The sequence below is a fragment of the Cervus elaphus genome, chromosome 17 (assembly GCF_910594005.1).
Source record: "Cervus elaphus chromosome 17, mCerEla1.1, whole genome shotgun sequence".
NCBI classification, from domain to species: domain Eukaryota; kingdom Metazoa; phylum Chordata; class Mammalia; order Artiodactyla; family Cervidae; genus Cervus; species Cervus elaphus.
This window is the reverse complement of record NC_057831.1, coordinates 7,528,964-7,671,054: the sequence shown is the minus strand read 5'-3', so window position 1 is coordinate 7,671,054 and position 142,091 is coordinate 7,528,964. Positions and strand designations below refer to the sequence as shown.

The window sequence follows — 142,091 nt, the reverse complement described above, 5'->3', positions numbered from 1 at the left end:
TGTTGCAGCCTTGGGGGCACACTGTCACCACCCCAGATATTTTGGAAATTTAGCTCTCATTAAGCTTGTGGCAAGGTCCTTGATCTACCGTGGAAGCTTAAGGCTGTCCCATGAGCCAGCAAGAGAGAACTGTGTTAAGGTTTATTCTTCACTGGGATTGAATTTTTGATGGCTTAGCTGTTTTAGGGCCAGGATGGACCACTTGGGTTCTCAGAGATACCCTGGGACACCCCATTGAAAGACATTATTTGGTAACTCACTATGTTAGCATAACACTTCCCAGGGTGAGCTGTTTTATTTCACTATTATCCCTAACCAAAACCTAGTTGATTTTTGGCTGACTGAAGTTCACTGCCTCTTCAAGCTGGTCAGTTTTGCTGCTTTATTCTCTCTTTCATCACTGACCTCCTTTTGTCCTACCTATTCTACCTTCCTGTTGCTTGCTGGTAAGATTACTCTAGGTTTCCTGGCTTGAGCATTTTGTTTTGATCGTTACTGTCAAAGCTTTTGCCCAAATTTGTAACATTTCTGACATAAAGTTCAGGTACCACAAAAGATAGCTTTTTTCCCTACTCACCTGCCCTCATGATCCAGTATTATACTTCATCTCTTTCTCATAGCCTTGACCATCTTACTTCTCTATCCCTAAGTCTTAGTTGCCTGGCACAAATTTAACCTTTGTTAAACCTACCATTTTACATTTTGCATACCTACAACAGACTTGCTCATTGAGGCTGGAAAAAATACACAATCACAGCTGCATTCACGGTGCACAGTTTATAGCCACAAGACCGCAATATTAAATTTATGACAACAGATCTCAAAGGAGCACCCAGTTAAGCCCAGAAGTCCAGTAATCCTTCCTTTGTCAGTCTTCCCTCACATTCCCTAAAAGATCTTCTCTTTCTTCAAACACCCAGAATTCTATCCCCTTTTCTCACGCATATCTGTTGACCTTATTTCACCAATAAAATAGAAAGAAAGCATAAGAAAAGCCCTTATGTTTTCACTGCCAACACCCCAAAAACATCTGGCTTCAAAAACCTACAGGGCTTACATCCTGAGGAGACATAGGGCCATAGGGAATGGAGAATCTGCTCTTGAAGAACTGATGTGCAGATTCACTTAACCCTGGCACTCAGTCCACAAACAGCAATTTGAAAAGTGCCCAGGCCGTATGTGAAGGAGATTCATTTGCTGATCTTAAAGCATCTGCCAGAGGGACACGAGCTTGCTGAGACTCTTTCCAGGGCTGGACGTGCTAGTGGGCGCCATTTGTGTATTCTAACTTGCTAGCGCCCACCTCCTCGCGATGCCGTCGCAGCCCTGCCAGAGGCAGCAGGTGAGTGCTCTATCCCCTTGTGTCTCTGCCACAGTCCTCCTGGAGGTGATGGGCAAGTGCCTCACCCCTCATGTATGTTCCAGTCACTTCATTGGAGGTGGTGGGTGAGTATCCTGCCTCCCCCACAGACCCCCAGAGCCAGTGGGCACATGCAGCACACACAGAATATGTCCCTTGAACACTGGGCTCTCATGGCTGGGCGGACTGTGTTTCAGAGCCTGTAGTTCTCAAACAGAGGGAGACTTCAAGAGACATCCAAGTACCAGTGCAGGATTAAACAATAAAGCTCATGGCCTACAGGGGCCACCTCTTTAAGACTGGGAGAGAGAGCTGTTTTACCTAATGTATAGAACAAACATGAAGAGTCAAGCAAAATGAGGAAATAGAAAAGTAGGAAAAAGAAGAGCAAGCTAAGTCTTCAGAAAAAAAAGTTAATGAGATGAGTAACTTGCATAATAAGGAATTCAAAGTAGTAGTCATAAAGATGCTCACTGAACTCAGGAAGAGAATGGATGAACAGAGAGAGCTTTGATAAAGGGATAGAAAATAAACACCAAACAGAAGTCACAAAACTGAAGAATACAATAACTGAACTGAAAATGTACTTAGAAGGGTTCAATAGTGGACTTGAATGAAGCAGAAGAAAAAAAAAAATTAGGGATCTGGGAGACAAGGAAGTGGAACTCACCCAGACAGAGAAGCAAAAAACAAAAAAAGTAAAGACTGCTTAAGGGACCTGTGGGACAACATCAAGAAAAATAATATCTATATTATAGGAGTCCTAGAAGGACAAAAGGCAGGGATAGGAACAGAAAACTTAACTTGAAAAAATTATGGCTGAAAACTTCCCTAACAATGCTAAGGAAACAAATATCTAGATTCAGGAAGCCCAGAGAATTCCAAACAAGAAGAACCCAAAGAGACTCACACCAAGACACAGAGTAATTAAAATGCCAAAAGTTAAAGAGGGAATCTTAAAAGCAGCAAGAGAGAAACAAGGTATTTTGCATAAGGGAACACCCATAACATGAACAGCAGATTTCTCAGGTGAAACCTTGCAGGTCAGAAGGGAGTGGCATGATATATAGAAACTACTTAAAGGAAAATACTTCTGATCATGCAGGATTATCATTCACATTTGAAGAAGATATCAAAAGTTTTCTAAATGAGCAAAAGCTAAGGAAGTTCATCAATGCTAAACTGGCTATACAAGAAGTGTTAAAGGGATCTTCTTTAAGGTGAAAAGAAAAGGCATTAATTAGTAACTAGAAAACATAAGAAAGTAAAAATCTCAGCAGTTGAGATAATATATAGTACAGGAAGTAGACTAATTACTTATAAAACTAGTATGAATGTTAAAAGAGAAAAGTAGTAAAAATAACCCTAATTACATAATTAGTTAATTAGGGATTCACAAACTTGTAAGACTGTAAAATATGATATCAAAAATATAAAATATGAAGGTGAGTGCAAGAATGCAGGCTTGTAGAATGTATTCAAATTTGCTATCAATTTAAACTATTGTACATTTATTAAAAAGCAGAGACATTACTTTGCCAACAAAGGTCTGTCTAGTCAAAGCTATGGTTTTTCCAGTAGTCATGTATGGATGTGAAAGTTGGACCATAAAGAAGGCTGAACACTGAAGAATTGATGCTTTTGAACTGTGGTGTTGGAGAAGACTCTTGAGAGTCCCTTGGGCTGCAAGATCAAACCAGTCAATCCTAAGGAATTCAATCCTGAATATTCATTGGAAGGACTGATGCTGAAGCTGAATCTCCAATTATTTGACCACCTGATGTGAAGAGTCGACTCACTAGAAAAGACCCTGATGCTGGAAAAGACTGAAGGCAGAGGAGAGGGGACGACAGAGGATGAGATGATTGGATGGCATCACCAACTCGGTGGATGTGAGTTTGAGCAAGCTCTGGGAGCTGGTGAAGGATAGGGAAGCCTGGCGTGCTGCAGTCCATGGAGTCACAAAGAGTCAGACACGACTGAGTGACTGAACAACAACAATGGTATGCAGAGACTGTTATCTGTGAGCCTCATGGTAACCATAACGCACAAAGCTCTAATAGATGCACAGAAGATAATGAGAAAGGAATCGAAGCGTAACACTACAGAAAGTCATCAAACAACGAGGGAAGAAAGCAAGAAACCTGAAAAAAAACAAACAAAACAGAGATGAACTACAAAACAGTGAGAAAAAAATTTAATAAAATGGCAATTAGTACACCCCTATTAATAATTATTTTAAATGTGAAAGGGCTAATTTGTCCAATCAAAAGACATATACTGACTGAATGGATAAAAGAAAACAAGACCCACTTATATGCTGCCTAATCTTGTAAGAAAAAGACTCATCTGTCCAGGCAGGTTGCATAGAAGGTAACAAACAACTACCTCTTCTACAAGCAGACTGAATACGCCTATACAAATATGCATTTGGATAGAAAGCAACATTCTAGAACTATGTTAATCTAATATTTTAGCAGTGAAGAATTCTTGAAGTTTTTCTTTTTATCTTATAAATAAACTCATAAAAGTTGAGGCTACTTTACCAACATTTTAATGGCTTTCACTGCTTCTCTTCAGACATGACCCAGATAATCACAATGGTGTGGTCACTCACCTAGAGCCAAGCAGAACTGCAAACAAAGCTAATGGAGGTGATGGAATTCCAGTTAAGCTGTTTCAAATCCTAAAAGATGATGCTTTGAAAGTGCTGCACTGAATATGCCAGCAAGGTTGGAAAACTCAGCAGGGGCCACAGAACTGGAAAAGGTCAGTTTTCATTCCAACCCCAAAGAAAGGCAATGCCAAGGAATGTTCAAACTACTGCAGAATTGCACTCATCCCACACACTAGCAAAGTAATGCTCAAAATTCTCCAAGCCAGGTTTCAACAGTTCGTGAACCATAAATTTCCAGATGTTCAACCTGGATTTAGAAAAGGCAGAGGAACCAGAGATCAAGTTGCCAACATCCACTGGATCATCAAAAAAGCAAGAGAGTTCCAGAAAAACATCTACTTCTGCTTCATTGACTACACCAAAGCCTTTGACTGTGTGGGTCACAGCAAACTGTGGAAAATTCTGAAAGAGATGGGAATACCAGATCACCTGACCTGCCGCCTGAGAAATCTGTATGCAGGTCAGGAAGCAACAGAACCGGACATGGAACAACAAACTGGTTCCAAATCAGGAAAGGAGTATGTCAATGCTGTATACTGTCACCCTGCTTATTTAACTTATATGCAGAGTACATCATGAGAAATTCTGGACTGAATGAAGCACAAGCTGGAATCAAGATTGCAGGGAGAAATATCAATAACCTCAGATATGCAGATGACACCACCCTTATGGCAGAAAGTGAAGAAGAACTAAAGAGCCTCTTGAGGAAAGTGAAAGAGGAGAGTGAAAAAGTTGGCTTAAAACTCAACATTTAGAAAACTAAGATCATGGCATCCAGTCCCATCACTTCATGGCAAATGGATGGGGAAACAATGAAACAGTGACAGACTTTATTTTTCTGGGCAACAAAATCACTGCAGATGGTGACTGCAGCCATGAAATTGAAAGACTCTTGCTCCTTGGAAGAAAAGTTATGACCAACCTAGATAGTTTATTAAAAAGCAGAGACATTACTTTGCCAACAAAGGTTCGTCTAGTCAAAGCTATGGTTTTTCCAGTGGTCATGTATGGATGTGAGAGTTTGACGATATAGAAACTCAGTCCTGAATATTCATTGGAAGGCCTGATGTTGAAACTGAAACTCCAGTACTTCGGCCACCTGATGTAAAGTACTGACTCATTTGAAAAGACCCTGATGCTGGGAAAGATTGACGGCAGGAGGAGATGGTTGGATGGCATCACCGACTCAATGGACATGAGTTTGAGCCAACTCCGGAAGTTGGTGATGGACAGGAAGCCTCGTGTGCTGCAGTCCATGCGACTGCAAAGAGTTGGAGATGACTGAGCGACTGAACTGAACTGAGACTGATCATTTGCAGTTATTATAAACTAAAAGTAAAAGTAAAGTGTTAGTTGTTCAGTTTTGTCTGACTCTTTGCAACCCAGTGGACTATAGCCCACCAGGATCCTCTGTCCATGGGACCCTCAAGCATGAATACTGGAATGAGATGCCATGCCCTTCTGCAGGGGACCTTCCTGACCCAGGGATCAAACCTGAGCCTTTTGTGTCTTCTGCATTGGCAGGCAGGTTTTTTACCACTAGCATCATCTGGGAAGGTATCCTAAGACAAAGTTAATTTTCTTGAAACTGTCTAAACTTTCTCTGTCCATACAAGTTTTTTTTTTTTTTTTTTTTTTAACTATCTTCTTGCTGTACGGAGTATTTGCTTTAAGAAGAAATTACTCTGTTTTCCCACTGATAAGCAAAAGTGCATCCCATTACTTTGTCTACACATTTAATCTTTTAATCATTGCTCCCAAGATTGCTCCAGCATGAATTTTCAACCTAAATATCCAATTTATTTTCCACACAGAAAATTGAAAGATAAGGAATAACTGTTGCATACACAATCTTGGTAGCATACCAGCAAATTTCATGAGCACACATAAAGCAATTACCTACCGCTATCATTTTTACAACTCCATAAAGTGGCAAAAATAGACATGTTCAGTAAATAAAAAGTATTTTATATGTAAATAAGGGGGCGATAGGGAGGCCTGGCATGCTGCAGTCCATGGGGTCGCAAAGAGTCAGACATGACTGAGTGACTGAATTAACTGAACTGAACTGAAGGGGGCTTCCCAGGTGGCTCAGTGATAAAGAATCCGCCTGCCAAGCAGGAGACTTGGATTCAATCCCTGGGAAGATTCCCCTGGAGTAAAAAATGACAACCCAATCTAGTATTCTTGCCTAGAAAATTCCATGGATAGAGGAGCCTGGCAGGCTACAGTCCAAGGGGTTGCAAAGAGTCGTACATGACTGAGCAAATGAGCATGCATATGTACATAATAAGAAATGTGAATAATAAGAAAAATGTAAATACATGAATAATAAGCAAATATTGGGACTAATATTTCAGTATTCTATTTCATATAGAAATTAAGTATTCAAAGATTATTTATTAAATAATCCAATATTAGTACTGGTCTTAAAGTTAACTAAAAAACCTGGAAATTATATCTAAGCAGATATGCCACTGAGTATAATTACTACCGATAAAAAAAAGTGTGTCAGAGTTATATTTCAGTTTAGTTAAATACAGTTTTTTCTTTGCATTACTTTCACCACCACCGATCACCATGCTTCTCACATGTAATCTCAGAACTTACAACCCCACAGCAAAGTAGGCGTTATTAGCCTGTTTAGAGATGAATTAACGGAAACACTTCTTTGGTAAGTGGTGGAACCTGTATTCTGCCCTCCGTCTATCTTGCTTTCCAACTTGCTGAGGTACTTCTGAATGTCTCGGTAATTTGTGAGCTCAGGAAGCATGTTGCCTCCAATTTGATTTGTTCTCTCTCATGATTGTTTTGGCTATTCTCGTCTTTAGTGTTTCGTGCAAATTTTGTAATTATTTCTTCTTCTTCTGTGAAGAATGCCATCTGTACAGTAGATCTCCTACACACGAAGCCTCGGCTGCGAACTTTCGCAGGTGTGAACGTGCGTTTGCACGCCCAGTCACGTAAGTCAGCACACTGTGCGCCAGTTTTGTCAGCTGGGCACCCAGGCTCACTTTGTTGGACTTGTGAGCAACTTTGATTTACGAACGTGCTCTTGGCATGGAACTCATTCGTATGCAGGGGACTTACTGTGTTTTGATAGGGATTGCACTGAATCTGTAGAATGCTGTGGTTAGTATGGATATAGTAACACTATTAATTCTTCTACTTCATAAGCATGGAGTAACTTTTCACTTGTTTCTGTTTACTTCAGTTTTGTCCTTAATGTTATGTAGTTTTCAATGTACAGATCTCCCATTTCTAGGTATTAGGTAAATACACTTTTATATTTTCCATCATCTTGAACACTGTGCAAATGATGCTACCTTGTCTGATCAGTAAACTGATGTGAAAGCTTTAGGAAGTTCAGGTCAACTGGTCTCTTCATAAGAAAGCACATATAAGACCTATTTAAAAATTACATTATGCCCAGAAGTGGGATTGCTGGGTCATATGGCAGTTCTATTTCCAGTTTTTAAGAAACCTCCACATTGTTCTCCATAGTGGCTGTACTAGTTTGCATTCCCACCAACAGTGTAAGAGGGTTCCCTTTTCTCCACACCCTCTCCAGCATTTATTGCTTGTAGACTTTTGGATAGCAGCCATCCTGACTGGCGTGTAATGGTACCTCATTGTGGTTTTGATTTGCATTTCTCTAATAATGAGTGATGTTGAGCATCTTTTCATGTGTTTGTTAGCTATCTGTATGTCTTCTTTGGAGAAATGTCTGTTTAGTTCTTTGGCCCATTTTTTGATTGGGTCATTTATTTTTCTGGAATTGAGCTTCAGGAGTTGCTTGTATATTTTTGAGATTAATCCTTTGTCTGTTTCTTCATTTGCTATTATTTTCTCCCAATCTGAGGGCTGTCTTTTCACCTTACTTATAGTTTCCTTTGTAGTGCAAAAGCTTTTAAGTTTCATTAGGTCCCATTTGTTTAGTTTTGCTTTTATTTCCAATATTCTGGGAGGTGGGTCATAGAGGATCTTGCTGTGATTTATGTCGGAGAGTGTTTTGCCTATGTTCTCCTCTAGGAGTTTTATAGCTTCTGGTCTTACATTTAGATCTTTAGTCCATTTTGAGTTTATTCTGGGCATACACACTGAGGAAACCAGATCTGAAAGAGACACGTGCACCCCAATGTTCATTGCAGCACTATTTATAATAGCCAGGACATGGAAGCAACCTAGATGCCCATCAGCAGATGAATGGATAAGGAAGCTGTGGTACATATACACCATGGAATATTACTCAGCCGTTAAAAAGAATTCATTTGAATCAGTTCTAATGAGATGGATGAAACTGGAGCCCATTATACAGAGTGAAGTAAGCCAGAAAGATAAAGAACATTACAGCATACTAACACATATATATGGAATTTAGAAAGATGGTAACGATAACCCTATATGCAAAACAGAAAAAGAGACACAGAAGTACAGAACAGACTTTTGAACTCTGTGGGAGAAGGTGAGGGTGGGATGTTTCAAAAGAACAGCATGTATATTATCTACGGTGAAACAGATCACCAGCCCAGGTGGGATGCATGAGACAAGTGCTCGGGCCTGGTGCACTGGGAAGACCCAGAGGAATCGGGTGGAGAGGGAGGTGGGAGGGGGGATCGGGATGGGGAATACGTGTAACTCTATGGCTGATTCATATCAATGTATGACAAAACCCACTGAAATGTTGTGAAGTAATTAGCCTCCAACTAATAAAAATAAAATTAAAAAAAAAATTACATTATGCATTATATTCCACACTTATAAAATAGAGAACTCATAGAAACATTCTTAAACCAAAATTACCAAAGCAGTCTGATTTATCATAAAAGAATTACCTTGATTACATGAACATTTTTAATAGAAAATGTTGCTATGGAAGGATCATTTTTCTCTTAATAGCACAGCTGAAGTATTCGAAGTCTGCTCCTTTATATGTGGGATTCTAGGAATAATATATTTATGTAAACACCTAAATTTTCTATAAAGCAATCAGAATTGATTTTTATTTTAAAAGATCTTTCATTTATTAATTTATAGAAATTAATTTATTAATGACTGTGATGGTAGGAAAATATTTCATGCTTACATTGAGAGATAAAGACTGTTCTCAACTGTAGATAGAAAAGATCTAGTATCTAGTTTTATACCTTTAGTAATAGGTCAAAAGTAAGTACAGAAACACTATATCACAGTTGTTAACATTGCAATGTGTTCTTCTTTCCCATAAAGCTGAAGCACAAAAAGACAAAACAAGGGGAGGAAAAAAAAAAAAAAAACAACTCTTTGATATCTCTCAGTGACCGAGCTCATCACATGCTGAGACCATAAAACCAGATCTTAAGTGTTTGTTGCCACCGAAGGGCTTCCCTGGTGGCTCAGAGGGTAAAGCGTCCGCCGGCAATGTGGGAGACCTGAGTTCGATCCCTGAGTGGGGAAGATCCCCTGGAGAAGGAAATGGCAACGCACTCCGGTACTCTTGCTTGGAAAATCCCATGGACAGAGGAGCCTGGTAGGCTACAGTCCATGGGGTCGTAAAGAGTCGGACATGACTGAGCGACTTAACTTTCACTTTCTTTCAAGGGAAATACGGTGACGCTAGTGGTAAAGAACCTGCCTGTCAAAGCAGGAGATTCCAGTTTGATGTCTGGGGAGGGGAGATCCCCTGAGGGCATGGCAACCCACTCCAGTATTCTTGCCTGGAGAATCCTATGGACAGAGGAGCCTGAAGGGTTACAGTCCATAGGGTTGCAGAGTTGGATACGACAGACATAGCACGCAGGCAAGGGAAATATTATTGGTCCTGCACAAATTAGAATCAAAATAAACTTTGCAAAACATCAGAAACAAAAGTAAACTCTTGAGCCCAGGAATACCAGTACTCTACTCTAAGTAAGCTCTGCTGGCGGTCCCTGCTAACCTGTCATGCCTAGTAGATAGGGTGCCCGGAATATGACTGTCTTTTGGGAGGGTGCCTGAACTAATTTACATAACTTTGGATATTACAGTTTATAGTAATGAGCATCCTCCTTGAAACCCAGCAATATAGACAAAAAGAATGTATAAATTTTAAAATAGTAAAAGGGAAAAGGAAAAATTAGTAAACCTGCTCAGTCCAGTAGAATGTAGTAGTGAGGTGGAAAGTGAAGTGAAAGTCACTCAGTCGTGTCGGGCTTTTTGCGACCCATGGACTATATAGTCCCTGGAATTCTCCAGGCTAGAATACTGGAGTGGGTAGCTTTCCCCTTCTCCAGGGCATCTTCCCAACCGAGGGGTTGAACCCAGGTCTCCCACATTGCCTGCAGATTCTTTACCAGCTGAGCCATAAGGGAAGCCCAAGAATACTGGAGTGTGTAGCCTATCCCTTCTCCAGGGGATCTTCCCGACCCAGAGATCACCGGGGTCTCCTGCATTGCAGGTGGATTCTTTACCAACTGAGCTATCAGGGAAGTGGGATGGAAAGAGAAGGGAGAAAAGTATCATACCTCGAAATTACAAAATCAGATATAGGAAGATTCCCAAACTGTCATTGTTTTCAAAAACTTTAAATAGAATAAACTCTCCAGTTAAAAGACAAAGATAATTAGTCTGTCAATTGGATTTTAGAAATTTTATTGTATTCTGTTTTAAAAGAGATACCTAAGACATAATGACACAGAAAAGTCTAAAGAGAAAATAACGGTATCAGGCTATTACCAAGAAAAAGGGAACTTATTTGGCTGTGTTAATATTGGAAAAAAATGTATCTTCAGTTAGAATTTTTTTTTAGTAAAGAACTATAAGATCTCGTGATGTATATTTATATCACGTGAAATATATTTATGTTGTGTGCTTAGTCGCTTAGTTGCATCTGACTCCTTGTGACCCCATGGACTGTAGTCCACCGGGATCCTCTGTCCATGGGGATACTCCAGGCATGAATACTGAAATGGGTTGCCGTGCTGTCCTCCATGCAATCTTCCCAAACCAGGGATTGAACCCAGGTCTCTTGCATTGCCGGCAGATGCTTACCATCTGAGCCACCAGGGAATCCTAGATCTATCTATATATATATGATATAGATATACCTAATGTATATTATGCTTTTTATATATAATCTATGTTTTTATAATAGATATCATCAGATCTTAAGCTTCTTTATTCAGAAAAAAATTTTGCCCAGTATTAACACTGCTAATATTAATATAGTAATTACATTATTTATCAATGTATTAGTAAAATGCACTACAGTAAAAAGTAGATATTTTAATATATAATATATGATACAATATTGATAATACCATTAATAATATAACAATAATAGTACTATTAATATATTACTACATTATTACTTATATATATAATTCAAGCTAATATATAAACATTTGTATACATACAGACATACATGCATATATATACATATACATAAAGTATTATACCTGTATGAACCTAAGTATCCAATATAAAACACTAGAAAAAAGAGTGTACACAAAGAAAATAGAATGACGGAAATGATCAAATTAAGAGCAGAAATTAATTAATATGGGCCAGTTTCACTTACAACATTGGAAACAAAAATGCTTAATGCCCAACCAAATCAAGCAGAGTGTGTGTGTGTAGATATGTATAAATATATAAATATAATGTGAAAGTACTAAGTGTTGGTAAGGTATGGAACAACTGGAAGTTTCATATGCTGTTGCTAGGAATAGAACTTGGTTAAAAGTGTTTTAAAAGTCTCTTAGCAAACTTTAATAAATGCCTAAATTGAAAAAAATATATCCAAACCATAAAAAATCCCAATACTATATTTAAGAACATTCTAGTAATTCTCAAAATCATTACTCAGACCATCTCAAATTTTCCTCACATTTTTCTGAATTGAAATGTTCAGATGAGTACTTGCTAAAAAGACACAAATATGAACAAGGCATAGTCCTTGCCAAAAGGGATTCATGGATAATTTCAGGCGACAAACTAATTACTAATAGAGAAGATCATGGAAGTACTAGAGGATTTACAAAATGATTTGGTAAAAAATAGATTAGTAGTAAAACTTGAATCTGGTTAAAGAGGTGTAGAAAGTGCATGAAGAATACTTGCCAGAGGTAGTGATATTAAGTAGGGCCTTGCAGGAAAATAGAAATTTTCTTTGCAAATTAGCTTGGGAGAGATGTAGAGACAGAATTTTAGATCACATCCACAATATTAAATGTACAGAGATAAGAAACCGTATGTTGGAACCATATGTAGTAAGAGAAGAAACTGAGAAAGTATATTGGGGCCAAATTTCATAATGTATATGTTATAAAAAGAAGTAAGACAGTTACTGTGACTTCCTAGTATATCAAATTGCTTAAAATCTGTTATTATTAGAAATAATACCTATTTGCAGAAGTATATCATATCACTACTTTAAATTTTATACTTACTATTAGCTGCTTGAATATCACAAGAAACTCCTATTATTTTAATTAAACAGATTTATGTCATTTTAATAAGAAGATAATTTTGATGAGAGTAAAATGAAGAAATCTGAAATGTTATGGGCATTTTTTAAAAAATGCCCTGTTACTTTGGGACTGTGTGTGTAAACTCAGTCGTGTCCGACTCTTTGCAACCCCATGGACTGTAGCCTGCCCAGGCTTCTCTGTCCATGGAGTTTTCCAGGCAAGAATACTGGAGCGGGTTGCCACTTCCTACTCCAGGGGATCTTCCTGACCCAGAGATCGAACCTGTGTCTCCCAATTCTTCTACATTGGCGGGTGGATTCTTTACCACTGCACCACCTGGGAAGTAGCTGTGACTTTGAGAAATTCACTGGATAAGAGTGTTTCTCTTTACTGGTATTTTTGTAGGCAGTGAACTGCTTGTTGAAACAAGTAGCATGGGTTTTATAGTGAAAAAAAATGTTCTTTCTCATCCCATATTTAATATGTTTAGAAACACACAAAGGTCTGATATATTACTGACATACTTTATATCTTTAACTTTTAAAATTTAAATAATAAACTCAGATTCTTTAGCTTATAGGCAACAGATATCCACTTCTACTTGGTTGAGCTGAAAGAGGAAATTTACAATGAGGATATTCAGATATGTTGAGTAAGCAAGGGGACTTGAAAACGCCTTAGGAAAGAGTGAACACGCCAGAGGATGAGATGGTTGGATGGCATCACCGACTTGACAGACATGAGTTTGAGTAAACTCCGGGAGTTAGTGATGGACAGGGAAGCCTGGCATACTTCAGTCCATGGGGTGGCAGAGAGTCGGACATGACTGAGCAACTGAACTGAACTGAACTGAACTAGGAGAGTGAAAACTAGGGTGATCATATGGATCTCAGAAGTAAGAGTTCTGTCATTTCGTGGCTCCAGCTGGCTCTCAAGAATCCAGCTGACTGTTCAATCAATCAGCTGTGGTCATCCTGCCAGGATATAGAACAGAGCAATAGGGGCCTAATTCACAATCATTATACATGGGTGAAAATATAAAATTTGGGAATGATTCTTCCTCCAAATAGATATTCCAAAGAATTAAAGCATTTTGTTTTATATATAAATGAATGAGTCTAAGGGAATACTCTTTTCTTCAAGTCTCACTGAACTTATGCATCCTCTTTATCCTAGCCATTGGCTGTAAGAAAAACATATGCAAAAATAGAACAGGCTGCATTCAACATTTTCTTTAAATATTGTTTGGGAAAATGTCTGACATACTGTTTGTCAGAGGCAAAAGTTTCCAGAGAGCTATAGTTAGTGGCTATAAAAACATTAAGAGAAGCATTGTATTAAATGTTACTCTTAGCTGATCTAGCTGAAGAAAAAAATGACAGAAGAGAAGGGTGTTTGAGATGACAAGGGGTATGATAAAAAGTCACTGCTCACAGTTTGGAGAAATCAAAAAGTCCCTGTTAAAGTCTGAATGCAGCCTCTCTATTTGGCTGTCCTACAACATGCTAAGTCGCTTCAGTCGTGTCCGACTCTTTGCGAGCCCAGGCTGTAGCCTGCCGGGCTCCTCTGTCCATGGGATTCTCCAGGCAAGAATACTGGAGTGGGTTGTCAACCCCTCCTTTAGGGTTCTTCCCAACCCAGGGATCGAGCTCGAGTCTCTCATGTCTACATGTGTCGGCAAGCAGGTTCTTTACCACCAGCACCACCTGGAAAGCCCTTGGTTGCACTAGCAGAGGGAAACGGACCTGAGTCCCAGAGTGAGGTGTACACCCAGGGTGACCTGGCTGAAGCACTACCAGCCCAAGAAAGGTTAAAAAGATCATATTCCCTGAGGTGTCTGGGAAAGCCCAGAGGAGAGAACACTGTGCTTCCTAACACACGCTAATATTTAGTTGCTAATGATACCTGAGGGCTTATTATGTGCCAGGTACCTGAGATTGGCTTGCTTTATTTCACTTAACATTCAGAATAGCTTAATGAGATAAGCACTGTTCTGTACTCCAGTTTACTGAAGTGGCCACACGGAAAGTGCAAGCTTTTGGGCCATGTGATTTTATTTTGATACTCCGTATAAACAGATGTCAGCATAAAAAATTTTTAAGAGGAAAACCAGTCCCTTCATTGTTAAAAGTTTATCCTAAAATAAACTAAGTGATGGCAGTTTCTCAGGCAGCACCCAACATTAGTGAAGCTCTAACTTTGTGCCATATTAAAGATGTGTAAGCTTGACCGGGGTTATGAATTTGATTATTTTTTAAATGGTCGGCAGTTTAGCAGGTGTCTTTGCCAGACCCCTCAAAGCTTTTCTCAATTATAGAAAAAAAATGCCTTGCACTTTGGCAAGTGAATATTTTTCATTTGTATGCTCATCCAAAACAGGGGATACAGCATTTCTATTTCTGTATATGAGAGTCAGGCTTCCCAGGTGGCACTACTGGTAAAGAACCCACCTGCCAATGCAGAAGACATAACAAAGCTGGGTTTGATCCCTGGGTTGGGAAGATCCCCTGGAGGAGGGCATGGCAATCCACTCCAGTATTCTTGCCTAGAGAATCCCATGGACAGAGGAGCCTGGTGGGCTATAGACCATGGGGTCATAAAGAGTCAGACACAAATGACTTAGCATGCATGCAGGCAGAGTCAGCAAGGATAGTCATTATTCTGAGCATGCATGGTAAAATTTTTAATTATAAGTTTATAACCAAGTTAATGAATTTATGATATTTTTGTAATTTATATATTATAACAAACAAAATGTGTAGTTAATGTAATTAATTATTAGTTGCAAATTTAATGATAACAAGGATAGTTAATATTTTGTAGAACTATGAATTTTCATATCACATGTATTTTTTTTTCCTTTGGGCATTTTTTTGTCTCCTAACTTGTATTCTGATTATTTGAATATCTCCCCCTCTATATTTTAGGCACAACTAGCCAGGGACTATATTATAATCTCAGCATTTTCTCCAGTTATATCAAGAATTAGGATTCTTTAACTTTTGTACCGCAAGCACACCACTTTTACAGTAGTTTGGGGAGAATTATTTTCCATGTCTGAGTTTCCTTATCATGGCAATACCTTCCATTGCTTATTTCTATTCCAGGACCTATAAATTGCTTCAGAGTAAGGTTTTCGAAACTAGACACTGTATACCACCTCCACAGTTTTTGCCAAATATATCATCTGTGTTATTACTTAATATTTTCTTTAAATAAATTCAAGACTTTTATGTAGAATTTACTTGTGAAGGAACTATCTAGCTATTGCAAATGGGAAAACAGAATAAGGCAAGTGATTTGCAATAGTTGTATAGATCCTTTATAAATATACTTTATTTATATAATTTATGGGTTTCCCAATGACTCAGTGGTAAAGAATCTGCCTACAGTGCAGGAGATGCAGGTTCCATCTCTGGTTCAGGAAGACCCCCCGGAGGAGGAAATGATAACCCTCTCCAATATTCTTGCCTGGGAAATCCCATGGACTAAGGAGCCTAGCGGGCTACAGTCCATGGGCTCACAAAAGAATCAGGTACGACTGAGCGACTAAGCATGCACAAGCATATAATTTATAGGTATAATCACCTATATAATAATTATATACATTAAAATAATACACTGGAAACAAAGCTTTGGCTTTATTTTCTTACCGGTTCTCAACTGGAAGAGGGAGAGAGAGAGTAGCAGTTATTAGAGAAGCATTAAATACACACTGGCTCTAATCTCAGTCTTTACCGTTGATGCAATCAAGTTAACCAAAGGAAGTTTATAAAGGAGTGGGTTTCTTATGATCTAATGCTATATTACTTCATGCCACTTTTAAAATTTTTTATTTCTGTTTCATTGGAGGATAGTTGCTTTACAATATTGTGTTGCTTTCTGCCACATATCAACATGAATCAGCCATAGGTATACATATGTCTCCTCCCTCTTGAACTTCCTTCCCATCTCCCATCCCAGCCCACCCTTCAGGTTGTCACAGAACACTGGATTTGAGCTCCCTGCATCATGCAGTAAATTTCCACTGGCTATCTAATTTTACATATGGTAATGTATATGTTTTGATGCTACTCTCTCAATTCACCCTCACCCACCACCATGTCCAAAAATGCCCATGAACATCTTATTTCCAGCTATGGTTTTATTTTGGGAAACATGCCTTATGACATGGGCCGCAAACAATGTGCATCATACCTTAGCTCAAATCCCTTCTCCTTAATTGCCTGATTTTTAACAAGTTACTTAATTCCTTTAAACCTTGATTTCTTACTGAGGAGAGGAATGATAGTATTTGCATTTCAAGATGACTTTGAGAGTATATGATGTAATATTCACGATGTGTCTAGTCTTGTGCCTAGAGTTTATTGAAAAAAGTGACCTCCTACTATGTGTCAACTATGGTCTTCTGGTGCTTCAGCATCTGGAAGACATGACAGAGAAGAACTCTGCTTTCAGGGAACTTGATTCTAGTAAGGGCAGATCAACCACAAACAACTCAGGTCATTTCAGGCAGTAAGTAAAGCTCTGAGGTAAATAAAACAAGGCAACATGAAAGAAACTGACTGGTATTCAGTGAATACTAATTTCCTTCTGGACTGTCACCTCTATATCAGTTCAATTCAGTCGCTCAGTCGTGTCCGACTCTTTGCGACCCTGTGAATCGCAGCATGCCAGGCCTCCCTGTCCATCACCAACTCCCAGAGTTTACTCAAATTCATATCCATTGAGTCAGTGATGCCATCCAACCATGTCATCCTCTGTCATCCCCTTCTCCTCTTGCCTTCAATCTTTCCCAGTGTCACGGTCTTTTCAAATGAGTCAGCTCTTCGCATCAGGTGGCCAAAGTATTGGAGTTTCAGCTTCATCACCTCTGTATGGTTAGTATTTAATATATGTGAAAAGGATGAACTATTGAGAATATGCTTGTCAACTGACGTAAATAAAGGGCAAACACCAGAATAAATAATATATTAATTTCAGTTTACAACATAATTAATTAAATGTGAAAAGTGAAAGTGTTAGTCAGTCATGTCCGACTCTTTGTGACCCTATAGACTGTGGAAATACATGGGCCACATCTTAGGTTTCTGTACTGCTCTAAGATCTGCTCTAAGTCTTTGTAAAGCACATGCTCTTGTTTTTGAAACAGAGGACATTTAAATGATCATGTTTTGCAAATTAAATGCGGTTGAGGCTTTATCACCTACTTTTGTCATGAAAAAAAAGTGAAAGTGTTAGTTACTTCTCTTCAGACTCATCGTTTGCAGTTTTTATAAACTACAGTGTGTCGCTCAGTCACATCCAACTCTTTGTGACCCTGTGGACTGTAGCCCTCAAGGCTCTTCTGTCCATGAAATTCTCCAGGCAAGAATACTGGAGTGGGTAGCCTTTTCCTTCTTCAGAAGTCTTCCTGACCAAGGAATCGAATCTGGGTTCCTGGATTGCAGACAGAATCTTAAGCATCTGAGCTACTTTTGTCACAGTTGCGTTTAAAAAAAAAAAAAATCTCCGGAACTCCTTTTTTATGCTTAATGGGTTTGGTTTCAAAAAAGTTAACATTTTCCCACATAATTCAAACCCACTAATATACTTTGGGGAAAATTTTAGGAATTTTTGTTCAAATATATGTATTATATTTCTACATAGACAAATTTCACTGGGTAATTTCTCAAGATAAATTTTTTTTAAAAAACTTTCTCACTTTTTTCTTTTTTTGCAAAACGTGTAAATCTATGGCTGATTCATATCACTGTATGACAAAACCCACTGAAAAAATAAATAAATAAATAAAGGAAAAAAAAAATACTGAACCACGATTTTAAACTGAACTAAACGAACCTTTTGCAGACTCTCTATAAATGGGAACTTACTGTTGAATTCAGTCATCAGCAGAGTCCCTGAGTGGGACAGTACTCCAGGTCAGGGTGCTAATGGCAATGGAATGGGAAACCAAGTTGAAACAATTAAATTTTGTGTGAAAAACACAGGATGGATTTACACAGACAAATAAATTTCAAAGACCTATTATTTGTCCTGTGAAAGATAAATTTGAGGCATTGCAGATTAACTTTGGATTGCTAGGAAAAAAGGTTTCTTTTCCGATTCTTTTATCCCTTTTTCAGTTTTGTCATTTGTAATGGCTTTGAGTTCTATTTCTCTTACTGGACTCTGTTAACCAATCTTTCCAGTGTCTAACTGGTTTAATTATTGGACTATAATATTTTGAAGGATCAATTAAAAGAGTATCAAGTTAGAGACAGGATGCCCAATTAGAAAATACTGAAAAGGCAGCAAATCTGCTCCCTGTGTCTTTCATCTCAGGCATTGTTGAATCTTGCTTTTCCTTCTCAAGTTACAATAACCTTTTTGATTTCTGTGATGGAAGGAAAGATCAGGCTGATTCTCAGAACCCACAAATGAGTCTCTTACCCTGCTCTACTTCTTCAAAGATTCAGCTAAATTTGACTTGCAGTTATGTTTTCAATGTAATTACCAGGCACAAAAGAAAATTGCTTCCTTTATTATCATAACTGAAAAGCACCATTTCTTTATTCTTCCATTTTTTAATGTTACATTTTATATCAGTGGGATTCATGTAAATTTTATTTTTTCAGTGGCAATTCACAATAAGAGATTTTCAAAGTAATGCCACAGTTTGTTTTTGTTTGTTTTCTGTCTGAATCCCTACCTCTAAAACAAGTAAGTTCAGTGCTGCTCATCCATAATTTACTTTAGAAGCCTAATGATTCTATTTCCTAGAATAGTAATTATGAATGTTTAACAGACTAGATGACATAGTGGAAAAAGCTGTGATCTAGTTCTGACCGCAGTGTTTACTGTTTGTCCTTTAGCAAGTGAAATCTGAATTCTGAATCACCAGTTACCTATCGGTAGAACATCAAATGTAGAAATGCATATATCTGCTTTTTACACAGACTAAAGCAGCATACAAGAGCTCATGAAGCATGGCTACAGTTAACCTCGTTTTTTAGTGCTCATTTTATGCAGCCACTTGTGTTCATTTGGACAGTTGTCATTTTGGGAGCTTGAATTATGGTGTTGAATGCCTCAGTTCTTCTCTAAACAAATCCATGGAGATTACCACTGAGATTCCAAACATATGAAAGATATTTGGAGGATGAAAAAGCAGTTCAGAGCCACCCTTAGCCACAGTGTTGAAGTCTGTACCTCGTAGGTGGACTGCCCCAGACTTCTTGAAAATTTACTTTTAGAAATAACGATACAAATGATATACTGTCTGTAATAGTACTGATTCGCTGATAAGTCTGTATTGAAATTTTGGGGTCAGCCTACCTCACATAATCCATTTCTCTCTCCGTCCTCTCTCCTACCAAACCTGCCAGCCAGGAATGCCTCTGACACGCAAGGCTGCCTGGGGATTTGGTCTGTGTGGCTGCGTCATCCAGAAGCCCTCTGAAATCCAGACTAGTGCAGGGATTTCCGGTCTGTAGCAAATGGAAGACCCTTAAAAGACTAAAATTAAGTTTTATTTTACTTTGTGAAGTGAGGTGGAACTGAGTCGAGCTGACTGAGGAAAAGATTTCAGAAAACAGGCTGACCAGTAACAAGACACTGTGATGGTCGATTTCATATGTCAACTTGACGAGTCTGTGGCATGCAGTAGTTTGGGCAGCACCAGTCTAGATTCCATCAAAGAAGGAATTCAGCCTCAAGACTCCAGTGTAGAAACCCTGCCTGAGTTTCTCACTTGCCTGACCAGCCTTGAGAATTTCGACTCAAGACTGTGACATTAAATCTTACATGAATTTCTAGCCTGTCAGCTTGCCCTCCAGATTTCGAGCTTGTCAGCCCTCATGAACATGTAAGCTAGTTTCTTACGATTAAATGCTTGTGCATTCTCTCTCTCTGCCTGAAACAACAAAACAAACACATTTCAGTACAACAGAGTAAATAGGGGGAAGAAGACAACAGTTTAAGACGTACATTCACTCACTACTTAGTCTTATCAAATGTAATCTACTTCTTGTTTTCCAACCTTTACTTCTTGCATCCCAACCAAATGTCTACCTTGAAATTCTGCTGCAGTAAGCTTCTATGTTCAAGTTGCCAAGTTTCTAAATAAAAGTTGTGGTTTTTTTTTCCCCTGCCAAATTCTAATCTTATCTCAAGGATAATACCCTCTGATCTTAAATTATAACTATTTACAGATCTCCTTAAAATCCATTTGTGTGCTTTGGAAAGAAAGCTGAAACTTGCTATCTATAAAGACATAATGGGGCTATAATTCATGTTCATTCTGGGAGGCCCAAGACACCATTTTTTAAGAAAATGAGAGAACACAGAAAGGAACTAGCATTTAGGAGACTGGAATAGAGTTGTTTGAAAAGATTAAGAGACATGATCACTGTGGTTGTCATCTGTACATGTGCAGAGGAACCAGTCAGGAACAAGCTGACCCAGTTATCTAGCAATTACTGTGCCAGGCCCCTGGGGTGTAGAAGCCTGGGATCTAATGAGAGAGGCAAAGTTAAAACATGCTAAGCATTTACATAAATATTTTCAGGTTCACAAAACCTTTTGTTCATATGCATGAATAAAATAATAAAGCAAAAATTATTACCAAAAAAAAAGAATAAGTTAAGCTGCTTGTTCAAGTTATAGGAGTGACCAGGGCAGGGCTTCACTGGTGTGTCTTGGCTTCTCACTGCTCAGCCCTGTTCCTTGTGGCTCCTGGAGGTGCTGTGGAACACCACCTGAGAGCCATTGAGAGGTCAAGATTTCCCATTTTCTCAGTTTCTAGAACCCATGGATTATATGTGTACACATTCACTTGAACACATTTGGTTGGGGGCAGAGAATCATTGGGGGAAAGAAAACAACTCATGTATACATAAAGAAATACTTCATTTTCAGAAATTAAAAAAAAATTTAAAAAAAGCACATGCCTTAAGACTACATTTCACACAAATTATGTGAAAATGATTACAGGGCTGTAGAAATTCAGAAGAGGAAATGCCAGTCTGACTGAACAAATGAAGACAGACTTCACTGGGAAGCTGACTCTCGATACGCTGAGTCTGGACAAGAGAAGAGGACAAGAAGGGGACCCTACAGGAGTGGTGGCAGTGAGAACACAAGGCTGGGGCAGGAGCGACTGAACGTGATGCTGGGAGACTGACCGCGCGGAACAAAGAGCCTGCACAGTGAGTCCTAGTGCAAACACATCTGGGGAGATTGAGACGCGTTACCAAGGGCAGGCCCTGAGGTTCCGGGTCGCCTCTAAGCATCCAGCATTTATGACTTTCCCCAATACATATTGGATGTTTAAAATTGCATGTAAAATGAGGAAATTTTATTTGATTCAGGAGGTAATGGGAGAGCAACATCTTTCTAAATTAGACAAGTACATTGTGCTCTTTCCTTCTACAGGTCTTATAGTAAAACTATGTGTTATTAATGTTCTTCTGTGTATTCTTGCCACCTCTTCTTAATATCTTCTGCTTCTTTTAGGTCCATACCATTTCTGTCCTTTATTGTGCCCATCTTTGCAGGAAATGTTCCCTTGGTATCTCTAACTTTCTTGACGAGAACTCTAGTCTTTCCCATTCTATGGTTTTCCTCTATTTCTTTGCATTGATACACAAAATACACAGAAGAATGATAGAAAAAGACCTTTATGACCCAGATAAACACGATGGTGTGATTACCCACATAGAGCCAGACATCCTGGTATGCAAAGTCAAGTGGGCCCTAGGAAGCATCACTTTGAACAAAGTTTCTGGAGGTGATGAAATCCCAGTTGAGCTATTTCAAATCCTAAACGATGATGCTGTGAAAGTGCTGCACTCAATATGCCAGCAAATTTGGAAAACTCAGCAGTGGCCACAGGACTGGAAAAGGTCAGTTTTCATTCCAATCCCAAAGAAAGGCAACACCAAAGAATGTTCAAACTACCGCACAATTGTACTCATGTCACATGCCAGTAAAGTAATGCTCAAAATTCTCCAAGCCAAGTTTCAACAATACGTGAACCATAAATTTCCGGATGTTCAAGCTGGATTTCGAAAAGGCAGAAGAACCAGAGATCAAATTGCCAACATCCACTGGATCATCAAAAAAAAAAAAAGAGAGTTACAGAAAAACATCTACTTCTGTTTTATTGACTACACCAAAGCCTTTGACTGTGTGGATCACAAAAAACTGTGGAAAATCCTGAAAGAGATGGGAATACCAGACCACCTGACTTGCCTCTTGAGAAATCTATACACAGGTCAAGAAGCAGGAGTTAGAACTGGACATGGAACAACAGACTGGTTCCAAATCGAAAAAGGAGTATGTCAAGGCTGTATATTGTCACCCTGCTTATTTAACTTATATGCAGAATACATCATGAGAAATGCTGGGCTGGATGAACCACAAGCTGGAATCAAGATTGCAGGGAAAAACATCAATAACCTCAGATATGCTGATGACACCACCCTTATGGCAGAAAGTGAAGAAGAACTAAAGAGCCTCTTGATGAAAGTGAAAGAGGAGAGTGAAAAAGCTGGCTTAAAACTCAACATTCAGAAAACTAAGATCTTGGCATCTGGTCCCATCACTTCATGGCAAATGGATGGGGAAACAATGGAAACAGTGACAGACTTAAATTTTTGGGCTCCAGAATCACTGCAGGTGGTGACTGCAGTCATGAAATTAAAAGACACTTGCTCCTTGGAAGAAAATCTATGACCAACCTGGATGGCATATTAAAAATCAGAGATGTTACTTTGCCAACAAAATCCGTCTAGTCAAAGGTATGGTTTTTCTAATAGTCATGTATGGATGTGAGAGTTGGACTATAAAGAAAGCTAAGTGCTGAAGAAGTGATGCTTTTGAACTGTGGTGTTAGAGAAGACTCTTGAGAGTCCCTTGGACTGCCAGGAGATCCAACAAGTCCATCCTAAAGGAAATCAGTCCTGAATAGTCACTGGAAGGACCGATGTTGAAGCTGAAACTGCAATACTTTGGTCACCTGATGTGAAGAGCTGACTCCTTGGGAAAGATACTGATGCTGGGAAAGTTTGATGGCAGAGGAGAAGGGGACGAAGAGGATGAGATGGTTGGACATGGACCGATTCAGTGGACATGAGTTTGGGTGAACTCCAGGAGTTGGTGATGGACAGGGAGGCCTGGCGTGCTGTGTTTCATAGGGTCCCAAAGAGTTGGACATGACTGAGCGACTGAACTGACTGACTGATTTTTAATGTGTTATTAATGTAGAACTTCCCTAGTGGCTTGATGGTAAAGAATTCGCCTATAATGAGAGAGACCTGTTTTCCATCCCTGGCTTGGGAAGATCCCCTTGAGGAGAGGATGGCAACCCACTTCAGTATTCTTGCCTAGAGAATCCTAATGGACAGAAGAGCCTGGCAGGCTGCAGTCCATGGTTCGCAGAGTTGGACACTACTCACCAACTAAGCAACTATTACCACAATTATATTTCAATGTAATAACCCAATATTGATTTGAACTCTTGATAATATTCAAAATATGATAAAAGCAACACATTGCCAATTCCCCAAAACTTTACAATTGTTTTGTTAAATGTACTAAAGTTAACCAAGTTCTGAGATGCATGTTTTCTACTACCACAAGTTACTTTTTCTGTCTTTTAAGTAGTACATCATCATTTTGATAGTCGGTTTCCCTGGTGGCTCACATGTAAAGACTCTGTAATGCAGGAGACTGGGGTGGGGAAGATCCCCTGGAGAAGGGAACGGCAACCCACTCCAGTGTTCTTGCCTGGAGAATTCCATGGACCACGGAGCCTGGTGGGTTATAGTCCATGAGGTCGCAAAGAGTTGGACACAACTGAGTGACTAAGCCTTGCACTTTCATAGTTTTGACAGTACTTGGAATTTATTTGAATCATGTACCGTAAGACTCACAGACTTGGAAATGAGTGTTTATGAGGATCCTTAGAAACAGGAGGCATAGCACACCCTGCAGGGTTGGGCGGGGGCCCATGGAGAAGCTCCAAAGCTGGTCAGGAGGTAGAAGGTATGGGAGAAATTGTGGGCAGGAGCCTTCACTGTGGTTTCCATGGACAGGTGCAACTGAGGCAGTGTAAGCAGGCTTAGGATTGGCTAGTGTGAGTAATTTCAGCAGTCTCTGGGGGCATAGGCCTTTATTGTCTGGTACTTAGCCTTTGGAGTGATTGAGACAAGAGGATATTGCCCTGGAGTGTAAGAGCCCAAGAAAGGAGGTGGTTGGGGATATGGACTCTGGATTGTTTGGTTTACATTTGAAAAGCACATGCAAGGGATAGTTGTTTATTGTCCCTAAAAAACTGGCTGACATTGGGAGGGGCAGTTCTTTCAGGCTAGCAAGTATGTAATCCAGGAACTACCTAGTATCTAGCTCTGATCTACTAATGAGATACCAGAAAATCCTAAACAGTTAAAAATAAACTAGGCCCATAAAAACCGAAAAACTGCCTAGGGAACCGTGTATAAGGCAGGAACTGAATTAGCCTTAAAGTACTGGGGCTGACTCTGACATTCCCAATATCCATGCTGATGAAGCTCTGTACTACTGATATAAAAATCTTTCTTTAGTAGCTTCAGGGAGTTAGATCGGGGCAGCTGAAGAAGATTAAATGAGAATGGCAAGGGTGGAGGAGGAGCTTTAAAAATTTGTATTCGAGGTGAGCCATCAAACTGAAATAAAATATGAGATATGAAGACAGTAAAAAAAAATAACCAGTCAGGAGATGAATTCATTCCAGATAAAAATGAAAAATGTTGAGCACTCTTAAAATGACTTTTAAGTCTGTTTAAAATCCTATCTTAGTCTACTTAGGTTGCCATAATGTAATGCCATAGACTGGATGATTTAAAAAACAAATTTATTTTCCTACAGTTTTGGAGGCTGTTAAGTCTAAGATAAAGGTGCTGGCCGGGTCTGCTAATGGCAAGCGCTCTCTTCCTGGCTTGTGGGGGGCTGCCTTCTCACTCTGTTGTCACAGGTCAGAGAGAGCTGATGACTCTTCCACTTTTATAGGGACATCAGTTCCAATATATCAGATTAGTACCCTTTTGACTTCTTTTAACCCTAATATCTTGGAAACCCTATCTCCAATACAGTCACACGGGCGATGAGGGTTTCAGTATACGAATTTGGGGAGGTGACACAGTTCGGTTCAAAGCAGTGTGCCTCTAGCTGCCCAAAATTCATGTCTTTATCATGTGCAAAATACATCGTTCTGTCCACACAGCCCCCAAAGCCTCAGTTCATTCTAGCATCAACGCTGAAGTCCAGAGTCTGATCTACATACCATATAAACCAGATATGGATGAGATTCAAGGTACATTTCATTCTGAGACAAAAACTCTTCTCTAGCTGTGAACCTGCGACATCAGACAATGATGTGCTTCTGAGATGCAGTGGTGGTTCAGGCACAGACAGCCCCACTCCAGAAGGAACAGGAAAGAAGGCCAGGGTGACGGGTCCCAGGCAAACCCAAACCTAGCGAGGCAGCTTCCTTCAGTGTAGCTGCTGAAGAGTGTTGCGTTAGTTTCTGCCGTACAGCAAAGTGAATCAGTTATATGTGTACATGTACCCACTCTCTGATTTCCCTCCCAGTTAGGTGACCGCAGAGCACTGAGCAGAGTTCCCTAGCTATGCAGTAGGTTCTCATCAGTCTTCTGTTTTACACATAGTAATGTATTTCAGTCCCAATCTCCCAATTCACCCAGCCCTCCTCTTCACCCCTTCACATTCATATGTATGTTCTGTATACTTGTGTTTGTTTCTTTCTTCGCAAATAGGTGAAAGTGAAAGTCACTCAGTCATGTCTGAATCTTTGTGACCCCATGGACTATACAGTCCGTGGAATTCTCCAGGTCAGAATACTGGAGTGGGTAGCCATTCCCTTTTCCAGGGGATCTTCGCAACCCAGGGATTGACCCCAGGTCTCGCATTGCAGGAGGATTCTTTACCAGCTCAGCCACCAGAGAAACCCTGGTGCAAATAGGTTAAGCTGTACCATTTTTTCTAGATTCCACATAGGTGTGTTAATATACAGTATTTGTTTTTCTGACTCACTTCACTCTGTATGACAGTCTCTAGATTTATCCACATCTCTACAGATGACTTGATTTTGTTCCTTGTTGTTTCATATTCCTTTGTCTATATATATATATATATATAGATAGATAGATAGATAGATAGATAGATAGATAGATAGATACACACATACACACACACACATACACACACTTATATACATTATACATTATACAGTGGAAGTGAGAAATAGATGAAAGGGATTAGATCTCATAGACAGAGTGCTTGAAAAACTATAGATGGAGGTTCATGACATTGTCCAGGAGGCAGGGATCAAAACCAACCCCAAGAAAAAGAAATGCAAAAAGGAAAAATGGTTGTCTGAGAAGGCCTAACAAATAGCTGTGAAAAGAAGAGAAGCGAAAGGCAAAGGAGAGAAGGAAAGATATACTCATGTGAATACAGAGTTCCAAAGAATGGCAAGGAGAGATAAGAAAGCCTTCCTCAGAGATCAGTGCAAAGAAATAGAGGAAAACAATAGAATGGGAAAGACTAGAGATCTCTTCAAGAAAATTAGAGGTACCAAAGAAACATTTCATGCAAAGATGGGCTCAATAAAGGACAGAAACAGTATGGACCTAACAGAAGCAGAAGATATTAAGAAGAGGTGGCAAGAATACACAGAAGAACTGTACTAAAAAGATCTTCATCCCCCAGATAATCCTGATGATGTGATCACTCACCTAGAGCCAGACATCTGGAATGCAAAGTCAGGTGGGCCTTAGGAAGCATCACTACGAACGAAGCTAGTGGAGGTGATGGAATTCCAGTTGAGCTATTTCAAATCCTAGAAGATGATGCTATGAAAGTGCTGCACTCAATATGCCAGCAAATTTGGAAAACTCAGCGGTGGCCACAGGACTGGAAAAGGTCACTTTTCATTCCAATCCCAAAGAAAGGCAATGCCAAAGACTGCTCAAACTACCACACAATTGCACTCATCTCACACGCTAGCAAAGTAATGCTCAAAATTCTCCAAGCCAGGCTTCAACAGTATGTAAACTGAACTTCCTGATGTTCAAACTGCCCTTAGAAAAGGCAGAGGAACCAGAGATCAAATTGCCCACATTTGTTGGATCATCAAAAAAGCAAGAGAGTTCCAGAAAAACATCTACTTCTGCTTTATTGACTATGCCAAAGCCTTTGACTGTGTGGACCACAACAAACTGTGGAATATTCTTAAAGAGATGGGAATACCAGATCACCTGACCTGCCTCTTGAGAAATCTGTATGCAAGTCAGGAAGCAACAGTCAGAACTGGACATGGAACAACAGACTGGTTCCAAATAGGAAAAGGAGTACGTCAAGGCTGTATATTGTCACCCTGCTTATTTAACTTATATGCAGAGAACATCATGTGAAATACCAGGCTGGATGAAGCACAAGCTAGAATCAAGATTGCCAGGAGAAATATCAACAACCTCAGATACACAGATGACATCACCCTTATGGCAGAAAGTTAGGTTCTTCTGAACTAAAGAGCCTCTTGATGAAAGTGAAAGAGGAGCATGAAAAAGCTGGCTTAAAACTCACTATTCAGCAAACTAAGATCATGGCATCTGGTCCCATCACCTCATGGGAAATAGATGGGGAGACAGTGGAAACAGTGTCAGACTTTATTTTTTTGGGCTCCAAAATCACTGCGGATGGTGACTAAAGCCATGAAATTAAAAGATGCTTGCTCCTTGGAAGAAAAGTTATGACAGCATATTAAAAAGCAGAGACATTAGTTTGCCAGCAAAGGTCTGTTTGGTCAAAGCTATTGTTTTTCCAGTAGTCATGTATGGATGTGAAAGTTGGACTATAAAGAAAGCTGAGTGCCGAAGAATTGATACTTTTGAACTGTGGTGTTGGAGAATACTCTTGAAAGTCCCTTGGAGTGCAAGGAGATCTGACAAATCAATCCTAAAGGAAATCAGTCCTGAATATTCTTTGGAAGGACTGATGTTGAAGCTAAAACTCCAATACTCTGGCCACCTGATGCGAAGAAGTGACTTACTTGAAAAGACCCCGATGCTGGGAAAGATTGAGGGCAGGAGGAGAAGGGGACGACAGAGGATGAGATGGTTGAACGGCATCACCGACTTGATGGACATGAGTTTGAGCAAGGTCTGGGAATTGGTGATGGACAGGGAAGCCTGCTGTGCTGCAGTCCCTGGGGTCGCAAAGAGTTGGACACGACTGAGCAACTCTACTGAACTGAACTGATACACACACACACACACACACAGACACAATTAGGTTTCCCAGGTGGCACTAGTGGTGAGGAACCTGCCTGCCAGGAGGTGTTAGAAATGTGGGTTCATCCCTGGGTCTGGAAGTGACACTGGAGGACGGCATGGCAACCCCCTCCAGTATTCTTGCCTGGAGAATTGCATGGACGGAGGAGCCTGGTGGGCTACAGTCCATAGGGTTGCAGAGAGTCAAAGACAACTAAGGCAGCCTAACGCGCATGCTTGCATACATACATACATACATACACGTCCATGCTTTGTCCATTGCTCTGCTGGTGCATGTTTAGGTTGCTTCCGTGGCCTGGCTACTGTAAAGAGTGCTGCCTTGAGCATTGAGGGCCATGTGTTTTTGCAGTTATGGTTTTCTCCAGGTGTATGCCCAGGAGTGGGATTGCTGGGTCATGATAGTTCTATTTTTACTTTTTTAAGGAACCTCTCTACTGTTCTCCATAGTGGCTGTATCAATTACATTCCCCCCAGCAATGTAAGAGAGTTCCCTTTTCTGCATACCCTTTCTGCATTTATTGTTTATAAATTTTCTTGGGAATAATCCTCTTTGGCTCCATTCTCCACCTTCTGGACCCACTGGGGTGGCAGTCCTGTGGCTTTGCCAGATGGAGGTCTCATCCCCAAGGCTTCAGTTGGAGGCCATATGGCCTGTTGAAACAAAGGTGATGGCCCATGCTTCGAAGCTTAAGAAGCAATCTGATGATCTGTGAATGGCCTTTGGAGTCTTTCTGTTTCTTAAAGAATAGTGTACATTTGCAGCCAAATAGCTCTATGTGTCCCTCTTATAAAATCTAAGCAGTTTAACAGCCTTCTTTCATTTCATCCTGTCTCAGTACCCCTGATTGGCAATGTTTCTGCTAATAAAATCCTATATCTATTCCTGGTTTTTGCTGAGGTGGTGGATAATTTTTTGATTCCAACCCCTATTAGTCTTATTTTCTTTTTTTTTTTTTTTTTTTTTTTTTTTAAATTTTTTTATTAGTTGGAGGCTAATTACTTCACAACATTTCAGTGGGTTTTTTTCAATGGTTGAAATACCCTGTGTTTTCTTTAGAAAAAGCTTACTTTTTTTTTTTTTTTTTGTAAAATGTGTAGACTGAAAAATTTCTAAGTATTCAAGTGCTGCTTCCTTTTTGCTCAACAACTCCTTCTTCAGTTCAGCTCCCTCTTCTTGCATTTTATTATAAGCAGTCAGGAGGAACCACACTGCTCCTTTAAAACTTTAATGAGCAACCTCTACAGCTAAAAACCCATTTTTTATATTCCATTTTATTTTATTATAAAAACCAATTTTTAAAATATAGTTGCTATATGTTGTGTCTGATATAGTAATCCACAATTTGTAAAGGTTATATTCCATTTATAGTTATTATAAAATATCTACTGTTATTTCCATGTGGTACAATATATCCTTGTAGCTTATTTTACACTTAAAGCTTGTACCTCTTAATCCCCTATTCTATCATGCCCTTCCCCTTTCCCAGTTTGTAACCACTGGCTTGTTCTCTATATCTCTAAGTCTGCTTCTTTTGTCTTTTATTCACTAGATTCCTCATATAAGTGATATCATACAGTGTTTTTGTCTTACTTATTTCACTTAGCATAGAGCTCTGCCCAGGTCCATCCATACTGCTGGAAATGGCAACAATTTATTCTTTTTTATGGCTGAGTGGTATTCCATTGTATATATGTGCATTCCATTCATCTGTCAATGGACCCTTAGGTTGCTTCTGTGTCTTCAAAGTTGAATAATACTGCCATGAACATTGGGGTGCATGTATATTTTCGAGTAGAATTTTGTATTTTCCAGATATGTACCCAGGAGTGAGATTGCTGAGTCATATGGTAATTCTATTTTTAGTTTTTTTTTTAGAAACCTCCATACTGTTTTCCACAGTATGAATGGATGCACTAAGTGAGAAGTTAAAAGTTTTTAACAAAGAGCCAAACAACCAAATAGAGGTGAAGAGCACAATAACTGAAATAAAAAATACATTCAAAGGAATCAACAGTAGATTGAATGATACAGGGCAACAGATAAGTGAGCCAGAAGACAAGAGTAGTGCAAATCCCTGCTGCTGAACTAAATACTCATTTCTATTGCTTGCAAGTTCTGTTTTTCACAGAACTAGAACACCGGTTCAACCAAGTTCTTTGCCCTTTATCACGTGGTTATCTTTTCTTAGTTTCCAGCAAAATGTTCTTCATTTCCATCTGAGACTTCACCAGAATGACCTTGAATGTCCATATTTCTACCAACATTCTGTTCATAATTATTTGTTTATTCTCTAAGAAGATAGACTGCCTCTCAAGCTCTCCTCTTTTCTTTCTGAATCCGTATTAGAATCACCTCTAACATCTATAGTTCCACCAATATTGTCCTCACAGTAACTCAGGCTTTTATTAGCATGTCTCTCAAAAGCTCCCAAAGCCTCTACTCACTACCCAGTTTGCAAAGCCCCTTCCACATTTTTAGGTATTGTTACAGCAGCAGCCTACTTCTTGGTACCAGAATCAAAAAGGAAAAGGAATGATCTCTATTAAAATATATATATAAAATCATAAGGATAGGAAAAAGATCCAGTTAGTAACCCTGGAAAATATATCAGCACTTAAAAACTCATAAAATTTAAAACATGAACTCTGGAATGGGACAAAGTTAAAGACATAACAAACTGGAAGAGAGAACTAAGAATTGTACCCAGGATGCAGCATAAACAAAAAAATTGAAAAATAGTTGAGATATGATGTTCAAGAATCCTTGTTTAATAGAATTTTAATGGGATGCTAGCAAAAGATAACAAATGATAATAGAATATTACAGCAGCATATTCAGAGAGATAATGTCTGAGAAGTTTTAATATGCATAAATAAAAATCAATAGGAAAAACACTCATCTACAGTGTACCAATCCAAGAAAAGTTAGGAGGAGGAGGACGAATGAAGCCATTGGAAACTGCTGATGAGACTAAACTATGGAATAAAATGATGTAACTCAAAACACATTGTAGTGACAACAAATGTAAATAGATTACATGACTCTGGTTAAATGAAAAATAAAATTACTAGCTTAGATATAAAAGAAGTCAGTTATATGCTGTTTATAGGAGACACTGACACAAACACACACACACCAAATCCATGCACACCCACCCTAAAACAGAAAATTTAAAAAGAGAAAAAACAAAAGAGATATTCCAGGCATATATGGACCGAAAGAAGAGCTGGAATAAAAATATTATTCAAAATAGAATATAAAGCAGATGCATTAATATTAATAAAGAATATTTATGGAAAGAGTATAAAAATTATAACTTACTATGCTTAATATGGACGTAGACTGTAATCCTCCTCCAAAAAAAAACAGCTATAAAAACTCAGAATTACAAAATAAAATTGACAAACTTACTATCATAATGGGAGAATTTAACACCTCTCTTAGAAACTAATTTAGAGAATATACAGAGAGGATTTGAGTAACACATACAGCATGATTTTAAATATATGTATATCTTTGTACCCAAAAGAGAACCCAACAGAGAATACACACACTTCTAAAGCATGCATGCAACATTTGAAAATTTAAAATTTACTATATACTTGCAGTCATAAAGAATCACAATCATTCACGTATTATCTAGTCACTACTCTATTAAAATTAGAAATTAACTATTACAAATGGTAATGAAAATCCTTCAGGGTTGGGAACCTGAAAAAACAAAAAGCCTAAACAATGTATGGATTAAAGAGTAATTCACAAAGAAAATTATAACATGTATTAACTGAATAATTAAAAAACTAAAATATTAAAAAATAAAAATAATTTATGAGATATAGCTAATGCAGTGAAATAAAAAATTGAACATACTAGTCAATATATTGCAATTATTAATCACCGTAAAGATAATTCATTTCCTCTTAAAGCCTTTGAATAGCTTTCTTTCTGGAATAAATCAAGATTTTCATCCTTAGTATCTTTGCTTTCCTTTGAAAATATTTAACCTTAATTACATCACTAAGTGAAGGTTGTCTGATGATTACACAGATCTTACTAACTATGGTAAAAACTAATATCAGAAAATCTAATTGCCTTTTATTCATTCTAAATTAGACAAATGGGTCCTTTTATAGTTTTGTCAGTTCCTAGGATCTTTTCTAAAATTAATAACTTGACTTTCTCAGTGAGTATCCTAGGGGAAAGCTAACATTTATTGGCCATTTCCACATGGCAAGAATCTCCTCTGTGAGTTACAGTTGACAGACTATTTTCAGCTTTTCTTTACCTCCTATTATTTCTCTTTTTCAGATTTGAGGGACTTTTGTATCTTTCTTGGCTCAAAAACTCACAGATAAACTGCCCAGCCATGTTTTTACCCCTTTTTGCTATGGAATTGTTTCTATTTAAAAGAAAATTTACACAAGCATGCAATTATTCCCAAATGTATCACACCAATATCCCATTTTTGCAAGATGAGTAAAAACAGTGACTACCAGAACTTGTGAACAGTAAAGACTGTAAAGTCATATCTAAAACTTATGTCTTACTGCTACTCACTGAAATTCCACTTGTGCTGTTTTCTGCCTCTTCAGTTTTAAAATTTGCAGTCATTACCAATTAATGTACAATTTCTGTACTCTTAAGAAAACTTCACAGATTCATTTATACCTTTTTTAGTTGATTTTTACTCAGGCATTAAAAGTAATATAAACTTAACACAAGGAATAATCATTTACCTCAGGAATTTGGATTGTTGAGCTATGTATAAAAATACCAGTGTAATTCCTGATGGTGCAAAGCAACATATGAGCCAATATCTCATGGGGTCAAATGTTCATGCATTATAAAAGAGCAATCAATTTGAGCTGTAATGGTCACAGATGTCTTTTGTGAAATTTCTGAGAGTAGAACCAAAGTAGCTATCTAGTTTGTGTATATTTAGAGACAAACAGGAGTTGATAATTATACTTAGAGACATGTGTGTATCTTGTTCAGGAAATAGTGAAGTGTCTGACCTAGCTAAAGAAAAGGATCTACACTGAGAAATAGTGAAGAAAAAATGGATTACTGGAGCAGGTTGCATTGTAGAGGATCTTCTGTGACCTAAGAAGATAAGTTAAGAGCAGTGTTTATTTATGTATGTTTCTAGGATCATTCATTAATAAGTTTCCTCTAAAAGGATCTCTCAGGTCAGATGTGGAAAATACTGAGTTTCTTTACTGTGAGTCTTCTCTAAGACATTAATATGTTAATGGGCATTTTGATTTCCAGTAGGAAAATACAGCATTTCCCAAACCTATTTGACCATGGAACCCTTGCTAGGGAAACAGTGCATGGATCAAGTATTCTATATATATTGGTATCAATCTCAGTCTGCAAACTGTAATATATTAAGATATGTACTGTTCTATAGTTTTAAATAGTACATTTTATTTCTAGTTTAATCCTTTGTTCCCAGATTGGCAGAAATTCAAGATCTTTCCATTTTCTCCATGAATGTATCCATGTTATGGAGTTTACTAATGCTAAGGAGCTAGGTCATTGTGGAATGAGGTGTGACATGTATCCACTGTATCATCTGTGTATGCTGGATGTCTGCTGAAATGTCCTACTTGCTTTCTTGTCCCAGGTGATGGGCCTGAGACATGTGTTACTCAGATCCACTGGTTCTCTTCGTTCCTTCCATACTGTAATTCTCATGTTGATGGGAATAACTTCACTGATCTGCTCCATGTTGAGGTATGAGAAATTCTGTATGAATGAACAGTGCACCGTCTTTCTTAGACCTGTTATGTAACTGCTCTGTGGGGGCGCCCTAATCCCTCTTGGTCTCCACTTATGGAATGTGGCGTGTATCCCATGCCCCTAGTGAATCCAGGCTTTTCCCATGAGGTCTCTACTGAGATCTTCACCCTCTGCCAGGCGTGGTTTTTGTTTCCTAGGAAACTAAGTTCTCAAAACTTGTAAGCAACGAAATGCTCTCTTTTTCTCTTATACTTCTGTAATTTCTTCTCTTCTGAGGAAATGATCTAGCTATCCCTTAAGACAGCTTAAGACAAGGAGAAAGGAAGAGCTAAGGAATATCTGAGGGAAAAAAATCAATTATTATTTCAAAGATATTCCCTGCCATGCTTCCTAATACCCTTTGGGAAATGCTAGTCTGAAGAATGGAGGGTTAAAAGCTGATGAATAAAAGGATGTTTGTGACTGTTGTGCTGTCTTGAGTTTTGTTTTCATGTGTGGTAAGTTACAGTATTATTGTTGTTCACTCATTGTGTCCAACTCTTTGAAACCCCATGGATTACAGCACCCAGGTTCCTCTGTCCTCCACTATCTCACTACTGAGAATTGGTGATGCTGTCTAACCATTTCATCCTCTGCCATCCTTTGTTGCCTTCAGTCTTTCCCAGCATCAGAGTCTTTTCCAGTGAATTGGCTCTTTGTGTATTGAGCTTCAGCAACCAAGGAGCTTCAGTCCTTCCAATGAATATTTAGGGTTGATTTCCTTTAGGATTGATTGGCTTGATCTCCTTGCAGTCCAAGAGACTCTTAAGAGTCTTCTCCAGCACCACAATTTAAAACATCAATTCTTCAGCACTCAGCCTTCTTTATGATCCAACTTTCACATCCATACATGACTACTGGAAAAACCAGGGCTTTGAATATATGGAATTTTGTCGGTAAAGTGATGTCTCTGCTTTTAAATATGTTATCTAGATTTGTCATTGCTTTCCTTCCAAGGAGCAAGCATCTTTTAATTTCATGGCTGCAGTCACCGTCTGCAGTGATTTTGGAGCCCAAGAAAATAAAATCTGTCACTGTTTTCACTTTTTCCCCTCTGCTTGCCATGAAGTGATGAGACTGGATGTCATGATCTTAGTTTTTCTAATGGTTAGTTTCAAACCAGCTTTTTCACTCTCCTCTTTCACCCTTTTCAAAAGCCTCTTTAGTTCATCTTCACTTGCTGCCATTAGAGTGGTATCATCTGCATATCTGAGGTTGTTGATAATTCTCCCAGAAATCTTGATTCCAACTTGTGATTTGTCTGGCACAGCACTTCACATGATATACTCTGCGTGTCAATTAATTGAGCAGGGTGATGATATACAGCCTTTCTAAATTATGAACCAGTCTTTTGTTCCACGTCCAATTCTAACTGTTGCTTCTTGACTGGCATACAGATTTCTCAGGAGGCAAGTAAGGTGGTCTGGTACTCACATCTCTTTAAGCATTTTTCATAGTTTGTTGTGATCCACATGGTCAAAGGGCTTCCGATAGCTCAGCAGGTAAAGATACCACCTCCAACACAGGAGTCTCAGGAGACATGGATTTGATCCCTGGATCAGGAAGATTCCCCTGGAGGAGGAAATGGCAACCCACTCCAGTATTCTTGCCTGGAAAATCCCATGAACAGAGGAGCCTGGTGAGCTACAGTCCATAGGGTTGCAAAAAGTTGGACACAACTGAAACAGCTGAGCACCATAGATAGATACAGTCAAAGGCTTTAGCATAGTCAGTGAAGCAGACACAGACGTTTTTCTGGAACTCCCTTACGTTCCTCAGTAAATAGTGAATAACTCATTGTCTTTGTAGTCTTCTGTGGAGCCCTCTTCTACATTGACTCTTGAAAATCCCCTGTTGCTGTTGGCAACTCTTCTTCTACCATATGAAGTAGGCCGGTTTGCTTGTTGAAGACGTGGGGATCAGCCCAGAGCCAGCTTCAAACAGCAGACACATAGATTACTCTAGCTGAGCTGCCAACTGATTACAGGTTCGTAAGTGATCTTAGTTGAGACCCAAACTGCCAGTTGAGCGTCTCCCGAAGTGTTAAAATGAATCATAAGCAAATGAAATGGTGGTTTAACCTATTTTTATTGCATCGATATAAAAATGTACAGTACAGTACAAAAATGCAATATAATATGGTAGGAATGAAAGAAGAGATATTTTGGGGGGAATATTTTCTCAAATATGGATATATGGGATCAAGAAAAACTGAAATGGTATAAGCTGGGACCTTGAAAGGTCTTATTTTTCACTGAATGATCCAAAGTGGTTCTCTTGGTTTAAGTGCCTCATGTTCATTCTTGTGCCAGGAAATTCATTTATTTCTGGATGAGATGTGATTGTTTAATTCAATCTCAACAAAATCATGCAAATGTTTTGTAAAAAAGTGTTCTCAAGTGAGATATTATAAGATAAAGAAAAAGGAAGGGTAAACTGTGCTTATGGGCACTGTAATCTTCAGGAACTTAGAAAACTGTAGACAGGTCAGTGGATGGACCCATCCTTGATGAGGTCATGGCATTATACTGCAGTTGTGCCTTTCTGTAAATCACTGTCACTCTCACTGGCTTGGATTCAAGAGGTTGTTCTGTTGTCACTGATGAAATGAAAGCAAACAGTTGTCTTAGTTTGAACGTATTCTTAGGTAATCAGTTCAGTTCAGTCCCAGTTTCTCAGGTATTCAGTTGCTCAGTCATGTCTGACTCTTTGCAACCCCCTGAATCGGAGCATGCCAGGCCTCCCTGTCCATCACCAACTCCCAGAGTTTACTCAAACTCATGTCCATCTAGTCGGTGATGCCATCCAGCCATTTCATCCTCTGTCATCCCCTTTTCCTCCTGCCCCCAATCCCTCCCAGCATCAGGGTCTTTTCCAATGAGTCAACTCTTCGCATGAGGTGGCCAAAGTATTGGAGTTTCAGCTTCAGCATCAGTCCTTTCAGTGAACACCCAGGACTGATCTTCTTTAGGATGGACTGGTTGGATCTCCTTGCAGTCCAAGGGACTCTCAAGAGGCTTCTCCAACACCATAGTTCAAAAGCATCAATTTTTCGGTGCTCAGCTTTCCTCACAGTCCAACTCTCACATCCATACATGACCACTGGAAAAACCATGGCCTTGACTAGATGGACCTTTGTTGGCAAAGTAATGTCTCTGCTTTTTAATATGCTATCTAGGTTGGTTATAACTTTCCTTCCAAGGAGTAAGCATCTTTTAATTTCATCGCTGCAATCACCATCTGCAGTGATTTTGGAGCCCCCCAAAATAAAAGTCTGACACTGTTTCCACTGTCTCCCCATCTATTTCCCATGAAGTGATGGGACCAGATGCCATGATCTCAGTTTTCTGAATGTTGAGCATAGACTCATCTAAATGGATTGTCGTAAAGATTTCCTCAAAGCAATGAGATAAGTATCATAAAACCAAGAGGTATTAAAAATATAAAGGGACTCATGATTCATGCCCTCAGGTTCTGAAGCTAAATGCTGCCTTATAAGAATGAACTGCTACCAGGAAGCTGCGATTATCTAGGCTCAAGTAGTACTAACTCTAATCTCATGAGAACTTCTACTAGACCTATTAATTGCTTCTTTACAGATTTATTTTACATCAATTATCTTAATCTTTAGAGAAATCCTAAGATTTAGGTATTTTTCATTAACAACTTAGAGATGAGGGAACTGAAACTGATCTAGAATAATTGGCCAAAGTTAATGCAACTGGTAAATACTGGTACAAGAGTTTCTAGTCTGGAAAATATTTTTAACATTAGTCCTTTTTTTGTCAGTGATGCTGGTTTTTTTCAACCTATTGCAAAGGCACTAGAAACCTGCAGTGCCTCAGGGACCACTGACCAGAAAAAGGAAGGAGAGGGGAATAAACCAGGCAGTGCCCTGGGCCGCTCACTCCAGGTTCAGGTAGAGCACGTCTTTTATATATGAGTTTTATTTAAAGTTTTATTTTAAAAATTTCAAAATGTGATATATTAACGGGATGTCCATTTTGAACTGTGGTGTTGGAGAAGACTCTTGAGAGTCCCTTGGACTGCAAGGAGATTCAACCAGTTCATCCTAAAGGAAATCAGTTCTTTCTAATCAGTCCATCAGTCCATCCTAAAGAAATCAGTCCATCCTAAAGGAATCAGCTCATTCTAAAGAAATCAGTACATCCTAAAGAAATCAGTCCATTCTAAAGAAATCAGTACATCCTAAAGAACTCAGTCCATCCTAAAGGAATCAGTCCATTCTAAAGAAATCAGTCCATCTTAAAGGAGATCAGTCCTGGGTGTTCATTGGAAGGACTGATGCTGAAGCCGAAACTCCAATACTTTGGCCACCTGATGCAAAGAACTAGCTCATTGGAAAAATCCCTGATGCTGGGAAAGATTGAAGGCAGGAGCAGAAGGGGACCAGACAGGGTGAGATGGTTGGATGGCATCACTGATTCGATGGACATGAGTTTAAGTAAGCTCCGGGAGTTGGTGATGGACAGGGAGGCCTGGCACGCTGCAGCCCTTGACCCCAAGGAGTTGGGGTCACTGCAGTCCTTGGGATCATAAAGAGTCGGACACGACTGAGCAACTGAACTGAACCGAACCATGATGTCTTCTAAAGCTGTATTAGTAGCTTCTTGAAATCAGAACAGTCTTATCCTTCCTTTGATCTCACAAGCGGGAAATTTCCCATGTCTTGGAGCGGATGGAAATTACTGCCCTTAGAATGTGCTTTGGACTCCAAGATCTCCCATTGACCCTGGCAGCCTTGCTGTCTTTTGCATCAAAGCCAGTTACATTATTCACGTACCTGCAACCTTCTCACTGTTATCAGTGACGTCAGTGATATCACTGTTATCACAACTCACTGACTTCGGTCCAAAGAGAGACGTGATATCTTCTCCAAATATCTTGAGACAGTTTTCAATGAGAAATTGTATGAAAGAAATCTGTAACACAGAGGGGCAAAAAATGGGGTATTACTGTACATATGGCCTAATAGTAAATCACATTTCAGACATGAATCTTGGCTCTCACAAAAAATGCAAAAGAAGTCAGAAAAATTCACTTGATTTAAAAAATATATATATATTATATATGCATCAGCTTTTTCTAAGAAATAACTAATCCTTTCAAGAGTACTTTGGGCACAAATTTTAAAATTCTTTTCGTCGGTGGACTAAAGTTATAATATGTGGCCTAGTCTGATAGCTAAAATTTTGTAATGATTGCTACATGCTTAACACTAGGATGATTTTTAAGTAGCCTACATAGGATGTTTGGGACAAAAATGTATATTTTCTTATTAAGTTTTGTTTATTTTTATTGAACTTTTTTCTAGTTTTCTTGAGATAGAATTTATATATAGCATCTCATTAAACTTGATAAAGCATCAAATGCAACACAAATTTTGAAATTCACTTCAGTGAAGAACTATCTGAAACGTGGGTAGCAGAGGTTTCTGTGTGGGGTGGCAGGGTTTGTGACGGAAGAAAGCATCTGGAGAGAAAACATGTCTGTCTGTCTAACTGCATTGCCTTGCCTCACACTTGCTGTCCAGGGGAGCTTGGAAAAGAGCTGTGATCTTCTTAGGCATGTTGTGGCTCTGTCAGGATGTTCTGAAATATTTTACTAGCCTCCTCATCCTCTAGCAGAGACACAATAGAAGCCAAGTATTTTCCTGAATGAGCCAGAACTGGCAGAGTGAGGCCAGTATGTGTGGAACCTTGGGTGCTCATATTGCCCAGGCCGCCTAAGATGTGCCGAGACTGACCAGATGTATTGGGTGTTGTCATCATTGTGTAATGGTGAAATCATAGTTTGGAGGTTTGTACACCCCTCAGTGATTAGGCTGAGAGTTGAATCTTGGTTCTCAGACTCCAAAGCCAGGTTCTTCTCTATCACACCATCCTAGTCTTATCTCTCTATTGTTTAATCTCCTGGATGGCAAAGGAGAAGTGACTCGACTGTTCTCAGTTGCAACACACCTTCCCATGCCCAACCAGAGCAGGCCTCTGCCAGTCCAAGGCAGTGTAATTAAAATGTGCACTTTAAACTGGTTCACCAGAGTTAATACCACAGACTTCAGGTTCAAAATGGGGACTCTGCCCTGCAAGGCATAAAAATGAGAGCTCTCATTACCTTCTTGGTGAAGTTTTCTAATGCTGTGCTGCCAGAATTAAGCAGACCAAGAATGCTTGGGGTCATACACACTGATAAATTATAAGCTGTCATCTGATTGGATGAGGAATGTTGCTCAATGTTGTGTAACACTCCAAAAAGGTATCGCAGAAAAACTACATTGGCTCTTGGCAGCTGGTCTAGAAGCCTAATGATGGAAAAAGGCACTTATCAATAAGGCGAGTCATTTTGCTCAGTAAGTGGAAATACAGAGAACACAGTACTTCTTTTTATACCATGTCCACAGTCCATTCTCACAGTTCCAGGCATGAATGCACACAAAAAGGTTTCACCGAGTTTAATTCCTGAGCCACTAAGAACTGCTCTGGTTAGTTATGTGTTTGTATTTAAGATCATACCGCTGGCAGATTGGTTCTTTATCATCTCTTTTTAGACCAATGGATTTCATCTCCAACGATTTCGTGTATTCAGAAGGTGTAAAATGGTCAAGCATTCCGTATTAATAAGATTAGCAGAAAAACACCAATTACAATGTCACCAATAAGGCGTGCATCTCTTTTCAAACTGGCTTCCAGGGGTATGATCAAGTTAAACCGTTTGATACTGGTCATTATTTTAGTGGACACAGCTGTAAACTATAAGCTGATATTTTCCTAAGAGTATGTTGGTTGTATTTTCTCAGAGTTGAGAAAATTGCATCATTACCTCTGGGTCGCAGTTATTTTCTCCTCCTCATTCCCTTGATCAATAACATCAAGCCATTTATCATAGAGAGTGGCTGAAAATATGCCTCCTGGAATATTTCGAAGAAAATCCTTAGATAGATCAAAAAATGTATATTAGTCTTATGGTAAATTCAATGGAGAAGTTGCAAAGAAAATATTTAGTTGACAAATTCAGTTCAGTCCGTGGTTCCTTCATAGCCACGCAGACTGATTCACACAGAGCTTGGCTGTGATTCTCCACAGCCTTGCACATCCAGAAGTACTGGTTGAATTTTCCCCAACTAAAATTAGACGCATAAAAGTAGAGTTGGGGCTGTAGTGAGAATGAAGCTAAAGCTCCTTCTATCACCTGGAACTTACTCTTTGTGTTCATGTTAGCACATTCGTACAAACTGGCAATGTCTGGTGATAACTCATCCTAAATCCTGTTAGTTTCTTGAAAAGAAATGCACATACCCATTTTGTTTGTTTACTTAAGACACAGTGCTTGCTCTGAATTCAAGAAAGAGAAGTTCTGAAATAAAACAAACAAAAGTACACCCCTACATGCTCTTATACACATATTAAGAGAAGACTTGAGGTATATGTGCTCTTTGGGAAAAAGCTAGTCTGATAATAGCTTCAGTCTTTTTCCTTCTTTTTTTTTTTTTAAACCATATAAAAGTTCAGTCCTACAGACTTTTAAGCAGCAGGTGTTAGAAATAAATCAAAAGCCCCAAAGGGTAAACAACATGTTACCCTTACAACTCTCTGAATGGAATATATCCTCCCCAAAGAGGAAACTGAGAATTTAGATACATTGCAAGTTCACACCTGTGGGATAGAAAATGCAAATGTAAGCTTCCTAAGTGGAGGCCTGGAAAGTTCATCACTGATGAACAAGTCTTAGTATCATAGAATGGGGCCTATTAAAATAGATGAAGTTGTAAACTGTTGTGCAAGACTGAGGGGAAATGATTGTATTGCCTTGCCAGTTTCAAAGGCACAACTTGCTTCCACTGGTCTTAATATAGAGCCTGACTTCTCTTAATAGTATCTTGTTCAGGCAATGTTTCTGGGCAACTGTCGTGATTATAATGCAGTCAGTGTTCACTTGTTTCAGTACTTATTGAGCTGCTGTTTGTGCCAGGCACTCTTTTGAGTACTGAGGACAGAGTACAAAGATAATGTACAAAGTCGCAGTCCTCTCATACTTTTTCTTGTAATTGGTATACAGTACCCAATCATGGTCATTAGGTTTTCACTATGCTTTTTATGGAGTGCCCACAGTACATTTGGAAGGAGGAAGCACTCCACTTCCGTTCAGTCGTTCAGTCGTGTCCTACTCTTTGGGACCCCATGGACTGCAGCACACCAGGCTTTCCTGTCCATCACCAACACCTGGGTCTTGCTCAAATTCATGTCCGTCGAGTTGGTGACGCCATTCGACCACCTCAGCTGGCTTTGGCTTCTGGGAGTCTGGGAGTGTGCAGCAGGCCTTTGCCTTGTGTACCAAACTACATGCACTTGGAGAGTGTGTCTCTTCTCTCTCCTGGACCCTGTGCTGTAGAATCGATTGGTGAGACTGAGTATGGTTAAGCCAGGACATGACTCATGCAGAATATGCTGTGGGTATTTGCTATTGGATCTCTGTTTATAGACAGTTTAGTGGAAAACTCAATGTGGTTCTGTCTATATATTCATTTCTGATTTAGACCAACTCTGTGGTGGCTCTGACATATGGTATTATCAAGGCTGAGGTTGCAAAGTCTGATTCCCCACCAAGATCAATCAACTTTAGGAAAAGAACACTTTGGGATTGTGTAAGACCTGTACCCATAAGTAGCCACCCTCTTACTAGTCTGTGCTTAGAGCATGGAAATAGGCAAGAGCCTAGTAAATCTTGCTCAGAACTCAAATCAGTCCCCAGGGTGCACCTTACAGAGGGTAGCTCTCTACTTGCTGTTTGCACACCTAGTGTGTGTTATTATGGTGCACGTGCAGTAGGGGTCGGCTCTAAGTGGTATCTGCAGTGTTGCTGTTATCATACAATCGAACATTAATAGGGGACAAGGAAAGACCATATGTTTAGTTTCTAAGGTAATTTTAATAACCTGTCTGTAGTTATTACTACATCAATATATCTTTGTTCATAGCTGCTAACAAGTATCAAGATGAATTGATTAAATTTTTTTACTGTTCTATTATTACCCTGGTATAAATTTAACTATACACTTGTGATTTAGCTGTATCATTTCAAACTCAGTCTATTTTTTGTATGAATCTATTGAATTTTCAAAATTCCAAACTGATTTTGACTGTTGCACTCACTTTAAAAATGAGATTTATAAGATGAGGCATGTAATAAAAACTGGTTACCATGTAACTGTAACCTTGGGTGGTGGGTTAAACATACAAATATTAACAAAGGGTGTTGAAGATGGTAAGAGAGATCAAAGGAGGAACAAATGGTGGAGTCATCCCTACTCTAATTTTAAAGTAAAAGGCATTGAGAGACAGGGGAAGGAAGGATGGTGAAATGATCAGAGAATTTGGTGGCCTCACTAAGCGTTTTTCGATTCACTGGAAGACAAATGGGCTTCCCAGGTGGTGCTAGTGATAAAGAACCTGCCTGCCAATGCAGGAGATGCAAGGGATGCAGGTTCGATCCCTGAATCAGGAAGATCTCCTGGAGAAGGGCATGGCAGCCCACTCTAGTATTCTTGCCTGGAGAATCCCATGGACCAAGGGGCCTGGTGGGCTACAGTCCATGGGATCACAGAGAGTCGGACGCGACTAGGCGACTAACAAACACACACACACACACACACACACACGAGTTTACCACAGTAAGTAACCATCTGTCTTGCATCCATGCTGAGTTGCTTCAGCCGTGTCTGACTCTGTGCCACCCCATGGACTATATAGCCTGCCGGACTCCTCTCTACATGGGATTCTCCAAGCAAGACTACTGGAGTCGGTATGCCAGTCCCTTTTCCAGGGATCCTTCCAACCCAGGAATCGAACCCAGGTCTCCCACATTGCAGGTGGATTCTTTACTGTCTGAGCCCCTTGGGAAGTTACTTCTGTTAACTATTTCCAAAAGCTTAATGTAAATTTTATTTTGGAAATGCTGCCTTCGTTAAAAGATGATGAGGAAGTCATGAAAAGCAGGAAGCTTGTTTTGGTAAACACTCTATGTGTAAGTGTGTATTTCGAAATTTATTATTATTCTTTTGCATGGAGTGTTCAGGAGTCAAGATGTGCAATGAAACAGGAAAATATCTAATATATGGGGCTTATTGTATTTGGGGTACCTTCCTTCAATTTTGGCTTTGTGAAGTGTTTTTCACTTTTTCAAATCCTTAATCTCTTACGCCTCTTATGTTTCTTGGGCGGTCATAATGAAGGACCAGTCATACAGCTTCAGGTTTCCTCTGTGTGTGGATAAGGCTCAAACTTTCCTTACCTTTAAGGTGGATGCTACCACAAAAATGGATTCATCATCCAAGTTCACTTTGTCCCGAGAGTTTAGTTTCTTCTTTAGGGCTTTGCATGATTGTATTTTGCCTGATTTTCCGAAGATGCCTTCTGTAAACGGCCCGTTTTGATTGATGAAGGAAAGCATATCCTATAGGGAAGGAAAGAAAAGAAAAGTATGGGACGTTTCATACCTACAAGCCCAGAGCACAAGCTTGCTCCTCTTTCGACAGAGCTGTGGTGTATGAGGGTACAGTGCTAGAACTGGACCGAAGTCAATTTGAAATTTTTTCTTCAGTGTCTCTAAATATATTTTCTACCCAACAATCGATTTGGCATTCATACCCTGAAACATTTTAAACACTTGTGTAATCAGATTTTCCGTTTAATGAATTCACCGTGTTAAACGTCTCTGCTTTGAGGCCTTTGTAGATTCACCCTCTCCTCCTTCACCGCTCCTTTCTCATTATTCCCTGTTATAGATGCTCTTCCCTAAGTGTGGAAATCTTTTTACCATATTCATGCTCCATTTGTGTATTCCCCTTTCAGGGACTGTCCACCCCATTCATTCCTATTTCCTGTATTCCCTCCCCTCAAAATCAGGCTCAATATGCCTCTCCTCCTTCTCCGACCACATTTCTTTCTCATCAGCCTTTCTAGTTCCTTTTTCTGTATTTTAATATCCTCTGCTGTCTGCAGAGTAGAGAGATAACAGATATTGGAGCCAGGTTTTTCAAGGAATGTGGAATCTGTTCTGCTACTTATCCACTGTGAGACTTTAGGCATAGCACATACTTGGGTGAGGCTCTTTTGTTTTTCATTTATGAAGTGGGGGTGATGATAATCATAGCTGCCCCCTAAATTTTCTGTGAAAGACACAGGTCTGGGGTAGTGCTAGCACATAACTTGGATGACAAATTTCTTCATATCTACCATAAAATTCCCTGCATCTAGTGTAGTGCGTGGAGAGATAGTGGACAGTGAACAAGTGTTAATGCTTACAGTTCAATACACTAATTTGATAAAGCACAGTCCAAACTCTGTGACTTTCTTTTGACACATTCTGTCAGGCTCAAATGATTCATTTTTTGCCAGAGGATGAGTACTTTATGCTTAAACACTTGAGTTACAAATCAAATCCGTGTGAGACATTTTGAGTCATAAGGCGGAGTAGACTCAGCTGAAGGAGACTTGAGACGAGTGTCGACTTCAAGGGAGGAGACCAGGAGACCATTTGAGGATGAAGTGGACCCTCAGAGATTCTTACACACAGAGTCTGAAGGAAAGTTACACAGCTCAAAATAGCCTGGAGTTAAAACTCCCCTCCAGGTCCTCCCCACCATTCTATGCAAAATAAAGAACACTGTCACCCGAAGAAAAACATGGACATTAGGTTGATTACGCCCAGCTCCCAGCTGGTCCCAGCCTCTGGCCGGTCTCCGAAATTCCTTGCCCCAGCTGTGTGAGAGAGAACTGCTCTGAACAACCTTGGCGAACAGGCCCCCTTAGGACAGAGGCTTTCCACATACAGGCCTGTAGATGCTCACTCTTCTCTTGGGGTGGTGCAGCAGCTCACTCCTCTGACTGCTGCCCCTTCTCGCCTCGTTAAAGGTGATCTGTTCCTGTCAAGTGCTGGTCTCATGCTTTCTCCCAACCTCGCCTTCTCTGACTCCCTTACCTTACAGAGTCCATTTTAACTGGCCTGAGCCAGTATAGGTGGGTCTTTGTTGAAATCAGTGGAATGGATGAGAGTACCTTTTCATCTGGTATTTGCCTTGTAACTCTGCAGTACCTAAATCAGACCTTATTCTTTGAAGTAATATTATGAAACTTATCAGACAAAGCCAGACTTCTTCATTTGGGGGTAGATTTGGAAGAGAACACTTGATCTCTCAGAACTCCCCTCCTCAGGAGGGTTACAGAAAACCAAAATAAGACCTACCAGAATTGGGGTGGGCAGGCTGTCGTTATCACATACATCCTCAAGAGGAGCTCCAAAGAGCTGTTTTGGCTTTGTGGGTGGTAGAGGTGGGTGTTGGTTGTCCTCGCGAGTCCTGGAGCTACACCAAAAGGCCCAGGTTTTGACAGAACTCTTGCTAACTGTCTTCTTGTCTGAATCGAATATAGGAGAGAGATTTTCACTAGTAGTAGTTTAGCTTATTTAGCCTGATTTCCACCCCTTAGAGTCAGCAGCATGTTCATTGCAGTGGCTCAAAGAGAGAAACTGAACCATTTGTTATATAGAATTCCCCACATTCTGAAACAGACTAATTGCCTCCTTGTAGTGTTAACATGTTCTTCTTCCCCATATTCTGCAAACCAGTAGTTAAACCTAGAGGCGGGATCAGACTCAGGGTTGATTCTCCCTGTGACAGTGTTCCCCAGACAGTGCTGTCTATTCCCTTTGCCCTGTGTCATGAGGCACTTAACCTGTAGCTATACAGGTTTCCTAAAGTTAAGTATTATCAGTGGATTCTGGTATCAGATCTCATTTTAAAAGCCAAACATATTTAACATTCAAATCAAGCAGCATTTGGTTATCATTTACTTTTGTAGTAAGTTTCCTCCCTCTGTTCAATTTCCTGTTTGGGTTTCTGAGTACCCAGTCATGCCCAATTTTCTCTCATCAAGAGAATCGCCTTTCATGAGACATCCTGCCTGACCCCGGGGTTTCAGTCAGCCTCTGGACCTCTTCTCTGGGAGGCCACACCCCTCAGTCAGCTCCAAGGATGACTTCCTGCCCTCACGGTCCTTGGGAAGTAGTCATTAAACGCAGACTATGTGGTAAGATTACAGGTGGCCATTTTTCTGTAACACCTTCCTCAGCTAACCCAAAGATGAATTTTAACTACCAACAGCCCCTGTCAAAGGAATGCAATGAAGGGCTTTTCCAAGAAAGAGTGATCAGCAATGAAAAATTGAGTTCAAAGTTTCTCGTGCCCAGCTATAAATGTTTTCCTGATATTTGCTCAATAAACCTGCTTAATATTTCCTTAAATAACCTGTTTAAATAGCCAGCTACAGAAGTCAATAGAGGAGCCAAGTTGTAGAAAAATAAACAGAAGAATGTAACCACATGTTTTAAAATGCCCATCCACTTGGCTTTTCTGAGACATAGTGAGTGCATCACCATGTCCATTCAAGTGGGTGAGCCACTTGTGGTGCCGGGTAAGAGAACCAGAAGGCTCCCATTCTGCCTCCTAATGGGATAAGTTACCTGAAGCTCTTTGAGCTTCAGTTTGCTCCAACTTAACATAAATGATGCTACTTACACCTCGCTGGACTACATAACATAATGTACTACTCCGTGCAAGACATGTCACATAGCAGCCTTAATAAAGGTAATTTCCCTCCTTCAAAGGGCCTAAGGCAGCCTAGACATCAGTCAGCTCCCCCACAAGCAGACCCCACCTCCATTCTCCATTTGATTTTGCAGCCTCCAGAAGGTGTGCATTCCTGAAGGAATGTCATCACTTTGCCTTAGGCTCTTCCTGCCTTGACATCATACCGCCATCATTTTAAAAGGAGATGATGAAGAAAGCAAATGCATTCCTAAATTCAGGAAGAGATTCTCCTAATTAATATGTACAAATGTTAAAAGGATACATGTTTATATGGGTTGAGTTGCTTTATGCACCCTGGTGTCCCTGCTCTTAACCTGATTATTTTATTTCTAAAACTACCCAAAGGTATTCATGGATTCCAAATGTATTCATTCATTGTTCAGCTTTAATAAGAATGCTCAGGAAGAACGCTCCATCAGTTGCTACAAAGCTATACGTCCAGGTACTCTATGAGCATAGATGGAGTGCAAAATAGACATTAAGCCCTATACTTTTATTTTCAGGCCTAGATGGCCCTTTCGTAATCCTCATTGGTTGGTGTTAGAGTTCTTGTTGGCTCTGTGACCAATAAACGTACATACTGTAGCCACGAAAAGTATGGGGCTCAGTTGTTCAGTCGTGTCCAACTCTTGCAACGCTGTGGACTGTAGTCTATCCTGGAGTGGGTTGCCAGGGACTGTTAAACAGGTTAACTTTATAACCTCATCTTTCTTAAACAATCCTGACAAGATTTAGGTTAGTGTTTCCTCATGTTCAAATTAGGGTTTGAATGTTAAAAAGTGAAATGTTGAAACTTTGTGGGTATAGAATAACAATTATGAGAATAAAAATACTTTAAGTAGAAATTCTCTTCTGGCCCCAATACTTCTTAAGTTAGTGAGACATTCTATTCAGAGAAAGAAATATCAATGGGACAATATTGGAATGGTAGCAGGGTAGCAGGGAAAATAAGAGGAAAGATTTAAACAAAAAAAACAAACACATAAATATTTAGTCCAGTTCCATTCGCAGCCTGGCTCTGAAGCAGAATGGAAAGTGAGCTTGCTGTGGAGATAGACTCGAGAGTTCAAGTCTCAGGGGTGGTCCTACGATTGCAGAGGAATAGGACGGGGAGACCACTTTGTCCCTCACAAATTCATCCGAAGAACATTTGAACGCTGAGCAAATTCCACGAAACAACTTCTGAATGCTGGCAGAGGACATCAGGCACCCAGAAAGGCAGCCCATTGTTTTTGAGAGGAGGTAGGACAAAATATAAAAGATAAAAAGGGAGACAAAAGAGGCAGGGACAGAGATCCGTCCTGGGAAGGCAGTCTTAAAAGAGCAGAAGTTTCCAAACACCAGGAAACACTCTCATAGCGGGTCTGTGGGGAGTTTTGGAATCTCAGAGGACAATGTAACCGGGAGGAAAAATAAATATATAAATAAATAAAACCCACAGATTATGTGCCCAATGGCAGCTTCCAGCAGAAAAGTTGCCCAGACGCTGGCATCCACCACCAGCAAGTGGGGGCTGAACCGGGAGGCATGGGCTGCATTGCTTAGAGTAAGGACCGGGCCTGAATGCCCCGAGGGCAATCTGAGGGAGCTAATGTGAGATAGCAACCCGGACTGTGGGATAGCCAGAGAGAGAGAGAAAGAGAACTGTCCCGAGAAAAGCCCTAACCAAAGACTTTGCCAGACATCACCACATACACATGGACATCACCAGATGGTCAACACCGAAATCAGATTGATTATATTCTTGGCAGGCAAAGATGGAGAAGCTCTATACAGTCAGCAAAAACAAGACCAGGAGCTGACTGTGGCTCAGATCATGAACTCCTTATTGCCAAATGCAGACTTAAACTGAAGAAAGCAGGGAAGACCACTAGACCATTCAGGTATGACCTAAATCAAATCCCTGATGACTATAGAGTGGAAGTGAGAAATAGATTTAAGGGACTAAATCTGATAGACAGAGAGCCTGATGAACTATGAACGGAGGTTCGTGACATTGTACAGGAGACAGGGATCAAGAGCATCCCCATGGAAAAGAAATGCAAAAAGGCAAAATGGTTGTCTGAGGAGGCCTGACAAATAGCTGTGAAAAGAAGAGAAGCGAAAAGCAAAGGAGAAAAGGAAAGATATTCCCATTTGAATGCAGAGTTCCAAAGAATAGCCAGGAGAGAGAAGAAAGCCTTCCTCAGCGATCACTGCAAAGAAATAGAGGAAAACCACAGAATGGGAAAGACTAGACATCTCTTCAAGAAAATTAGAGAGACCAGGGGAACATTACATGCAAAGATGGGTTCAAGAAAGGACAGAAATTGTATGGACCTAACAGAAGCAGAAGATATCAAGAAGACGTGGCAAGAATACACAGAAGAACTGCACAAAGAAGACCTTCATGACCCAGATAATCACAATGGTGTGATCACTCACGTAGAGCCAGACATCCTGGAATGTGAAGTCAAGTGGGCCTTAGAAAGCATCACTTCGAACCGAGCTAGTGGATGTGATGGAATTCCAGTTGAGCTATTTCAAATCCTGAAAGATGATGCTGTGAAAGTGCTGCACTCAATATGTCAACAAATTTGGAAAACTCAGCAGGGGCCACAGGACTGGAAAAGGTCAGTTTTCATTCCAATCCCTAAGAAAGGCAATCCCAAAGAAGGCTCAAACTACCGCACAATTGCACTCATCTCACATGCTAGTAAAGTAATGCTCAAAATTCTCCAAGCCAGGCTTCAGCAATATGTGAGCTGAGAACTTCCAGATATCCAAGCTGGTTTTGAAAAGGCAGAGGAACCAGAGATCAAATTGCCAGTATCCACTGGATCATCGAAAAAGCAAGAGAGTTCCAGAAAAACATCTACTTCTGCTTTATGGACTACGCCAAAGCCTTCGAGCGAGTGGATCACAACAAACTGTGGAAAATTCTGAAGGAGATGGGAATACCAGACCACCTGACCTGCCTCTTGAGAAACCTGTATGCAGATCAGGAAGCAACAGTTAGAACTAGACACGGAACAACAGACTGGTTCCAAATAGGAAAAGGAGTACGTCAAGGCTGTACATTGTCACCCTGCTTATTTAACTTATATGCAGAGTACATCATGAGAAACGCTGGGCTGGAAGAAGCACAAGCTGGATTCAAGATTGCCAGGAGAAATATCAATAACCTCAGATATGCAGATGACACCACCCTTATGGCAGAGGGTGAGGAGGAACTAAAAAGCCTCTTGATGAAAGTGAAAGAGGAGAGTGAAAAAGTTGGCTTAAAGCTCAATATTCAGAAAACTAAGATCATGGCATCTGGTCCCATCACCTCATGGGAAATAGGTGGGGAGACAGTGGAAACAGTGTCAGACTTTATTTTTTGGGGCTCCAAAATCACTGCGGATGGTGATTGCAGCCATGAAATTAAAAGACGCTTACTCCTTGGAAGGAAAGTTGTGACCAACCTAGATAGCACATTAAAAAGCAGAGACATTACCTTGCCAACAAAGGTCCGTCTGGTCAAGGCTATGGTTTTCCAGTGGTCATGTATGGATGTGAGAGTTGTACTGTGAAGAAAGCTGAGTGCTGAAAAATTGATGCTTTTCGACTGTGGTGTTGGAGAAGACTCTTGAGAGTCCCTTGGACTGCAAGGAGATCCAACCAGTCCATACTAAAGGAGATCAGTCCTGGGTGTTCATTGGAAGGACTGATGCTGAAGCCGAAACTCCAATACTTTGGCCACCTGATGCAAAGAACTAGCTCATTGGAAAAATCCCTGATGCTGGGAAAGATTGAAGGCAGGAGCAGAAGGGGACCAGACAGGGTGAGATGGTTGGATGGCATCACTGATTCGATGGACATGAGTTTAAGTAAGCTCCGGGAGTTGGTGATGGACAGGGAGGCCTGGCACGCTGCAGCCCTTGACCCCAAGGAGTTGGGGTCACTACAGTCCTTGGGATCATCAAGAGTCAGACACGACTGAGCAACTGAACTGAACCGAACCATGATGTCTTCTAAAGCTGTATTAGCAGCTTCTTGAAATCAGAACAGTCTTATCCTTCCTTTGATCTCACAAGCGGGAAACTTCCCATGTCTTGGAGCGGATGGAAATTACTGCCCTTAGAATGTGCTTTGGACTCCAAGATCTCCCATTGACCCTGGCAGCCTTGCTGTCTTTTGCATCAAAGCCAGTTACATTATTCACGTACCTGCAACCTTCTCACTGTTATCAGTGATGTCAGTGCTATCACTGTTATCACAACTCACTGACTTTGGTCCAAAGAGAGACGTGATATCTTCTCCAAATATCTTGAGACAGTTTTCAATGAGAAATTGTATGAAAGAAATCTGTAACACAGAGGGGCAAAAAATGGGGTATTACTGTACATATGGCCTAATAGTAAATCACATTTCAGACATGAATCTTGGCTCTCACAAAAAATGCAAAAGAAGTCAGAAAAATTCACTTGATTTAAAAAATATATATATATTATATATGCATCAGCTTTTTCTAAGAAATAACTAATCCTTTCAAGAGTACTTTGGGCACAAATTTTAAAATTCTTTTCGTCGGTGGACTAAAGTTATAATATGTGGCCTAGTCTGATAGCTAAAATTTTGTAATGATTGCTACATGCTTAACACTAGGATGATTTTTAAGTAGCCTACATAGGATGTTTGGGACAAAAATGTATATTTTCTTATTAAGTTTTGTTTATTTTTATTGAACTTTTTTCTAGTTTTCTTGAGATAGAATTTATATATAGCATCTCATTAAACTTGATAAAGCATCAAATGCAACACAAATTTTGAAATTCACTTCAGTGAAGAACTATCTGAAACGTGGGTAGCAGAGGTTTCTGTGTGGGGTGGCAGGGTTTGTGACGGAAGAAAGCATCTGGAGAGAAAACATGTCTGTCTGTCTAACTGCATTGCCTTGCCTCACACTTGCTGTCCAGGGGAGCTTGGAAAAGAGCTGTGATCTTCTTAGGCATGTTGTGGCTCTGTCAGGATGTTCTGAAATATTTTACTAGCCTCCTCATCCTCTAGCAGAGACACAATAGGAGCCAAGTATTTTCCTGAATGAGCCAGAACTGGCAGAGTGAGGCCGGTATGTGTGGAACCTTGGGTGCTCATATTGCCCAGGCCGCCTAAGATGTGCCGAGACTGACCAGATGTATTGGGTGTTGTCATCATTGTGTAATGGTGAAATCATAGTTTGGAGGTTTGTACACCCCTCAGTGATTAGGCTGAGAGTTGAATCTTGGTTCTCAGACTCCAAAGCCACGTTCTTCTCTATCACACCATCCTACTCTTATCTCTCTATTGTTTAATCTCTTGGATGGCAAAGGAGAAGTGACTCGACTGTTCTCAGTTGCAACACACCTTCCCATGCCCAACCAGAGCAGGCCTCTGCCAGTCCAAGGCAGTGTAATTAAAATGTGCACTTTAAATGACTGGTTCACCAGAGTTAATACCACAGACTTCAGGTTCAAAATGGGGACTCTGCCCTGCAAGGCATAAAAATGAGAGCTCTCATTACCTTCTTGGTGAAGTTTTCTAATGCTGTGCTGCCAGAATTAAGCAGACCAAGAATGCTTGGGGTGATACACACTGATAAATTATAAGCTGTCATCTGATTGGATGAGGAATGTTGCTCAATGTTGTGTAACACTCCAAAAAGGTATCGCAGAAAAACTACATTGGCTCTTGGCAGCTGGTCTAGAAGCCTAATGACAGAAAAAGGCACTTATCAATAAAGCGAGTCATTTTGCTCAGTAAGTGGAAATACAGAGAACAAAGTACTTCTTTTTATACCATGTCCACAGTCCATTCTCACAGTTCCAGGCATGAATGCACACAAAAAGGTTTCACCGAGTTGAATTCCTGAGCCAGTAAGAACTGCTCTGGTTAGTTAAGTGTTTGTATTTAAGATCATACCGCTGGCAGATTGGTTCTTTATCATCTCTTTTTAGACCAATGGATTTCATCTCCAACGATTTCGTGTATTCAGGAGGTGTAAAATGGTCAAGCATTCCATATTAATAAGATTAGCAGAAAAACACCAATTACAATGTCATCAATAAGGCGTGCATCTCCTTTCAAACTGGCTTCCATGGGTATGATCAAGTGAAACCTTTTGATACTGGTCATTATTTTAGTGGACACAGCTGTAAACCATAAGCTGATATTTTCCTAAGAGTATGTTGGTTGTATTTTCTCAGAGTTGAGAAAATTTCATCATTACCTCTGGGTCGCAGTTATTTTCTCCTCCTCATTCCCTTGATCAATAACATCAAGCCATTTATCATAGAGAGTGGCTGAAAATATGCCTCCTGGAATATTTCGAAGAAAATCCTTATATAGATCAAAAAATATATATTAGTCTTATGATAAATTCAATGGAGAAGTTGCAAAGAAAATATTTAGTTGACAAATTCAGTTCAGTCCGTGGTTCCTTCATAGCCACGCAGACTGATTCACACAGAGCTTGGCTGTGATTCTCCACAGCCTTGCACATCCAGAAGTACTGGTTGGATTTTCCCCAACTAAAATTAGACGCATAAAAGGAGAGTTTGGGCTGTAGTGAGAATGAAGCTAAAGCTCCTTCTATCACCTGGAACTTACTCTTTGTGTTCATGTTAGCACATTCGTACAAACTGGCAAGGTCTGGTGATAACTCATCCTAAATCCTGTTAGTTTCTTGAAAAGAAATGCACATACCCATTTTGTTTGTTTACTTAAGACACAGTGCTTGCTCTGAATTCAAGAAAGAGAAGTTCTGAAATAAAACAAACAAAAGTACACCCCTACATGCTCTTATACACATATTAAGAGAAGACTTGAGGTATATGTGCTCTTTGGGAAAAAGCTAGTCTGATAATAGCTTCAGTCTTTTTCCTTCTTTTTTTTTTTAAACCATATAAAAGTTCAGTCCTACAGACTTTTAAGCAGCAGGTGTTAGAAATAAATCAAAAGCCCCAAAGGGTAAACAACATGTTACCCTTACAACTCTTTGAATGGAATATATCCTCCCCAAAGAGGAAACTGAGAATTTAGATACATTGCAACTTCACACCTGTGGGATAGAAAATGCAAATGTAAGCTTCCTAAGTGGAGGCCTAGAAAGTTCATCACTGATGAACAAGTCTTAGTATCATAGAATGGGGCCTATTAAAGTAGATGAAGTTGTAAACTGTTGTGCAAGACTGAGGGGAAATGATTGTATTGCCTTGCCAGTTTCAAAGGCACAACTTGCTTCCTCTGGTCTTAATGTAGAGCCTGACTTCTCTTAATAGTATCTTGTTCAGGCAATGTTTCTGGGCAACTGTCGTGATTATAATGCAGTCAGTGTTCACTTGTTTCAGTACTTATTGAGCTGCTGTTTGTGCCAGGCACTCTTTTGAGTACTGAGGACAGAGTACAAAGATAATGTACAAAGTCGCAGTCCTCTCATACTTTTTCTTGTAATTGGTATACAGTACCCAATCATGGTCATTAGGTTTTCACTATGCTTTTTATGGAGTGCCCACAGTACATTTGGAAGGAGGAAGCACTCCACTTCCGTTCAGTCGTTCAGTCGTGTCCTACTCTTTGGGACCCCATGGACTGCAGCACGCCAGGCTTTCCTGTCCATCACCAACACCTGGGTCTTGCTCAAATTCATGTCCGTCGAGTTGGTGATGCCATTCGACCACCTCAGCTGGCTTTGGCTTCTGGGTGTCTGGGAGTGTGCAGCAGGCCTTTGCCTTGTGTACCAAACTACATGCACTTGGAGAGTGTGTCTCTTCTCTCTCCTGAACCCTGTGCTGTAGAATCGATTGGTGAGACTGAGTATGGTTAAGCCAGGACATGACTCATGCAGAATATGCTGTGGGTATTTGCTATTGGATCTCTGTTTATAGACAGTTTAGTGGAAAACTCAATGTGGTTCTGTCTATATATTCATTTGTGATTTAGACCAACTTTATGGTGGCTTTACATATGGTATTATCAAGGCTGAGGTTGCAAAGTCTGATTCCCCACCAAGATCAATCAACTTTAGGAAAAGAACACTTTGGGATTGTGTCAGACCTGTACCTATAAGTAGCCACCCTCTTACTAGTCTGTGCTTAGAGCATGGAAATAGGCAAGAGCCTAGTAAATCTTGCTCAGAACTCAAATCAGTCCCCAGGGTGCACCTTACAGAGGGTAGCACTCTACTTGCTGTTTGCACACCTAGTGTGTGTTATTATGGTGCACGTGCAGTAGGGGTCAGCTCTAAGTAGTATCTGCAGTGTTGCTGTTATCATACAATCGAACATTAATAGGGGACAAGGAAAGACCATATGTTTAGTTTCTAAGGTAATTTTAATAACCTGTCTGTAGTTATTACTACATCAATATATCTTTGTTCATAGCTGCTAACAAGTATCAAGATGAATTGATTAAATTTTTTTGCTGTTCTATTATTGCCCTGGTAGAAATTTAACTATACACTTGTGATTTAGCTGTATCATTTCAAACTCAGTCTATTTTTTGTATGAATCTATTGAATTTTCAAAATTCCAAACTGATTTTGACTGTTGCACTCACTTTAAAAATAAGATTTATAAGATGAGGCATGTAATAAAAACTGGTTACCATGTAACTGTAACCTTGGGTGGTGGGTTAAACATACAAATATTAACAAACGGTGTGGAAGATGGTAAGAGAGATCAAAGGAGGAACAAATGGTGGAGTCATCCCTACACTAATTTTAAAGTAAAAGGCATTGAGAGACAGGGGAAGGAAGGATGGTGAAATGATCAGAGAATTTGGTGGCCTCACTAAGCGTTTTTCGATTCCCTGTAAGACAAATGGGCTTCCCAGGTGGTGCTAGTGATAAAGAACCTGCCTGCCAATGCAGGAGATGCAAGGGATGCAGGTTTGATCCCTGAATCAGGAAGATCTCCTGGAGAAGGGCATGGCAGCCCACTCTAGTATTCTTGCCTGGAGAATCCCATGGACCAAGGGGCCTGGTGGGCTACAGTCCATGGGATCACAGAGAGTCGGAAGCAACTAGGTGACTAACACACGCACACACACACACGCACACACACACACACACACACGAGTTTACCACAGTAAGTAACCATCTGTCTTGCATCCATGCTGAGTTGCTTCAGCCGTGTCTGACTCTGTGCCACCCCATGGACTATATAGCCTGCTGGACTCCTCCGTCCATGGGATTCTCCAGGCAAGACTACTGGAGTCGGTATGCCAGTCCCTTTTCCAGGGATCCTTCCAACCCAGGAATGGAACCCAGGTCTCCCACATTGCAGGCGGATTCTTTACTGTCTGAGCCCCTTGGGAAGTTACTTCTGTTAACTATTTCCAAAAGCTTAATGTAAATTTTATTTTGGAAATGCTGCCTTCGTTAAAAGATGATGAGGAAGTCATGAAAAGCAGGAAGCTTGTTTTGGTAAACACTCTATGTGTAAGTGTGTATTTTGAAATTTATTATTATTCTTTTGCATGGAGTGTTCAGGAGTCAAGATGTGCAATGAAAAAGGAAAATATCTAATATGTGGGGCTTATCGTATTTGGGGTACCTTCCTTCAATTTTGGCTTTGTGAAGTGTTTTTCACTTTTTCAAATCCTTCCTCTCTTATGCCTCTTATGTTTCCTGGGCAGTCGTAATGAAGGACCAGTCATACAGCTTCAGATTTCCTCTGTGTGTGGATAATGCTCAAATGTTCCTTACCTTTAAGGTGGATGCTACCACAAGAATGGACTCATCATCCAAGTTCACTTTGTCCCCAGAGTTTAGTTTCTTCTTTAGGGCTTTGCATGATTGTATTTTGCCTGATTTTCCGAAGATGCCTTTTGTAAACGGCCCGTTTTGGTTGATAAAGGAAAGCATATCCTATAGGGAAGGAAAGAAAAGAAAAGTATGGGACATTTCATATCTACAAGCCCAGAGCACAAGCTTGCTCCTCTTTTGACAGAGCTGTGGTGTATGAGGGTACAGTGCTAGAACTGGACCGAAGTCAATTTGAAATTTTTTCTTCAGTGTCTCTAAATATATTTTCTACCCAACAATCGATTTGGCATTCATACCCTGAGACATTTTAAACATTTGTGTAATCAGATTTTCCGTTTAATGAATTTACCGTGTTAAACGTCTCTGCTTTGAGGCCTTTGTAGATTCACCCTCTCCTCCTTCACCGCTCCTTTCTCATTATTCCCTGTTATAGATGCTCTTCCCTAAGTGTGGAAATCGTTTTGCCATATTCATGCTCCATTTGTGTATTCCCCTTTCAGGGACTGTCCACCCCATTCATTCCTATTTCCTGTATTCCCTCCCCTCAAAATCAGGCTCAATATGCCTCTCCTCCTTCTCCGACGACATTTCTTTCTCATCAGCCTTTCTAGTTCCTTTTTCTGTATTTTAATATCCTCTGCTGTCTGCAGAGTAGAGAGATAACAGATATTGGAGCCAGGTTTTTCAAGGAATTTGGAAATCTGTTCTGCTACTTATCCACTGTGTGACTTTAAGCATAGCACATACTTGGGTGAGGCTCTTTTGTTTTTCATTTATGAAGTGGGGGTGATGATAATCATAGCTGCCCCCTAAATTTTCTGTGAAAGACACAGGTCTGGGGTAGTGCTAGCACATAACTTGGATGACAAATTTCTTCATATCTACCATAAAATTCCCTGCATCTAGTGTAGTGCGTGGAGAGATAGTGGACAGTGAACAAGTGTTAATGCTTACAGTTCAATACACTAATTTGATAAAGCACAGTCCAAACTCTGTGACTTTCTTTTGACACATTCTGTCAGGCTCAAATGATTCATTTTTTGCCAGAGGATGAGTACTTTATGCTTAAACACTTGAGTTACAAATCAAATCCGTGTGAGACATTTTGAGTCATAAGGCGGAGTAGACTCAGCTGAAGGAGACTTGAGACGAGTGTCGACTTCAAGGGAGGAGACCAGGAGACCATATGAGGATGAAGTGGACCCTCAGACATTCTTACACACAGAGTCTGAAGGAGAGTTACACAGCTCAAAATACCCTGGAGTTAAAATTCCCCTCCAGGTCCTCCCCACCGTTCTATGCAATATAAAGAACTCTGTCACCCGAAGAAAAACATGGACATTAGGTTGATTACGCCCAGCTCCCAGCTGGTCCCAGCCTCTGGCCGGTCTCTGAAATTCCTTGCCCCAGCTGTGTGAGAGAGAACTGCTCTGAACAACCTTGGCGAACAGGCCCCCTTAGGACAGTAGCTTTCCACATACAGGCCTGTAGATGCTCACTCTTTTCTTGGGGTGGTGCAGCAGCTCACTCCTCTGACTGCTGCCTCTTCTCGCCTTGTTAAAGGTGATCTGTTCCTGTCAAGTGCTGGTCTCATGCTTTCTCCCAACCTCGCCTTCTCTGACTCCCTTACCTTACAGAGTCCATTTTAACTGGCCTGAGCCAGTATAGGTGGGTCTTTGTTGAAATCAGTGGAATGGATGAGAGTACCTTTTCATCTGGTATTTGCCTTGTAACTCTGCAGTACCTAAATCAGACCTTATTCTTTGAAGTAATATTATGAAACTTATCAGACAAAGCCAGACTTCTTCATTTGGGGGTAGATTTGGAAGAGAACACTTGATCTCTCAGAACTCCCCTCCTCAGGAGGGTTACAGAAAACCAAAATAAGACCTACCAGAATTGGGGTGGGCAGGCTGTCGTTATCACATACATCCTCAAGAGGAGCTCCAAAGAGCTGTTTTGGCTTTGTGGGTGGTAGAGGTGGGTGTTGGTTGTCCTCGCGAGTCCTGGAGCTACACCAAAAGGCCCAGGTTTTGACAGAACTCTTGCTAACTGTCTTCTTGTCTGAATCGAATATAGGAGAGAGATTTTCACTAGTAGTAGTTTAGCTTATTTAGCCTGATTTCCACCCCTTAGAGTCAGCAGCATGTTCATTGCAGTGGCTCAAAGAGAGAAACTGAACCATTTGTTATATAGAATTCCCCACATTCTGAAACAGACTAATTGCCTCCTTGTAGTGTTAACATGTTCTTCTTCCCCATATTCTGCAAACCAGTAGTTAAACCTAGAGGCGGGATCAGACTCAGGGTTGATTCTCCCTGTGACAGTGTTCCCCAGACAGTGCTGTCTATTCCCTTTGCCCTGTGTCATGAGGCACTTAACCTGTAGCTATACAGGTTTCCTAAAGTTAAGTATTATCAGTGGATTCTGGTATCAGATCTCATTTTAAAAGCCAAACATATTTAACATTCAAATCAAGCAGCATTTGGTTATCATTTACTTTTGTAGTAAGTTTCCTCCCTCTGTTCAATTTCCTGTTTGGCTTTCTGAGTACCCAGTCATGCCCAATTTTCTCTCATCAAGAGAATCGCCTTTCATGAGACATCCTGCCTGACCCCGGGGTTTCAGTCAGCCTCTGGACCTCTTCTCTGGGAGGCCACACCCCTCAGTCAGCTCCAAGGATGACTTCCTGCCCTCACGGTCCTTGGGAAGTAGTCATTAAACGCAGACTATGTGGTAAGATTACAGGTGGCCATTTTTCTGTAACACCTTCCTCAGCTAACCCAAAGATGAATTTTAACTACCAACAGCCCCTGTCAAAGGAATGCAATGAAGGGCTTTTCCAAGAAAGAGTGATCAGCAATGAAAAATTGAGTTCAAAGTTTCTCGTGCCCAGCTATAAATGTTTTCCTGATATTTGCTCAATAAACCTGCTTAATATTTCCTTAAATAACCTGCTTAAATAGCCAGCTACAGAAGTCAATAGAGGAGCCAAGTTGTAGAAAAATAAACAGAAGAATGTAACCACATGTTTTAAAATGCCCATCCACTTGGCTTTTCTGAGACATAGTGAGTGCATCACCATGTCCATTCAAGTGGGTGAGCCACTTGTGGTGCCGGGTGAGAGAACCAGAAGGCTCCCATTCTGCCTCCTAATGGGATAAGTTACCTGAAGCTCTTTGAGCTTCAGTTTGCTCCAACTTAACATAAATGATGCTACTTACACCTCGCTGGACTACATAACATAATGTACTACTCCGTGCAAGACATGTCACATAGCAGCCTTAATAAAGGTAATTTCCCTCCTTCAAAGGGCCTAAGGCAGCCTAGACATCAGTCAGCTCCCCCACAAGCAGACCCCACCTCCATTCTCCATTTGATTTTGCAGCCTCCAGAAGGTGTGCATTCCTGAAGGAATGTCATCACTTTGCCTTAGGCTCTTCCTGCCTTGACATCATACCGCCATCATTTTAAAAGGAGATGATGAAGAAAGCAAATGCATTCCTAAATTCAGGAAGAGATTCTCCTAATTAATATGTACAAATGTTAAAAGGATACATGTTTATATGGGTTGAGTTGCTTTATGCACCCTGGTGTCCCTGCTCTTAACCTGATTATATTATTTCTAAAACCACCCAAAGGTATTCATGGATTCCAAATGTATTCATTCATTGTTCAGCTTTAATAAGAATGCTCAGGAAGAACGCTCCATCAGTTGCTACAAAGCTATACGTCCAGCTACCCTATGAGCATAGATGGAAAGCAAAATAGACATTAAGCCCTATACTTTTATTTTCAGGCCTAGATGGCCCTTTCGTAATCCTCATTGGTTGGTGTTAGAGTTCTTGTTGGCTCTGTGACCAATAAACGTACATACTGTAGCCACGAAAAGTATGGGGCTCAGTTGTTCAGTCGTATCCAACTCTTGCAACGCTGTGGACTGTAGTCTATCCTGGAGTGGGTTGCCAGGGACTGTTAAACAGGTTAACTTTATAACCTCATCTTTCTTAAACAATCCTGACAAGATTTAGGTTAGTGTTTCCTCATGTTCAAATTAGGGTTTGAATGTTAAAAAGTGAAATGTTGAAACTTTGTGGGTATAGAATAACAATTATGAGAATAAAAATACTTTAAGTAGAAATTCTCTTCTGGCCCCAATACTTCTTAAGTTAGTGAGACATTCTATTCAGAGAAAGAAATATCAATGGGACAATATTGGAATGGTAGCAGGGTAGCAGGGATAATAAGAGGAAAGATTTAAACAAAAAAAACAAACACATAAATATTTAGTCCAGTTCCATTCGCAGCCTGGCTCTGAAGCAGAATGGAAAGTGAGCTTGCTGTGGAGATAGACTCGAGAGTTCAAGTCTCAGGGGTGGTCCTACGATTGCAGAGGAATAGGACGGGGAGACCACTTTGTCCCTCACAAATTCATCCGAAGAACATTTGAACGCTGAGCAAATTCCACGAAACAACTTCTGAATGCTGGCAGAGGACATCAGGCACCCAGAAAGGCAGCCCATTGTTTTTGAGAGGAGGTAGGACAAAATATAAAAGATAAAAAGGGAGACAAAAGAGGCAGGGACAGAGATCCGTCCTGGGAAGGGAGTCTTAAAAGAGGAGAAGTTTCCAAACACCAGGAAACACTCTCATAGCGGGTCTGTGGGGAGTTTTGGAATCTCAGAGGACAACGTAACCGGGAGGAAAAATAAATATATAAATAAATAAAACCCACAGATTATGTGCCCAATGGCAGCTTCCAGCAGAAAAGTTGCCCAGACGCTGGCATCCACCACCAGCAAGTGGGGGCTGAACCGGGAGGCATGGGCTGCATTGCTTAGAGTAAGGACCGGGCCTGAATGCCCCGAGGGCAATCTGAGGGAGCTAATGTGAGATAGCAACCCGGACTGTGGGATAGCCAGAGAGAGAGAAAGAGAACTGTCCCGAGAAAAGCCCTAACCAAAGACTTTGCCAGACATCACCACATACACATGGACATCACCAGATGGTCAACACTGAAATCAGATTGATTATATTCTTTGCAGGCAAAGATGGAGAAGCTCTATACAGTCAGCAAAAACAAGACCAGGAGCTGACTGTGGCTCAGATCATGAACTCCTTATTGCCAAATGCAGACTTAAACTGAAGAAAGCAGGGAAGACCACTAGACCATTCAGGTATGACCTAAATCAAATCCCTGATGACTATAGAGTGGAAGTGAGAAATAGATTTAAGGGACTAAATCTGATAGACAGAGAGCCTGATGAACTATGAACGGAGGTTCGTGACATTGTACAGGAGACAGGGATCAAGAGCATCCCCATGGAAAAGAAATGCAAAAAGGCAAAATGGTTGTCTGAGGAGGCCTGACAAATAGCTGTGAAAAGAAGAGAAGCGAAAAGCAAAGGAGAAAAGGAAAGATATTCCCATTTGAATGCAGAGTTCCAAAGAATAGCCAGGAGAGAGAAGAAAGCCTTCCTCAGCGATCACTGCAAAGAAATAGAGGAAAACCACAGAATGGGAAAGACTAGACATCTCTTCAAGAAAATTAGAGAGACCAGGGGAACATTACATGCAAAGATGGGTTCAAGAAAGGACAGAAATTGTATGGACCTAACAGAAGCAGAAGATATCAAGAAGACGTGGCAAGAATACACAGAAGAACTGCACAAAGAAGACCTTCATGACCCAGATAATCACAATGGTGTGATCACTCACGTAGAGCCAGACATCCTGGAATGTGAAGTCAAGTGGGCCTTAGAAAGCATCACTTCGAACCGAGCTAGTGGATGTGATGGAATTCCAGTTGAGCTATTTCAAATCCTGAAAGATGATGCTGTGAAAGTGCTGCACTCAATATGTCAACAAATTTGGAAAACTCAGCAGGGGCCACAGGACTGGAAAAGGTCAGTTTTCATTCCAATCCCTAAGAAAGGCAATCCCAAAGAAGGCTCAAACTACCGCACAATTGCACTCATCTCACATGCTAGTAAAGTAATGCTCAAAATTCTCCAAGCCAGGCTTCAGCAATATGTGAGCTGAGAACTTCCAGATATCCAAGCTGGTTTTGAAAAGGCAGAGGAACCAGAGATCAAATTGCCAGTATCCACTGGATCATCGAAAAAGCAAGAGAGTTCCAGAAAAACATCTACTTCTGCTTTATGGACTACGCCAAAGCCTTCGAGCGTGTGGATCACAACAAACTGTGGAAAATTCTGAAGGAGATGGGAATACCAGACCACCTGACCTGCCTCTTCAGAAACCTGTATGCAGGTCAGGAAGCAACAGTTAGAACTAGACACGGAACAACAGACTGGTTCCAAATAGGAAAAGGAGTACGTCAAGGCTGTACATTGTCACCCTGCTTATTTAACTTATATGCAGAGTACATCATGAGAAACGCTGGGCTGGAAGAAGCACAAGCTGGAATCAAGATTGCCAGGAGAAATATCAATAACCTCAGATATGCAGATGACACCACCCTTATGGCAGAGGGTGAGGAGGAACTAAAAAGCCTCTTGATGAAAGTGAAAGAGGAGAGTGAAAAAGTTGGCTTAAAGCTCAATATTCAGAAAACTAAGATCGTGGCATCTGGTCCCATCACCTCATGGGAAATAGGTGGGGAGACAGTGGAAACAGTGTCAGACTTTATTTTTTGGGGCTCCAAAATCACTGCGGATGGTGATTGCAGCCATGAAATTAAAAGACGCTTACTCCTTGGAAGGAAAGTTATGACCAACCTAGATAGCACATTAAAAAGCAGAGACATTACCTTGCCAACAAAGGTCCGTCTGGTCAAGGCTATGGTTTTCCAGTGGTCATGTATGGATGTGAGAGTTGTACTGTGAAGAAAGCTGAGTGCTGAAAAATTGATGCTTTTCGACTGTGGTGTTGGAGAAGACTCTTGAGAGTCCCTTGGACTGCAAGGAGATCCAACCAGTCCATACTAAAGGAGATCAGTCCTGGGTGTTCATTGGAAGGACTGATGCTGAAGCCGAAACTCCAATACTTTGGCCACCTGATGCAAAGAACTAGCTCATTGGAAAAATCCCTGATGCTGGGAAAGATTGAAGGCAGGAGCAGAAGGGGACCAGACAGGGTGAGATGGTTGGATGGCATCACTGATTCGATGGACATGAGTTTAAGTAAGCTCCGGGAGTTGGTGATGGACAGGGAGGCCTGACACGCTGCAGCCCTTGACCCCAAGGAGTTGGGGTCACTACAGTCCTTGGGATCATCAAGAGTCAGACACGACTGAGCAACTGAACTGAACCGAACCATGATGTCTTCTAAAGCTGTATTAGCAGCTTCTTGAAATCAGAACAGTCTTATCCTTCCTTTGATCTCACAAGCGGGAAACTTCCCATGTCTTGGAGCGGATGGAAATTACTGCCCTTAGAATGTGCTTTGGACTCCAAGATCTCCCATTGACCCTGGCAGCCTTGCTGTCTTTTGCATCAAAGCCAGTTACATTATTCACGTACCTGCAACCTTCTCACTGTTATCAGTGACGTCAGTGATATCACTGTTATCACAACTCACTGACTTCGGTCCAAAGAGAGACGTGATATCTTCTCCAAATATCTTGAGACAGTTTTCAATGAGAAATTGTATGAAAGAAATCTGTAACACAGAGGGGCAAAAAATGGGGTATTACTGTACATATGGCCTAATAGTAAATCACATTTCAGACATGAATCTTGGCTCTCACAAAAAATGCAAAAGAAGTCAGAAAAATTCACTTGATTTAAAAAATATATATATATATTATATATGCATCAGCTTTTTCTAAGAAATAACTAATCCTTTCAAGAGTACTTTGGGCACAAATTTTAAAATTCTTTTCGTCGGTGGACTAAAGTTATAATATGTGGCCTAGTCTGATAGCTAAAATTTTGTAATGATTGCTACATGCTTAACACTAGGATGATTTTTAAGTAGCCTACATAGGATGTTTGGGACAAAAATGTATATTTTCTTATTAAGTTTTGTTTATTTTTATTGAACTTTTTTCTAGTTTTCTTGAGATAGAATTTATATATAGCATCTCATTAAACTTGATAAAGCATCAAATGCAACACAAATTTTGAAATTCACTTCAGTGAAGAACTATCTGAAACGTGGGTAGCAGAGGTTTCTGTGTGGGGTGGCAGGGTTTGTGACGGAAGAAAGCATCTGGAGAGAAAACATGTCTGTCTGTCTAACTGCATTGCCTTGCCTCACACTTGCTGTCCAGGGGAGCTTGGAAAAGAGCTGTGATCTTCTTAGGCATGTTGTGGCTCTGTCAGGATGTTCTGAAATATTTTACTAGCCTCCTCATCCTCTAGCAGAGACACAATAGAAGCCAAGTATTTTCCTGAATGAGCCAGAACTGGCAGAGTGAGGCCAGTATGTGTGGAACCTTGGGTGCTCATATTGCCCAGGCCGCCTAAGATGTGCCGTGACTGACCAGATGTATTGAGTGTTGTCATCATTGTGTAATGGTGAAATCATAGTTTGGAGGTTTGTACACCCCTCAATAATTAGGCTGAGAGTTGAATCTTGGTTCTCAGACTCCAAAGCCACGTTCTTCTCTATCACACCATCCTACTCTTATCTCTCTATTGTTTAATCTCTTGGATGGCAAAGGAGAAGTGACTCGACTGTTCTCAGTTGCAACACACCTTCCCATGCCCAACCAGAGCAGGCCTCTGCCAGTCCAAGGCAGTGTAATTAAAATGTGCACTTTAAACTGGTTCACCAGAGTTAATACCACAGACTTCAGGTTCAAAATGGGGACTCTGCCCTGCAAGGCATAAAAATGAGAGCTCTCATTACCTTCTTGGTGAAGTTTTCTAATGCTGTGCTGCCAGAATTAAGCAGACCAAGAATGCTTGGGGTCATACACACTGATAAATTATAAGCTGTCATCTGATTGGATGAGGAATGTTGCTCAATGTTGTGTAACACTCCAAAAAGGTATCGCAGAAAAACTACATTGGCTCTTGGCAGCTGGTCTAGAAGCCTAATGACAGAAAAAGGCACTTATCAATAAAGCGAGTCATTTTGCTCAGTAAGTGGAAATACAGAGAACACAGTACTTCTTTTTATACCATGTCCACAGTCCATTCTCACAGTTCCAGGCATGAATGCACACAAAAAGGTTTCACCAAATTTAATTCCTGAGCCAGGTAAGAACTGCTCTGGTTAGTTATGTGTTTGTATTTAAGATCATACCGCTGGCAGATTGGTTCTTTATCATCTCTTTTTAGACCAATGGATTTCATCTCCAACGATTTCGTGTATTCAGAAGGTGTAAAATGGTCAAGCATTCCGTATTAATAAGATTAGCAGAAAAACACCAATTACAATGTCACCAATAAGGCGTGCATCTCCTTTCAAACTGGCTTCCAGGGGTATGATCAAGTGAAACCGTTTGATACTGGCCATTATTTTAGTGGACACAGCTGTAAACTATAAGCTGATATTTTCCTAAGAGTATGTTGGTTGTATTTTCTCAGAGTTGAGAAAATTGCATCATTACCTCTGGGTCGCAGTTATTTTCTCCTCCTCATTCCCTTGATCAATAACATCAAGCCATTTATCATAGAGAGTGGCTGAAAATATGCCTCCTGGAATATTTCGAAGAAAATCCTTAGATAGATCAAAAAATGTATATTAGTCTTATGATAAATTCAATGGAGAAGTTGCAAAGAAAATATTTTGTTGACAAATTCAGTTCAGTCCGTGGTTCCTTCATAGCCACGCAGACTGATTCACACAGAGCTTGGCTGTGATTCTCCACAGCCTTGCACATCCAGAAGTACTGGTTGGATTTTCCCCAACTAAAATTAGACGCATAAAAGGAGAGTTTGGGCTGTAGTGAGAATGAAGCTAAAGCTCCTTCTATCACCTGGAACTTACTCTTTGTGTTCATGTTAGCACATTCGTACAAACTGGCAAGGTCTGGTGATAACTCATCCTAAATCCTGTTAGTTTCTTGAAAAGAAATGCACATACCCATTTTGTTTGTTTACTTAAGACACAGTGCTTGCTCTGAATTCAAGAAAGAGAAGTTCTGAAATAAAACAAACAAAAGTACACCCCTACATGCTCTTATACACATATTAAGAGAAGACTTGAGGTATATGTGCTCTTTGGGAAAAAGCTAGTCTGATAATAGCTTCAGTCTTTTTCCTTCTTTTTTTTTTTAAACCATATAAAAGTTCAGTCCTACAGACTTTTAAGCAGCAGGTGTTAGAAATAAATCAAAAGCCCCAAAGGGTAAACAACATGTTACCCTTACAACTCTTTGAATGGAATATATCCTCCCCAAAGAGGAAACTGAGAATTTAGATACATTGCAACTTCACACCTGTGGGATAGAAAATGCAAATGTAAGCTTCCTAAGTGGAGGCCTAGAAAGTTCATCACTGATGAACAAGTCTTAGTATCATAGAATGGGGCCTATTAAAGTAGATGAAGTTGTAAACTGTTGTGCAAGACTGAGGGGAAATGATTGTATTGCCTTGCCAGTTTCAAAGGCACAACTTGCTTCCACTGGTCTTAATATAGAGCCTGACTTCTCTTAATAGTATCTTGTTCAGGCAATGTTTCTGGGCAACTGTCGTGATTATAATCCAGTCAGTGTTCACTTGTTTCAGTACTTACTGAGCTGCTGTTTGTGCCAGGCACTCTTTTGAGTACTGAGGACAGAGTACAAAGATAATGTACAAAGTCGCAGTCCTCTCATACTTTTTCTTGTAATTGGTATACAGTACCCAATCATGGTCATTAGGTTTTCACTATGCTTTTTATGGAGTGCCCACAGTACATTTGGAAGGAGGAAGCACTCCATTTCCGTTCAGTCGTTCAGTCGTGTCCTACTCTTTGGGACCCCATGGACTGCAGCACGCCAGGCTTTCCTGTCCATCACCAACACCTGGGTCTTGCTCAAATTCATGTCCGTCGAGTTGGTGATGCCATTCGACCACCTCAGCTGGCTTTGGCTTCTGGGTGTCTGGGAGTGTGCAGCAGGCCTTTGCCTTGTGTACCAAACTACATGCACTTGGAGAGTGTGTCTCTTCTCTCTCCTGAACCCTGTGCTGTAGAATCGATTGGTGAGACTGAGTATGGTTAAGCCAGGACATGACTCATGCAGAATATGCTGTGGGTATTTGCTATTGGATCTCTGTTTATAGACAGTTTAGTGGAAAACTCAATGTGGTTCTGTCTATATATTCATTTGTGATTTAGACCAACTTTATGGTGGCTTTACATATGGTATTATCAAGGCTGAGGTTGCAAAGTCTGATTCCCCACCAAGATCAATCAACTTTAGGAAAAGAACACTTTGGGATTGTGTCAGACCTGTACCTATAAGTAGCCACCCTCTTACTAGTCTGTGCTTAGAGCATGGAAATAGGCAAGAGCCTAGTAAATCTTGCTCAGAACTCAAATCAGTCCCCAGGGTGCACCTTACAGAGGGTAGCACTCTACTTGCTGTTTGCACACCTAGTGTGTGTTATTATGGTGCACGTGCAGTAGGGGTCAGCTCTAAGTAGTATCTGCAGTGTTGCTGTTATCATACAATCGAACATTAATAGGGGACAAGGAAAGACCATATGTTTAGTTTCTAAGGTAATTTTAATAACCTGTCTGTAGTTATTACTACATCAATATATCTTTGTTCATAGCTGCTAACAAGTATCAAGATGAATTGATTAAATTTTTTTGCTGTTCTATTATTGCCCTGGTAGAAATTTAACTATACACTTGTGATTTAGCTGTATCATTTCAAACTCAGTCTATTTTTTGTATGAATCTATTGAATTTTCAAAATTCCAAACTGATTTTGACTGTTGCACTCACTTTAAAAATAAGATTTATAAGATGAGGCATGTAATAAAAACTGGTTACCATGTAACTGTAACCTTGGGTGGTGGGTTAAACATACAAATATTAACAAACGGTGTGGAAGATGGTAAGAGAGATCAAAGGAGGAACAAATGGTGGAGTCATCCCTACACTAATTTTAAAGTAAAAGGCATTGAGAGACAGGGGAAGGAAGGATGGTGAAATGATCAGAGAATTTGGTGGCCTCACTAAGCGTTTTTCGATTCCCTGTAAGACAAATGGGCTTCCCAGGTGGTGCTAGTGATAAAGAACCTGCCTGCCAATGCAGGAGATGCAAGGGATGCAGGTTTGATCCCTGAATCAGGAAGATCTCCTGGAGAAGGGCATGGCAGCCCACTCTAGTATTCTTGCCTGGAGAATCCCATGGACCAAGGGGCCTGGTGGGCTACAGTCCATGGGATCACAGAGAGTCGGAAGCAACTAGGTGACTAACACACGCACACACACACACACACACACACACACACACACACACACACACACAGGAGTTTACCACAGTAAGTAACCATCTGTCTTGCATCCATGCTGAGTTGCTTCAGCCGTGTCTGACTCTGTGCCACCCCATGGACTATAGCCTGCCGGACTCCTCCGTCCATGGGATTCTCCAGGCAAGACTACTGGAGTCGGTATGCCAGTCCCTTTTCCAGGGATCCTTCCAACCCAGGAATGGAACCCAGGTCTCCCACATTGCAGGCGGATTCTTTACTGTCTGAGCCCCTTGGGAAGTTACTTCTGTTAAGTATTTCCAAAAGCTTAATGTAAATTTTATTTTGGAAATGCTGCCTTCGTTAAAAGATGATGAGGAAGTCATCAAAAGCAGGAAGCTTGTTTTGGTAAACACTCTATGTGTAAGTGTGTATTTCGAAATTTATTATTATTCTTTTGCATGGAGTGTTCAGGAGTCAAGATGTGCAATGAAAAAGGAAAATATCTAATATGTGGGGCTTATCATATTTGGGGTACCTTCCTTCAATTTTGGCTTTGTGAAGTGTTTTTCACTTTTTCAAATCCTTCCTCTCTTATGCCTCTTATGTTTCTTGGGCTGTCATAAAGAAGGACCAGTCATACAGCTTCAGATTTCCTCTGTGTGTGGATAAGGCTCAAACTTTCCTTACCTTTAAGGTGGATGCTACCACAAGAATGGATTCATCATCCAAGTTCACTTTGTCCCCGGAATTTAGTTTCTTCTTTAGGGCTCTGCATGATTGTATTTTGCCAGATTTTCTGAAGATGCCTTCTGTAAACAGCCCTTTTTTATTGATAACGGAAAGCATATTCTATAGGGAAGGAAAGAAAAGAAAAGTATGGGACGTTTCATATCTACAAGCCCAGAGCACAAGCTTGCTCCTCTTTCGACAGAGCTGTGGTGTATGAGGGTACAGTGCTAGAACTGGACCGAAGTCAATTTGAAATTTTTTCTTCAGTGTCTCTAAATATATTTTCTACCCAGCAATCGATTTGGCATTCATATCCTGAAACATTTTAAACACTTGTGTAATCAGACTTTCCGTTTTAGTGAATTTACCGTGTTAAAGGTCTCTGCTTTGAGGCCTTTGTAGATTCACCCTCTCCTCCTTCACCGCTCCTTTCTCATTATTCCCTGTTATAGATGCTCTTCCCTAAGTGTGGAAATCTTTTTGCCATATTCATGCTCCATTTGTGTATTCCCCTTTCAGGGACTGTCCACCCCATTCATTCCTATTTCCTGTATTCCCTCCCCTCAAAATCAGGCTCATTATGCCTCTCCTCCTTCTCCGACCACATTTCTTTCTCATCAGCCTTTCTAGTTCCTTTTTCTGTATTTTAATATCCTCTGCTGTCTGCAGAGTAGAGAGATAACAGATATTGGAGCCAGGTTTTTCAAGGAATGTGGAATCTGTTCTGCTACTTATCCACTGTGAGACTTTAGGCATAGCACATACTTGGGTGAGGCTCTTTTGTTTTTCATTTATGAAGTGGGGGTGATGATAATCATAGCTGCCCCCTAAATTTTCTGTGAAAGACACAGGTCTGGGGTAGTGCTAGCACATAACTTGGATGACAAATTTCTTCATATCTACCATAAAATTCCCTGCATCTAGTGTAGTGCTTGGAGAGATAGTGGACAGTGAACAAGTGTTAATGCTTACAGTTCAATACACTAATTTGATAAAGCACAGTCCAAACTCTGTGACTTTCTTTTGACACATTCTGTCAGGCTCAAATGATTCATTTTTTGCCAGAGGATGAGTACTTTATGCTTAAACACTTGAGTTACAAATCAAATCCGTGTGAGACATTTTGAGTCATAAGGCGGAGTAGACTCAGCTGAAGGAGACTTGAGACGAGTGTCGACTTCAAGGGAGGAGACCAGGAGACCATTTGAGGATGAAGTGGACCCTCAGAGATTCTTACACACAGAGTCTGAAGGAAAGTTACACAGCTCAAAATAGCCTGGAGTTAAAACTCCCCTCCAGGTCCTCCCCACCATTCTATGCAAAATAAAGAACACTGTCACCCGAAGAAAAACATGGACATTAGGTTGATTACGCCCAGCTCCCAGCTGGTCCCAGCCTCTGGCCGGTCTCCGAAATTCCTTGCCCCAGCTGTGTGAGAGAGAACTGCTCTGAACAACCTTGGCGAACAGGCCCCCTTAGGACAGAGGCTTTCCACATACAGGCCTGTAGATGCTCACTCTTTTCTTGGGGTGGTGCAGCAGCTCACTCCTCTGACTGCTGCCCCTTCTCGCCTCGTTAAAGGTGATCTGTTCCTGTCAAGTGCTGGTCTCATGCTTTCTCCCAACCTCGCCTTCTCTGACTCCCTTACCTTACAGAGTCCATTTTAACTGGCCTGAGCCAGTATAGGTGGGTCTTTGTTGAAATCAGTGGAATGGATGAGAGTACCTTTTCATCTGGTATTTGCCTTGTAACTCTGCAGTACCTAAATCAGACCTTATTCTTTGAAGTAATATTATGAAACTTATCAGACAAAGCCAGACTTCTTCATTTGGGGGTAGATTTGGAAGAGAACACTTGATCTCTCAGAACTCCCCTCCTCAGGAGGGTTACAGAAAACCAAAATAAGACCTACCAGAATTGGGGTGGGCAGGCTGTCGTTATCACATACATCCTCAAGAGGAGCTCCAAAGAGCTGTTTTGGCTTTGTGGGTGGTAGAGGTGGGTGTTGGTTGTCCTCGCGAGTCCTGGAGCTACACCAAAAGGCCCAGGTTTTGACAGAACTCTTGCTAACTGTCTTCTTGTCTGAATCGAATATAGGAGAGAGATTTTCACTAGTAGTAGTTTAGCTTATTTAGCCTGATTTCCACCCCTTAGAGTCAGCAGCATGTTCATTGCAGTGGCTCAAAGAGAGAAACTGAACCATTTGTTATATAGAATTCCCCACATTCTGAAACAGACTAATTGCCTCCTTGTAGTGTTAACATGTTCTTCTTCCCCATATTCTGCAAACCAGTAGTTAAACCTAGAGGCGGGATCAGACTCAGGGTTGATTCTCCCTGTGACAGTGTTCCCCAGACAGTGCTGTCTATTCCCTTTGCCCTGTGTCATGAGGCACTTAACCTGTAGCTATACAGGTTTCCTAAAGTTAAGTATTATCAGTGGATTCTGGTATCAGATCTCATTTTAAAAGCCAAACATATTTAACATTCAAATCAAGCAGCATTTGGTTATCATTTACTTTTGTAGTAAGTTTCCTCCCTCTGTTCAATTTCCTGTTTGGCTTTCTGAGTACCCAGTCATGCCCAATTTTCTCTCATCAAGAGAATCGCCTTTCATGAGACATCCTGCCTGACCCCGGGGTTTCAGTCAGCCTCTGGACCTCTTCTCTGGGAGGCCACACCCCTCAGTCAGCTCCAAGGATGACTTCCTGCCCTCACGGTCCTTGGGAAGTAGTCATTAAACGCAGACTATGTGGTAAGATTACAGGTGGCCATTTTTCTGTAACACCTTCCTCAGCTAACCCAAAGATGAATTTTAACTACCAACAGCCCCTGTCAAAGGAATGCAATGAAGGGCTTTTCCAAGAAAGAGTGATCAGCAATGAAAAATTGAGTTCAAAGTTTCTCGTGCCCAGCTATAAATGTTTTCCTGATATTTGCTCAATAAACCTGCTTAATATTTCCTTAAATAACCTGCTTAAATAGCCAGCTACAGAAGTCAATAGAGGAGCCAAGTTGTAGAAAAATAAACAGAAGAATGTAACCACATGTTTTAAAATGCCCATCCACTTGGCTTTTCTGAGACATAGTGAGTGCATCACCATGTCCATTCAAGTGGGTGAGCCACTTGTGGTGCCGGGTGAGAGAACCAGAAGGCTCCCATTCTGCCTCCTAATGGGATAAGTTACCTGAAGCTCTTTGAGCTTCAGTTTGCTCCAACTTAACATAAATGATGCTACTTACACCTCGCTGGACTACATAACATAATGTACTACTCCGTGCAAGACATGTCACATAGCAGCCTTAATAAAGGTAATTTCCCTCCTTCAAAGGGCCTAAGGCAGCCTAGACATCAGTCAGCTCCCCCACAAGCAGACCCCACCTCCATTCTCCATTTGATTTTGCAGCCTCCAGAAGGTGTGCATTCCTGAAGGAATGTCATCACTTTGCCTTAGGCTCTTCCTGCCTTGACATCATACCGCCATCATTTTAAAAGGAGATGATGAAGAAAGCAAATGCATTCCTAAATTCAGGAAGAGATTCTCCTAATTAATATGTACAAATGTTAAAAGGATACATGTTTATATGGGTTGAGTTGCTTTATGCACCCTGGTGTCCCTGCTCTTAACCTGATTATATTATTTCTAAAACCACCCAAAGGTATTCATGGATTCCAAATGTATTCATTCATTGTTCAGCTTTAATAAGAATGCTCAGGAAGAACGCTCCATCAGTTGCTACAAAGCTATACGTCCAGCTACCCTATGAGCATAGATGGAAAGCAAAATAGACATTAAGCCCTATACTTTTATTTTCAGGCCTAGATGGCCCTTTCGTAATCCTCATTGGTTGGTGTTAGAGTTCTTGTTGGCTCTGTGACCAATAAACGTACATACTGTAGCCACGAAAAGTATGGGGCTCAGTTGTTCAGTCGTATCCAACTCTTGCAACGCTGTGGACTGTAGTCTATCCTGGAGTGGGTTGCCAGGGACTGTTAAACAGGTTAACTTTATAACCTCATCTTTCTTAAACAATCCTGACAAGATTTAGGTTAGTGTTTCCTCATGTTCAAATTAGGGTTTGAATGTTAAAAAGTGAAATGTTGAAACTTTGTGGGTATAGAATAACAATTATGAGAATAAAAATACTTTAAGTAGAAATTCTCTTCTGGCCCCAATACTTCTTAAATTAGTGAGACATTCTATTCAGAGAAAGAAATATCAATGGGACAATATTGGAATGGTAGCAGGGTAGCAGGGATAATGAGAGGAAAGATTTAAACAAAAAAAACAAACACATAAATATTTAGTCCAGTTCCATTCGCAGCCTGGCTCTGAAGCAGAATGGAAAGTGAGCTTGCTGTGGAGATAGACTCGAGAGTTCAAGTCTCAGGGGTGGTCCTACGATTGCAGAGGAATAGGACGGGGAGACCACTTTGTCCCTCACAAATTCATCCGAAGAACATTTGAACGCTGAGCAAATTCCACGAAACAACTTCTGAATGCTGGCAGAGGACATCAGGCACCCAGAAAGGCAGCCCATTGTTTTTGAGAGGAGGTAGGACAAAATATAAAAGATAAAAAGGGAGACAAAAGAGGCAGGGACAGAGATCCGTCCTGGGAAGGGAGTCTTAAAAGAGCAGAAGTTTCCAAACACCAGGAAACACTCTCATAGCGGGTCTGTGGGGAGTTTTGGAATCTCAGAGGACAACGTAACCGGGAGGAAAAATAAATATATAAATAAATAAAACCCACAGATTATGTGCCCAATGGCAGCTTCCAGCAGAAAAGTTGCCCAGACGCTGGCATCCACCACCAGCAAGTGGGGGCTGAACCGGGAGGCATGGGCTGCATTGCTTAGAGTAAGGACCGGGCCTGAATGCCCCGAGGGCAATCTGAGGGAGCTAATGTGAGATAGCAACCCGGACTGTGGGATAGCCAGAGAGAGAGAAAGAGAACTGTCCCGAGAAAAGCCCTAACCAAAGACTTTGCCAGACATCACCACATACACATGGACATCACCAGATGGTCAACACCGAAATCAGATTGATTATATTCTTTGCAGGCAAAGATGGAGAAGCTCTATACAGTCAGCAAAAACAAGACCAGGAGCTGACTGTGGCTCCGATCATGAACTCCTTATTGCCAAATGCAGACTTCAACTGAAGAAAGCAGGGAAGACCACTAGACCATTCAGGTATGACCTAAATCAAATCCCTGATGACTATAGAGTGGAAGTGAGAAATAGATTTAAGGGAATAAATCTGATAGACAGAGAGCCTGATGAACTATGAACGGAGGTTCGTGACATTGTACAGGAGACAGGGATCAAGAGCATCCCCATGGAAAAGAAATGCAAAAAGGCAAAATGGTTGTCTGAGGAGGCCTGACAAATAGCTGTGAAAAGAAGAGAAGCGAAAAGCAAAGGAGAAAAGGAAAGATATTCCCATTTGAATGCAGAGTTCCAAAGAATAGCCAGGAGAGAGAAGAAAGCCTTCCTCAGCGATCACTGCAAAGAAATAGAGGAAAACCACAGAATGGGAAAGACTAGACATCTCTTCAAGAAAATTAGAGAGACCAGGGGAACATTACATGCAAAGATGGGTTCAAGAAAGGACAGAAATTGTATGGACCTAACAGAAGCAGAAGATATCAAGAAGAGGTGGCAAGAATACACAGAAGAACTGTACAAAGAAGACCTTCATGACCCAGATAATCACAATGGTGTGATCACTCACGTAGAGCCAGACATCCTGGAATGTGAAGTCAAGTGGGCCTTAGAAAGCATCACTTCGAACCGAGCTAGTGGATGTGATGGAATTCCAGTTGAGCTATTTCAAATCCTGAAAGATGATGCTGTGAAAGTGCTGCACTCAATATGTCAACAAATTTGGAAAACTCAGCAGGGGCCACAGGACTGGAAAAGGTCAGTTTTCATTCCAATCCCTAAGAAAGGCAATCCCAAAGAAGGCTCAAACTACCGCACAATTGCACTCATCTCACATGCTAGTAAAGTAATGCTCAAAATTCTCCAAGCCAGGCTTCAGCAATATGTGAGCTGAGAACTTCCAGATATCCAAGCTGGTTTTGAAAAGGCAGAGGAACCAGAGATCAAATTGCCAGTATCCACTGGATCATCGAAAAAGCAAGAGAGTTCCAGAAAAACATCTACTTCTGCTTTATGGACTACGCCAAAGCCTTCGAGCGTGTGGATCACAACAAACTGTGGAAAATTCTGAAGGAGATGGGAATACCAGACCACATGACCTGCCTCTTGAGAAACCTGTATGCAGGTCAGGAAGCAACAGTTAGAACTAGACACGGAACAACAGACTGGTTCCAAATAGGAAAAGGAGTACGTCAAGGCTGTACATTGTCACCCTGCTTATTTAACTTATATGCAGAGTACATCATGAGAAACGCTGGGCTGGAAGAAGCACAAGCTGGAATCAAGATTGCCAGGAGAAATATCAATAACCTCAGATATGCAGATGACACCACCCTTATGGCAGAGGGTGAGGAGGAACTAAAAAGCCTCTTGATGAAAGTGAAAGAGGAGAGTGAAAAAGTTGGCTTAAAGCTCAATATTCAGAAAACTAAGATCATGGCATCTGGTCCCATCACCTCATGGGAAATAGGTGGGGAGACAGTGGAAACAGTGTCAGACTTTATTTTTTGGGGCTCCAAAATCACTGCGGATGGTGATTGCAGCCATGAAATTAAAAGACGCTTACTCCTTGGAAGGAAAGTTATGACCAACCTAGATAGCACATTAAAAAGCAGAGACATTACCTTGCCAACAAAGGTCCGTCTGGTCAAGGCTATGGTTTTCCAGTGGTCATGTATGGATGTGAGAGTTGTACTGTGAAGAAAGCTGAGTGCTGAAAAATTGATGCTTTTCGACTGTGGTGTTGGAGAAGACTCTTGAGAGTCCCTTGGACTGCAAGGAGATCCAACCAGTCCATACTAAAGGAGATCAGTCCTGGGTGTTCATTGGAAGGACTGATGCTGAAGCCGAAACTCCAATACTTTGGCCACCTGATGCAAAGAACTAGCTCATTGGAAAAATCCCTGATGCTGGGAAAGATTGAAGGCAGGAGCAGAAGGGGACCAGACAGGGTGAGATGGTTGGATGGCATCACTGATTCGATGGACATGAGTTTAAGTAAGCTCCGGGAGTTGGTGATGGACAGGGAGGCCTGACACGCTGCAGCCCTTGACCCCAAGGAGTTGGGGTCACTACAGTCCTTGGGATCATCAAGAGTCAGACACGACTGAGCAACTGAACTGAACCGAACCATGATGTCTTCTAAAGCTGTATTAGCAGCTTCTTGAAATCAGAACAGTCTTATCCTTCCTTTGATCTCACAAGCGGGAAACTTCCCATGTCTTGGAGCGGATGGAAATTACTGCCCTTAGAATGTGCTTTGGACTCCAAGATCTCCCATTGACCCTGGCAGCCTTGCTGTCTTTTGCATCAAAGCCAGTTACATTATTCACGTACCTGCAACCTTCTCACTGTTATCAGTGACGTCAGTGATATCACTGTTATCACAACTCACTGACTTCGGTCCAAAGAGAGACGTGATATCTTCTCCAAATATCTTGAGACAGTTTTCAATGAGAAATTGTATGAAAGAAATCTGTAACACAGAGGGGCAAAAAATGGGGTATTACTGTACATATGGCCTAATAGTAAATCACATTTCAGACATGAATCTTGGCTCTCACAAAAAATGCAAAAGAAGTCAGAAAAATTCACTTGATTTAAAAAATATATATATATATTATATATGCATCAGCTTTTTCTAAGAAATAACTAATCCTTTCAAGAGTACTTTGGGCACAAATTTTAAAATTCTTTTCGTCGGTGGACTAAAGTTATAATATGTGGCCTAGTCTGATAGCTAAAATTTTGTAATGATTGCTACATGCTTAACACTAGGATGATTTTTAAGTAGCCTACATAGGATGTTTGGGACAAAAATGTATATTTTCTTATTAAGTTTTGTTTATTTTTATTGAACTTTTTTCTAGTTTTCTTGAGATAGAATTTATATATAGCATCTCATTAAACTTGATAAAGCATCAAATGCAACACAAATTTTGAAATTCACTTCAGTGAAGAACTATCTGAAACGTGGGTAGCAGAGGTTTCTGTGTGGGGTGGCAGGGTTTGTGACGGAAGAAAGCATCTGGAGAGAAAACATGTCTGTCTGTCTAACTGCATTGCCTTGCCTCACACTTGCTGTCCAGGGGAGCTTGGAAAAGAGCTGTGATCTTCTTAGGCATGTTGTGGCTCTGTCAGGATGTTCTGAAATATTTTACTAGCCTCCTCATCCTCTAGCAGAGACACAATAGGAGCCAAGTATTTTCCTGAATGAGCCAGAACTGGCAGAGTGAGGCCGGTATGTGTGGAACCTTGGGTGCTCATATTGCCCAGGCCGCCTAAGATGTGCCGAGACTGACCAGATGTATTGAGTGTTGTCATCATTGTGTAATGGTGAAATCATAGTTTGGAGGTTTGTACACCCCTCAATGATTAGGCTGAGAGTTGAATCTTGGTTCTCAGACTCCAAAGCCAGGTTCTTCTCTATCACACCATCCTACTCTTATCTCTCTATTGTTTAATCTCTTGGATGGCAAAGGAGAAGTGACTCGACTGTTCTCAGTTGCAACACACCTTCCCATGCCCAACCAGAGCAGGCCTCTGCCAGTCCAAGGCAGTGTAATTAAAATGTGCACTTTAAACTGGTTCACCAGAGTTAATACCACAGACTTCAGGTTCAAAATGGGGACTCTGCCCTGCAAGGCATAAAAATGAGAGCTCTCATTACCTTCTTGGTGAAGTTTTCGAATGCTGTGCTGCCAGAATTAAGCAGACCAAGAATGCTTGGGGTTATACACACTGATAAATTATAAGCTGTCATCTGATTGGATGAGGAATGTTGCTCAATGTTGTGTAACACTCCAAAAAGGTATCGCAGAAAAACTACATTGGCTCTTGGCAGCTGGTCTAGAAGCCTAATGACAGAAAAAGGCACTTATCAATAAAGCGAGTCATTTTGCTCAGTAAGTGGAAATACAGAGAACACAGTACTTCTTTTTATACCATGTCCACAGTCCATTCTCACAGTTCCAGGCATGAATGCACACAAAAATGTTTCACCAAATTTAATTCCTGAGCCAGGTAAGAACTGCTCTGGTTAGTTATGTGTTTGTATTTAAGATCATACCGCTGGCAGATTGGTTCTTTATCATCTCTTTTTAGACCAATGGATTTCATCTCCAACGATTTCGTGTATTCAGAAGGTGTAAAATGGTCAAGCATTCCGTATTAATAAGATTAGCAGAAAAACACCAATTACAATGTCACCAATAAGGCGTACATCTCTTTTCAAACTGGCTTCCAGGGGTATGATCAAGTGAAACCGTTTGATACTGGTCATTATTTTAGTGGACACAGCTGTAAACTATAAGCTGATATTTTCCTAAGAGTATGTTGGTTGTATTTTCTCAGAGTTGAGAAAATTGCATCATTACCTCTGGGTCGCAGTTATTTTCTCCTCCTCATTCCCTTGATCAATAACATCAAGCCATTTATCATAGAGAGTGGCTGAAAATATGCTTCCTGGAATATTTCGAAGAAAATCCTTAGATAGATCAAAAAATGTATATTAGTCTTATGGTAAATTCAATGGAGAAGTTGCAAAGAAAATATTTAGTTGACAAATTGAGTTCAGTCCGTGGTTCCTTCATAGCCACGCAGACTGATTCACACAGAGCTTGGCTGTGATTCTCCACAGCCTTGCACATCCAGAAGTACTGGTTGGATTTTCCCCAACTAAAATTAGACGCATAAAAGTAGAGTTTGGGCTGTAGTGAGAATGAAGCTAAAGCTCCTTCTATCACCTGGAACTTACTCTTTGTGTTCATGTTAGCACATTCGTACAAACTGGCAAGGTCTGGTGATAACTCATCCTAAATCCTGTTAGTTTCTTGAAAAGAAATGCACATACCCATTTTGTTTGTTTACTTAAGACACAGTGCTTGCTCTGAATTCAAGAAAGAGAAGTTCTGAAATAAAACAAACAAAAGTACACCCCTACATGCTCTTATACACATATTAAGAGAAGACTTGAGGTATATGTGCTCTTTGGGAAAAAGCTAGTCTGATAATAGCTTCAGTCTTTTTCCTTCTTTTTTTTTTTTAAACCATATAAAAGTTCAGTCCTACAGACTTTTAAGCAGCAGGTGTTAGAAATAAATCAAAAGCCCCAAAGGGTAAACAACATGTTACCCTTACAACTCTCTGAATGGAATATATCCTCCCCAAAGAGGAAACTGAGAATTTAGATACATTGCAACTTCACACCTGTGGGATAGAAAATGCAAATGTAAGCTTCCTAGGTGGAGGCCTGGAAAGTTCATCACTGATGAACAAGTCTTAGTATCATAGAATGGGGCCTATTAAAATAGATGAAGTTGTAAACTGTTGTGCAAGACTGAGGGGAAATGATTGTATTGCCTTGCCAGTTTCAAAGGCACAACTTGCTTCCACTGGTCTTAATATAGAGCCTGACTTCTCTTAATAGTATCTTGTTCAGGCAATGTTTCTGGGCAACTGTCGTGATTATAATGCAGTCAGTGTTCACTTGTTTCAGTACTTACTGAGCTGCTGTTTGTGCCAGGCACTCTTTTGAGTACTGAGGACAGAGTACAAAGATAATGTACAAAGTCGCAGTCCTCTCATACTTTTTCTTGTAGTTGGTATACAGTACCCAATCATGGTCATTAGGTTTTCACTATGCTTTTTATGGAGTGCCCACAGTACATTTGGAAGGAGGAAGCACTCCACTTCCGTTCAGTCGTTCAGTCGTGTCCTACTCTTTGGGACCCCATGGACTGCAGCACACCAGGCTTTCCTGTCCATCACCAACACCTGGGTCTTGCTCAAATTCATGTCCGTCGAGTTGGTGACGCCATTCGACCACCTCAGCTGGCTTTGGCTTCTGGGAGTCTGGGAGTGTGCAGCAGGCCTTTGCCTTGTGTACCAAACTACATGCACTTGGAGAGTGTGTCTCTTCTCTCTCCTGGACCCTGTGCTGTAGAATCGATTGGTGAGACTGAGTATGGTTAAGCCAGGACATGACTCATGCAGAATATGCTGTGGGTATTTGCTATTGGATCTCTGTTTATAGACAGTTTAGTGGAAAACTCAATGTGTTTCTGTCTATATATTCATTTCTGATTTAGACCAACTCTGTGGTGGCTCTGACATATGGTATTATCAAGGCTGAGGTTGCAAAGTCTGATTCCCCACCAAGATCAATCAACTTTAGGAAAAGAACACTTTGGGATTGTGTAAGACCTGTACCCATAAGTAGCCACCCTCTTACTAGTCTGTGCTTAGAGCATGGAAATAGGCAAGAGCCTAGTAAATCTTGCTCAGAACTCAAATCAGTCCCCAGGGTGCACCTTACAGAGGGTAGCGCTCTACTTGCTGTTTGCACACCTAGTGTGTGTTATTATGGTGCACGTGCAGTAGGGGTCGGCTCTAAGTGGTATCTGCAGTGTTGCTGTTATCATACAATCGAACATTAATAGGGGACAAGGAAAGACCATATGTTTAGTTTCTAAGGTAATTTTAATAACCTGTCTGTAGTTATTACTACATCAATATATCTTTGTTCATAGCTGCTAACAAGTATCAAGATGAATTGATTAAATTTTTTTACTGTTCTATTATTACCCTGGTATAAATTTAACTATACACTTGTGATTTAGCTGTATCATTTCAAACTCAGTCTATTTTTTGTATGAATCTATTGAATTTTCAAAATTCCAAACTGATTTTGACTGTTGCACTCACTTTAAAAATAAGATTTATAAGATGAGGCATGTAATAAAAACTGGTTACCATGTAACTGTAACCTTGGGTGGTGGGTTAAACATACAAATATTAACAAAGGGTGTTGAAGATGGTAAGAGAGATCAAAGGAGGAACAAATGGTGGAGTCATCCCTACACTAATTTTAAAGTAAAAGGCATTGAGAGACAGGGGAAGGAAGGATGGTGAAATGATCAGAGGATTTGGTGGCCTCACTAAGCGTTTTTTGATTCACTGGAAGACAAATGGGCTTCCCAGGTGGTGCTAGTGATAAAGAACCTGCCTGCCAATGCAGGAGATGCAAGGGATGCAGGTTCGATCCCTGAATCAGGAAGATCTCCTGGAGAAGGGCATGGCAGCCCACTCTAGTATTCTTGCCTGGAGAATCCCATGGACCAAGGGGCCTGGTGGGCTACAGTCCATGGGATCACAGAGAGTCAGACGCGACTAGGCGACTAACACACACACACACACACACACACACACACACACACACACACACACACACACACACACAGGAGTTTACCACAGTAAGTAACCATCTGTCTTGCATCCATGCTGAGTTGCTTCAGCCGTGTCTGACTCTGTGCCACCCCATGGACTATAGCCTGCCGGACTCCTCCGTCCATGGGATTCTCCAGGCAAGACTACTGGAGTCGGTATGCCAGTCCCTTTTCCAGGGATCCTTCCAACCCAGGAATCGAACCCAGGTCTCCCACATTGCAGGCGGATTCTTTACTGTCTGAGCCCCTTGGGAAGTTACTTCTGTTAAGTATTTCCAAAAGCTTAATGTAAATTTTATTTTGGAAATGCTGCCTTCGTTAAAAGATGATGAGGAAGTCATCAAAAGCAGGAAGCTTGTTTTGGTAAACACTCTATGTGTAAGTGTGTATTTCGAAATTTATTATTATTCTTTTGCATGGAGTGTTCAGGAGTCAAGATGTGCAATGAAAAAGGAAAATATCTAATATGTGGGGCTTATCATCTTTGGGGTACCTTCCTTCAATTTTGGCTTTGTGAAGTGTTTTTCACTTTTTCAAATCCTTCCTCTCTTACGCCTCTTATGTTTCTTGGGCAGTCATAAAGAAGGACCAGTCATACAGCTTCAGATTTCCTCTGTGTGTGGATAAGGCTCAAACTTTCCTTACCTTTAAGGTGGATGCTACCACAAGAATGGATTCATCATCCAAGTTCACTTTGTCCCCGGAATTTAGTTTCTTCTTTAGGGCTCTGCATGATTGTATTTTGCCAGATTTTCTGAAGATGCCTTCTGTAAACAGCCCTTTTTTATTGATGTAGGAAAGCATATTCTATAGGGAAGGAAAGAAAAGAAAAGTATGGGACGTTTCATATCTACAAGCCCAGAGCACAAGCTTGCTCCTCTTTCGACAGAGCTGTGGTGTATGAGGGTACAGTGCTAGAACTGGACCGAAGTCAATTTGAAATTTTTTCTTCAGTGTCTCTAAATATATTTTCTACCCAGCAATCGATTTGGCATTCATACCCTGAAACATTTTAAACACTTGTGTAATCAGACTTTCCGTTTTAGTGAATTTACCGTGTTAAAGGTCTCTGCTTTGAGGCCTTTGTAGATTCACCCTCTCCTCCTTCACCGCTCCTTTCTCATTATTCCCTGTTATAGATGCTCTTCCCTAAGTGTGGAAATCTTTTTGCCATATTCATGCTCCATTTGTGTATTCCCCTTTCAGGGACTGTCCACCCCATTCATTCCTATTTCCTGTATTCCCTCCCCTCAAAATCAGGCTCAATATGCCTCTCCTCCTTCTCCGACCACATTTCTTTCTCATCAGCCTTTCTAGTTCCTTTTTCTGTATTTTAATATCCTCTGCTGTCTGCAGAGTAGAGAGATAACAGATATTGGAGCCAGGTTTTTCAAGGAATGTGGAATCTGTTCTGCTACTTATCCACTGTGAGACTTTAGGCATAGCACATACTTGGGTGAGGCTCTTTTGTTTTTCATTTATGAAGTGGGGGTGATGATAATCATAGCTGCCCCCTAAATTTTCTGTGAAAGACACAGGTCTGGGGTAGTGCTAGCACATAACTTGGATGACAAATTTCTTCATATCTACCATAAAATTCCCTGCATCTAGTATAGTGCTTGGAGAGATAGTGGACAGTGAACAAGTGTTAATGCTTACAGTTCAATACACTAATTTGATAAAGCACAGTCCAAACTCTGTGACTTTCTTTTGACACATTCTGTCAGGCTCAAATGATTCATTTTTTGCCAGAGGATGAGTACTTTATGCTTAAACACTTGAGTTACAAATCAAATCCGTGTGAGACATTTTGAGTCATAAGGCGGAGTAGACTCAGCTGAAGGAGACTTGAGACGAGTGTCGACTTCAAGGGAGGAGACCAGGAGACCATTTGAGGATGAAGTGGACCCTCAGAGATTCTTACACACAGAGTCTGAAGGAAAGTTACACAGCTCAAAATAGCCTGGAGTTAAAACTCCCCTCCAGGTCCTCCCCACCATTCTATGCAAAATAAAGAACACTGTCACCCGAAGAAAAACATGGACATTAGGTTGATTACGCCCAGCTCCCAGCTGGTCCCAGCCTCTGGCCGGTCTCTGAAATTCCTTGCCCCAGCTGTGTGAGAGAGAACTGCTCTGAACAACCTTGGCGAACAGGCCCCGTTAGGACAGTAGCTTTCCACATACAGGCCTGTAGATGCTCACTCTTTTCTTGGGGTGGTGCAGCAGCTCACTCCTCTGACTGCTGCCTCTTCTCGCCTCGTTAAAGGTGATCTGTTCCTGTCAAGTGCTGGTCTCATGCTTTCTCCCAACCTCGCCTTCTCTGACTCCCTTACCTTACAGAGTCCATTTTAACTGGCCTGAGCCAGTATAGGTGGGTCTTTGTTGAAATCAGTGGAATGGATGAGAGTACCTTTTCATCTGGTATTTGCCTTGTAACTCTGCAGTACCTAAATCAGACCTTATTCTTTGAAGTAATATTATGAAACTTATCAGACAAAGCCAGACTTCTTCATTTGGGGGTAGATTTGGAAGAGAACACTTGATCTCTCAGAACTCCCCTCCTCAGGAGGGTTACAGAAAACCAAAATAAGACCTACCAGAATTGGGGTGGGCAGGCTGTCGTTATCACATACATCCTCAAGAGGAGCTCCAAAGAGCTGTTTTGGCTTTGTGGGTGGTAGAGGTGGGTGTTGGTTGTCCTCGTGAGTCCTGGAGCTACACCAAAAGGCCCAGGTTTTGACAGAACTCTTGCTAACTGTCTTCTTGTCTGAATCGAATATAGGAGAGAGATTTTCACTAGTAGTAGTTTAGCTTATTTAGCCTGATTTCCACCCCTTAGAGTCAGCAGCATGTTCATTGCAGTGGCTCAAAGAGAGAAACTGAACCATTTGTTATATAGAATTCCCCACATTCTGAAACAGACTAATTGCCTCCTTGTAGTGTTAACATGTTCTTCTTCCCCATATTCTGCAAACCAGTAGTTAAACCTAGAGGCGGGATCAGACTCAGGGTTGATTCTCCCTGTGACAGTGTTCCCCAGACAGTGCTGTCTATTCCCTTTGCCCTGTGTCATGAGGCACTTAACCTGTAGCTATACAGGTTTCCTAATGTTCAGTATTATCAGTGGATTCTGGTATCAGATCTCATTTTAAAAGCCAAACATATTTAACGTTCAAATCAAGCAGCATTTGGTTATCATTTACTTTTGTAGTAAGTTTCCTCCCTCTGTTCAATTTCCTGTTTGGCTTTCTGAGTACCCAGTCATGCCCAATTTTCTCTCATCAAGAGAATCGCCTTTCATGAGACATCCTGCCTGACCCCGGGGTTTCAGTCAGCCTCTGGACCTCTTCTCTGGGAGGCCACACCCCTCAGTCAGCTCCAAGGATGACTTCCTGCCCTCATGGTCCTTGGGAAGTAGTCATTAAACGCAGACTATGTGGTAAGATTACAGGTGGCCATTTTTCTGTAACACCTTCCTCAGCTAACCCAAAGATGAATTTTAACTACCAACAGCCCCTGTCAAAGGAATGCAATGAAGGGCTTTTCCAAGAAAGAGTGATCAGCAATGAAAAATTGAGTTCAAAGTTTCTCGTGCCCAGCCATAAATGTTTTCCTGATATTTGCTCAATAAACCTGCTTAATATTTCCTTAAATAACCTGCTTAAATAGCCAGCTACAGAAGTCAATAGAGGAGCCAAGTTGTAGAAAAATAAACAGAAGAATGTAACCACATGTTTTAAAATGCCCATCCACTTGGCTTTTCTGAGACATAGTGAGTGCATCACCATGTCCATTCAAGTGGGTGAGCCACTTGTGGTGCCGGGTGAGAGAACCAGAAGGCTCCCATTCTGCCTCCTAATGGGATAAGTTACCTGAAGATCTTTGAGCTTCAGTTTGCTCAAACTTAACATAAATGATGCTACTTATGTTAGGGGAAGCACACTGATTGAAACCGCCCACCCTGGCCAGGCACCACAGTAACCATTTGCATGAGTTGTTCTATGGCAGGAGATCCTGATAAGGAATACGGAACTAATAGGCCACCACCAGCCGGAAGAGTTCGGGAAAGATCGAGAGGAGACACTACCTGTCCGTCCACTTCCCAGAATCCCTCTTGCTAGCATCCATCTTGGCTGAGCGATGCGTGCGCCACCAGGAAAGACTGTGAATTAGAATGACTGGCCAAAGACCACCCGGAAACTAATCCCATCACCATAAAACCCAAGACTTCGAGCCACGCGGCAGAGCAGTTCTCCTGGGTTCCCTTACCTACTGCTCTCCACCCGGGTGCCCTTTCCCAATAAAATCTCTTGCTTTGTCAGCATGTGTGTCCTCGGACAATTCATTTCCGAGTGTTAGACAAGAGCCCAGTTTCGGGCCCTGGAAGGGGTCCTCCTTCCTGCAACAAATGGCGACCACAAAGGGACATCTTCTTCGCTGAGACTGACATCCTGACCACTCGGGGTACTCAGGGGCCAGCTTGCCTGCCAATGGACCAGACCCAGCGGCCGCAACTGGGACCCTTTTGTCCCTGGTCTCCTCCTGACGTGGACAACTGGCCAGAGTGCCCCGACTGGTAAGGAACAAGAGACTTTATGATCTCCCTTCTCTTCCCTCTCTCTTTCCTCTCCTTAGCCCTTCCTATCCTTCCCGTTTTTCTAGTCCCCCGGTCCTGGATGCAGGAATCTGGTCGAAGGGCCTCAGCTTGAGCTGAGGATTGGAGACTGATCACCTCCTCTTGGCAGAGAACTCGAATTTTCTGGTCTGGTTTCTGGTAGGGCCGAGTTCCAGTCCTCCCTTTTCTGGAAGCCCAGGGGAAAGTCCCGTAATGCCTGGGTGTCTGCAGGTGGCAGGAGACGTCTGTAAGGCCACCCCTTTTGCCCCCCTTTCCCGCCTCCTCCCCCTTCTTTCAACCTGGCTTCCTTTCCTCCTTTTGAAATCTTTGAAGACATCTGAAGTTTTGTGTCTCTATAAAAGGTTTTCTGAGAGACTGTATTCTTGTATTTAAGAGAGTGTCTGATGAGGACTGCCTGGTTTATATGTGTGTGTTTTAACTCTGTTCTGTGTTGTGATTTGTGATGGCCATTTTGCTTTGTTTGGCTACCATTTAGACCTGCCACCATTTTGTTAGAGCTTGATTTTCTTTCCCTGTGCCTTGAGACCAGGGCTCTCAGGAACACTTATCTAGACCATCTCTAACTCCTGAGACTGAGAAACGAAAAAAGAAAAAAGCCTTTAAAAATGTTATTTATTTCAGCTTTTTTTATAAACTAGTAAATTTTATATTGTAATATCTAATTCATGACCAAACTTAGAAAATGAAGCTAGGTCTTGCAGTGTGTCTGTCTAAATATGTCTTGGTATGTTTTTGTCTCTGGGTAATATTTTTAGGCTAATTTGTAAATGAGCTCTATTTAATTGGCTTTAAAAAAGGTAAGCGCTTACAAATCAAATAATTCTAAATTAAACAATAAATTCCAGGTTCGGGTGAACTGGGAAATATTCAGTATTAAATACCTGATATTAATGTTTTTTGTTGACCTATCTAATATGGACATGTCTTAGAGTAATTAACATCAAGTAGAATATTTTCATTGTACCTAGGTTTAATATAAGTTAAATATTACACCTATTACAAGTTTGTCAACAAAGAAATTACCTCGAGTGAAAAAACGTCTAAAACATGTAAATGAGGTATGAGTTTATATATAAACTCTATTAAGAATAATTATTCTTTAAAAATATCTGTCTACAATAGTCTCCCCAGATTGGCGTAACTTGAATTTCTAAGGGTTATGCTAAACTAAGAATTGAAAGTCTATTACATAATTAGGTCATTTCCAAATGAAATAAGATTTTGAAACACTTACTACTAAACACTGATTTCTTTTTACAGAAAAACTAAAGAGATTTGAGACTATAAATAAATAATGTTTGATGCCATCCTAAAATGTTTTTAAAAAGCAAGGGTTTTAGAAATTATCACTGGTATTTATGCTCACCAATCTATAAAATGCTAATATAAAAGTTAGCTCTTGGTTGCTAAAGGAAAGCAGGAAGTGTGCTTTCAGTAAAAAAAAGAGTAAAAAAATACTAAAAAGAGTTATGCATGATCAAGATTTTCTAAAATTAGATTACAATTAGTTAAATAAATAGATTTTGTTAAAAATGACACGGTCATAAGAAAACTGGTTAGAGCTAATTAGGTCCAAGATGGCGGAGCTGACTTTCACTAGACCTTGAGCCTTGGTATTTGCACCCACTGTGACATATCAACAAGCTAAATGATACACCCATCAACATTGACTGAATCTGACCAAATGTTCTAAAGCTTTTAATTGATCTTTTCGATAAAACTTCCTGAATTGAATTCTTTTGAAGTTTCTTTGACATCTAGCTAACTTTGGGGTGTTTCAGAGGGCCCCTGAAACATCCCAAAGAGAGATATTAAGCTGTTTATTTGGTTGGTTAAATTACATGAAAAAGGTTATCAAATGAGTAATAAATCCGCTCATGTTATAATGTATGAAAAATTACTAATACAGATATCCTAGAAAGTATATAGAGTTCTTAACATTTTGATATGTCTTGGTATTCTGATGAAAAACCTGATGACTTCACAAAAGTTAACAAAGGACTGAATGAACCAGCGAATATGCTTATAACTTTTATGGTTTCTATCTGAGAAATTACAGGTTTAAATTGTGTGTTTTCCGGGAATAGAAAAAACCTTCCTCTTAAACTAATTATAAAAATAATTTGGTAAAATTACATGTTATAAACAAAACAATTATATTTTCTCTCTGTCTGACTCCTCCAGAAATTTAAAACTCGTAAGTTTCCAGTAAGTTTATCAAATGATCTAAAAAGGTTACCTCACTAACAGGTACAAAAATCTCAAGGAATTTTTGAGACCTTAAAAGAAAAGAGTTCACCTAGATTTGTTAGGCAAAATCTGTGATAAGCCTTTGGTGTGAGTTTCCCAGTCCTGTTTTATATTAAAAGTTCAGTCTGAGATCCTATAAGTGTTTCAGCAAAACAAAAAGTCTATGATCAATTCTGTTATGTGATATTAATGTGAAAGTTTGTTTCTGAAGCTTGTCTCAGTAATCTATCTTTGGACGAAGATCAGATGCCTCATGACCTGCAACCAGGACTGAAAAAAGACGTAATTTAAGAGACTGTCTCCAACCTGGATGGAAAGACTTTTTGTCAGGTACTCTTAATTAGCTGATGCACAATGAAACTGAAGGGAAATTAACTCTTAGATTAATTCCCACTTCCAAAGGCCCCTACACTGGATTGGTCTATAGAGAAGACAGCTGACCTGATCTCACCTTAAAATGATGCTCAAACAAGAAAAACTACAGTACACCAGGATGAGAAGACAATGACATCAGAGGTAGCCAGCTTGTCCAAGATACTGGACCTGATTCGTATGATCCTTTATAGTGTTCTCTTGACTTCTTAGACCTTTGTATATAAATCAAATGCTTTTCTATCATAGGCCTGACACTATGCTAGTTTTAAAAATCAATCCAATTGTTGGGTTTGTGGCCCATTATCTGTGTCTAGCTCTGGGTTACCTTGGTAAATTTCTCTACTACAAGACTCTAACTGGTTGGCCCTGAGGAAATTTACTTGGAAAAATTATAGTCATATTCAGGTTACTATGATACTACCAGAAGGGATCCCCTCACTGGGCCAATTAATAATACCTACTCTGACTCTGGCTATAAATTTGAGCCTTTTCCTATTCCTCAAGCTCAATCAGAGCAACAAAAAAGGTTTTAGCAAAAGAAAAAGAAATCTCCCACAATTATGAGATAGATTTATATAGATAACACTAAGCTATGGTAATTTAGGTTTAAAGTCTCCTCTGTGTTAAAAACAATTAAATCATACTAAGGATAATCAGTCTAGCAACACTAGAAAACTGGGCTATGTGCCTTATAGATGGTGGTGCCAATGAATAATTTCCCTGAAAGATAAAGATTTGTACAGAGTAGAATAAGTCAGATGACCTGGGATATACTGGGCTACATCTAATAGAAGCTCTTAGGTCTTACTTGTGACTTTACTAATACTGCTGGCTACGTTCTTTGTATTTCACCTGTTTTACAGAATTGCTATTTCTTACAGTGCCAAATGTGTGACTGAGGCCTCTGATAGAATAATATATAGTTCCTTATGAAATCGATGATGATGACAGTGTAACTCTAGATATGAGAAAAAGCAACAAGAGGGAATGTTTTCCTGGACCAAGAGGCTAGTAAGACAGGTGGTCCAGAGAATTTTAGATACTGTTTCATGGCCTAATCCAGTAACAGCACATTGAGAGGCTGGTCGACAAAATCTTTGCCAAACCTGAGAATGGACATTCTCAGCACCATGGGATAAAATGGTCATGAAATGCCCCCCTCAAAGTCGTGGTCAAGTTTGTGAGCAAAAAGGGGCTTTGCTAACTGAAGACTGACACTTGCCATCTACATTTACAGCGATTATATCATGGCCACTGCAACTGCTGACTTTCAACAGCCCTGAAAGGAGTTCAGGGTGAAGATCAAGAATGAGGTGTTCCGTGCTCTGGAAAAAACTGGCAGAACAGGCCTTCAGATAGTTAGATCTTTTCAAGAGATTTTATGAGTCCCAATTCTTGCATCTTCTCATACCTAGAGAAACACTGACATCATTAATGGTGCCATCTACTTTGGCTATTAAAGAAAAAATTTTACAATTAAAAGTCAAAATAGAGTACTCAGCTATGGTTCAGACATCCTGGGAAATAACCAGGTGTTACTATGGGTGTAATTTCAGATTAGACATTGTATTGTTAAACACTTGAGTTTTCTGAGTCGTGTCAGGCTTAGATGCCACCATTCTCAAAACAATGTCTGCTGGAAGCTAGTAACTTCTACCTTACTTTTTATAAAACTAGGCAACTGGCCACCTGGCTACAAGTCTCCCTGAAGTGCCAGGTCCAGACTGGATTTCAGGCCTATTCTTCTAAAAGAAAGAGATTTACTTTGTCTATCAAAACTCCAGTTATCCCTTCTCCAGCTACTACTAACTGGGTATGTTACAACAAAATGGCAGACCAAGGGATTGAGATTTTAATCATACAAGGCTCAGATCTAAGACTTGGAACTCAGGAATACTACCAATTCAGTGTCTCTTCTCCAAGCTGAGGCGGTCCTATGCCCCATTTTGACAAAAAGTTATCACAGTCATAGTTGCCCTGTTCCCTAAATAAAACTGAACAGGACTTTGCGGGGTGGCAACTGTGGACTACAGATCTGCTGTACTGTAAAATATAGGCTTTATTCAGCCTCCTTGACCTTCCCTGAGTTCCAAAGGGTAGATTCAAACAACAGCCAATCAGAGAAGGAAAAAAATACAGAAACAGAGGGGAAACAATCAAATGGTGGTACAGCCTTGAGACGGGTCCTGGTTCCTACTCAAAAAAAAAAAAAAGCATAACAATGTCTTTTGAGTTCTTCTACAGAACTAGAGCCCCCACCCAGGTGGAAGATGGTAACTTCAGACTAAACATAAGATTCTTAGAACACAGCTCTGTTGCTTGACCACCAGCCAATCATCCCAGCAGTGCCTCCTGTTTCTGGGGACCAGTGATGACCATCCAGTTAGGTCTCCTGTTTGGCCCCTGTCTATTTTACCTCTGAGAGGAGCTGACAGTTTCAAACTAAGTTGCTGTTATTACAAAAGTAAAAGCTGGTTTCAGATATAAAACACCCCAACTTAGGTCAGGTAGAGAGAGACTTCTGCTCTGCTAGGCAGGCCTACGCCCAGGCACAGCAGGAAGAAGTTACAGAAGAAAGAGACCTCCGCCCCAATTCCCAAGAAGCATCTTGAGTATGAAGTCTCTCAGGGGGGAGTTGTTAGGGGAAGCACACTGATTGAAACCGCCCACCCTGGCCAGGCACCACAGTAACCATTTGCATGAGTTGTTCTATGGCAGGAGATCCTGATAAGGAATACGGAACTAATAGGCCACCACCAGCCGGAAGAGTTCGGGAAAGATCGAGAGGAGACACTACCTGTCCGTCCACTTCCCAGAATCCCTCTTGCTAGCATCCATCTTGGCTGAGCGATGCGTGCGCCACCAGGAAAGACTGTGAATTAGAATGACTGGCCAAAGACCACCCGGAAACTAATCCCATCACCATAAAACCCAAGACTTCGAGCCACGCGGCAGAGCAGTTCTCCTGGGTCCCCTTACCTACTGCTCTCCACCCGGGTGCCCTTTCCCAATAAAATCTCTTGCTTTGTCAGCATGTGTGTCCTCGGACAATTCATTTCCGAGTGTTAGACAAGAGCCCAGTTTCGGGCCCTGGAAGGGGTCCCCCTTCCTGCAACACTTACACCTCGCTGGACTACATAACATAATGTACTACTCCATGCAAGACATGCCACATAGCAGCCTTAATAAAGGTAATTTCCCTTCTTCAAAGGGCCTAAGGCAGCCTAGACATCAGTCAGCTCCCCCACAAGCAGACCCCACCCCCATTCTCCATTTGATTTTGCAGCCTCCAGAAGGTGTGCATTCCTGAAGGAATGTCATCACTTTGCCTTAGGCTCTTCTTGCCTTGACATCATACCGCCATCATTTTAAAAGGAGATGATGAAGGAAGCAAACGCATTCCTAAATTCAGGAAGAGATTCTCCTCATTTATATGTACAAATGTTAAAAGGATACATGTTTATATGGGTTGAGTTGCTTTATGCACCCTGGTGTCCCTGCTCTTAACCTGATTATTTTATTTCTAAAACTACCCAAAGGTATTCATGGATTCCAAATGTATTCATTCATTGTTCAGCTTTAATAAGAATGCTCAGGAAGAACGCTCCATCAGTTGCTACAAAGCTATACGTCCAGCTACCCTATGAGCATAGATGGAAAGCAAAATAGACATTAAGCCCTATACTTTTATTTTCAGGCCTAGATGGCCCTTTCGTAATCCTCATTGGTTGGTGTTAGAGTTCTTGTTGGCTCTGTGACCAATAAACGTACATACTGTAGCCACGAAAAGTATGGGGCTCAGTTGTTCAGTCGTATCCAACTCTTGCAACGCTGTGGACTGTAGTCTATCCTGGAGTGGGTTGCCAGGGACTGGTAAACAGGTTAACTTTATAACCTCATCTTTCTTAAACAATCCTGACAAGATTTAGGTTAGTGTTTCCTCATGTTCAAATTAGGGTTTGAATGTTAAAAAGTGAAATGTTGAAACTTTGTGGGTATAGAATAACAATTATGAGAATAAAAATACTTTAAGTAGAAATTCTCTTCTGGCCCCAATACTTCTTAAATTAGTGAGACATTCTATTCAGAGAAAGAAATATCAATGGGACAATATTGGAATGGTAGCAGGGTAGCAGGGATAATGAGAGGAAAGATTTAAACAAAAAAAACAAACACATAAATATTTAGTCCAGTTCCATTCGCAGCCTGGCTCTGAAGCAGAATGGAAAGTGAGCTTGCTGTGGAGATAGACTCGAGAGTTCAAGTCTCAGGGGTGGTCCTACGATTGCAGAGGAATAGGACGGGGAGACCACTTTGTCCCTCACAAATTCATCCGAAGAACATTTGAACGCTGAGCAAATTCCACGAAACAACTTCTGAATGCTGGCAGAGGACATCAGGCACCCAGAAAGGCAGCCCATTGTTTTTGAGAGGAGGTGGGACAAAATATAAAAGATAAAAAGGGAGACAAAAGAGGCAGGGACAGAGATCCGTCCTGGGAAGGGAGTCTTAAAAGAGGAGAAGTTTCCAAACACCAGGAAACACTCCCATAGCGGGTCTGTGGGGAGTTTTGGAATCTCAGAGGACAACATAACCGGGAGGAAAAATAAATATATAAATAAATAAAACCCACAGATTATGTGCCCAACGGCAACTCCCAGCAGAAAAGTAGCCCAGACGCTGGCATCCACCACCAGCAAGTGAGGGTGAACCGGGAGGCAAGGGCTGCATTGCTTAGAGTAAGGACCGGGCCTGAATGCCCCGAGGGCAATCTGAGGGAGCTAATGTGAGATAGCAACCTGGACTGTGGGATAGCTAGAGAGAGAGAAAGAGAACTGTCCCGAGAAAAGCCCTAACCTAAGACATTGCCATACATCACCATATACACATGGACATCACCAGATGGTCAACACCGAAATCAGATTGATTATATTCTTTGCAGGCAAAGATGGAGAAGCTCTATACAGTCAGCAAAAACAAGACCAGGAGCTGACTGTGGCTCAGATTATGAACTCCTTATTGCCAAATGCAGACTTCAACTGAAGAAAGCAGGGAAGACCACTAGACCATTCAGGTATGACCTAAATCAAATCCCTGATGACTATAGAGTGGAAGTGAGAAATAGATTTAAGGGACTAAATCTGATAGACATAGAGCCTGATGAACTATGAACGGAGGTTCGTGACATTGTACAGGAAACAGGGATCAAGAGCATCCCCGTGGAAAAGAAATGCAAAAAGGCAAAATGGTTGTCTGAGGAGGCCTGACAAATAGCTGTGAAAAGAACAGAAGCGAAAAGCAAAGGAGAAAAGGAAAGATATTCCCATTTGAATGCAGAGGTCCAAAGAATAGCCAGGAGAGAGAAGAAAGCCTTCCTCAGCGATCACTGCAAAGAAATAGAGGAAAACCACAGAATGGGAAAGACTAGAGATCTCTTCAAGAAAAGTAGAGATACCAGGGGAACATTACATGCAAAGATGGGTTCAAGAAAGGACAGAAATGGTATGGACCTAACAGAAGCAGAAGATATTAAGAAGAGGTGGCAAGAATACACAGAAGAACTGTACAAAGAAGGTCTTCATGACCCAGATAATCACAATGGTGTGATCACTCACGTAGAGCCAGACATCCTGGAATGTGAAGTCAAGTGGGCCTTAGAAAGCATCACTTCGAACCGAGCTAGTGGATGTGATGGAATTCCAGTTGAGCTATTTCAAATCCTGAAAGATGATGCTGTGAAAGTGCTGCACTCAATATGTCAACAAATTTGGAAAACTCAGCAGGGGCCACAGGACTGGAAAAGGTCAGTTTTCATTCCAATCTCTAAGAAAGGCAATCCCAAAGAAGGCTCAAACTACCGCACAATTGCACTCATCTCACATGCTAGTAAAGTAATGCTCAAAATTCTCCAAGACAGGCTTCAGCAATATGTGAGCTGAGAACTTCCAGATATCCAAGCTGGTTTTGAAAAGGCAGAGGAACCAGAGATCAAATTGCCAGTATCCACTGGATCATCGAAAAAGCAAGAGAGTTCCAGAAAAACATCTATTTCTGCTTTATTGACTATGCCAAAGCCTTCGAGCGTGTGGATCACGCTCGAATAAACTGTGGAAAATTCTGAAGGAGATGGGAATACCAGACCACCTGACCTGCCCCTTGAGAAACCTGTATGCAGGTCAGGAAGCAACAGTTAGAAATAGACACGGAACAACTGACTGGTTCCAAATAGGAAAAGGAGTACGTCAAGGCTGTACATTGTCACCCTGCTTATTTAACTTATATGCAGAGTACATCATGAGAAACGCTGGGCTGGAAGAAGCACAAGCTGGAATCAAGATTGCCAGGAGAAATATCAACAACCTCAGATATGCAGATGACACCACCCTTATGGCAGAGGGTGAAGAGGAACTAAAAAGCCGCTTGATGAAAGTGAAAGAGGAGAGTGAAAAAGTTGGCTTAAAGCTCAACATTCAGAAAACTAAGATCATGGCATCTGGTCCCATCACCTCATGGGAAATAGGTGGGGAGACAGTGGAAACAGTGTCATACTTTATTTTTTGGGGCTCCAAAATCACTGCGGATGGTGATTGCAGCCATGAAATTAAAAGACGCTTACTCCTTGGAAGGAAAGTTATGACCAACCTAGATAGCACATTAAAAAGCAGAGACATTACCTTGCCAACAAAGGTCCGTCTGGTCAAGGCTATGGTTTTCCAATGGTCATGTATGGATGTGAGAGTTGTACTGTGAAGAAAGCTGAGTGCTGAAAAATTGATGCTTTTCGACTGTGGTGTTGGAGAAGACTCTTGAGAGTCCCTTGGACTGCAAGGAGATCCAACCAGTCCATCCTAAAGGAGATCAGTCCTGGGTGTTCATTGGAAGGACTGATGCTGAAGCCGAAACTCCAATACTTTGGCCACCTGATGCAAAGAACTAGCTCATTGGAAAAATCCCTGATGCTGGGAAAGATTGAAGGCAGGAGCAGAAGGGGACCAGACAGGGTGAGATGGTTGGATGGCATCACTGATTCGATGGACATGAGTTTAAGTAAGCTCCGGGAGTTGGTGATGGACAGGGAGGCCTGACACGCTGCAGCCCTTGACCCCAAGGAGTTGGGGTCACTACAGTCCTTGGGATCATCAAGAGTCAGACACGACTGAGCAACTGAACTGAACCGAACCATGATGTCTTCTAAAGCTGTATTAGCAGCTTCTTGAAATCAGAACAGTCTTATCCTTCCTTTGATCTCACAAGCGGGAAACTTCCCATGTCTTGGAGCGGATGGAAATTACTGCCCTTAGAATGTGCTTTGGACTCCAAGATCTCCCATTGACCCTGGCAGCCTTGCTGTCTTTTGCATCAAAGCCAGTTACATTATTCACGTACCTGCAACCTTCTCACTGTTATCAGTGACGTCAGTGATATCACTGTTATCACAACTCACTGACTTCGGTCCAAAGAGAGACGTGATATCTTCTCCAAATATCTTGAGACAGTTTTCAATGAGAAATTGTATGAAAGAAATCTGTAACACAGAGGGGCAAAAAATGGGGTATTACTGTACATATGGCCTAATAGTAAATCACATTTCAGACATGAATCTTGGCTCTCACAAAAAATGCAAAAGAAGTCAGAAAAATTCACTTGATTTAAAAAATATATATATATTATATATGCATCAGCTTTTTCTAAGAAATAACTAATCCTTTCAAGAGTACTTTGGACACAAATTTTAAAATTCTTTTCGTCGGTGGACTAAAGTTATAATATGTGGCCTAGTCTGATAGCTAAAATTTTGTAATGATTGCTACATGCTTAACACTAGGATGATTTTTAAGTAGCCTACATAGGATGTTTGGGACAAAAATGTATATTTTCTTATTAAGTTTTATTTATTTTTATTGAACTTTTTTCTAGTTTTCTTGAGATAGAATTTATATATAGCATCTCATTAAACTTGATAAAGCATCAAATGCAACACAAATTTTGAAATTCACTTCAGTGAAGAACTATCTGAAACTTGGGTAGCAGAGGTTTACGTGTAGGGTGGCAGGGTTTGTGACGGAAGAAAGCATCTGGAGAGACAACATGTCTGTCTGTCTAACTGCATTGCCTTGCCTCACACTTGCTGTCCAGGGGAGCTTGGAAAAGAGCTGTGATCTTCTTAGGCATGTTGTGGCTCTGTCAGGATGTTCTGAAATATTTTACTAGCCTCCTCATCCTCTAGCAGAGACACAATAGGAGCCAAGTATTTTCCTGAATGAGCCAGAACTGGCAGAGTGAGGCCGGTATGTGTGGAACCTTGGGTGCTCATATTGCCCAGGCCGCCTAAGATGTGCCGAGACTGACCAGATGTATTGGGTGTTGTCATCATTGTGTAATGATGAAATCATAGTTTGGAGGTTTGTACACCCCTCAGTGATTAGGCTGAGAGTTGAATCTTGGTTCTCAGACTCCAAAGCCAGGGTCTTCTCTATCATACCATCCTACTCTTATCTCTCTATTGTTTAATCTCTTGGATGGCAAAGGAGAAGTGACTCGACTGTTCTCAGTTGCAATACACCTTCCCATGCCCAACCAGAGCAGGCCTCTGCCAGTCCAAGGCAGTGTAATTAAAAAGTGCACTTTAAACATCTGGTTCACCAGAGTTAATACCACAGACTTCAGGTTCAAAATGGGGACTCTGCCCTGCAAGGCATAAAAATGAGAGCTCTCATTACCTTCTTGGTGAAGTTTTCGAATGCTGTGCTGCCAGAATTAAGCAGACCAAGAATGCTTGTGGTCATACACACTGATAAAATATAAGCTGTCATCTGATTGGATGAGGAATGTTGCTCAATGTTGTGTAACACTCCAAAAAGGTATCGCAGAAAAACTACATTGGCTCTTGGCAGCTGGTCTAGAAGCCTAATGACAGAAAAAGGCACTTATCAATAAAGCGAGTCATTTTGCTCAGTAAGTGGAAATACAGAGAACAAAATACTTCTTTTTATACCATGTCCACAGTCCATTCTCACAGTTCCAGGCATGAATGCACACAAAAATGTTTCACCGAGTTTAATTCCTGAGCCAGGTAAGAACTGCTCTGGTTAGTTATGTGTTTGTATTTAAGATCATACCGCTGGCAGATTGGTTCTTTATCATCTCTTTTTAGACCAATGGATTTCATCTCCAACGATTTCGTGTATTCAGAAGGTGTAAAATGGTCAAGCATTCCATATTAATAAGATTAGCAGAAAAACACCAATTACAATGTCACCAATAAGGCGTGCATCTCTTTTCAAACTGGCTTCCAGGGGTATGATCAAGTGAAACCTTTTGATACTGGTCATTATTTTAGTGGACACAGCTGTAACCATAAGCTGATATTTTCCTAAGAGTATGTTGGTTGTATTTTCTCAGAGTTGAGAAAATTGCATCATTACCTCTGGGTCGCAGTTATTTTCTCCTCCTCATTCCCTTGATCAATAACATCAAGCCATTTATCATAGAGAGTGGCTGAAAATATGCTTCCTGGAATATTTTGAAGAAAATCCTTAGATAGATCAAAAAATATATATTAGTCTTATGATAAATTCAATGGAGAAGTTGCAAAGAAAATATTTAGTTGACAAATTCAGTTCAGTCCGTGGTTCCTTCATAGCCACGCAGACTGATTCACACAGAGCTTGGCTGTGATTCTCCACAGCCTTGCACATCCAGAAGTACTGGTTGGATTTTCCCCAACTAAAATTAGACGCATAAAAGTAGAGTTTGGGCTGTAGTGAGAATGAAGCTAAAGCTCCTTCTATCACCTGGAACTTACTCTTTGTGTTCATGTTAGCACATTCGTACAAACTGGCAAGGTCTGGTGATAACTCATCCTAAATCCTATTAGTTTCTTGAAAAGAAAGGCACATACCCATTTTGTTTGTTTACTTAAGACACAGTGCTTGCTCTGAATTCAAGAAAGAGAAGTTCTGAAATAAAACAAACAAAAGTACACCCCTACATGCTCTTATACACATATTAAGAGAAGACTTGAGGTATATGTGCTCTTTGGGGAAAAGCTAGTCTCATAATAGCTTCAATCTTTTTTTTTTTTTTAAACCATATAAAAGTTCAGTCCTACAGACTTTTAAGCAGCAGGTGTTAGAAATAAATCAAAAGCCCCAAAGGGTAAACAACATGTTACCCTTACAACTCTTTGAATGGAATATATCCTCCCCAAAGAGGAAACTGAGAATTTAGATACATTGCAACTTCACACCTGTGGGATAGAAAATGCAAATGTAAGCTTCCTAAGTGGAGGCCTGGAAAGTTCATCACTGATGAACAAGTCTTAGTATCATAGAATGGGGCCTATTAAAATAGTTGAAGTTGTAAACTGTTGTGCAAGACTGAGGGGAAATGATTGTATTGCCTTGCCAGTTTCAAAGGCACAACTTGCTTCCACTGGTGTTAATATAGAGCCTGACTTCTCTTAATAGTATCTTGTTCAGGCAGTGTTTCTGGGCAACTGTCGTGATTATAATGCAGTCAGTGTTCACTTGTTTCAGTACTTACTGAGCTGCTGTTTGTGCCAGGCACTCTTTTGAGTACTGAGGACAGAGTACAAAGATAATGTACAAAGTCGCAGTCCTCTCATACTTTTTCTTGTAATTGGTATACAGTACCCAATCATGGTCATTAGGTTTTCACTATGCTTTTTATGGAGTGCCCACAGTACATTTGGAAGGAGGAAGCACTCCATTTCCGTTCAGTCGTTCAGTCGTGTCCTACTCTTTGGGACCCCATGGACTACAGCACACCAGGCTTTCCTGTCCATCACCAACACCTGGGTCTTGCTCAAATTCATGTCCATTGAGTTGGTGATGCCATTCAACCACCTCAGCTGGCTTTGGCTTCTAGGAGTCTGGGAGTGTGCAGCAGGCCTTTGCCTTGTGTACCAAACTACATGCACTTGGAGAGTGTGTCTCTTCTCTCTCCTGGTCCCCGTGCTGTAGAATCGATTGGTGAGACTGAGTATGGTTAAGCCAGGACATGACTCATGCAGAATATGCTGTGGGTATTTGCTATTGGATCTCTGTTTATAGACAGTTTAGTGGAAAACTCAAGGTGGTTCTGTCTATGTATTCATTTCTGATTTAGACCAACTCTGTGGTGGCTTTGACATATGGTATTATCAAGGCTGAGGTTGCAAAGTTTGATTCCCCACCAAGATCAATCAACTTTAGGAAAAGAACACTTTGGGATTGTGTAAGACCTGTACCCATAAGTAGCCACCCTCTTACTAGTCTGTGCTTAGAGCATGGAAATAGGCAAGAGCCTAGTAAATCTTGCTCAGAACTCAAATCAGTCCCCAGGGTGCACCTTACAGAGGGTAGCACTCTACTTGCTGTTTGCACACCTAGTGTGTGTTATTATGGTGCACGTGCAGTAGGGGTCAGCTCTAAGTGGTATCTGCACTGTTGCTGTTATCATACAATCGAACATTAATAGGGCACAAGGAAAGACCATATATTTAGTTTCTAACGTAATTTTAATAACCTATCTCTAGTTATTACTACATCAATATATCTTTGTTCATAGCTGCTAACAGGTATCAAGATGAATTGATTAAATTTTTTTCCTGTTCTATTATTGCCCTGGTATAAATTTAACTATACACTTGTGATTTAGCTGTATCATTTCAAACTCAGTCTATTTTTGGTATGAATCTATTGAATTTTCAAAATTCCAAACTGATTTTGACTGTTGCACTCACTTTAAAAATAAGATTTATAAGATGAGGCATGTAATAAAAACTGGTTACCATGTAACTGTAACCTTGGGTGGTGGGTTAAACATACAAATATTAACAAAGGGTGTTGAAGATGGTAAGAGAGATCAAAGGAGGAACAAATGGTGGAGTCATCCCTACACTAATTTTAAAGTAAAAGGCATTGAGAGACAGGGGAAGGAAGGATGGTGAAATGATCAGTGGATTTGGTGGCCTCACTAAGCGTTTTTTGATTCCCTGTAAGACAAATGGGCTTCCCAGGTGGTGCTAGTGATAAAGAACCTGCCTTCCAATGCAGGAGATGCAAGGGGTGCAGGTTCGATCCCTGAATCAGGAAGATCTCCTGGAGAAGGGCATGGCAGCCCACTCTAGTATTCTTGCCTGGAGAATCCCATGGACCAAGGGGCCTGGTGGGCTACAGTCCATGGGATCACAGAGAGTCGGACGCGACTAGGCGACTAACACACACACACACACACACACACACACACACACACACACACACACACACAGGAGTTTACCACAGTAAGTAACCATCTGTCTTGCATCCATGCTGAGTTGCTTCAGCCGTGTCTGACTCTGTGCCACCCCATGGACTATATAGCCTGCCGGACTCCTCCGTCCATGGGATTCTCCAGGCAAGAATACTCTAGTCGGTATGCCAGTCCCTTTTCCAGGGATCCTTCCAACCCAGGAATCGAACCCAGGTTTCCCAAATTGCAGGCGGATTCTTCACTGTCTGAGCCCCTTGGGAAGTTACTTCTGTTAACTATTTCCAGAAGCTTAATGTAAATTTTATTTTGGAAATGCTGCCTTCGTTAAAAGATGATGAGGAAGTCATCAAAAGCAGGAAGCTTGTTTTGGTAAACACTCTATGTGTAAGTGTGTATTTTGAAATTTATTATTATCCTTTTGCATGGAGTGTTCAGGAGTCAAGATGTGCAGTGGAAAAGGAAAATATCTAATATGTAGGGCTTATCATCTTTGGGGTACCTTCCTTCAATTTTGGCTTTGTGAAGTGTTTTTCACTTTTTCAAATCCTTCCTCTCTTACGCCTCTTATGTTTCTTGGGCGGTCATAATGAAGGACCAGTCATACAGCTTCAGATTTCCTCTGTATGTGGATAAGGCTCAAACTTTCCTTACCTTTAAGGTGGATGCTACCACAAGAATGGATTCATCATCCAAGTTCACTTTGTCCCCAGAGTTTAGTTTCTCCTTTAGGGCCCTGCGTGATTGTATATTGCCTGATTTTCTGAAGATGCCTTCTGTAAACGGCCCGTTTTGATTGATGTAGGAAAGCATATCCTATAGGGAAGGAAAGAAAAGAAAAGTATGGGACGTTTCATATCTACAAGCCCAGAGCACAAGCTTGCTCCTCTTTTGACAGAGCTGTGGTGTATGAGGGTACAGTGCTAGAACTGGACCGAAGTCAATTTGAAATTTTTTCTTCAGTGTCTCTAAATATATTTTCTACCCAACAATCGATTTGGCATTCATACCCTGAAACATTTTAAACACTTGTGTAATCAGACTTTCCGTTTTAGTGAATTTACCGTGTTAAACGTCTCTGCTTTGAGGCCTTTGTAGATTCACCCTCTCCTCCTTCACCGCTCCTTTCTCATTATTCCCTGTTATAGATGCTCTTCCCTAAGTGTGGAAATCGTTTTACCATATTCATGCTCCATTTGTGTATTCCCCTTTCAGGGACTGTCCACCCCATTCATTCCTATTTCCTATATTCCTTCCCCTCAAAATCAGGCTCAATATGCCTCTCCTCCTTCTCCCATCACATTTCTTTCTCATCAGCCTTTCTAGTTCCTTTTTCTGTATTTTAATATCCTCTGCTGTCTGCAGAGTAGAGAGATAACAGATATTGGAGCCAGGTTTTTCAAGGAATGTGGAATCTGTTCTGCTACTTATCCACTGTGTGACTTTAGGCATAGCACATACTTGGGTGAGGCTCTTTTGTTTTTCATTTATGAAGTGGGGGTGATGATAATCATAGCTGCCCCCTAAATTTTCTGTGAAAGACACAGGTCTGGGGTAGTGCTAGCACATAACTTGGATGACAAATTTCTTCATATCTACCATAAAATTCCCTGCATCTAGTGTAGTGCTTGGAGAGATAGTGGACAGTGAACAAGTGTTAATGCTTACAGTTCAATACACTAATTTGATAAAGCACAGTCCAAACTCTGTGGCTTTCTTTTGACACATTCTGTCAGGCTCAAATGATTCATTTTTTGCCAGAAGATGAGTACTTTATGCTTAAACACTTGAGTTACAAATCAAATCCGTGTGAGACATTTTGAGTCATAAGGCGGAGTAGACTCAGCTGAAGGAGACTTGAGACGAGTGTCGACTTCAAGGGAGGAGACCAGGAGACCATATGAGGATGAAGTGGACCCTCAGAGATTCTTACACACAGAGTCTGAAGGAAAGTTACACAGCTCAAAATAGCCTGGAGTTAAAACTCCCCTCCAGGTCCTCCCCACCATTCTATGCAAAATAAAGAACTCTGTCACCCGAAGAAAAACATGGACATTAGGTTGATTACGCCCAGCTCCCAGCTGGTCCCAGCCTCTGGCCGGTCTCCGAAATTCCTTGCCCCAGCTGTGTGAGAGAGAACTGCTCTGAACAACCTTGGCGAACAGGCCCCCTTAGGACAGTCGCTTTCCACATACAGGCCTGTAGATGCTCACTCTTCTCTTGGGGTGGTGCAGCAGCTCACTCCTCTGACTGCTGCCCCTTCTCGCCTTGTTAAAGGTGATCTGTTCCTGTCAAGTGCTGGTCTCATGCTTTCTCCCAACCTCGCCTTCTCTGACTCCCTTACCTTACAGAGTCCATTTTAACTGGCCTGAGCCAGTATAGGTGGGTCTTTGTTGAAATCAGTGGAATGGATGAGAGTACCTTTTCATCTGGTATTTGCCTTGTAACTCTGCAGTACCTAAATCAGACCTTATTCTTTGAAGTAATATTATGAAACTTATCAGACAAAGCCAGACTTCTTCATTTGGGGGTAGATTTGGAAGAGAACACTTGATCTCTCAGAACTCCCCTCCTCAGGAGGGTTACAGAAAACCAAAATAAGACCTACCAGAATTGGGGTGGGCAGGCTGTCGTTATCACATACATCCTCAAGAGGAGCTCCAAAGAGCTGTTTTGGCTTTGTGGGTGGTAGAGGTGGGTGTTGGTTGTCCTCGCGAGTCCTGGAGCTACACCAAAAGGCCCAGGTTTTGACAGAACTCTTGCTAACTGTCTTCTTGTCTGAATCGAATATAGGAGAGAGATTTTCACTAGTAGTAGTTTAGCTTATTTAGCCTGATTTCCACCCCTTAGAGTCAGCAGCATGTTCATTGCAGTGGCTCAAAGAGAGAAACTGAACCATTTGTTATATAGAATTCCCCACATTCTGAAACAGACTAATTGCCTCCTTGTAGTGTTAACATGTTCTTCTTCCCCATATTCTGCAAACCAGTAGTTAAACCTAGAGGCGGGATCAGACTCAGGGTTGATTCTCCCTGTGACAGTGTTCCCCAGACAGTGCTGTCTATTCCCTTTGCCCTGTGTCATGAGGCACTTAACCTGTAGCTATACAGGTTTCCTAATGTTCAGTATTATCAGTGGATTCTGGTATCAGATCTCATTTTAAAAGCCAAACATATTTAACGTTCAAATCAAGCAGCATTTGGTTATCATTTACTTTTGTAGTAAGTTTCCTCCCTCTGTTCAATTTCCTGTTTGGCTTTCTGAGTACCCAGTCATGCCCAATTTTCTCTCATGAAAAGAATCGCCTTTCATGAGACATCCTGCCTGACCCTGCGTTTCAGTCAGCCTCTGGACCTCTTCTCTGGGAGGCCACACCCCTCAGTCAGCTCCAAGGATGACTTCCTGCCCGCACGGTCCTTGGGAAGTAGTCATTAAACGCAGACTATGTGGGAAGATTACAGGTGGCCATTTTTCTGTAACACCTTCCTCAGCTAACCCAAAGATGAATTTTAACTACCAACAGCCCCTGTCAAAGGAATGCAATGAAGGGCTTTTCCAAGAAAGAGTGATCAGCAATGAAAAATTGAGTTCAAAGTTTCTCGTGCCCAGCTATAAATGTTTTCCTGATATTTGCTCAATAAACCTGCTTAATATTTCCTTAAATAACCTGCTTAAATAGCCAGCTACAGAAGTCAATAGAGGAGCCAAGTTGTAGAAAAATAAACAGAAGAATGTAACCACATGTTTTAAAATGCCCATCCACTTGGCTTTTCTGAGACATAGTGAGTGCATCACCATGTCCATTCAAGTGGGTGAGCCACTTGTGGTGCCGGGTGAGAGAACCAGAAGGCTCCCATTCTGCCTCCTAATGGGATAAGTTACCTGAAGCTCTTTGAGCTTCAGTTTGCTCCAACTTAACATAAATGATGCTACTTACACCTCGCTGGACTACATAACATAATGTACTACTCCGTGCAAGACATGTCACATAGCAGCCTTAATAAAGGTAATTTCCCTCCTTCAAAGGGCCTAAGGCAGCCTAGACATCAGTCAGCTCCCCCACAAGCAGACCCCACCTCCATTCTCCATTTGATTTTGCAGCCTCCAGAAGGTGTGCATTCCTGAAGGAATGTCATCACTTTGCCTTAGGCTCTTCCTGCCTTGACATCATACCGCCATCATTTTAAAAGGAGATGATGAAGAAAGCAAATGCATTCCTAAATTCAGGAAGAGATTCTCCTAATTTATATGTACAAATGTTAAAAGGATACATGTTTATATGGGTTGAGTTGCTTTATGCATCCTGGTTTCCCTGCTCTTAACCTGATTATATTATTTCTAAAACCACCCAAAGGTATTCATGGATTCCAAATGTATTCATTCATTATTCAGCTTTAATAAGAATGCTCAGGAAGAACGCTCCATCAGTTGCTACAAAGCTATACGTCCAGCTACCCTATGAGCATAGATGGAAAGCAAAATAGACATTAAGCCCTATACTTTTATTTTCAGGCCTAGATGGCCCTTTCGTAATCCTCATTGGTTGGTGTTAGAGTTCTTGTTGGCTCTGTGACCAATAAACGTACATACTGTAGCCACGAAAAGTATGGTGCTCAGTTGTTCAGTCGTGTCCAACTCTTGCAACGCTGTGGACTGTCGTCTATCAGGCTCCTGTCTACGGGATTTCCCGGATAATAATACTGGAGTGGGTTGCCAGGGACTGGTAAACAGGTTAACTTTATAACCTCATCTTTTTTAAACAATCCTAACAAGATTTAGGTTAGTGTTTCCTCATGGTCAAATTAGGGTTTGAATGTTAAAAAGTGAAATGTTGAAACTTTGTGGGTATAGAATAACAATTATGAGAATAAAAATACTTTAAGTAGAAATTCTCTTCTGGCCCCAATACTTCTTAAGTTAGTGAGACATTTTATTCAGAGGAAGAAATATAAATGGGACAATATTGGAATGGTAGCAGGGTAGCAGGGATAATGAGAGGAAAGATTTAAACAAAAAAAACAAACACATAAATATTTAGTCCAGTTCCATTCACAGCCTGGCTCTGAAGCAGAATGGAAAGTGAGCTTGCTGTGGAGATAGACTCGAGAGTTCAAGTCTCAGGGGTGGTCCTACGATTGCAGAGGAATAGGACGGGGAGACCACTTTGTCCCTCACAAATTCATCCGAAGAACATTTGAACGCTGAGCAAATTCCACGAAACAACTTCTGAATGCTGGCAGAGGACATCAGGCACCCAGAAAGGCAGCCCATTGTTTTTGAGAGGAGGTAGGACAAAATATAAAAGATAAAAAGGGAGACAAAAGAGGCAGGGACAGAGATCCGTCCTGGGAAGGGAGTCTTAAAAGAGCAGAAGTTTCCAAACACCAGGAAACACTCTCATAGCGGGTCTGTGGGGAGTTTTGGAATCTCAGAGGACAACATAACCGGGAGGAAAAGTAAATATATAAATAAATAAAACCCACAGATTATGTGCCTAACGGCAACTCCCAGCAGAAAAGTAGCCCAGACGCTGGCATCCACCACCAGCAAGTGGGGGCTGAACCGGGAGGCATGGGCTGCATTGCTTAGAGTAAGGACCGGGCCTGAATGCCCCGAGGGCAATCTGAGGGAGCTAATGTGAGATAGCAACCCGGACTGTGGGATAGCCAGAGAGAGAGAGAAAGAGAACTGTCCCGAGAAAAGCCCTAACCAAAGACTTTGCCAGACATCACCACATACACATGGACATCACCAGATGGTCAACACCGAAATCAGATTGATTATATTCTTTGCAGCCAAAGATGGAGAAGCTCTATACAGTCAGCAAAAACAAGACCAGGAGCTGACTGTGGCTCAGATCATGAACTCCTTATTGCCAAATGCAGACTTCAACAGAAGAAAGCGGGGAAGACCACTAGACCATTCAGGTATGACCTAAATCAAATCCATGATGACTATAGAGTGGAAGTGAGAAATAGATTTAAGGGACTAAATCTGATAGACAGAGAGCCTGATGAACTATGAACGGAAGTTCGTGACATTGTACAGGAGACAGGGATCAAGAGCATCCCCATGGAAAAGAAATGCAAAAAGGCAAAATGGTTGTCTGAGGAGGCCTGACAAATAGCTGTGAAAAGAAGAGAAGAGAAAAGGAAAGATATTCCCAATTGAATGCAGAGTTCCAAAGAATAGCCAGGAGAGAGAAGAAAGCCTTCCTCAGCGATCAATGCAAAGAAATAGAGGAAAACCACAGAATGGGAAAGACTAGAGATCTCTTCAAGAAAAGTAGAGATACCAGGGGAACATTACATGCAAAGATGGGTTCAAGAAAGGACAGAAATGGTATGGACCTAACAGAAGCAGAAGATATTAAGAAGAGGTGGCAAGAATACACAGAAGAACTGCACAAAGAAGACCTTCATGACCCAGATAATCACAATGGTGTGATCACTCACGTAGAGCCAGACATCCTGGAATGTGAAGTCAAGTGGGCCTTAGAAAGCATCACTTCGAACCGAGCTAGTGGATGTGATGGAATTCCAGTTGAGCTATTTCAAATCCTGAAAGATGATGCTGTGAAAGTGCTGCACTCAATATGTCAACAAATTTGGAAAACTCAGCAGGGGCCACAGGACTGGAAAAGGTCAGTTTTCACTCCAATCCCTAAGAAAGGCAATCCCAAAGAAGGCTCAAACTACCGCACAATTGCACTCATCTCACATGCTAGTAAAGTAATGCTCAAAATTCTCCAAGACAGGCTTCAGCAATATGTGAGCTGAGAACTTCCAGATATCCAAGCTGGTTTTGAAAAGGCAGAGGAACCAGAGATCAAATTGCCAGTATCCACTGGATCATCGAAAAAGCAAGAGAGTTCCAGAAAAACATCTATTTCTGCTTTATTGACTATGCCAAAGCCTTCGAGCGTGTGGATCACGCTCGAATAAACTGTGGAAAATTCTGAAGGAGATGGGAATACCAGACCACCTGACCTGCCCCTTGAGAAACCTGTATGCAGGTCAGGAAGCAACAGTTAGAAATAGACACGGAACAACTGACTGGTTCCAAATAGGAAAAGGAGTACGTCAAGGCTGTACATTGTCACCCTGCTTATTTAACTTATATGCAGAGTACATCATGAGAAACGCTGGGCTGGAAGAAGCACAAGCTGGAATCAAGATTGCCAGGAGAAATATCAATAACCTCAGATATGCAGATGACACCACCCTTATGGCAGAGGGTGAAGAGGAACTAAAAAGCCGCTTGATGAAAGTGAAAGAGGAGAGTGAAAAAGTTGGCTTAAAGCTCAACATTCAGAAAACTAAGATCATGGCATCTGGTCCCATCACCTCATGGGAAATAGGTGGGGAGACAGTGGAAACAGTGTCATACTTTATTTTTTGGGGCTCCAAAATCACTTCGGGTGGTAACTGCAGCCATGAAATTAAAAGACGCTTACTCCTTGGAAGGAAAGTTATGACCAACCTAGATAGCACATTAAAAAGCAGAGACATTACCTTGCCAACAAAGGTCCGTCTGGTCAAGGCTATGGTTTTCCAGTGGTCATGTATGGATGTGAGAGTTGTACTGTGAAGAAAGCTGAGTGCTGAAAAATTGATGCTTTTCGACTGTGGTGTTGGAGAAGACTCTTGAGAGTCCCTTGGACTGCAAGGAGATCCAACCAGTCCATCCTAAAGGAGATCAGTCCTGGGTGTTCATTGGAAGGACTGATGCTGAAGCCGAAACTCCAATACTTTGGCCACCTGATGCAAAGAACTAACTCATTGGAAAAATCCCTGATGCTGGGAAAGATTGAAGGCAGGAGGAGAAGGGGACCAGAGAGGGTGAGATGGTTGGATGGCATCACTGATTCGATGGACATGAGTTTAAGTAAGCTCCGGGAGTTGGTGATGGACAGGGAGGCCTGGCACGCTGCAGCCCTTGACCCCAAGGAGTTGGGGTCAGTGCAGTCCTTGGGATCATCAAGAGTCGGACTCGACTGAGCAACTGAACTGAACTGAACCATGATGTCTTCTAAAGCTGTATTAGTAGCTTCTTGAAATCAGAACAGTCTTATCCTTTCTTTGATCTCACAAGTGGGAAACTTCCCATGTCTTGGAGCGGATGGAAATTACTGCCCTTAGAATGTGCTTTGGACTCCAAGATCTCCCATTGACCCTGGCAGCCTTGCTGTCTTTTGCATCAAAGCCAGTTACATTATTCACGTACCTGCAACCTTCTCACTGTTATCAGTGATGTCAGTGCTATCACTGTTATCACAACTCACTGACTTCGGTCCAAAGAGAGACGTGATATCTTCTCCAAATATCTTGAGACAGTTTTCAATGAGAAATTGTATGAAAGAAATCTGTAACACAGAGGGGCAAAAAATGGGGTATTACTGTACATATGGCCTAATAGTAAATCACATTTCAGACATGAATCTTGGCTCTCACAAAAAATGCAAAAGAAGTCAGAAAAATTCACTTGATTTAAAAAATATATATATATTATATATGCATCAGCTTTTTCTAAGAAATAACTAATCCTTTCAAGAGTACTTTGGACACAAATTTTAAAATTCTTTTCGTCGGTGGACTAAAGTTATAATATGTGGCCTAGTCTGATAGCTAAAATTTTGTAATTATTGCTACATGCTTAACACTAGGATGATTTTTAAGTAGCCTACATAGGATGTTTGGGACAAAAATCTATATTTTCTTATTAAGTTTTATTTATTTTTATTGAACTTTTTTCTAGTTTTCTTGAGATAGAATTTATATATAGCATCTCATTAAACTTGATAAAGCATCAAATGCAACACAAATTTTGAAATTCACTTCAGTGAAGAACTATCTGAAACTTGGGTAGCAGAGGTTTACGTGTAGGGTGGCAGGGTTTGTGACGGAAGAAAGCATCTGGAGAGACAACATGTCTGTCTGTCTAACTGCATTGCCTTGCCTCACACTTGCTGTCCAGGGGAGCTTGGAAAAGAGCTGTGATCTTCTTAGGCATGTTGTGGCTCTGTCAGGATGTTCTGAAATATTTTACTAGCCTCCTCATCCTCTAGCAGAGACACAATAGAAGCCAAGTATTTTCCTGAATGAGCCAGAACTGGCAGAGTGAGGCCGGTATGTGTGGAACCTTGGGTGCTCATATTGCCCAGGCCGCCTAAGATGTGCCGAGACTGACCAGATGTATTGGGTGTTGTCATCATTGTGTAATGATGAAATCATAGTTTGGAGGTTTGTACACCCCTCAGTGATTAGGCTGAGAGTTGAATCTTGGTTCTCAGACTCCAAAGCCAGGGTCTTCTCTATCATACCATCCTACTCTTATCTCTCTATTGTTTAATCTCTTGGATGGCAAAGGAGAAGTGACTCGACTGTTCTCAGTTGCAACACACCTTCCCATGCCCAACCAGAGCAGGCCTCTGCAGTCCAAGGCAGTGTAATTAAAAAGTGCACTTTAAACATCTGGTTCACCAGAGTTAATACCACAGACTTCAGGTTCAAAATGGGGACTCTGCCCTGCAAGGCATAAAAATGAGAGCTCTCATTACCTTCTTGGTGAAGTTTTCGAATGCTGTGCTGCCAGAATTAAGCAGACCAAGAATGCTTGTGGTCATACACACTGATAAAATATAAGCTGTCATCTGATTGGATGAGGAATGTTGCTCAATGTTGTGTAACACTCCAAAAAGGTATCGCAGAAAAACTACATTGGCTCTTGGCAGCTGGTCTAGAAGCCTAATGACAGAAAAAGGCACTTATCAATAAAGCGAGTCATTTTGCTCAGTAAGTGGAAATACAGAGAACAAAATACTTCTTTTTATACCATGTCCACAGTCCATTCTCACAGTTCCAGGCATGAATGCACACAAAAATGTTTCACCGAGTTTAATTCCTGAGCCAGGTAAGAACTGCTCTGGTTAGTTATGTGTTTGTATTTAAGATCATACCGCTGGCAGATTGGTTCTTTATCATCTCTTTTTAGACCAATGGATTTCATCTCCAACGATTTCGTGTATTCAGAAGGTGTAAAATGGTCAAGCATTCCATATTAATAAGATTAGCAGAAAAACACCAATTACAATGTCACCAATAAGGCGTGCATCTCTTTTCAAACTGGCTTCCAGGGGTATGATCAAGTGAAACCTTTTGATACTGGTCATTATTTTAGTGGACACAGCTGTAACCATAAGCTGATATTTTCCTAAGAGTATGTTGGTTGTATTTTCTCAGAGTTGAGAAAATTGCATCATTACCTCTGGGTCGCAGTTATTTTCTCCTCCTCATTACCTTGATCAATAACATCAAGCCATTTATCATAGAGAGTGGCTGAAAATATGCTTCCTGGAATATTTTGAAGAAAATCCTTAGATAGATCAAAAAATATATATTAGTCTTATGATAAATTCAATGGAGAAGTTGCAAAGAAAATATTTAGTTGACAAATTCAGTTCAGTCCGTGGTTCCTTCATAGCCACGCAGACTGATTCACACAGAGCTTGGCTGTGATTCTCCACAGCCTTGCACATCCAGAAGTACTGGTTGGATTTTCCCCAACTAAAATTAGACGCATAAAAGTAGAGTTTGGGCTGTAGTGAGAATGAAGCTAAAGCTCCTTCTATCACCTGGAACTTACTCTTTGTGTTCATGTTAGCACATTCGTACAAACTGGCAAGGTCTGGTGATAACTCATCCTAAATCCTATTAGTTTCTTGAAAAGAAAGGCACATACCCATTTTGTTTGTTTACTTAAGACACAGTGCTTGCTCTGAATTCAAGAAAGAGAAGTTCTGAAATAAAACAAACAAAAGTACACCCCTACATGCTCTTATACACATATTAAGAGAAGACTTGAGGTATATGTGCTCTTTGGGGAAAAGCTAGTCTCATAATAGCTTCAATCTTTTTTTTTTTTTTAAACCATATAAAAGTTCAGTCCTACAGACTTTTAAGCAGCAGGTGTTAGAAATAAATCAAAAGCCCCAAAGGGTAAACAACATGTTACCCTTACAACTCTCTGAATGGAATATATCCTCCCCAAAGAGGAAACTGAGAATTTAGATACATTGCAAGTTCACACCTGTGGGATAGAAAATGCAAATGTAAGCTTCCTAAGTGGAGGCCTGGAAAGTTCATCACTAATGAACAAGTCTTAGTATCATAGAATGGGGCCTATTAAAATAGTTGAAGTTGTAAACTGTTGTGCAAGACTGAGGGGAAATGATTGTATTGCCTTGCCAGTTTCAAAGGCACAACTTGCTTCCACTGGTGTTAATATAGAGCCTGACTTCTCTTAATAGTATCTTGTTCAGGCAGTGTTTCTGGGCAACTGTCGTGATTATAATCCAGTCCATGTTCACTTGTTTCAGTACTTATTGAGCTGCTGTTTGTGCCAGGCACTCTTTTGAGTACTGAGGACAGAGTACAAAGATAATGTACAAAGTCGCAGTCCTCTCATACTTTTTCTTGTAATTGGTATACAGTACCCAATCATGGTCATTAGGTTTTCACTATGCTTTTTATGGAGTGCCCACAGTACATTTGGAAGGAGGAAGCACTCCATTTCCGTTCAGTCGTTCAGTCGTGTCCTACTCTTTGGGACCCCATGGACTGCAGCACACCAGGCTTTCCTGTCCATCACCAACACCTGGGTCTTGCTCAAATTCATGTCCATTGAGTTGTTGATGCCATTCAACCACCTCAGCTGGCTTTGGCTTCTGGGAGTCTGGGAGTATGCAGCAGGCCTTTGCCTTGTGTACCAAACTACATGCACTTGGAGAGTGTGTCTCTTCTCTCTCCTGGACCCTGTGCTGTAGAATCGATTGGTGAGACTGAGTATGGTTAAGCCAGGACATGACTCATGCAGAATATGCTGTGGGTATTTGCTATTGGATCTCTGTTTATAGACAGTTTAGTGGAAAACTCAAGGTGGTTCTGTCTATGTATTCATTTCTGATTTAGACCAACTCTGTGGTGGCTTTGACATATGGTATTATCAAGGCTGAGGTTGCAAAGTTTGATTCCCCACCAAGATCAATCAACTTTAGGAAAAGAACACTTTGGGATTGTGTAAGACCTGTACCCATAAGTAGCCACCCTCTTACTAGTCTGTGCTTAGAGCATGGAAATAGGCAAGAGCCTAGTAAATCTTGCTCAGAACTCAAATCAGTCCCCAGGGTGCACCTTACAGAGGGTAGCACTCTACTTGCTGTTTGCACACCTAGTGTGTGTTATTATGGTGCACGTGCAGTAGGGGTCAGCTCTAAGTGGTATCTGCACTGTTGCTGTTATCATACAATCGAACATTAATAGGGCACAAGGAAAGACCATATATTTAGTTTCTAATGTAATTTTAATAACCTGTCTGTAGTTATTACTACATCAATATATCTTTGTTCATAGCTGCTAACAGGTATCAAGATGAATTGATTAAATTTTTTTCCTGTTCTATTATTGCCCTGGTAGAAATTTAACTATACACTTGTGATTTAGCTGCCCTGGTAGAAATTTAACTATACACTTGTGAGTTAGCTGTATCATTTCAAACTCAGTCTATTTTTTGTATGAATCTATTGAATTTTCAAAATTCCAAACTGATTTTGACTGTTGCACTCACTTTAAAAATAAGATTTATAAGATGAGGCATGTAATAAAAACTGGTTACCATGTATCTGTAACCTTGGGTGGTGGGTTAAACATACAAATATTAACAAACGGTGTGGAAGATGGTAAGAGAGATCAAAGGAGGAACAAATGGTGGAGTCATCCCTACACTAATTTTAAAGTAAAAGGCATTGAGAGACAGGGGAAGGAAGGATGGTGAAATGATCAGTGGATTTGGTGGCCTCACTAAGCGTTTTTTGATTCCCTGTAAGACAAATGGGCTTCCCAGGTGGTGCTAGTGATAAAGAACCTGCCTTCCAATGCAGGAGATGCAAGGGGTGCAGGTTCGATCCCTGAATCAGGAAGATCTCCTGGAGAAGGGCATGGCAGCCCACTCTAGTATTCTTGCCTGGAGAATCCCATGGACCAAGGGGCCTGGTGGGCTACAGTCCATGGGATCACAGAGAGTCGGACGCGACTAGGCAACTAACACACACACACACACACACACACACACACACACACACACGAGTTTACCACAGTAAGTAACCATCTGTCTTGCATCCATGCTGAGTTGCTTCAGCCGTGTCTGACTCTGTGCCACCCCATGGACTATATAGCCTGCCGGACTCCTCCGTCCATGGGATTCTCCAGACAAAAATACTGGAGTCGGTATGCCAGTCCCTTTTCCAGGGATTCTTCCAACCCAGGAATCGAACCCAGGTTTCCCAAATTGCAGGCGGATTCTTTACTGTCTGAGCCCCTTGGGAAGTTACTTCTGTTAACTATTTCCAGAAGCTTAATGTAAATTTTATTTTGGAAATGCTGCCTTCGTTAAAAGATGATGAGGAAGTCATCAAAAGCAGGAAGCTTGTTTTGGTAAACACTCTATGTGTAAGTGTGTATTTTGAAATTTATTATTATTCTTTTGCATGGAGTGTTCAGGAGTCAAGATGTGCAATGAAAAAGGAAAATATCTAATATGTGGGGCTTATCATCTTTGGGGTACCTTCCTTCAATTTTGGCTTTGTGAAGTTTTTCACTTTTTCAAATCCTTCCTCTCTTACGCCTCTTATGTTTCTTGGGCGGTCATAATGAAGGACCAGTCATACAGCTTCAGATTTCCTCTGTATGTGGATAAGGCTCAAACTTTCCTTACCTTTAAGGTGGATGCTACCACAAGAATGGATTCATCATCCAAGTTCACTTTGTCCCCAGAGTTTAGTTTCTCCTTTAGGGCCCTGCGTGATTGTATATTGCCTGATTTTCTGAAGATGCCTTCTGTAAACGGCCCGTTTTGATTGATGTAGGAAAGCATATCCTATAGGGAAGGAAAGAAAAGAAAAGTATGGGACGTTTCATATCTACAAGCCCAGAGCACAAGCTTGCTCCTCTTTTGACAGAGCTGTGGTGTATGAGGGTACAGTGCTAGAACTGGACCGAAGTCAATTTGAAATTTTTTCTTCAGTGTCTCTAAATATATTTTCTACCCAACAATCGATTTGGCATTCATACCCTGAAACAGTTTAAACACTTGTGTAATCAGACTTTCCGTTTTAGTGAATTTACCGTGTTAAACGTCTCTGCTTTGAGGCCTTTGTAGATTCACCCTCTCCTCCTTCACCGCTCCTTTCTCATTATTCCCTGTTATAGATGCTCTTCCCTAAGTGTGGAAATCGTTTTGCCATATTCATGCTCCATTTGTGTATTCCCCTTTCAGGGACTGTCCACCCCATTCATTCCTATTTCCTATATTCCTTCCCCTCAAAATCAGGCTCAATATGCCTCTCCTCCTTCTCCCATCACATTTCTTTCTCATCAGCCTTTCTAGTTCCTTTTTCTGTATTTTAATATCCTCTGCTGTCTGCAGAGTAGAGAGATAACAGATATTGGAGCCAGGTTTTTCAAGGAATGTGGAATCTGTTCTGCTACTTATCCACTGTGTGACTTTAGGCATAGCACATACTTGGGTGAGGCTCTTTTGTTTTTCATTTATGAAGTGGGGGTGATGATAATCATAGCTGCCCCCTAAATTTTCTGTGAAAGACACAGGTCTGGGGTAGTGCTAGCACATAACTTGGATGACAAATTTCTTCATATCTACCATAAAATTCCCTGCATCTAGTGTAGTGCTTGGAGAGATAGTGGACAGTGAACAAGTGTTAATGCTTACAGTTCAATACACTAATTTGATAAAGCACAGTCCAAACTCTGTGGCTTTCTTTTGACACATTCTGTCAGGCTCAAATGATTCATTTTTTGCCAGAAGATGAGTACTTTATGCTTAAACACTAGAGTTACAAATCAAATCCGTGTGAGACATTTTGAGTCATAAGGCGGAGTAGACTCAGCTGAAGGAGACTTGAGACGAGTGTCGACTTCAAGGGAGGAGACCAGGAGACCATATGAGGATGAAGTGGACCCTCAGAGATTCTTACACACAGAGTCTGAAGGAAAGTTACACAGCTCAAAATAGCCTGGAGTTAAAACTCCCCTCCAGGTCCTCCCCACCATTCTATGCAAAATAAAGAACTCTGTCACCCGAAGAAAAACATGGACATTAGGTTGATTACGCCCAGCTCCCAGCTGGTCCCAGCCTCTGGCCGGTCTCCGAAATTCCTTGCCCCAGCTGTGTGAGAGAGAACTGCTCTGAACAACCTTGGCGAACAGGCCCCCTTAGGACAGTCGCTTTCCACATACAGGCCTGTAGATGCTCACTCTTTTCTTGGGGTGGTGCAGCAGCTCACTCCTCTGACTGCTGCCCCTTCTCGCCTTGTTAAAGGTGATCTGTTCCTGTCAAGTGCTGGTCTCATGCTTTCTCCCAACCTCGCCTTCTCTGACTCCCTTACCTTACAGAGTCCATTTTAACTGGCCTGAGCCAGTATAGGTGGGTCTTTGTTGAAATCAGTGGAATGGATGAGAGTACCTTTTCATCTGGTATTTGCCTTGTAACTCTGCAGTACCTAAATCAGACCTTATTCTTTGAAGTAATATTATGAAACTTATCAGACAAAGCCAGACTTCTTCATTTGGGGGTAGATTTGGAAGAGAACACTTGATCTCTCAGAACTCCCCTCCTCAGGAGGGTTACAGAAAACCAAAATAAGACCTACCAGAATTGGGGTGGGCAGGCTGTCGTTATCACATACATCCTCAAGAGGAGCTCCAAAGAGCTGTTTTGGCTTTGTGGGTGGTAGAGGTGGGTGTTGGTTGTCCTCGCGAGTCCTGGAGCTACACCAAAAGGCCCAGGTTTTGACAGAACTCTTGCTAACTGTCTTCTTGTCTGAATCGAATATAGGAGAGAGATTTTCACTAGTAGTAGTTTAGCTTATTTAGCCTGATTTCCACCCCTTAGAGTCAGCAGCATGTTCATTGCAGTGGCTCAAAGAGAGAAACTGAACCATTTGTTATATAGAATTCCCCACATTCTGAAACAGACTAATTGCCTCCTTGTAGTGTTAACATGTTCTTCTTCCCCATATTCTGCAAACCAGTAGTTAAACCTAGAGGCGGGATCAGACTCAGGGTTGATTCTCCCTGTGACAGTGTTCCCCAGACAGTGCTGTCTATTCCCTTTGCCCTGTGTCATGAGGCACTTAACCTGTAGCTATACAGGTTTCCTAATGTTCAGTATTATCAGTGGATTCTGGTATCAGATCTCATTTTAAAAGCCAAACATATTTAACGTTCAAATCAAGCAGCATTTGGTTATCATTTACTTTTGTAGTAAGTTTCCTCCCTCTGTTCAATTTCCTGTTTGGCTTTCTGAGTACCCAGTCATGCCCAATTTTCTCTCATGAAAAGAATCGCCTTTCATGAGACATCCTGCCTGACCCTGCGTTTCAGTCAGCCTCTGGACCTCTTCTCTGGGAGGCCACACCCCTCAGTCAGCTCCAAGGATGACTTCCTGCCCGCACGGTCCTTGGGAAGTAGTCATTAAACGCAGACTATGTGGGAAGATTACAGGTGGCCATTTTTCTGTAACACCTTCCTCAGCTAACCCAAAGATGAATTTTAACTACCAACAGCCCCTGTCAAAGGAATGCAATGAAGGGCTTTTCCAAGAAAGAGTGATCAGCAATGAAAAATTGAGTTCAAAGTTTCTCGTGCCCAGCTATAAATGTTTTCCTGATATTTGCTCAATAAACCTGCTTAATATTTCCTTAAATAACCTGCTTAAATAGCCAGCTACAGAAGTCAATAGAGGAGCCAAGTTGTAGAAAAATAAACAGAAGAATGTAACCACATGTTTTAAAATGCCCATCCACTTGGCTTTTCTGAGACATAGTGAGTGCATCACCATGTCCATTCAAGTGGGTGAGCCACTTGTGGTGCCGGGTGAGAGAACCAGAAGGCTCCCATTCTGCCTCCTAATGGGATAAGTTACCTGAAGCTCTTTGAGCTTCAGTTTGCTCCAACTTAACATAAATGATGCTACTTACACCTCGCTGGACTACATAACATAATGTACTACTCCGTGCAAGACATGTCACATAGCAGCCTTAATAAAGGTAATTTCCCTCCTTCAAAGGGCCTAAGGCAGCCTAGACATCAGTCAGCTCCCCCACAAGCAGACCCCACCCCCATTCTCCATTTGATTTTGCAGCCTCCAGAAGGTGTGCATTCCTGAAGGAATGTCATCACTTTGCCTTAGGCTCTTCCTGCCTTGACATCATACCGCCATCATTTTAAAAGGAGATGATGAAGAAAGCAAATGCATTCCTAAATTCAGGAAGAGATTCTCCTAATTTATATGTACAAATGTTAAAAGGATACATGTTTATATGGGTTGAGTTGCTTTATGCATCCTGGTTTCCCTGCTCTTAACCTGATTATATTATTTCTAAAACCACCCAAAGGTATTCATGGATTCCAAATGTATTCATTCATTGTTCAGCTTTAATAAGAATGCTCAGGAAGAACGCTCCATCAGTTGCTACAAAGCTATACGTCCAGCTACCCTATGAGCATAGATGGAAAGCAAAATAGACATTAAGCCCTATACTTTTATTTTCAGGCCTAGATGGCCCTTTCGTAATCCTCATTGGTTGGTGTTAGAGTTCTTGTTGGCTCTGTGACCAATAAACGTACATACTGTAGCCACGAAAAGTATGGTGCTCAGTTGTTCAGTCGTGTCCAACTCTTGCAACGTTGTGGACTGTCGTCTATCAGGCTCCTGTCTACGGGATTTCCCGGATAATAATACTGGAGTGGGTTGCCAGGGACTGTTAAACAGGTTAGCTTTATAACTTCATCTTTCTTAAACAATCCTGACAAGATTTAGGTTAGTGTTTCCTCATGGTCAAATTAGGGTTTGAATGTTAAAAAGTGAAATGTTGAAACTTTGTGGGTATAGAATAACAATTATGAGAATAAAAATACTTTAAGTAGAAATTCTCTTCTGGCCCCAATACTTCTTAAATTAGTGAGACATTTCATTCAGAGGAAGAAATATCAATGGGACAATATTGGAATGGTAGCAGGGTAGCAGGGATAATGAGAGGAAAGATTTAAACAAAAAAAACAAACACATAAATATTTAGTCCAGTTCCATTCACAGCCTGGCTCTGAAGCAGAATGGAAAGTGAGCTTGCTGTGGAGATAGACTCGAGAGTTCAAGTCTCAGGGGTGGTCCTACGATTGCAGAGGAATAGGACGGGGAGACCACTTTCTCCCTCACAAATTCATCCGAAGAACATTTGAACGCTGAGCAAATTCCACGAAACAACTTCTGAATGCTGGCAGAGGACATCAGGCACCCAGAAAGGCAGCCCATTGTTTTTGAGAGGAGGTAGGACAAAATATAAAAGATAAAAAGGGAGACAAAAGAGGCAGGGACAGAGATCCGTCCTGGGAAGGGAGTCTTAAAAGAGCAGAAGTTTCCAAACACCAGGAAACACTCTCATAGCGGGTCTGTGGGGAGTTTTGGAATCTCAGAGGACAACATAACCGGGAGGAAAAGTAAATATATAAATAAATAAAACCCACAGATTATGTGCCCAACGGCAACTCCCAGCAGAAAAGTAGCCCAGACGCTGGCATCCACCACCAGCAAGTGGGGGCTGAACCTGGAGGCAAGGGCTGCATTGCTTAGAGTAAGGACCGGGCCTGAATGCCCCGAGGGCAATCTGAGGGAGCTAATGTGAGATAGCAACCCGGACTGTGGGATAGCCAGAGAGAGAGAAAGAGAACTGTCCCGAGAAAAGCCCTAACCTAAGACATTGCCATACATCACCATATACACATGGACATCACCAGATGGTCAACACCGAAATCAGATTGATTATATTCTTTGCAGCCAAAGATGGAGAAGCTCTATACAGTCAGCAAAAACAAGACCAGGAGCTGACTGTGGCTCAGATCATGAACTCCTTATTGCCAAATGCAGACTTCAACTGAAGAAAGCGGGGAAGACCACTAGACCATTCAGGTATGACCTAAATCAAATCCCTGATGACTATAGAGTGGAAGTGAGAAATAGATTTAAGGGACTAAATCTGATAGACAGAGAGCCTGATGAACTATGAACGGAAGTTCGTGACATTGTACAGGAGACAGGGATCAAGAGCATTCCCATGGAAAAGAAATGCAAAAAGGCAGAATGGTTGCCTGAGGAGGCCTGACAAATAGCTGTGAAAAGAAGAGAAGCGAAAAGCAAAGGAGAAAAGGAAAGATATTCCCATTTGAATGCAGAGTTCCAAAGAATAGCCAGGAGAGAAAAGAAAGCCTTCCTCAGCAATCAATGCAAAGAAATAGAGGAAAACAACAGAATGGGAAAGACTAGAGATCTCTTCAAGAAAATTAGAGAGACCAGGGGAACATTACATGCAAAGATGGGTTCAAGAAAGGACAGAAATTGTATGGACCTAACAGAAGCAGAAGATATTAAGAAGAGGTGAGAAGAATACACAGAAGAACTGTACAAAGAAGATTTTCATGACCCAGATAATCACAATGGTGTGATCACTCACGTAGAACCAGACATCCTGGAATGTGAAGTCAAGTGGGCCTTAGAAAGCATCACTTCGAACCGAGCTAGTGGATGTGATGGAATTCCAGTTGAGCTATTTCAAATCCTGAAAGATGATGCTGTGAAAGTGCTGCACTCAATATGTCAACAAATTTGGAAAACTCAGCAGGGGCCACAGGACTGGAAAAGGTCAGTTTTCATTCCAATCTCTAAGAAAGGCAATCCCAAAGAAGGCTCAAACTACCGCACAATTGCACTCATCTCACATGCTAGTAAAGTAATGCTCAAAATTCTCCAAGCCAGGCTTCAGCAATATGTGAGCTGAGAACTTCCAGATATCCAAGCTGGTTTTGAAAAGGCAGAGGACCCAGAGATCAAATTGCCAGTATCCAGTGGATCATCGAAAAAGCAAGAGAGTTCCAGAAAAACATCTATTTCTGCTTTATTGACTATGCCAAAGCCTTCGAGCGTGTGGATCACGCTCGAATAAACTGTGGAAAATTCTGAAGTAGTTGGGAATACCAGACCACCTGACCTGCCTCTTGAGAAACCTGTATGCAGGTCAGGAAGCAACAGTTAGAACTAGACACGGAACAACAGACTGGTTCCAAATAGGAAAAGGAGTACGTCAAGGCTGTACATTGTCACCCTGCTTATTTAACTTATATGCAGAGTACATCATGAGAAACGCTGGGCTGGAAGAAGCACAAGCTGGAATCAAGATTGCCAGGAGAAATATCAATAACCTCAGATATGCAGATGACACCACCCTTATGGCAGAGGGTGAAGAGGAACTAAAAAGCCGCTTGATGAAAGTGAAAGAGGAGAGTGAAAAAGTTGGCTTAAAGCTCAACATTCAGAAAACTAAGATCATGGCATCTGGTCCCATCACCTCATGGGAAATAGGTGGGGAGACAGTCGAAACAGTGTCAGAGTTTATTTTTTGGGGCTCCAAAATCACTGCGGATGGTGACTGCAGCCATGAAATTAAAAGATGCTTACTCCTTGGAAGGAAAGTTATGACCAACCTAGATAGCATATTAAAGAGCAGAGACATTACCTTGCCAACAAAGGTCCGTCTGGTCAAGGCTATGGTTTTTCCAGTGGTCATGTATGGATGTGAGAGTTGTACTGTGAAGAAAGCTGAGTGCTGAAAAATTGATGCTTTTCGACTGTGGTGTTGGAGAAGACACTTGAGAGTCCCTTGGACTGCAAGGAGATCCAACCAGTCCATCCTAAAGGAGATCAGTCCTGGGTGTTCATTGGAAGGACTGATGCTGAAGCTGAAACTCCAGTACTTTGGCCACCTCATGTAAAGAGTCGACTCACTGGAAAAGACTGTGATGCCGGAGGGATTGGGGGCAGGAGGAGAAGGGAACGACAACGGATGAGATGGCCAATGGCATCACCGACTCCCTGGGCATGAGTTTGAGTAAACTGTGGAAGTTGGTGATGCACAGGGAATTTTGGCGTACTGCGATTCATGGGCTTGCAAAGGGTCGGACACGACTGAGTTCCTGAACTGCACTGAAGACATTTCCGCCATGCTCACAGAACAAAGGACTGAGCGAGTACCAGAGGAGAGCTAGCTGGCTGTGGTCTGGCCCATCCCCTGCCGGAGACAGGGGGCAAGTGGGGGGCAGCAGAGCCTGAAAGGGCTATCTTGGCCCCAGAGAGGCATCCTCTACCAAACTGCAAGCAGACTCCCAGTTGCTAACAAAGTCTTCCTGGGATACTGGACGGTTGACATCCGTCAGGAGGGTCACAGCCAGAGATCAGCTCCCCAGAGGAGACACACGACACACCTGAGATGGGCGCGCCCGATGCCACCGAGGAAACCGAGCGGCTGAGACCGGGGAGGTGATAAGATGAGCCCGCACCTGGGGTGACTGCACTCGTCAAGCACCTGTTCGCCTGAGCTGCTCGGACCTGGGATGGGCACAAAACGCAGGCCCAACCGAGTCTGTGCCTTTGTGGAGTACCCGAGAACCAGAACCTGAGCGACTTAGACCTGCGAAGTGCATGTAACCCAGGGCCTGCTCCCTGCAGAGCAACCTGGAGCCTGAGCAGTGTAGACAGGGAAAGCACACACGCTGTGAGCGGGGGCAAACCCGGTGTGGCCGAGACGCTGCGAGCACTCCCCACACACACCAGTGACATTTGTTTGCAGTGCCCCTCCCTCCCCACAGCACGACTGAATAAGTGAGCCTAAATAAGTGACCGCCTCCGTCCCCCTGTGTCAGGGTGGAAATCAGACACTGAAGAGACCTGCAAACAGAAGAAACTAAAATAAACAGAGGGAACTGCTTTGGAAGTGACAGGTGCAACAGTTTAAAACCCTGTAGTTAACACCAACTACTTTGGAAGAGGCCTATAGATCTTGAGAAGTATAAGCTGGATCAAGGAACTATCTGAAACTGAACTAACCCCACGCTGCCCACAGCAGCTCCAGAGAAATTCCTAGATATAGTTTTACTATTATCATTTAAAAATTTTTTTAAGTTTTTTTTCAATTTTTAAGTCCTCTATTACTCCTTTAGTTTTCATTTTTATAACCTACTATTACCTTGAAAGAAAAGACCCTATTTTTAAAACAAACTTCATATATATTTATTATAATTTTTGTGACTTTGTTTTTTTTAGTATTGTATTTTTAAGAATCTAACCTCTACTCTAGATTTTTTTTTTTACTCTAGATTTTTAATCTTTGCTTTTTGATATTTGTTATCAATTTTGTACTTTTAAGAACCCAGTCTTCAGTACCCATTTTTTTTGGGAGTGAGATGACTGGCTTGATTGCTCTCTCCCCATTTTGACTCTGCTTTTTCTCCACCAGGTCGCCTCTATCTCCTCCCTCCCCCTTCTCTTCCCTACCCAACTCTGTGAATCTCTGTGTGTTCAGGGCTGTGGAGAACACTTAGGGAACTGATTCCTGGCTGGATCTGTCTCTCTCCTTTTGATTCCCCCTTTTATCCTCCTGGCCACCTCTGTCTCCTTCCTCCCTCTTCTCTTCTCTGTGTAAGTCCGTGAACACCTCTGAGGCATCCAGACTGTGGAGAGCACATAGGAAAGTGATTACTGGCTAGCTTGCTTTCTCCCCTTTGGATTCCCTCTCTTCTCCTCCTGGTCACCTCTATCTCCTTCCTCCCTCTTCTCTCCTCCATGTAACTCTGTGAACCTCTCTGGGTGTCCCTCACTATGGTGAACCTTTTCATCATTAACTTAGATGTTTTATCACCAGTGCTGTATAGATAGAGAAGTCTTGAGGCTACTGTAAGAATAAGACTGGAAACCAGAGGCAGGAGGCTTAAGTCCAAAAACTGAGAACACCAGAGAACTCCTGACTCCAGGGAACATTAATCGATAAGAGCTCATCCAAAAGCCTCCCTACCTACACTGAAACCAAGCACCACCCAAGGGCCAACAAGTTCTAGAGAAAGACATACCATGCAAATTCTCCAGCAACACAGGAATATAGCCCTGAGCTTCAATATACAGGCTCCCCAAAGTCACACCAAACCCATAGACATCTCAAAACTCATGACTGGACACTTCATTGCACTCCAGAGAGAAGAAATCCAGCTCCACCCACCAGAACACTGACTCAAGCTTCCCTAACAAGGAAACCTTGACAAGCCACCCGTCCAACCCCACCCACAGAGAGGAAAGGCCACCCCAAACACAGCAATCTAAACAAGATGAAGAGGCAGAGAAATACTCAGCAGGTAAAGGAACATGATAAATGCCCACCAAACCAAACAAAAGAGGAGGAGATAGGGAGTCTACCTCAAAAAGAATTCAGAATAATGGTAGTAAAAAAAATCCAAAATCTTGAAAATAAAACAGAGTTACAGATAAATAGCCTGGAGACAAGGATTGATAAGGTGCAAGAAATGTTTAACAAGGACCTAGAAGAAATAAAAAAGTCAATCAATAATGAATAATGGAATAAATGAGATCAAAAACACTCTGGAGGGAACCAACAGTAGAATAACAAAGACAGAAGATAGGATAAGTGATGTAGAAGGTAGAATGGTAGAAATAAATGAAGCAGAGAGGAAAAAAGGAAAAAGAATTAAAAGAAATGAGGACAACCTCAGAGACCTCTGGGACAATGTGAAACACCCCAACATTCGAATCATAGGAGTCCTAGAAGAAGAAGACAAAAAGAAAGGCCATGAGAAAATATTTCAGGAGATAATAGTTGAAAACTGCCCTAAAATGGTGAAGGAAACAGTCACACAAGTCCAAGAAACCCAGAGAGTCCCAAACAGGATAAACCCAAGGTGAAATACCCTAAGACACATATTAATCAGCTTAACAAAGATCAAACGCAAAGAACAAATATTAAAAGCAGCAAGGGAGAAACAACATATAACACACAAGGGGATTCCCGTAAGGATAACAGCTGATCTTTCAATAGAAACTCTTCGGGCCAGAAGGGAATGGCAGGACATACTTAAAGTGATGAAAGAAAAAAACCTACAACCCAGATTACTGTACCCAGCAAGGATCTCACTCAAATATGAAGAAGCAATCAAAAGCTTTACAGACAAGCAAAAGCTGAGAGAATTTTACACCACCAAACCAGCTCTTCAACAAATGCTAAAGGATCTTCTCTAGACAGGAAACACAGAAAGGGTGTATAAACTCGAACTCAAAACAATAAAGTAAATGGCAATGGGCTCATACTTATCAATAATTACCTTAAATGTAAATGGGTTGAATGCCCCAACCAAAGGACAAAGACTGGCTGAATGGATACAAAAACAAGACCACTATATATGTTGTCTACAAGAGACCCACCTCAAGACAAGGGACACATACAGACTGAAAGTGAAGGGCTGGATAAAGATATTCCATGCAAATGGAGACCAAAAGAAAGCAGGAGTAGCAATACTCATATCAGATAAAATAGACTTTAAAATAAAGTCTGTGAAAAGAGACAAAGGACACTACATAATGATCAAGGGATCAATCTAAGAAGATATAACAATTATAAATATATATGTACCCAAGATAGGAGCACAACAATATGTAAAAAATGCTAACAAGTGTGAAAGGAGAAATTAACAGTAACACAATAATAGTGGGAGACTTTAATACCCCAATCACACCTATGGATAGATGAACTGAACAGAAAATTAACAAGGAAACACAAACTTTAAATGATAAAATGGACCACTTAGACCTAATTGATACGTATAGGACATTTCACCCCAAAACAATGAATTTCACCTTTTTCTCAAGTGCACACGGAACCTTCTCCAGGATAGATCACATCCTGGGCCATAAATCTAGCCTTGGTAAATTCAAAAAAACTGAAATCATTCCAAGCATCTTTTCTGACCACAGTGCAGTAAGATTAGATGTCAATTACAGGAGAAAAGCTATTAAAAATGCCAACATAGGGAGGCTGAACAACATGCTTCTGAATAACCAACAAATCATAGAAGAAATTAAAAAAGAAATCAAAATATGCATAGAAATGAATGAAAATGAAAACACAACCACCCAAACCCTATAGGACACTATAAAAGCAGTGCTAATGGGAAGGTTCATAACAATACGGGGTTACCCCAAGAAACAAGAAAAAGGTCAAATAAATAACCTAACTCTACACCTAAAGCAAGTAGAAAAGGAAGAAATGAAGAACCCCAGGGTTAGTAGAAGGAAATAAATCTTAAAATTAGGGCAGAAATAAATGCAAAAGAAACAAAAGAGACCATGGCAAAAATCAACAAAGCTAAAAGCTGGTTCTTGGAGAAGATAAATAAAATTAACAAACCATTAGCCAGATTCATCAAGAAACAAAGGGAGAAGAATCAAATCAACAAAATTAGAAATGAAAATGGAGAGATCACAACAGACAACACAGAAATACACAGGATCATAAGAGACTACTATCAGCAACTATATGCCAATAAAATGGACAACGTGGAAGAAATAGAAAAATTCTTAGAAAAGCATAATTTTCCAAAACTGAACCAGGAAGAAACAGAAGATCTTAACAGACCCATCACAAGCACAGAAATCGAAACCATAACCAGAAATCTTCCAACAAACAAAAGCCCAGGACCAGATGGCTTCACAGCTGAATTCTACCAAAAATTTAGAGAAGAGCTAACACCTACCTTACTCAAACTCTTCCAGAAAATTGCAGAGGAAGGTAAACTTCCAAACTCATTCTATGAGGCCACCAGAACCCTAGTACCAAAACCTGACAAAGATGCCACAAAAAAAGAAAACTACAGGCCAATATCATGGATGAACATAGATGCAAAAATCCTTAACAAAATTCTAGCAAACAGAATCCAACAACATAGTAAAAAGATCATACTTCATGACCAAGTAGGCTTTATCCCAGGGATGCAAGGATTCTTCAATATCCACAAATCAATCAATGTAATACAGCACATTAACACATTGAAAGTTAAAAACCATATGGTTATCTCAATAGATGCAGAGAAATCCTTTGACAAAATTCAATATTCATTTATGATAAAAAAAAAAAAAAACTCTCCAGAAGTCAGGAATAGAAGGAACATACCTCAACATAATAAAAGCTATATATGACAAACCCACAGCAAACATTACCCTCAATGGCGAAAAATTCAAAGCATTTCCCCTAAAGTCAGGAACAAGACAAGGGTGCCCACTCTCACCACTACTATTCAACATAGTTTTGGAAGTTTTGGCCACAGCAATCAGAGCAGAAAAAGAAAAGGAATCCAGATTGGAAAAGAAAAAGTAAAACTCTCACTGTTTGCAGATGACATCATCCTCTATATAGAAAACCCTAAAGACTCCACCGGAAAATTACTAGAACTAATCCATGAATACAGTAAAGTTGCAGGATATAAAATTAACACACAGAAATCCCTTGCATTCCTATACACTAACAATGAGAAAACAGAGAAATTAAGGAAACAATTCTATTCACCATTGTAACGAAAAGAATAAAATACTTAGGAATATATCTACCTAAAGAAACAAAAAACCTATATATAGAAAACTGTAAAGCACTGATGAAAGAAATCAAAGATGACACAAAAAGATAGAGAAATATACCATGTTTGTGAATTGGGAGAATCAATATAGTGAAAATGAGTATACTACCCAAAGCAATCTGTAGATTCAATGCAATCCCTATCAAGCGAACAATGGTATTTTTCAAAGAACTAGAACAAATAATTTCACAATTTGTATGGAAATACAAAAAACCTCAAATAGCCAAAGCAATCTTGAGAAAGAAGAATGGAACTGGGGGAATCAACCTTCCTGACTTAAGGCTGTACTACAAAGCCACAGTCATCAAGACAGTATGGTATTGGCACAAAGACAGAAATACAGATCAATGGAACAGAATAGAAATCCCAGAGATAAATCCACGCACCTATGGACACCTTACGTTTGACAAAGGAGGCAAGAATATACAAGGGAGAAAAGACAATCTCTTTAACAAGTGGTGCTGGGAAAACTGGTCAACCACTTGTAAAAGAATGAAACTAGAACACTTTCTAACACCATACACAAAAATAAACTCAAAATGGATCAAAGATCTAAATGTAAGACCAGAAACTATAAAACTCCTAGAGGAAAACGTAGGCAAAACACTCTCTGACATGAATCACAGCAGGATCCTCTATGACCCACCTCCCAGAATATTGGAAATAAAAGCAAAACTAAACAAATGGGACCTAATGAAACTTAAAAGTTTTGCACAACAAAGGAAACTATAAGTAAGGTGAAAAGACAGCCCTCAGAATGGGAGAAAATAATAGCAAATGAAGCAACTGACAAAAGCTTAATCTCAAAAATATACAAGCAACTCCTGAAGCTCAATTCCAGAAAAATAAATGACCCAATCAAAAAATGGGCCAAAGAACTAAACAGACATTTCTCCAAAGAAGACATACAGATGGCTAACAAACACATGAAAAGATGCTCAACATCACTCATTATCAGAGAAATGCAAATCAAAACCACAATGAGGTACCATTTCACGCCAGTCAGAATGGCTGCTATCCAAAAGTCTACAAGCAATAAATGCTGGAAAGGGTATGGAGAGAAAGGAACCCTCTTACACTGTTGGTGGGAATGCAAACTAGTACAGCCACTATGGAGAATAGTGTGGAGATTTCTTAAAAAACTGGAAATAGAACTGCCATATGACCCAGCAATCCCACTCCTGGGCAATACACACTGAGGAAACCGGAATAGAAAGAGACACGTGTACCCCAACGTTCATTGCAGCACTGTTTATAATAGCCAGGACATGGACGCAACCTAGATGTCCATCAGCAGACAAATGGATAAGAAAGCTGTGGTACATATACACAATGAATATTACTCAGCCATTAAAAAGAGTACATTTGAGTCAGTTCTAATGAGGTGGATGAAACTGGAGCCTATTATACAAAGTGAAGTAAACCAGAAAGAAAAACACCAATACAGTATACTAACGCATATGTATCGAATTTAGAAGGATGGTAATGATAACCTTATATGTGAGACAGCAAGAGAGACACAGATGTATAGAACAGTCTTTGGACTCTGTGGGAGATGGAGAGGGTGGGATGATTTGAGAGAAGAGCATTGAATCATGTAAATTATCATATGTGAAACAGATCACCAGCCCAGGTTCGATGCATGAGACTGGGTGCTCAGGGCTGGTGCACTGGGAAGACCCAGAGGGATGGGATGAGGAGGGAGCTGGGAGGGGGATTCAAGATGGGGAACACATGTACACCCATGGCTGATTCATTTCAATGTATGGCAAAACCACTGCAATATTGTAAAGTAATTAGCCTCCAAATAAATAAATTTAAAAAAAAGAAAAAAGATTGCCAGGAGAAATGTCAATAACCTCAGACATGCAGATGACACCACCCTTATGGCAGAAAGCGAAGAACTAAAGAACTTCTTGATGAAAGTGAAAGAGGAGAGTGAAAAAGTTGGCTTAAAACTCAACATTCCGAAAGCTAAGATCATGGCATCTAGGCCCATTACTTCACAGCAAATAGACAGGTAAACAGTGGAAACATTGACAGACTTTATGATTTTGCGTGCCAAAATCATAGTAGATGGTGACTGCAGCCATGAAATTAAAAGATGCTTGCTCCTTGGAAGAAAAGTTATGACCAACCAAACAGCATATTAAAAAACAGAGACATTACTCTGCCAACAAAGGTCCGTCTAGTCAAAGCTATGGTTTTTCAAGTAGTCATGAATGTATGTGAGAGTTGGACTATAAAGAAAGCTGAGCACTGAAGAATTGATGCTTTTGCACTGTGCTTTTGGAGAAGACTCCTCAGAGTCCCTTGGACAGCAAGGAGAACCAACCCATCCATCCTAAAGGAAATCAGTCCTAAATGTTCATTGGAAGGACTGTTGCTGAAGATGCAATGTCAATACTTTGGCCATGTGATGCAAAGAACCGTCTCATTTGAAAAGACCCTGATCCTGGCAAAGATTGAAGGCAGATGAGAAGGGGCAACAGAGGATGAAATGGTTGGATGGCATCACTGGCTTGATGGACATAGGTTTGAGTAAACTCTGGGTGTTCATCATGGACAGGGAGGCCTGGTGTGTTGCAGTCCATGGGGTCACAAAGAGCCGGACATGACTGAGCGACTGAGCTGAACTGAACTGAACTGAAGAATGTTGTTTAGGTTTTTTTTTTTTTTAACAATGTTGTTTAGTTTTTATTGCTATTTTTGTCTTCTGTGAAAGTTTCGTTTCTTTTCTTAATGCTTTATTTTATATTGGAGTATAACTGGTTAGTAATGTTGTGTTAGCTTCTATTGTACAGCAAAGTGATTCAATTATACATATATCTATTCTTTTTCAAATTCTTTCCCCATTTAGGTTCTTACAGAGTATTCAGCAGAGTTCCCTGTAGTGTAGAGTAGGTACGTGTTGGTTATCCATTTTAAATAGAGCAGTGTGTATATGTCAATCCCAAACATACCTAACTTATATATGTCTTTTATTATAAGTCACTTTAAATCAGTGTGGAAAGTAATCAGAATGAACATTTTACTAATGATAACATTAATTAGTGAAATATTCATTAGGCACAATACCAGACATTTGAACACAAGTGTCTTAAGATTTCTCTCCCCTTGAAAATCAAAAGGATAGGAAAATATTAAGTAAAATAGTCTTCCCCCAAACAGAACTAGCACATTCAGTTTACTGACCGGAAAAACAAGGATGTTAATAACTATATTGCAGGACTCTAAGTTAAACTAGTTAAAACTGAATATTAGATTTTCTATAAATAGATGTTAGACCAAGGTGCTTGCTAACTTATCTTCTCTGCTTGTAGACTATATGCAAGAGCATTTGGACTTTAATAATTACAAAATACACTAAGAGAAAATTAATTTTGCTAGCAAATAGCAAATGTTTTAGTTACTGTTCTTTTTGAAATATATTTTCTTCAATAAATATACCAATGTAAAAACAAAAGAGTTCAAGTCTAACCAGAATGCCCAAGGCCACTTCAGCCTAAGCCCAGAATAGATTCTAGGTCTTCTCTAAGCCACACAGTCATCTAAACACCTCCTGTGAGGTGCCCGAGATGCTGGACAAAATCTTGGGATGGGGAACGTGTGTTCCCAGGCCATAAGAAGCTCATGTTCTAATAAGATACATAGATGTGTGTGTGTGTGTGTGTGTGTGTGTGTGTGTGTGTGTTTAAGTTGTTCAGTCTTGCCCAACTCTTTGTGATCCCATGGACTGTAGGCTGCCAGGCTCCTCTGTCAGTGGGATTCTCCAGGCAAGAATATTGGTGTGACTGATAGCCATTCCCTTTGCCAAGGGATCTTCCTGACCCAGGGATCAAACTCAGGTCTCCTGTGTTGTAGGCAGATGCTTTACCATTTAAGCCACCAGCAAAGTCCACACAGATGTGTACCTACGGAATTATATGTAGGAAGTGCTATGCTGTCTACCTAGAGGAATTAAAAAAAAAAAAAAAATCCTTCCTAGAAGTGAATTGGGTCTTGATTTCAGACCTTTGGGGTTTCTCTGGGCTTGATTCTGGGTGGAATTGGTGCCTGCCTATACTGCCCTCCAGCCCCCCATGGAGAACTGGCTGTACGTTGTTTGTTTTCAGGAGTAGAGACGAGAGCCAGGAGAAGCCACTTGTAGGAAAGGAAGGGGCTCACCTTTCCCATGCTCATCCCTGGCTTGGTTCTTGGCTGAGCGCCTGGGTTTCAGGATAAACTGGTCTTGAATCTCTTGGGACCCCTCCAGGAAGTCCTCCTGGAGGGCAGAAGCAGAAGTGGAGTCCTCCAGTCCCTGCTGCAGCAGCCCAGTAGCTGGAACACTGCTCATTTTAATTCCATAGGGATGTTCATGACCTATATGGAGAAAAATGTAAATATAGATTCAGACCGATAGTGATGTGTGTGATCAAACCTACCTTACTGTGAGCTAGTGTGCCACACTGGTGTGACTGCTGACCTTAAGGTGCTTCTGGGTAGAGAAGGCTGTGACTCCCAAGTAAGCATAATATGCACTCTCACGGGGACATGCTGCAAAAAGCAGGTGCCCAAGCCGAAAAGTTTAAACCATAACAAGAAAAATGTTTTTAGACACCTTTTTTGGCCTGGAAGGTATATATTCATCAGTGAATTGCACACTATTGACTTTCATTGCGTTTCCATCTGAGAATATTTATGTCCTTCTAGTTTCTGTCTTGGAGAAGGCAATGGCACCCCACTCCAGTACTCTTGCCTGGAAAATCCCATGGACAGAGGGGTCTGGTAGGCTGCAGTCCATGGGTTGCTAAGAGTCGGACACAACTGAGCGACTTCACTTTCACTTTTCACTTTCATGCATTGGAGAAGGAAGTGGCAACTCACTCCAGTGCTCTTGCCTGGAGAATCCCAGGGATGGCAGAGCCTGGTGGGCTGCCGTCTATGGGGTCGCACAGAGTCGGACACGACTGATGCGACTTAGCAGCAGCAGCAGCAGTTTCTGCCTTGACACTTACTATACCTGTACATCTTAGGCAAAGTGCTAACTTTAACATTCCTCCTTTGAAACACTGACCCTCACACATAGACTCATAAGGATCAAAGTAAATATATTAATAAGCATTGGTGCTTAATATTTTTAAAACAATCGGACTCTGTATGTTAAGAATTGCTCTGATCAGTGTTCTGCCACACATGTCAGTTTAACCGATTTTCCATTTCCTTTTGTCAGTTCAGTAGGCAGAGTGCAGTGAGGTGGTTTGGTGAATGTTTCCCTCCCACTACTGCTTCCCTCTAAGGGGTTTCCTACGAGGCAGTGATCAGAGACAAGCCTGCATGGCCGAGAAAACCCAGATGTAAAGTGCAAAACAGTGTTTACAGAGTGGAAAACCACACCAGAAATCATTGGGAGTTGCCTGCCTGCCAAGTGATTTGTTTTGCTCTTTCATGCTGTAAATTGCTTCCTCTCCATAGACTTCTCTAAGGCCCTGTGCTGTCCGGTGGATTCCATCTTTAAAGAATTGCATGAAGGCTCCTTTTCTTTTGTTTCTGATTCGTTAAATGCAGCTGGAGTTCTTGCTTTTGCTTTACATCTGGCATAAAAACAATGTCAGTGCTCTATTCAGAACAAGAATCACAGCGACTTCCATCCTTTAAGGCAAAAGAAGCTTCTGTGAGAGTAATAAAATACAACCAAGTCACCAGGATAACCAGGAGCTAATCCATAATTGTGAGCTGAGAACATGTTAACAAATGCATTCAGAATGACTGCTGAGGCAGCATCATGAAAGGCAGCCTCTCAGGAGTCTTTAGAGCCAGCCATGGTGTCTGAAGCTGTTCGAAGCTTAAAAGTTGTCATCTACATTGTTTTATTTAAATTAATGCATTTTATTAAACTAAATATGTTTATTCAATTTTTTTCACTTTACTGCTGACTGACTTTTACAAGGATGTCAACAAGGCAAGAAAAACATGTGAAATGGGTGAGGTGATTTTTGTCTTCAGCTTTATACTTGGTGACTCCATGTGGTCTAAGACTGGGAATATACATATCAAAGAAAAAACATAGTTGTTTAGATTCTCCAGACCACTTGAAAATGTTCCTCAGATCACTTGAAAGAATAATAGACTCAAAAAAAAAAAAAAAAAAAAGAAAGAGTAATAGACTCACAGGATTGTTGAACAGATGAAAAAAGTTAAAAAAAGATTCTGTAAGAGGAAGTGCTCTAAGATTTCTAGCAGAAGTCATTGTCACCATTACTATATTGCAAGTTCTACTCTAGATTTTGTCTTTTCCCTTGTTTTAATCCCTCCTTTTTTCACTTACCACCCTGACAGATTTGCTCATCCAAGAATGTGCATTATTATTTCTAGTTAACTTGCTATGATAACTATTTTAGGAAAGATGTAGTCTATTTATCAAAAATTTCAAGAGCAGTGCTAGGGAACTCAGCTTGAGAAACAGCAAAGTTACATGCAGATGGTTTAGTCAGTGAAGAATCTAAGAGTCTGAGTGTGATTACTTCATTTTCTTTATGATACTTTTCTTTATGAGAAAAGCTTTGGGCACAGAGTAGGTATTAAATAAATGTACTTGAAGTCAGAGGCATGGCTGGATTTTAGAAGATTATCACAAAATAGAGACTACTTAGTAGTTAGAAAATGGAACTGAGAACATCAAGACTGGAATATGAAAAATAATGTATGAGCAAAAGAAATTCCCGGTTGTGTTGCTTTCATATCTAAGTGAGTAAATAAAGAGTAATTGTTTTCAAGACAACTCTGTTTGTCAAGTGGAAAAAGTAAAGAAGAAAAATTCACACTGCTGTCCCCAAATAGACCATAAGCTGCTGCCTGAAGACATGCTATCTGTGCTTGGGATAGAGCAGGTGCTTAGAATTATTTAACACACGTATAAATGAATACCGCAAGAGATTTTCAGTTTAAGTGCATTTAAGCATTTAAGCTTATCAACCATTACTTTGAGACCTTAAAGTTACAATTTGGAACCCAACCAACTCCATCTTAGGTTTTCCCTGACACTTACCAGTAAGTGGATATGAGGCCTTTTTCGTGCCAGAACTGATCCACAACTGGTAATCTTTCTCAGAGCCCTTGGAAACAAAAAGAACTATGTGTCACAGCAAATCTTCCTAGTAGGCACTTGAAGAACTCATTTCCTTAGCATTTCTATACTTTCAAAAGGAGAATTAGGGCCAGTATAAGTGCTGTTTGGCCCGTGGGAGTGGCAAACATTTTTGAGTTAACAATGCAGATTCCAGTAACCCCTGTCCCTCTCTCAGAGCCTCCAGTGGACCATTTGAGATTCTCGTCCTTTTTGATAAAGGGTGAGGATCTGTGGAACCACAGTACAGTCAGTTAGCCTCTCACTTTGTGGGTGGTTCATAGTATAAAAAAATCATGGTAATTTTAAATAAAATTATAAATAAATATATAAATAAAATGTATAAATTATAAATAAAAATAATTTTAAAAACTTCTCTTCACCATGGAAGAGAAGTCTAATCTCAAGAATCCTGCTTTCTGCTGTTTTGAGGCTCCTTGGAGAATGCTGGCTTTTGCCTTAAAAGGCCCCTGCCCAGTCAGACGTGTTGTCCAGAAAGCCACATAGCTCTGCCATGACTGTTCCTGAACAAAGTAAAACTTGAAAGGAGGCATTAGCTCAGCAACCATTAACAAAATGAGACAGATGCCCAAGAGGCCTTCAGTAGATGGCAGCCTACTGGCTGTGATGTAGGCAAGCACCACTCAAGGCAGAGAAGGGACAAGGACTCTAACCTGAAGAATGAGTCAGATGTAGAAAAGAGTTTCTTCCAGCAGAATCACTGCCTAAGAAGACTGAATGTCCCATTTGAAACAAGCTTAAATTATGAAGACTGCTAAATTGAAGAGCCCTCCAGGAGAGGATAAAGCAAAAAATGTTTGAAATAGAGTTGTTGGTGATAGGTAATAGATACTATGCTTACCTTTGACTCCTGATTAAAAGTCACAGCCTTGCCATGAAGGAAGCAAAGTCCCAGGTATGGAAGCAATCACACACACAAACACACACATATAACTAAATAGGCTCAAAATTGTATTGCAAATAAGAAATGAGAGAGCAGATAAAAATCTTTTCTTTTAAGGTAAAAATTGGAAAAACTATGATGGAATCCCTTAAATCAGGCATATGTATTTGGCAAATGACCCTAGTTATTCACTGAAATAGAAATTTTTTGTCTAGTGAGATGGATCACTTTGATTTCCTTTGATTAAGCAAAGGAAAGTTACAAAAATGAAATAAAATGAGTTCTAACATTAATTAGTCTCACCAGCCTTATCCCTAAAGCCAGTTTCTTCTAAGATTTAATTCTCATTCAGGGCATATATATCATATAGATTAGAAGTCAGTGCAGAGGGGTGATGTACTTAATGCATATGAATTCAATTTTATTTAAAATGTATTACTAAATTATATTTTTACAGAAATCTTGATGTCTTATACCAAATTCTGGATGCCTTGAGGTTTTAAGGGGCTTTACTATACCATTGAGAAACATAAATACAAATATTGTAATTATGTCATATCACAATAGCAAGACATTTTCACTCCAGTATTCTTGCCTGGAAAATTCGATAGACAGAGGAGCCTGGTGGGCTACAGTCCATGAGCTCTCAAAGAGTCGGACACGACTAAGTGACCAACACACACATAGGTTATTAATATAGTTTGGCTGCCTTCAGTTTCTACATTTAATGAGACAAAATATGACTTACTTATCTGAAATAATCAGCTATCTTATGATGATAGATACATTACACACAAACACAGACACACACACACACACATACAAATCTCAAAAATCAAAGTTGGTTTTTTAACTAAAAATAACTTGCTGGTAACTTACAGTTATTCCCAGCTTAGAAAGTGACATGTTGATAACATCATTCACTGTGTCTGAATTTGTCACTGTTACAGTAACAGACTGCAAAAAAGAAGCGAGAAAAGCTGCTGTAAATTAAACATTTTTAAACAAGTGAGTAAATAATTATTGTTAAATTATTATCTATATTCTAAAGGCAAAGCTTATAATTCAGGTAATGACAAAGTAAAATGCTTGTATATAGAATATAAGCCCCTAATTATAATCTATTTCCATTCCTTTATATAACATGAAGCTAGTAGAAAGCATTCCAGTAAAACAAATATTTCTGCTAAAGGATTTGAGGCACACAAAATATAATAGCCTAACAAGAAATAGAAAGACTGAGAATTCCACAAGGGCACATAGGCTGACCCTCAGCACCTTAAGGCTGTTTCCATAATGGAGGAAAAATAGTTTAAAAAAAAGTACCATCTCGGTGTTCCTGAGCTGTGCTGTTATAATATGGATTTATTTCTTTGCCATTACACAGTCAGTTTTAGTAAAATTAGAATGAGAACTGGTTATTAAAGATGTTTTTAAAAACAAAACTACTATTCAGTGATTACTTTCTTTCTTTCAGGTGTCATGATTACTAAGATTTTCATGATTGAAATCTAATGAATCAATTAAATAAAACTAATCTAGGAAATGAGATTGAAAATTTTAAAAATTTAAGTTCCATTCTAAACTCTGTCAGTGAACAGGGTGATTATTATAGCTCTTGGCCACACAACACATTAAAAAATTCTCCATAAAAATAGGAAGACAAGTCATAGAAAATTAATATAAGATAATAATGACTAAAATTTCTCAAACTTGGTGAAAGACATAAATGTATAAATTCAAGAAGTTCAGAAAATACCAAACAGGTAGATTAAAAGAAAACCATGCTTTGACACTTCATAGCCACACAGCTAAAAACCAAAAATAAAGAGAAGATCTTGAGAGCAGCTGAAGAAAAATGACAAGTCACATACAGAGGGTTGATGTTTGAGTGAGCACAGAGTACTCATCAGAAAACATAGAGACTGAAAGTGAAACATCTTTACAGTGTTGAAAGGAAAATATTTGCAAACAAAATTCTATATCCAGCAAAAATACCCTTGAAGAGTGAAGGTGAAATAAGGACATTTCAGGTGAAAGAAACTAAGAAAATCTGTTGGTACCAGATATGTACAAGAAAAGTTAAGGAAAGTTCTCCAGGATGAAATGAAGTACTAGAAGGAAACTTGAATCTTCAGGAATGAAGAACATTAGAAATGTTTATTTTGTGTAAATTGTACATAAATAAAGTTGATTTTTCAAAATTTCTAGGTGAAAAATTCTGAATATTACCCATTGTCACAAATTAATGTAGGCAGAGATGAAACTGTGCTTTGCAACCGGAGAACCCTCTAGTTGCAGCTCTTGCCGGCATTGCATTTACCTGGTGCTCAGGAACAGATGGGGATTTTGCCTGGCTTTGCTCTTGGCCAGGAAATAACTGTCTTAAATGACTTCCTTTTTCTACCTTCAAATACTGTTTTATGTCATCTAGAGTTACTGTAAACTACAGTAGAACAAAGTATCATAAAAAAAATATCCAGAATATCTTTTCATCACAAATGTCTAGGCTACTGCACTACACTTTCAGAAATCAAATTACATGCAAAAAACTGGGGTTAATGGTATGATCCCCCCTCCCCCACCAGGTAGCATAAGCAAAATAAGGTAGAGATATGCTGATCCTTTGAAAGTATCATCCCTTTTGGCTCAGTTCTATCCAGACATTCCTCAGAATGAAAAACCTTTCAAAAGTCTTCTGCATTTAGCATTACCTTCCTCTTAATCCTGTGCTGGAAAGGGGCATTATTGAGATCAGCTGACAAAATGGAAAAGTAAATGGTTGATTAAAGTATTACATGTATGGTAATTTACTAAAGGTCATAGCTGTGTGATGGTTATATGAGAGAACATCCTTATTCTTAGGACATACCTAATTATTTAAGGAGAAAGGGCATGGTGTACGTATGACCCTCAAAAATAGCTACACACACACACACACACACACAAATATATAGAGAGAGAGAAAAAGAGAGGAGACAAATAAATGATCAAACAAATGAACAAAATGTTCATAAATAGGTGAATCTAGGTAAATGGTATATGGTGTGTTCTTTGTACTATTTTTGTAACTTTTCTGTAAGTTTACAATTATTTCAAATAAAAACATCACAGGAAAAAAAAAAAACAGTGGAAACAATCCAAACCACAATGTATGCAAATAGCAGCCATTAAAAAATAAGTTTATTTCCAATAGGAAATAGCTGCTTGTGAAAATCATTTTATTACAATGATCCACTATAATTGTTATTAAAAGATCCAGAGAAATATTATGGACACTTAACAGGCAATATTTTTTTTCCCATGCTTAAGCACTGTAACTATTGTGGATCCCTCTTACATCATATTGTCTAGGATTCACTTTTTATATATGCACAGACACTCATCTTTTTACAGGAAAATATGTTACAGTACTTTCTAAATTACTTTCCCTCTCTTTCTCCTCTCCTTTGTTCTCCCTCCTACCCACCCCATCTCTCTATCTCTTCTGTATATCTCTATCAGTTTCATTTTGCTAAGTTGAAAACTTGGAATTTAATTTTTGCTCTTAAAAATACTTACACAGGCACCGTTTTTGATGTCCTCAGTGAAGATTTTGAGGGGAACACTTTTTGGCTGATCCTTCTCTTCGGCTAGACTGATGTACCTAGTAAAATTCAATAATAACCCAGAATAGGGTAGACGAATTAGCTTTAGCTATTAGCTTATTTTCAAATCAATCCATGTTGCTAATATTTTAAATACTGTTATTATTTTCTTAAAAATTTATTTAATTTGCCTGCACTGGGTGTCAGTTGTGGCACACAGGATCTTTACTTGTGGCATGCAGACTCCTAGTTGTGGCGTGTGGGATCTGTCTAGTTCCCTGACCAGGTATTGAACGCAGGCGCCTGCACTGGACCCCCAGAGAAGTCCCTTATTTGTTATTATTCTTTTTTTAACGTCTATTTTTTATTTTGCTTTATTTTAATGTTTAAATTTTTGGCTGTGCTGGGTCTTTGTTGCTGGGGAAGCCCATCTCTAGTTGTAGCCAGTGGGGGTCACGCTCTGGCTGCAGTTCACGGGCGTCTCCTTGCAGTGGCTTCTCTTGCTGTGGGCACGCGGGCTTCAGCAGCTGCGGTTCGGTTCCTGGGCTCTGGAGCATAGGTTCAGTTGACTGTGGTGCACAGGCTTAGCTGCTCCATGGCATGGGGCATCCTCCTGTATCAGGGATCAAACCTGTGTCTCCTGCATTGGCAAGCAGATTCTTTACCACTGAGCTGTCAGGGAAGCCCTTGTCATTATTCTTAAAAGTGTGGAGAGATAAACTGAGTAAAATCAAATTAGTGATTGGAAGAAGATATGCAAAAATATTTTCAGGAAAATAAGATGTGACCCAGAAAGTAACAGGTCGCCTTTGTCATGTGAGATTTGGGCAGTAGATCCAATCCTCAAAGTTTTCCTGCGTAGATTGGAGGACCCGGGGCCTTCCTGGGTTCGAGGACAGGAAGTAGCATGTGCTTTGAGACTCTTTCATTAG

General features: G+C 40.8%; 6 protein-coding genes across 6 annotated transcripts; all 6 read right to left on the bottom strand.

The window, feature by feature from the left end:
- Nucleotides 1–36,977: 36,977 nt before the first annotated feature.
- Nucleotides 36,978–45,257, bottom strand: LOC122673605 (rho GTPase-activating protein 20-like). Its single transcript, XM_043871533.1, has 5 exons — nucleotides 44,894–45,257; nucleotides 41,426–41,535; nucleotides 40,721–40,907; nucleotides 39,390–39,528; nucleotides 36,978–37,184 (listed from the first exon to the last, which is right to left on the bottom strand). The coding sequence occupies exons 1-5, from the start codon at nucleotides 45,050–45,052 to the stop codon at nucleotides 37,054–37,056; spliced, it is 726 nt and encodes a 241-aa protein (XP_043727468.1). The 5' UTR covers nucleotides 45,053–45,257; the 3' UTR covers nucleotides 36,978–37,053.
- A 627-nt stretch (nucleotides 45,258–45,884) lies between these two features.
- On the bottom strand, nucleotides 45,885–59,658 carry LOC122673228 (rho GTPase-activating protein 20-like). The gene is made up of 8 exons (XM_043870758.1): nucleotides 59,645–59,658; nucleotides 59,369–59,424; nucleotides 58,762–58,832; nucleotides 57,955–58,116; nucleotides 54,478–54,587; nucleotides 53,773–53,959; nucleotides 52,439–52,577; nucleotides 45,885–47,016 (listed from the first exon to the last, which is right to left on the bottom strand). The coding sequence occupies exons 1-8, from the start codon at nucleotides 59,656–59,658 to the stop codon at nucleotides 46,739–46,741; spliced, it is 1,017 nt and encodes a 338-aa protein (XP_043726693.1). The 3' UTR covers nucleotides 45,885–46,738.
- Nucleotides 59,585–71,205, bottom strand: LOC122673598 (rho GTPase-activating protein 20-like). The gene is made up of 5 exons (XM_043871518.1): nucleotides 71,025–71,205; nucleotides 67,538–67,647; nucleotides 66,832–67,018; nucleotides 65,499–65,637; nucleotides 59,585–60,078 (listed from the first exon to the last, which is right to left on the bottom strand). Exons 1-5 carry the CDS (start codon nucleotides 71,181–71,183, stop codon nucleotides 59,801–59,803), a joined length of 873 nt encoding a protein of 290 aa, XP_043727453.1. The 5' UTR covers nucleotides 71,184–71,205; the 3' UTR covers nucleotides 59,585–59,800.
- Nucleotides 71,206–71,686: 481 nt separating this feature from the next.
- On the bottom strand, nucleotides 71,687–81,000 carry LOC122673227 (rho GTPase-activating protein 20-like). The gene is made up of 5 exons (XM_043870757.1): nucleotides 80,988–81,000; nucleotides 80,608–80,695; nucleotides 79,902–80,088; nucleotides 78,569–78,707; nucleotides 71,687–73,148 (listed from the first exon to the last, which is right to left on the bottom strand). Exons 1-5 carry the CDS (start codon nucleotides 80,998–81,000, stop codon nucleotides 72,871–72,873), a joined length of 705 nt encoding a protein of 234 aa, XP_043726692.1. The 3' UTR covers nucleotides 71,687–72,870.
- A 96-nt stretch (nucleotides 81,001–81,096) lies between these two features.
- LOC122673226 (rho GTPase-activating protein 20-like) lies at nucleotides 81,097–104,085 on the bottom strand. Its single transcript, XM_043870755.1, has 7 exons — nucleotides 103,627–104,085; nucleotides 100,146–100,255; nucleotides 99,441–99,627; nucleotides 98,107–98,245; nucleotides 86,057–86,226; nucleotides 84,103–84,264; nucleotides 81,097–81,141 (listed from the first exon to the last, which is right to left on the bottom strand). Exons 1-7 carry the CDS (start codon nucleotides 103,783–103,785, stop codon nucleotides 81,097–81,099), a joined length of 972 nt encoding a protein of 323 aa, XP_043726690.1. The 5' UTR covers nucleotides 103,786–104,085.
- Nucleotides 104,086–105,253: 1,168 nt separating this feature from the next.
- Nucleotides 105,254–112,759, bottom strand: LOC122673611 (rho GTPase-activating protein 20-like). The gene is made up of 3 exons (XM_043871539.1): nucleotides 112,532–112,759; nucleotides 111,199–111,337; nucleotides 105,254–105,750 (listed from the first exon to the last, which is right to left on the bottom strand). The coding sequence occupies exons 1-3, from the start codon at nucleotides 112,622–112,624 to the stop codon at nucleotides 105,473–105,475; spliced, it is 510 nt and encodes a 169-aa protein (XP_043727474.1). The 5' UTR covers nucleotides 112,625–112,759; the 3' UTR covers nucleotides 105,254–105,472.
- Between the last annotated feature and the right edge of the window lie 29,332 nt (nucleotides 112,760–142,091).

Bases quoted from the DNA above. Each gene is read 5' to 3' on its own strand.
- LOC122673611 (XM_043871539.1), bottom strand. From the start codon at position 112,624: ATGACAGCTTATATTTTATCAGTGTGTATGACCACAAGCATTCTTGGT. The intron at 111,338-112,531 runs GTAATGAGAGCT...TCTGTGTTACAG, and splicing joins TCGAAAACTTCACCAAGAAG to ATTTCTTTCATACAATTTCT. The intron at 105,751-111,198 runs GTACGTGAATAA...TATTCGATTCAG, and splicing joins TAACAGTGAGAAGGTTGCAG to ACAAGAAGACAGTTAGCAAG.
- LOC122673226 (XM_043870755.1), bottom strand. From the start codon at position 103,785: ATGCTTTCCTACATCAATCAAAACGGGCCGTTTACAGAAGGCATCTTC. The intron at 84,265-86,056 runs GTAGGTCTTATT...CCTTCCCTATAG, and splicing joins GCCTGCCCACCCCAATTCTG to AATATGCTTTCCTACATCAA. The intron at 81,142-84,102 runs GTAAGGAAAGTT...GTTTTATTTCAG, and splicing joins TGGTAGCATCCACCTTAAAG to AACTTCTCTTTCTTGAATTC.
- LOC122673228 (XM_043870758.1), bottom strand. The intron at 58,833-59,368 runs GTAATCAACCTA...TGTCTTTCACAG, and splicing joins GGACCAGCTGGGAGCTGGGC to AAAATTTAGGGGGCAGCTAT. The intron at 58,117-58,761 runs GTATGTGCTATG...CCTTCCCTATAG, and splicing joins AACAAAAGAGCCTCACCCAA to GATATGCTTTCCTTTATCAA.
- LOC122673227 (XM_043870757.1), bottom strand. The intron at 80,089-80,607 runs GTAATGATGCAA...TTCTGTCATTAG, and splicing joins AAAATAACTGCGACCCAGAG to GCTTCTAGACCAGCTGCCAA. The intron at 78,708-79,901 runs GTAATGAGAGCT...TCTGTGTTACAG, and splicing joins TCGAAAACTTCACCAAGAAG to ATTTCTTTCATACAATTTCT.
- LOC122673598 (XM_043871518.1), bottom strand. From the start codon at position 71,183: ATGCTTTCCGTTATCAATAAAAAAGGGCTGTTTACAGAAGGCATCTTC. The intron at 67,019-67,537 runs GTAATGATGCAA...TTCTGTCATTAG, and splicing joins AAAATAACTGCGACCCAGAG to GCTTCTAGACCAGCTGCCAA. The intron at 60,079-65,498 runs GTACGTGAATAA...TATTCGATTCAG, and splicing joins TAACAGTGAGAAGGTTGCAG to ACAAGAAGACAGTTAGCAAG.
- LOC122673605 (XM_043871533.1), bottom strand. From the start codon at position 45,052: ATGCTTTCCTTCATCAATCAAAACGGGCCGTTTACAGAAGGCATCTTC. The intron at 41,536-44,893 runs GTAAGGAAAGTT...GATCTATCTAAG, and splicing joins TGGTAGCATCCACCTTAAAG to GATTTTCTTCGAAATATTCC. The intron at 40,908-41,425 runs GTAATGATGCAA...TTCCATCATTAG, and splicing joins AAAATAACTGCGACCCAGAG to GCTTCTAGACCAGCTGCCAA.